This window comes from Stegodyphus dumicola, chromosome 1, assembly GCF_044657685.1.
Source record: "Stegodyphus dumicola isolate Sdum_Otavi_A_Nest chromosome 1, ASM4465768v1".
NCBI classification, from domain to species: domain Eukaryota; kingdom Metazoa; phylum Arthropoda; class Arachnida; order Araneae; family Eresidae; genus Stegodyphus; species Stegodyphus dumicola.
In genome coordinates, this window is record NC_140768.1 from 271,412,643 (window position 1) to 271,528,211 (window position 115,569).

Below are 115,569 nucleotides of genomic sequence, written 5' to 3' on the forward strand. Positions count from 1 at the left end.
TTTTCTACATCTGCCTTGGGTTTACCTTCATAAATGAAAAGTATTATGAGAGTTCTGTCTCTAGATACTATTAGTAATGATAGATATTAGCAGTTATAAGTAATGATAAACATTATTAGTAGATATTAGTAATGAATATGTCAAAAATAATATCAGGTTTTGGCATAGTGTTTCCAGAACAAATTATTATAATAAACTAATTGACAATTATAACATTTTGGTCATAGTGAATTAACTCCATTTCTTCACTTATTTGTGAAAATAAGCCCCTTAATGCTGCCATTATACATCAGCAAAATCCTGTAAAATTTAATTTTTAAAATACTTATATTTTTGGGGAGTGTTAAATTACCCATATCACTAATTACCTTCATTTGTTCCTTGTATTACCACCGATAAATTTCGCTACGATTCAGTTTCTGACATAGCATACTGCTATTTTATATTTTCAAGATTTTCTTATTATGTATTGTAAATATCTAGCAGTATTTCTTAGAATATATTCCTAAGACAAACTGTGTAGTGTCTAAGTAAAAATACTATCATAAGTTTCTGGGAAAATTAGAGTACATTTGATGATATGCTTGTTTTTGCGTATTATGATGTTTTTGTTAGTTTACTTATTTCATTTTAGGTAATAATTTTAGAGTATATTTTATGTAATTGAATCCATAGCCATATTTTGTATAAAGTGCTTATTTCTTTGTATAGTTTATGGTTTTAAATATAACATTGTCAGACAGAACCAGACATACAACAGACTCTCGTTTATCCGACGTAGTAGAGAAAAATCTGATATTGACACCGTGTGACTTCCTTGTATGGCTTATTAAATTATACACTATTTTTGCTGCACTTCTTTTAAACTTATTTCCTGGAATCCATCTAACTTAATTAGCCGATCTCTCAAGGCGCTTTGAAAATGACAATAAAAATTGCAAATTTTGAAATTAAATATCCCACTCAGTTTTTGTTACAAGTCAAATTTCTTCTGATTTTATTTTTTCATAACGTATATAAAACTTTCCCAGATATAAGTATAGGAATTGGGAGACTGCATTAGGTTTCGTTATTTGTTGAAATTTTTTCCCCCCCTAATTTGGCACTGCCAAAACATGCACAGTTTCATCATTTAACTGCATTTCCAACTTCTGCAGTTGGAAATATATGACTATGACCAGTGATTTTGAGAATAAAGGTCTGGCAAAAACATAAAGTCGCATAAGGCAGTCCAATATATATATATATATATACAGTCAAAAGTCTTTAATCCGGACTCGTCGGGACTTCGGCGATTCCGGATTATCGATTTTTCCGGATTATAGATCATCAGTTTAAATCTGGTAAGATGGCATGCAGAAATTATAAAATTAAAAATATGAAACCGTAATTTATAAAATAATGAGCAATTATGATCTAAAGGGTATCAAAATTTACCAAAAAATAGCCGAAATTAGAAAATTGCAACCAGAAAACTATTTGATTTGTATTCGTGATATTTATAATGACGAGGAATTTGATTTAAATCGTATAAAGACGGAGTACATCAAAATTAAATACTACATTTAGTAAGGAATTATAAGCCGAATAAAATAAAAACATCTGCCCTGAAGATAACGATAGTGTTGACAGATCAACTTCCAGTTCATTGCGCGCCGCGACGTCCCCCCCCCCCCCCGCGCAGAGCAGCGTGAAATTGATAAACAGATTTTGGAACGGTTAGATAAACAAAGGATATGCTTTTATCCATTTTTTGTAGCAATTCGTTTTTGTTTGATGGACATCGAAACATACTTTCGTTTTCTAGATCCTTTGGGAGCTCCAGCATCGGAAATTCTATTTGACATAATCGAAAGTTCAAGCTTACTTTTAGAAAATTGCTCTTACAGTCTGCAAAAAATAATAAGCCGGATCCAATTCGAAGCTTAAGGAACAACGCAATTATCAACATTAACTGAAATAGATAATTAGATAATTTTAGCTTATACCGTTCGTTATACATTAAACGCGCACGCGAAAACGTATTCTGCACTTGCGCAGACGCATATGCGCAGTCGTAAATGTCTTGCGCGCACGAGTAAAACGCCTATGCGCATGCGTCAATGCGGCGCATGCGCAGAAAGATTTTAGCTTTGAGGTCCGGATTATAGATCATTCCGGATTACGGGTGTCCGAATTAACGACTTTTGACTGTATATGTTCTGCTGATTGCAATAAAAAAGCATGTGCACCACTAGGTGTTAGAGCAGTCGCATATAAAAAATTTACATGTTTTACGACTAATCATTTTTGAGATATGCGAGATACATACATGCAGACATCACAAAATTAATCCCTTTTGAATTTATTTTAAATCTGTGTTACAATCTGTTTTGGAAAAAAAAGACTCCTTTATTCTGTAGGTACATACATACGCCCCACCCCCAAAAAAATCATCTATATGCATCCGGGAACAATCAAAATGGATATTTCTGCTGAAATACCCAAAATTTATTGTTGCATTAGATTTTATTGCCATCCACAATGAGTGCATTTTGAGCTCAACAGCTTATCAGGGAATAGTTTTAAAACAGATTGCAAAGTTTTATCCATAGTGACAACAGCATAAGTGAGTTAAATAAAAGCTTATAAAAATGCGGCTAGTTAGAAAAATTACAGAAAGTCCCATAAAAAGAATATAATGTTACATACCACAATTAAAATTAAGAAAATCAACTTTTAAAATGAAATACTGAGAAAAATGTGCATAAACTTATTAAATGGAAACTTTCACAAGGAAGTAGAAAGTGTCAAACGGAATGCAGGTTGTGAACGTAGTCGTTGAAGTTGTTATTGCTCCTGACTCTATCCTGTAGTGCACCCATCTACATTATGTATCTGTCATTCATTGCAGTGTAGTTTATCATTGTCTGCGAATTGGTTTATGGTCTATTACTGTTCATGTGTATCTGTCTGCGTCTGTTGTGTTTAATTTAACGGTCATTGGTGGGGTGTTTGCAAGCTGAAATTGACATAAGTAAAGGAAGAATGATCATGAAAACGAAGAGAGTTAAATCGATCAAGGGAAAGACACTGCAGAAGAAGTGCGTGTGTGATTATGGCAAAGCCTCAAGGGCTATCTGCCAAAGGGAAGGATGCCTTTGGGGAGTACTTTCTAAGGGAACTGGCTCGTATACACACTACACATGGGAGAAACCACGAAAAAAACCCAAGCAGCCTGCCTGTTCACGGGATTCGAACCTCGGACCGAACTACCAGTGTTCAGCGACTTTACCGCTCAGCCGCTGGTGGGCCACTGCAAAAGATAACTGACGACTTTGGGGTTGGAAGGGAATAGGGAGACTGGAAAAGGAAACAAATAGTATTAGAAAATGCTGTGTATCAAAGAGATATGGAGTGTGCATTAAAATAAAGAAAAGCTTTAAAAAGATATTTTGAAAAACTGAGTGAAGCTTTGTGTGTTTAGTTTACATAGTTTGGGGGGACAAAGGTATGTGCCTATTTCAGGGCTTATTTTGCAGCAAAAGGCGTTGCATGCTTGTACTTATTTTAATGAAGCATACCCAGATTTCACTGTAAATGTTGGTTAGATTTACAGATGGAAGAACTACTGTGGTATTCAGAAGTTAAATGTTTGGCGTGAAAAACTCTCACCAAATTTTGAAGAAATGAGAAGGTCAAGAAAACATTTCAAAACAAATTCATTTGTCCCTAAGCCCCCCTCATCTTCTCAAGGCGAGATTGACAACTGAAAACTTCCACAGCACATATGTAACAAGCTTGGCCCCAGTTCCGTTGCTGGGTGTCAAGACGCATAATAATAAAAATTGAAACACTGGACTTTTTGAATCTGCGTCCCACGCAGTAAAGCAGTACTACACGTAGTAAAGAATGATTGAAATTTCCACTGCCACTGAGGTTCTGAATGCAAGATTTTTACTAGATATTTGTAATTAAGGCCTTTCTACGTTTACTGTAGTTAAGAAAGACGACATTTTTTTAGAGTGCAGTAATGGTACAGCAAACTTCAAAATGGATCTTGTAATGAATGGAAATGCAAAAATTTGAATCACTCATTGCTGACATTTTAAGTATTCAGTAATGGTACAGCAAACCTCAAAATGGGCCTTGTAATGAATGGAAAGTCCTCAAATCCTAAAGCTTTTAAAATAGTCTAAAAAAACGCGCTTCCTGTAAAGTATTAGTCAGAAAAGCACATGGATGAGCAGTGAAATTTTCAGAGACTGGTTTTCTGAGGAATTCATTCCTTCAGGAGAGAAGTTTTTGAAAGAAAATAGTTTATCCAGAAAAGCTGTTTTCGTGCTAGATAATGCTGCAACGTATCTTAGTGCAGAATTTCAAGATGGTGACATTAAGGCAATGTTTCTGCTCTTCCTTAATATAACAGCCGTATGCCAACCCATGGATCAGGGAGTTTTGAAAACGATAAAAAAAGAGTCATCGCAGAAAGTTACTGTTCGCATAATGATAGAAGAAATTGAAGAAGGGGGGAAAAAAAAGATTGAAAAGTTGAAACGCAGCACAGCAGATCCCCGGATGTTAAGATGCATTTTTGCAAGAAATTGGATAAAGGGTGATGATCAGAATGAAATAACTGATGAAAAAATTGTTTCTGTTGTCAACTGCTATGAGAACAAAATCGAAGATCAAAATCAAGCAGCAGTGGCTGAGCCTCAGAGAAATTCCAAATAACGGCGGAATTAAGACTCTAGAAATTGTAAATAAATATATTGAGCAGCAAGAAGCTACAAGAATTGACATAGTGATGCTGCGAAGGTGGGAAGGCTAAGTAGTGAAGAAACGGCGTTCGTCCAGACTACGGTAAAATATTCCTTTCAATCATTACAAGATTGAACTTTTGAAATACTGTATATAACTTCAGCCAATTCTGTGGCTGTAAGTTTTATTTTTCCAGTTCATTTTACCTCTTTTGTTGTAAAGATAATTATTAGGCTTGTAATATGTAAATATAACATAGTTTGAAGTTTAAAAGCTCTAACACCTCCCTGTTGTCTGATATTTTCGCTTATCTTGCGTTCTGTCGCCCGTTTATGTCGGATAAGCGAGACTGTACTGTATAGGCAAAAGCTCTCCTAGTGGGCTCAGCGAGAATTTTTATCATCAAGTTGGCAACATTTGACGATTTTGCACCATCTTGGCGATTTTATAGAAGCCTTGAGAAAACCCAATTTTGAAGTAATAGAAGCAGTTTGTTCCAATGCTTTCAGAAGGCTCAGTAAATCTATATATATGTGGCTATGTTTTAATTGTATAGAGAAAACTAGTTTTGAGTTACTTCAAAGTGTCATTCGAAAGCATAGCTGAGTTTATTCTGTGAGTGAAATGGGTATGATATTTCCTCGTGTTTTAGGAGGATTTACAGTATATCTTTTCTGTGTACCTTCATTTATTGCGGTAAATTCCCAGTTTCTTCCTGCTCTTTTGAAGCAATTATTTGAAGAGATCTACACAAACCAGTAATTCGCAATACTATTTTAAATTGCATGATTATCTACATTAGATTGTTCTCCACTCTCCTTTAGAATCAATGAAAAACTACTTTTATAACATTTAAATATTTATTAAATAAAACATTAAAATACTATAAATATTTTTATCCAGATGATGCATCTTAAAATGCTTACACATGATAAAATAATAATATTAAAACAAAAATGAAATATAGTATCTCGATCTTTGTAGGTACTGATGTAAAATGGAAAAAGCATACGTTCGATTAAAAGCAAATTAGTATGATTCAAGTAAAAATAAATAAATAAAGATTAGTTAAAGACCATTATTTGTAAGTAAGCGATGTTTTCTTCAAGTTAAATAAATAAATAATATGTTGGATTTATAAATAAAATTTTAATAATGAGAATTTTTTTTAATTACGAAAATACAAAAATTACAATGTTAAAATTTATGATAAAATATGCTCGTAAGAGAAAAATTCAAACCAGAAGTAACTTTTTTTATTATAGACATATAAATTAATAAAAAATATTCTTTTCTTTCTACAAAGATCGAGATTATTAGTATTATCAAATATAATTTTTATAATAGCAACTTCAAAGTTATTTCGAAGTTTCCAATTTGTTGCCACCAGTATACCTTTGTTTTCAAAATATGTAAAAACTGGAAATAAGATAAAAAGCTTGCATTATGCAGTTTGTGACTTCTTTCATTCTACTAATATCAAAGCGGGAAAGTTTATATATACTATAAAGCTTCCTATGATGTTAAAAAAATTTAGACGAATCTTGTTGAATTCTTTGGCAAGCGTGTAACGGAGTTGTTTTATTTCCTATTTCCTAAAAAGAAAAATATGTAAGATTTTCTTTTCCAAAACGATCAAATTGTATCAAGTTAATAATTAATCATTTATATTTAATTTTATAGCAAAATAAAAAAAAAAAAAAAAGTTTGAAAACGGCCACCCAAAATAGCTCTTTTAAGGTTCAATACTTTTTTTTATCAGTATTTATTATCAATAGAGAGGCCGCAGGTGGAATAGTAAAGTATTTTAAAGGATATTAGAGGCATATACATCTAAACCAACATAAGAACACTACATATCTTCTGTATTTGAAAAGCGAAAAAATGTGTAACGTAATTCTGTAAAAATATTTAATGTTTTTAATTAGGTACATTGGGAATTAAATGCATTTATATTTAAATTAATCAAATTAAAAAGTACAAAATTCATATTCATATTAAGAAATGCATCTGTTACTTTTAAAGGCCCATGGCTTTGCCCTGGATCCGAGAACTACGTAATGCCATCTTTCAACAAGACATGACCGCATGCTGTCAGTTCTGTCCTTACATTCCTCGACCTGCTTTATTAAATCACTGGTCAATAAACTCAGTCACTTACATTTCATTAAAATATCCCGAAACGAAAACAAATACACACTAATGACCGCTATTTATTAAACTCATCTCCGACGCTTATTAAATTAGCCAAAAATTGATTTTCAGTCCAGAATATCCTAATTTTACCTATCAAAGCTTTACATAGTTCATCCATTTAATGTATTGCGGATTGTGACTTTATCATTCGTATATGTAATTGTTTAGAGGCATTGTAAATGAGGGTTCCTTGTCGAATACCAACTGATAGGACGTGAAAGCGTAACTTCAATGTCCTATCTTTCAAGGTTTCCATTTTCAAAAATCTTCGGTTTGGAATATATATGTTATGTCTACAAAGACTTATGAAAAAGTGCATGAAATTCTTCTAAGCATTATCATAAATGAAGTATTTTTGAATGGAAAAGAAGGGGTAACTGTAGACTGAAGGAAAAGCAAGGAAAGCATTGGTCTTGCTTATAATCATGAAGTGGTAGATTGACTAAACAGACGAAAGGCAATCTTTATGTGTGTTAAAGTAAAAATAATAAATTTGAATAAATCATTGTGAGAAACATTTAAAAAAAATTGTGTCCTCAACTTGTCAAAATGCTAAGTAAAACGACTTAAACCTGAAAGAAAAGCATAAAAGATTTAATTGTGCTTGGCAATTGAACCCAAGGTGAAACCACATTTATACGGGGAATTTTCCAAACAGCATTATGCATCTTACTGAAATAAAGAATTATAATTAATGGAGAACTAATAAAAAATTCAAATGTGTTAAGGAAGCACAAAAGAGATAGAAAACTGACAGACAAAGGAATTGCTTTTCTAGAATGATTTCAAGCCATAAAGCTAACAAATGTTTCTATTTCTATAGCTATTTTAAATGTAAATATAATTAACTATAAATGACAGAAATATCAGTTAATCAGCCTTCACAAAATAGCTACCGTTTTCACCTAGTTATGTTTCTTCCGATAATTTTCTGCTTTAAAAATAACCCGATGATTTAAAGTAAAAACTTAAAACGGTATTCAAAATGCAATAAAATTAACGTAAAGAAAATGCTTCAGTAAATAAATGAAGTGGTCCATTTAATGATGACCCGTATTAAAAATTAAACACAAAATATTTAGTTAAAAGTGAGAGCGATATTACTTAAAATCCGGCGCCATAGAGTCCAAAAAAGAGCAGAATGAGTTAAAATTTAATAAAAATAAAAAAGGATGGGTAAGCGATTTGAATTTCGAAAACTAATTAGATGGGGCAGTATGAGATTTGAACTTCTTCCAAGTGTAGAAATAATGGAAGCATTATCTGAGGAAGGGAAGCTTAATGATGCTTACAGGGCAAATTTTAATTTGAAGTATTTAATTAGTCAAGTGCAGAACTCGATTTCAGACATTAGAATTTGAAGAAAAAACGCAGTATTCTCTCTACAAGTAGACAGTATGACTGTTTGTACAAAATTGAATGCAAATTGCATGTCCTTACGCAAAATGATCAGAAAATTGCCAGATTAAGAAACTGTAACGTTTAAAAAAGGTAGAAAATTTCAGTCAGCAAAGAAACAGGTTTACAAATGCAAAAAACATAAAGTGGCAGGTAAAATTTGTTTTCATATTAGTTGATATCTTAAGGGTTAGTAAATTAAAGAGCATTAATTTAATACTTACAAACTATATGCTTTATTTTATTTTTATTCATCATTTTCATTTTTGATCTGAATGCAAGCAAGTCAGTGAAGCTGGAACAAAATGAACCATTTCAGGAAATATGGTTCCAATAGGATATGTTATGCCCTAGAGAAACAAAGGCCACTGTACTAACTGTTATAAAATGTAAGTCATTTTAATACTGATATTATTGCCTGCATAATAATTATTTCAATTATATCACAATACGTTGTAAATATATAGAAATCTCCATAGTCCATTTCAGAATGTCTTGAAGATTTGAAGTATTAAAATTATTTAAAAAATATGAAGGCTATAAAATGCACTGCTCAAGTAAAAAATTTTTTTAAATACCACTTTGCTCCTGCTGCACGATAATATGAGGGTGACGAGTTTCTGTAATTTTTTATTTCTAATCTTCGGTAACTGTTTGGCAAGCAAACTTCTTCGGTAACTGTTTGGCAAGCAAAACATCTGTAACTCGGTTTGGTTAGAATTCTACATGTCCTTATAAGTATCCGGATGAAGAGTGCAGCAAATTTGTAAACAGAATTCGCGCTATTTCTATACATAACAAGGGCTTGTTTGGTGAACTTTGAGCTGGCTGTTCATGACATCATAGTTATCCTTAATAGTATTTATAAGTGATCAGGTAAAAGGATAAACTATTAAATGGAATTTATCAGCGGGCTTTTTAAATCATTATAATTCAGCTCTGCCCCTGTGACAAGGAGCATTGTCTTGCCGCAAGAGACTATTTTCAGTGCGGAAGACAAAAATTATGAAGAGTCAGCAATGATATTCACATAGTTACCACCTATCGTGCTGTCTCCTGCAACAATCACCTGTTGGAAGGACGTCATTCTCCCAAAACATTTCTCCACTAGCGGATGATCGCTTGGAATTCAGGATACCCTTACTTATCAATGGGATGTAAAAGAAGTTGTATTTCATCTGACCAAGCAATTATTTTTCATTATTGCATGGCTAAGCACACTGTAGTCGTAGAAATCGAAGATACTGGGTTAATAAAAGCCCAAGAGAAAGGTGTGTGCTGTTCCACGAGAACTATATTTAAAAAGTTCGACGAACCAGTGACATCTATAAGGAACTAAATTTAAGTCTTTACTAGTTGAACTCTTGTCCTTTAAGTGCTACATGGAAACTAACTGAGTTATCACTAGTAGCTTGACGTCTCCTGAAAACATACAGACCCAAGTATTCAAACTATTTCTACCTCACTATTTCTGAAGGTTAAATTAAAGAATTACAACGTAAAGTTCAGTCCCATGTATCTGGGAGGAACATAATATTTATATTAAAATATTTTCTAAGTACAATATTTATTTATTAAGAGATAGGTAAAAACGTACAAATTCACGGATCGGCTACTAACAACTACTCAAAATCTGAACTTAACAGTCAAGTATGTTTTGAGATTTCAGTCTTGAGTGAGGCAGCGGCTAATTGCCAAGTGACATGTTGAATGGCAAGCAGCCGCTATTAATCCAAACTATCATATGGTTACAACCCATTCCTCTAATTTTATTCTAAACGCTTGCCACTTAAATCTGTGTAATCTTTGGAATAACCGAGCCAGTGACGAAATGAGGCAATAAGAAGGATGTAAATTAAAATCAACTTGATTAGTGAAATTCAAATGTAATGCCAAAAACTCTGTGCTCAGATACAGTTGTTCGTCGGATTTGCTTTGCATTCAGGTGCCAGTTTGCACCTGTCAAAGAATGTGGACATTGAAAACTCTCCCGTTTGGTTAAGGTAAAGCGGCAGCCATCTTCTTGCTTTAGCCAAGCGCGGCAGTTTTCTCAGCGCATTCTTACAGTGTTACTTCTTACAGTGTTGGAATGGTCATAACATTTTGGCTGATCAGTGTGTTATTTAATTTCACTTCATCAGTTTATTGCTTGATAGCATGATATTCGCTTGAAAAAGAAATTGCATTAAAATTAATTCTCCTTAAGACTGCTTTTTGTATAGAATAGCAGAAACTTAAAATTTTAATTGCAATATATAATATATGATCAATAATTTTAAAAACTCAATAAAAATTTAAAAATAATTCAATCCGAAAATTTTAAATAAAATAATTAAATCTATTCTTTATGCTGTTACGAATTTTATTCATATCCCCATCTAGGGTAAACAGTTATCGAGGCGATTATATAGTTTTTACACTATTCAGAGTATTAAAAAAGATCAGAACTTGATTTCAGTATCTTCATATGCTTGTTATGATTTCCTTATTCAACTGAAACTTTTGAATGAAAAATACTATGATTGAATATCAACTGAATTATGATCTCGATGACATTAAAGGAAGAATAGTTACTCATTCAGAAAGAAATGCTTTGTTAATTTCTCTTCCTGTAGTTGCTAAGAAAAATTAAACACAGATGTGAAAATAAATCCATTTCGAGCTTTAGCAATTTATTAAAAATAACCTCCAGAACGCACTTTCAAATACCGTAATATTATTGTGAGTTTTCCTCACAACTGAGATACGTGTTACTAGTTGTGAGAGGATTTTTTTCTAAATAAAAGAAGTATTAAGACGTACATTTGCGTATAAGAATATTTATGTATATTGTCAACAGTTATGCAATATTTATGTATATTGCATTTGAAAAAAGGATATAGTTTCCTACAAAATCTTCGACGATTTGGCCAACGGGAGACAATCAGAATACAATCTTAGAATGTTGGAATTAAAAAATTTACTTTAAAAACCAACACAGAGTTTTAATTAATTTCCACATAAGTCGTTTTGACATTTTATAGTTTGCATGGCATGTACTGAGAGGAGCGGTAAATCGCAAAAGTTCTGGATGAGCTTCTGGAGTGAATCTCATCAGAACTGATGAGAAAGAATATACGCAGAGCTTTTGGAATTAACGTATGCAGGTCTAATTCGAGGACTTGCGAACGAAATTGGCGATATTGGCAAGCAGAAGGCATTGCGGCACAGCAAAAGAATATTGAAGAGGTCTGAAAAAAAAAGGAGAAAAATCTGTCATACCAAGTATCGTACCCAGTGATTAGTATATGACATACCTAGTGACTAGTTATCTATCAACCTAGTGACTAGATATCTGCGAAATCATTTGTATCTACTCTTTTGTTGAGTAGCATTGTTCAAAATTGATGCTTACTGTTTCTTGATTCTATAGCATCGTCTAGAACAGCGGTCGCCAACCGGTGGTCCACGGACCACTGGTGGGCCGTGCAAACTTTTTGATGGTCCGCAGAAAAATTGGGACATTATTTATATTTTTATGAAGATTCAGTTTAAAAAATAACGAGTAACAAAACTTATTATGGAATATGGATTATACTTTTTTTTTAAATTTCAGGTACTATTTTTAGCGAAATTCCTTCAATGAATTTAGCGCCTTCTTAGTTACTTTTGCAGGTGTATCTAGAGATATTTAAAAGTGAGAATTGGCATCTATGGATAAGCTGCTGTTTTCAATAATAGCGCGAAATGGAATTCTCTTTCCTTTTGAATTACAAACATATGCTATTGTAGTCGTTAATAACACAGTCTTTCTCTGTGTCAATAGGCAAGTTGATGGGTTTTGAGAACCATCTGCATTCTTGTTTATAAATTGCCATCACTGGAAGTTTCTGTTTTTGTTTTGTCTAACTGTTGATTGATGGCGCTGTTGCTGAATAAGCGATAATCATTATGTTTACAATAATTAAAAATTGGCAGCATAACACTTTCAGCTTATTGATATTCCTTTGCGTTTGCCGGTTTGTTCTTGCTTTTCGTCAAGTTCCTTTTCAGTGATATGGATATGAAGGTAAGATTTTTGTACTTTTAATATAATTTTTCAGTGTGACCGAAATATGTGTATCAGTGGGATGTTAATAATGTCATAATTATTACTCATAATTAGGGGCGTAGCCTGAATTTCCGTAAAGGCATGCAGCTGAACACCAAATGTTTGGATAATTATATTAACAAATTGAAATTAGAATTACATGTATTGGAAAGTTGAATATTGTTTTTGCGTATGTTGAATGTTGGCCAATTGATATATCCATTTCTATAGCATAATTTTTTTGATTCGTATTCATAATACTTTTTTAGTTTTTATTTATTTTACTTTTGATGTTAAAAATATAATCCCGACAATTTATATCTTCAATGGCTTCATCAGAGAGTTTTAAGAGTCGGCAATTTTTAAGATAACACTTCTTTTTCCCCCATCTACTGGTTAATTAGCTATTTTTAAATCTCTATATATTTTGATGGAATGTGTTTCAAAGACATTAGCTTATATTTTCCTGGATTTATGTCAATTAGTTTAAGAGTTTCAGTGTAGGATCTCAAGCTGTTAAATTCTTCCATTATTTATTTATGATAAAATTTTCAAAATGGCCTAATGTTCTCGTGTGAATTCATCTTCTAAAATAAAGCTTTATCATCTGTTGGTGATTATGATTTTTTATTCACTTGAACCGAATATAAGTCATGTTTTATATTTCTAATTACATTTATGTTTCTATAATGCTCATAGTTATTAAACAAACATTGTTTATAATCTTCAAATGAAATTTTCTTTTTAATGGCACTTTTTCTTTTATACCTTCTGACTTGCTAGTTAAAACCTCTTTAGTTGTGGTTAGGCAATATATTTTCGCTCTTAATCCAACGAATTCTTCCATGATTATGCCATTATTTTCATCTTCCATTTTCCCTAAAATCTTTTTGTTTACTGGGACTATTATATTTATTATTTTTTGGATAATCTGATGTATTAAAATAATCAATTTTATATTTCATATCTTCGTATAAATCTTCAGGTTTATTAAAATATGTGAAAATATCTATTTCCATTCACAATAGAAAAATATTGGCGGAATATTTAGGTTTCATAACATTATAAAGAAAGTCATACATTAATTGCTCTAAATCTAATATTTGTTATTCCAACATGGATTAGTTTATTACAAATGACTGAATTTTTACTAATATGAACAGCAACAAAATTTTCATTAAATATAGTCCGCCGTTTAAATTTTGGTTTAGCAACTAATTTTTTAAATTGTTCATAATTACAACATAATCTGACATAAATTCTCTTTGTAATGCTTCTATTTTTTTTCCAAACAATGTTTTATTCTCCAATTTATAGAAGTCTCTTTCAAAACAATTAATAGCTTTAAATTTTCATTTCTGTATTCACATTTATGTACTTCTTTAATCAAGGAGATTGCTTAATTATTGTATTAAGTTTCTATAAAGAACAACATTGTGTTCTTTACCATATAAAAATATAAAGTTATTACTACCATTTTAGTTTCTACAACCATCTGGAATTATATTTTCTGGGACTAAAAGCATATCTGAATATTTAACGTGTACTTCTTTTGGGTATTTTAAATCAACTTTGAAAACATAATCAATATCTGAACCATCCGATTTATTAAGAAAATCAATACTGTCGCTCTATTTTTATATCCACCATACGGTAGATATCGACTCATAACCCATCCATATCATCCGAACCATCCGATTTATTAAGACAATCAATACTGTCGCTCTATTTTTAAATCCACCACACGGTAGATATCGACTTATAACCCATCCATATAAATTATTAGCATCTAGATACATTAAAAATAATAGGTAGTTTAATTTTATCATAATTTCGCATGTATTTATTATTCGCTTTTCCGTATCTATTACAACAATGAGCTGTATCTCCTCTCGTTCTTCTTCTAACATTAAAATCAAGATATAATCCCTCAATAATTTCAGATCAATATTTTCGATTTTTAGCACTGCGCTGTAAAGTACCATGCGGGATCTAAATCGTATATTTTGGAGCAGACATCTCTGAAGTTTTCAAAGATATCTGCTAATATTTATGTATATGATTTTACATATAAATTTGTATATTCATCCAAGTTTTTAATTTTATTCCATATTTTTTTATATTCTTCATTAGGATATTTAGTTTCATTCAATATATTAGAGAATTTATTTTGAGATGGTAAGTTTGTTTCGTTATATCTTTTTTCAGAATCCGTGTAGTCATAATAATAAATACCTTTTTTTGTAATAAGATTTATATTTTCCCCAGAATAGAAATTTAAACTTTTTTTAAACATTTCCAGTCTGAGATTTTTCTATGAATTATCAAATAATTTCGGTATTGGTTTTATCCCATCCAAATTCTTTTATAAATAACTGCACATCTTAGTCTGGTATATTATATTAATTATTACAAGTATGAAATTAAGAATTTGATAACTTAAACTGCAAGTACTATGTGCTGGTTCTCTATATTTTCTAGTTAAATAGCAATGGTATGTAAGTTCCTTTTTGTCATCTGAAGCACCAAGTATGATTTGCTTTTTGCATCAATGATAAACCTTTGTACTCCTGTAATGCTCTGTAACTATTTTATGTTTTCCAATTTACAACGAAAAAAATGCAACAGATAATGAGAAAAAGTGATGGGAATTTAACAAAAGAAAAATGTAGTGAAAATGTATATAAATGTATAAAAGATCCCATTATTTCATCATGCTTGATTTTAAAAATTCTAAGATATAGAAAATATTTTAACCTTACATAAATGGAAAAAATTGGTTATACGTTTATTGCAAGAATTCAAAAGTTTATAATGATATCAGGCTCTATATTTTTTCAATTCTCAAACTCTAAATTTTTCATATCATTCGTATCATCGTTCGATGAAATGATTCTTGTACTTTCACAGAAGAGATTTTTATTATTTCTGAAGTTTTAGACACGAATCCTCCTATTTTTAAACTGAAAGATTCAAACAATGATGAAATTAAAGAAATTGGTTAAATATGATAATAAAGATGAAATTAATAAATTTGAAAAAACAATGAAGAGAAAACAAAGTTTTTGTGAAATGGAAAGATGCTTAGAAAGCTCTAATTTTTGGAAAGATGAAAAAAAATCAAAGCTGTGAATTTTCTTATATGAATCAAAATATTTTGCAGATTGCAAAATACTTTTACCATTTTATGTGTGTAAATTTTTTTATTAAATTAATTTTATCCATTTAAAGAAAATTATATAATTTTGTCTTCATCATTTTCTTTTAAATCACCGTATTGTCATTTTCTTTTCTTTTTTTTATTAAAAAAAAGTTTTTATGGACATTTTAAAAACTTTTTTATCATGAAAATTTGAATTTTCCTCAAAGTGCCTTTGTGCAATTATGAATGTTTTTTTAATGCAGAATTGATTCTCATCATTTTTGTTAGAAAATTTTAATCTCTAATATGAAAGTTTGAGTCTGTAAATAAGAGGAGATAATTTTAGCTATATCTTTTTTTAATTCTTTATTTGTTTTATATGCTTTCATATTAGAAAAATGACATTTCCTTTTTGTTAACCTCAAAGTTTCCTATCTCGGACATTTATTAACTAGCCATAAAAACCTCATAGCAGCATGATTTGCAAATTTCTTCATAATAAGATTATCAGTCACTTTAATTAATATTAGAGGCAGTTAAAAAAGGTATTTGCAAATTCTGTTATAACTGGCCTTATTAATTGCTATAAGTATTCCCAATTTCTCAGGGAATTCTCAGTTTCCAACATAATAATTCTTTTCTATACATTTGCACGGGTTTCCTTATAGTGTTTTAATCAAGGTTTTTTTCCCCTTTCTTTCTTTCTCTTTTTTTTTAACTATTCAATTCACTAGGCTTGTTGCCAATAATACAAGGCGATATTTTATGTTCACAGCAGAGAAGCGTAGTACCTTAACGGTCATCAAATGGTGCCAAACGTTCTCAAACTCAAGAACTCTTCACTGTTTATAATTAATTTAATTTGCACTCTGATCACAGTTGTTGAAAGAAGAAGTGAAAGCATAGGCAAGCTAATAAGATAACTGGGTTAATTAGCATGAAATCTAATACGTGTACACCATGAAGTGCTAGCAAGCTGTTAGAGATTAGCCTCGTAGCTCGTAACATCTCGGAGAAGTCTGAATTTTTTTCAAACGTCTACTGCAATTACAAGATTTCTGGCAAACGTCTAAACTTACAACAACTACATGGATATATAAAGGCTTTGGATAAACAGAATACCAGTATCAGTTTACAAGAGTCAATCTACACGGCGGGATATTTGCTTACGCCTCAAAATAACTATAATACTACCAGCGTATTACGGGCTCTAGAGACTAAGAAACATATTCTAAAGCATTATTTATTTTTGAAATTTGGTTTAGGTCAATAAAATATCGCTCTTGTAAAGAACAAGTATTTTTAATAAGCCTACTAAGCATACATATTTTCAGTTCATTCTAAAATTTGTTCTTGTTTCCACTGCGAACAACCAAGCGGTGGAAATTATTGGTGGAAAAACATACAGTAAATAAAATGAGTGACAGCACGCATAAAATACAAACTAGCGTCATCTGAAATTTAACATTCTTAACCTGTTAAAAATTTTAAAGAGAAGAATTACTGAAAATAAACGCGAAAAGTCTAAAATTAAAAGAAAAAGATAAAAGACTAACAAATGTTAAAATGCTGATACAGTCTACAATTCCAAAAAGTCTTTGGATAAGCCTGACTTCTCTTCCCTTCCTGTTTTTCACAGATTTCACATCTTTTTCGCTATTTTCAACTAAATACCGTTCAATATATTCTTTTAATTGCATCCTTTTTTTTTAATATCTTCTAACTAACTACTTGACAGTTCTAATGGCAAAATTCTTTGTACCGGGCGTAAAAAGTTATACATCTGTGGTTTTCAATTATAACAGTCTAATGACGTTATCTTTCCCAATGTAATAATAAATGATGTGCCAAATGGGATGAAGTGTGTGGTTTAAAAGAAAATATCGAATTAAGAGTAACTTACCCCCAAAGGATGACATTTCAAATAATGTGAATTACGAGAAATTTATTATATCTTGACATCGTGAAATTTTAAATGAATACTAGTATAAATCAAGAAAACATATCCAGACAGAAGACAATAGATGGCAAACTACTGCAGCAGTAAGAATCAGTCCTACCATTTTGAGTCCTAACCTTTCGTGCAGAAAATGCGTACAATTCCAATCTAGTAAATCTCAGTTCATCTTCGCTACACAAAGTTACATGATAACAAAAATTCAGTTTTTATAGCGAAGGACTTTGACCTGAATTATTATTCCAATATATTTTTGTGGAAACACAAGGCCAATTCTAGCATCAAGACGCAACACGTGCACGAGAATTCCTTTCGAGAACGTCTCAAGTCGTAAAACATCATTCATTTACCGCAGATATAAGCATCTAGATCAATTTTAGTTGAATCTTCATATCACTTACTATTATTTTTTGACAAAATGCATTCTCTTGAAACTATATGGAGATGGTCGTCAGAAAGGCACGAAAAATAACAAAATTGCAGACACGCATCATCGGCGGTGAGGACGGACAGAAGCACAGCATACACCTTCGAAGTCTAGCAGCACAAGAGACAGAAAACCGGTTGTCAGACAGACAGACAAAGTAGACAGATGTCTTTTGTTGCACCCGCTAAGTCTTTCTGCACCGATGGGCGAAAAATCAAGCATAGGTGCGAAGGAAAGGTATATAGAAAGGGGGGCAATTTCGTATTTCAGAGGAGAGTAAAAAGGAACTTCGTATATTTTATACGAGTTCGAAAGGCCAGGAAGAAAAGATGGGACAAAATAAAGTAAAAAATAAATGGCCCAAAAGTAATGGAGAGGGAAAAAAAATTTTTATTTATAATTTAAAAAAAAAAAAAGGGCCTATAGAAATATAGAAAGAAAAGGAAAGGAAACAAGAAAATTTTGTTTAAAAAAAAAAAAAAAAAAAAAAAAAAAAAAAAAAAAAAAAAGAAACCACGATTGTGTTTATGTGTGTAGTCAAAGTTGTTATCATTTACATTAAATAGGGTCTTCCAGGTGTGTGTAATGAGTATGTTTTGTAAAGCTGAATAGATGTAAAGATGGGGGAAAAATTAATAATAAAATAATAAATATTGGGGTCCAGTCACATAACAGTATAAGTCAAGTTTAGAAGCTAACTTTTGCTATAACAGGGAAACTAAAATTTAAAAATTTTTAAATTTAAACTTTTATTTTTTTCCATGGAAACCAATATTAGCCTCTACCTTGAGACACAGTAACTGAAGACATATAAGATCAAGATACATATAATATCATACAAAGTTATACATTAAAATTAAGTAACATCATCTATTGCGGTTTCCAACATATTTATATACTCAGAAAACACCATCAGATAAAATCATAAATCCAAAACAAGGCGAGAACATATCAGCAAAAATAAATAAGTAAATAAATAACGGAGTTTTTTTTTTATTTTAATATTAATTAATTTTTTTAAAAAATAGGCATTTTATTTATTTATTAAGTTAATGGTCATAATTTATTGTATGTGTACTATTTAATCAATTTGAGGCACACTGTATTAATATATGCTTTTAATTTAAATAGATAGGAAATATAGGTTAGAGACTACAACTCTATACAAAAACTACAACTCTATACATTCATTGAGGCCCGAGATCGTGTTTTTCTCTCTCGAGAAATTCATCAAAGGCGCCCCAATGGTTAGTGCTAACACTACTGATAAGGATAGCGTCCCTACGAGATGGTAACCAAAAAAGAACCACATGATTTAAAGCAATTACTAAGTATTTAATGCCAGAACATAATAAAATGAGCATAATAATAATAATGATCATAATAAATAAATGAATTTAAAGGTACTTTAGTGACAGATATTTGATTTAGCTTAGAGAAAAGAAGTTCTACTTATCTGAACGCTCCGTCTTAGTGCTGCAAAAGATTGCAAGGAAGACAAGACCCCCAGGTACAGGAGAACTCCCGGCCTTGAGAACGAGACAGTGCAGAGGATATTCGCGAAACTTTTCTTAAATAAATGAAGATTTTCTGGAAAACACCTTTGAAAATTCAGGAGCTCTTCCAAGATCCTGCCTCCATCGTACGTGATCACAGCGCCCTCCTCTGTTGGTCAGAAAACCGGTTGTAGTGGTCAATCTCGCTCTGTCATTGAGCGGTCGCAGTGAACAGACTTGATGTTGAATAAATGTGGAGACTTGCCTGCACACCCAAGTAGTAATTTTAGCAGCAATGGTTAATCGGCATTATTTTCACTCCCAAATAAGAACTGCATCTCCGGGTTTAATATTTTGCTAATGTTTTCTGATCACACCTTTGAATCAAAATGCTTAAACATTCATATCTAAATTTTTTATTATATCAGCAATTGGTTGTTAACAGTATTTTAATCTGTGATTGAGGAAATGTTCACCAACAAGATCTAAATCAGGAATGCCAGTTTCTCGAAAATCTTCTAAAGATTAGTAGGGAAACAAAGGTACACGTTCAGAATCTTGTTCTGAAACATAGGTAAGTGGACGTGGGTTTATCACAGATTCCGCGTCACGGAATACATTTGTCATTTCTTTAAAAGACAGTAGAGAGTTTACTAAAACTCTTTTAAGAATTTATTGCATAACGCCAATTAAATGCTCCCAGAAACCGCGTCACAAAGCATGAATGGAAATGTCCCACAATCTTACAATTATTGTATTGGTTAAGACCCCAACGTTGATGTCTGATATTACTTGATAATGAATTTCAGATTACATGTAGTTTGTATTTTATACGTTCTTTCATTTATTTGAATGCTCCCCCTTGCGGATGTTAAAATAACAAAGCTAAAATTAAAAAAAGTATTGTGTAGTCAGAGACTATACATATTTGGCTTACTCAAGCTTCCTCAACTTTCAAGCCTCGTTTTAACGTCGTTTAGCAAACTGACTGAAGCTGGAATATTAACAGGCAGAGCTAAGCGGAAGAAAATAAGCTAGCTGCAAGTGCTGTTTCAAAACGTTGTAATCAACACATGTCGCTGATCGCGGTTAACGTTATCATTTGAATATTTTTATTTGTGTACGAAAACTCGGAAAAATGCGTCGCTTAGTTTGATCAACAAATTCGGTTAATATTATCAAAGTATTATCGAATGCTTTTTCAGACTGTAATAAAGTCGCCAAATAAGGTCAAAATAGATTTTCAGAGTTGCGAAGTATCAGCAAAACTGTACTCATGTAAGAAATTACGACACTAACATTTTACGATTTTAGTCAACCATTTAAAAGTAAAAGAAAATGCAACTTTATTTTAGATTAGATTTTGATGATCGCTTTTGAGGATGATCAGAAATAGTTCATTCTCCTTCGGGAGCAAAAAAATTCTGCAGAATTTGTTTCCCTCTGTTCCTTAAAAAAATCTCCTGGAAATATCTATACGAAACTTAGGTTGCTTGTTTGATTAATTTTAAATTTTGCATTTGCATGTTTTCTTCCAGTGAAAGAAGGGTGCTCTCCGAATTTTAAGATTAGTTGTATAGAATCGGTCAAATAATTTCCCGAAATTCTATGAAGAATTCATAAAGAAATTGCTGCGTTAAAAACATTATGAACAAACAGTTCATAAGCAAATTTTTGCATTTTGTTAACTAAAATTCTGTTAAAGTGCTTATTTAAATATTTCTTGTTGTATTTATATTAAATTAGTTAAATTCTATTACTGTTTTGAAGGATATTTTTTCTCATCGCTTAATGCTATGTTTCGGTTAATATTATCAAAATAGCAATGGAAAAACATGATAACATAAGAGCCCTACTGCATCTCAAACATTCAAAACCCTCGACTTAAATACGGGTTAAAAAAATAATTTGTATTGTGACAAGGGCTAAAGGGAAGAAGAAATTATAATACAGATTCAAATCATAAAAACTGGTTAATTAACATAAAATGCTTTACAAATTGGGTTGCATTATTAACATACACATGAGGGAGGATACAATTTATATCAATATTAAGATTATTAAGATTAAGCTATCTGTTAAAATAAATTTAATCTGATATTTTTCGAGTATATTTCAAATACACTTTACATGAAAAAATGTATTTTAAATAGAAATGATGTGACTGGTACTTACCGCCGCTGGACATGGGTAAGGCGGTTGTTGGATGAAAACTACAGCTGGGTAGGAAAGTGGGCAATTTACCTTAAAACGAAGTAGAAATTATTCTCGTAAAAATGAAAAGAATTAAAGAATTAAACGTTAATAAAAATCTACAAGCAGTAGTTAAGAAATTAGAATAAAATTAATATTCTTTTGAGCTAGACAAGTGATATCATTTTCGTTTCTCACATTGAAACGAATTATTCGTACTACTGACGAGAAATACACGTATTTTGTTATTCTTTATTAAACCAGAATTTTTGTAATTACAAAGGGATTCTTTTAGTGTGGCGACATACTTAGAGGAGGAAAAGCAGGTTAGAGGAACAATAATTACCATGGAATATGTAATCACAAATCACGTTTAGTTTGTGAAAATCGCAAAATTATCTGAGCAGTGTTAAGTCGCGTGGGAAACCAAACAAAAATACCTGGTTTTAACGAAATTTCACGTCACCACAAATATCGTCTGCGCAAACAGTTTGTGTTGGCGTGTTTAATAATATTTTGTCAAACGATTTTTGGCATTTGAAGGAAAGAGATTTGTTTTAAGCACTGTGTTGTGAAATTTGTAATAAAAATATCGTTATCATTGAGTACAAGGTCTCTGAAATGAAACTGTCACACTACCAGTTTGGAACCTTCATTTACTTCCAGTTCTGCTGCAAAAAGTCAGCTACAGAATGTCACCAAATCATGCGTACAGATTTAGTTTCTAATGTTTTATATGACACTGTGAAGCTTTGGTATCGAAAGTTCAAATACAAGAACTATGACTTTCAAGATGGAGAGCACTCTGGCCGGCCTACTGATGTTGATGAGGCCCGCCTGTGAGAACTCCGTGGAAGAAGATCAGTATGCAACCACTAGAGAGCTTGATAAGAAGTTAGACATTAGTGCCACTTTGATTAGTGACGCTATGCATCGTATAAACTTGACGCACACGTTCAATGGCTGGCTGACTCAAGGAGATGAGGTCAACGTTTTCGAGCCTGCACTAATCTGCTCGAATATCAATGCGAAGACAAAATTCAGGATATGTCACTTGTGATGAAAAGTGGATTTACTTAAACGACGCAGGCCGAAAAGGCGGTTGGTCTGCGCCCGGCGATCCCGTCGGTAGCGACACAAAGCGCAATTTGACTAACAAAAAGATAATTCTTTGTATGTGGTGAGATTGCCATGATATTATCCAAAAAGAGTACCTGGAAAAAGGTAAAAAAGTGTACAGCGAGATGCTAATCTGAGTTGACGCTGCTATCAAGGAAAAACGTCGAACTGAGTTCCGACGCAAAAAGGTAATATTCCATCCAGATAATGCAAGACCACATGTGTCTGCATTCGCCGGCTGGACTCTGACACACTCGAATGAGATCTTTTGCCACATCCACCATATAGCCCCGAAATCGTTTATTCGAACTTCTACCTTTTTCCACACTAGCAGCTACCTTTTGCTGGTGTTATCTCTCATTTTGCACAGGACGTCCGAAATGAGGCTGATCTGTTTTTGGACCCGCGGCCGCCAAGTTTCTGAGCCGAAGGCACTTGAAAAACTACCAAAACGTTGGCAGAAAATCATAGATTTGGGTGATGATTACTACCTGCACTAAAGGTACTACTTTCATGCTTTTTTCTAACTTTATTAAGAAGGTTTTGGGCAGAAAACTTTCGTTACGATAAGAAATGTAACAGAAAGTAAAATAGCATTTTGCTTTATTCTGTAGTTCACAACACAGCACGGTACAATGAAAAATTATTATAAGTGTTCTTTGAAATGTCGGCCGTGGGCATCATCGCCTAACCCACATCAATGGATAAATGATTGTCAGAAACGCTTGAACATGCTGTCGGATGCCCTTGAACTGCTGTTAGTGTCTGCTGTCTACAACATCATTAACCTGCTAATGTCATCAGGACTGGATATTGTGGCCACGAACTAATCTCAACACCGATCGCATTTCCCAGGATACACCACAGACAATAACCGAATTACACCAGCAAGAAGAAGCAAACTCCGTACTTATTTTGAAAGAAGATACCTCGGATGACGAATTCTGAATGTCTCCTGTCCCCTGCAATACCTTACAACCTGCATTGTATCTGCAGTACCTTTGAAATCCAATAACATTGCATAAAATTATTTAGCTTGGCACCAACACGCAACATAGCATGCATGATATTGTACTCTTGTGCTGTATATAGTTGTATAGTGTTATATTTTATTTTATTCTGTTCATATAACTGTGCGCAAACTAAATTCTAACATCTAATACTCTACAAGCATTGTGTATCTGACTTTGCACTATGTATTTGTCCTCTGGGCAATGTGTATATAAAACGTATTGTGTACTTACTTTAATTCAATAAGCAGTGTGCATCTAATATAATATCTAATAAGTGCAGCGCATTCTATAACATAGTGTCTCCAGTTATTGCCTGCATATCATATCTGTATTATACAAACTATCTGTATTATATCTGCACTGTATCTAGCATATATATAATGTTTAATTCATCTATATCTATCAATATTGTATCTGCATTACATGAATAATCTCATTGCTTCGCATAGAAATACATAGCTTGGCCACATCACACAACATAGCATGCATGGTGCTGCGTACTATAATTGTGTTGTATATAACAGAATAGTGTTTTAATTTGTTAGTATAATTGTATTTATATAATTGTGCACCATAATTGTATTGTATCTAGTGTTTTGTGTTGTATCTAGTGTTGTTATAGTATTTGATTCTGTGTTTTAATTTGTTAGCATAATTTTGTTTGCATTAAAGTTGTATATAGTAGTATAGTGTTTTATTTTGTTTGTACAGTTGTGCGCAATATAATTTCTAATATCTAATACCTTACAAGCATAGTGTATACGTTTTTACATTGTATATCAGTTTTGTATTGTATATCAGTTCTGTAAGCATTGTGTATATAAAAAGCGCTGCATATCTATTCAAATTATATAAGCATTGTGTATCTGATATAATACTTAAGAATCATAATGTATTCTACAGTGTAAAGTTTCATCTGTAATTACTACTTGTACTGTATACAATATCAGCATAATACAACCTACTTGTTTTATATATGCATTGCATCTGCTCTACACAAAGCGCAGAATTAATCTGCATCTATCTACATTGCATCTACTTAACCTGTATAATATAATAACCTTGCATAGAAATACTTGGCTTGGCAACATTACACAACACGGCATGCATGGTGTTATATACTTTCATTGGCTTGCATATTGTTGTATAGTGATTTATTCGGTTTGTATAATAATGTGCACCATGATATCTAATGTCTAATATACAACAAGCATTGTGTAACTGATTCTGCACTGTGTATATATTCTGTAAGAGCACTGTGCATATAAAAAGCATTGTGTATATATTCTAATTCTATAAACATTGTATACCTAATACAATATCTAATAAGCATTGTATACAGTGCAGCAAAGAGTCTCATCTGAAATTATTGATCGCAATGCATACGTTAATGGCATCATATAACCTGTCTGTATATGTAGTGTCTGTATAGTGTATATGTAGTCTGTATTTATCTGCATTGTAACCGCATTACCTGTTTAATAATCTAATAGCTCTACATAGAATTATTGGGCTTGGCAACATCACGCAACACAGCCTGCCTAGTGCTGCGTGTAAAAACTGTGTTTTATTTTGTTATATAGTGTTTTATTCTGTCTGTGTAATTGTGTATAATCTAATATCTAATAACTCTACATGCATAGTGTATCTAATCTCGCATTATGTATTTATTCGTATTGTGTACCTATTTGATTTCGCATTCGTAAATATCTATAAGCATAGTGTATCTAATATAAGCACCGCGTAACTATTCAAAGTATATAAGCATTGTGTATATTGCTTGTACAAGTGCAAGCAATCTACTAATATTCTACAGTGTGTCTGCATGTTTTATGTATGTTTTATATGCGCATTTTACATGTGATCTATATGTGTCTTTAAATGTGTAAGTGTATAATATATATTAGCTCAATTATGTTTCATTATAAGTATATGTTTTACTTGTATAAGTGTGTGCAAACTAATATATAATTTCTGTTACTCTATAATGTTTTATATGTGTTATATATGTGCTCTAATTTCTTTAAATTATGACATGTTAAAACACGAATATTCCTTCATTTAAAAAATTTTTATAAGTATATATCTATAACCAGCGATTGCCGAAATAAAGACTGGGTAAAAGAACTTTTGAGGCACTGTACGCATATATATGAGTAGGTGCTGTTTTCTGTAAAATATAAAATGTGACGGAAAATTATTAACAAATTACTAACTTAATTAGCAACAGCCCTTTTAATTCCTCATTTCAATTGAAATTAGGCAAGGTCTTCAAGGCATTTGCACTGACGTCATTCTTTCCCTGCAATATTCCGCATTGCTGTAATTTTCTTGCTCAGTCGCTGTTTAAGATTAAAACAAAGGAGCAGGCTTTGCTGCATAATACACATCAATTTTCCTCTGCTGTCACCTAGCTAGCATTCTGTTCACCCCTCTGCAGTTTTCTTCCATTGTTCTAAAATGTAATTGCGTTTTGTATAAAATCGTGGGGTGAAGAGTACATTCGTTGCGCTAAGTGATATCTACAAAATGTTCTTCCAAAGAATTGTTTACGTTCAGGAATATAAAGTGTTTAATCGTCAGGCTAGTTGTGTTCTGTCAAGATTCCAGTCTACTACACAATCAGTATCTTAGCTATCTTCTAATTTCATTTTCTCCTTAGCCATGACTGAAAAATAAATACTTGTTGTCTTCTCTACTAAGTTCTCTCATCATACCATCTCCAAATTATATAAATATATAGTGTTTTGTTTTTTAACTAACGTTACTCAAAGCTATTAATCGGAGTATCAGCTGAAATGACACCAAATTTGGTAATGGGTCTAGTGAAAAGATTTTATGATAAAGAAATTCGTTCCGAAAATCGCTGATTGGAAAAATGTAGCGCTCCCAAAGGGTTACAGAAATGCAATTTATTCAATAAAAGATCTTCCTCGGCAAAGACATTAGAGCTCTTTCAGTGAGACCACCATTCTCTCGACCACATATTGCATCCTGTACACAACATTCTCGACGGCCGAAAGTAATATGTCACCAGGAATGCTCAGCACGAAAAGTTCCATGTCACCAGGAGTGCTAAACCGGAAGTAACATGTCAGACCAGGAATGCTTGTGATATCCTGTCCTTTAAGGTCGTCAAGGTTGAAACCCCATAAAGATATACCTCGAACATCAAATAATCCAAAAGGAGAAATTCACATAGTGTTAGAATCGGAGAGCGAGGCAGTCCTGCAAATAGAAATTCAGAGGCTCGTGAGCCTTTCTTATTTAAAGTGATGGTGCAATACCCGCTGCATCGATAGACCAATGTGTGGTTGAGATCCATTCTGCATAAAAGTTACCTGATCCAGCAAATGCCCATACTGACATTGTAGAATCACAGAAATAATCAGCGTATCATAATACGTTTGCGTGGTAATGGTACAGACCTGTGGTCCTGTTCGAGTAATGTTCTCAAAAAAGAATGGCCCAATAATGAATCCAGCCTAGCAAGAAATGTCAGAGTAAATGCCACCCATTTATTATAATTCCTGCACGCGGCTTATCTTATATGGGTAGACGTGGAGAAATTCCCGCAAGGTTTTCCATACTGTCGAGAGGTTTAAATACAATTGTCGCACTGCTTTCCGGGCACTGATACTTCCAGGGGGAGGGTAACATTCAAATCTTAACTCGCCTTTGTTAATTTTACAACTTTACGAACATTTAACTAAATATTTACTTTTTAAGAGTTTTGCTTTAAAAACTGTTTTGCGCAGTTCATACTTTCAGCAGCCATTATTATATTGCATAGAAACTTTGTTGAGTGATGCATTTCATATCAATATATTTTTGTTATCTTTATTATGAGTGCTGGAACTGCTCATATACAATACTGAAAGAGCTATACAGTGTATGATAAACGCTTTATATAAAAACATAATGCAATTTTATATAAATAAATAAATACTTTATAAATAAATGCTAATAAAACTTATATATATAAACTTATATAAATGTCTCATGAAGAAAACTTTTGGCTAACTAACGGAAGTATATAGTTTTTTTTAATCTCTCTATTTTTTATCGTTATTTTATAAATATCCTTAAAAATACTTACCAAAGAGTTTCCGCAAGTTGGGTAATGATCCACCGCATTGTGAAACATTCCACTATCAAAACTTGCACGAGGAGTATTATTCGGTAAAAGAGGAATTTCATTAATGAATGTCGCTTGATATTCTGTATGAAAAAGAATGTAACCGCATTTAAGAGTATTGCTGCAAATAAAATAATTTTCTTGGACCATGATTAAAATAAAATAATAACTTTATGTACACTGTGAAGGATGTTTAATTTGAAACTTGTACATTTAAGAGTCTATGATTTTATGCAGATTTTGCTTCTAAATCACAGAATGACACAGTCTAATGACATTATACACGGTGCTGTAACGGCCAGCGACATTGCATACTAACTGCATCCTTTCATACTCAACATTCTAGTCTCAACTTCAACAGGAAGAGGAAAATTTATACGACAGTCATCAAGCTCCTCCCATGTTTTGTTTCAGTAACTAAGGCATCAGCAACAGATCCTCAAATTCACAAACACCAAAACAGTCAGAATAAAATTTGGCTAAGAATTTGCAATACTCACTCTTTAGCCAGAAACAAGGTAGTTACAGAAGTCTATCCCTGCCTACATTTCCAAGTTTTTTTATTGAGCCATTGGACTGGGTACAGTAAAATTTCTCTTGATGTTCTTATTTGACCAAATCCTTCTAGAGGACAAACTGATTGAGCTTTTCACCACTCATTCACTCTCTATTATTTAGGGACCACAATTTTCATAATTTCTGCTATGAAACTGTGGACAAACCGCAGTTTCGCTCCACGAGCTTATGTTACACGGTCTTGCAGTTCTGAACATGAGTTATTGCTGCGTTGCAATATTATTTTATTTTTTTATTTATTGTCCGGTTCTTAAATGAATATATGTTGCACATATTGCATAATAGAGCTGTACCATTTTTCTATTCTTATTTATTTTTAGTATTTTTTTATTTCCGATCTAGAGCATCCTGCTATTTTTTCTTCCATATTTTGTATTTTAATTTTTTATTTTATACTTGCACCTGTATATTTCTACTTATTTCCACTGACTGTGACATGCTTCATTTTCTGCCATTATTTTGATTTTCTCCTGTCAAATTTTGAGTGCGGATATTTTCCTCTCTTTGGATTGGTTAACTTGCCTTTATGAGACTCTTATGGTCTTTAAATGTCAATTTGCGATCACGATGTATTTAGAAGGATGGGGCAGATTTCGAAAAAACTACCCCACCCTCCTAAATGAAGCCTCTTCAATTTGCGCAGAACCCGGGCAACGCCAGATACTTCAGCTGGTTGTAGGAAAAAATGTCACCCGGAAAAAAAGGAACGGAAAGATGGGCACCGGAAAATAAGGAAAAGGAAAATAAGTCACCCTTCGTCTGCAATGGGAAATGTAAGGCACGTTTAGAAAGATCGCCAAGCTGGGAGATAAAAGTTTTATCACAACAACCGTAGCTTCGGATAAACGGAAACTTCTGAGGATGATTGTAAGAAGATGTGCTAGCTTCTGCTTCTCCCTTATGGTAAAAATAGAGTGGTGTCCAGCGGGCGAAGGCGGGTTGTCCAGCGGGTGTCATTGTCAAGACATTAGTAACTACTTCTCTCGCACCCCCCAACCTTAAGCTGCGGTTTAGTGAAGCATTGATTGTCGCATAATTGAAAACGAATTCATCTGAGCTTTGGTATAAAGCAGTATTATAACAAACAATTGTAGATGCAATTTAAAGTCACGGTTTGCGATAAGAATAGTACTAAATATTTTTAGCTAATTAATTGTCGCATATTTTTTTCATTTGATTTTAATTAAAAGTAACGTATTTGCACAGGAAACAATTGTTTAATTTTCCATTTAAGGCTGCAAGGAAAACAAAAAAATCATAGTTATTAAAAATTAAGAGGTTTATTTCAAAATTATATTAAAATTTTAAAATCTAATTAAAATAGATCCTAAAACCATGTGATCTGGATTTAAACATTTAATATACAATGAATCCTCTTGTGGCGACCTCTTCCAAAAGAATTTTCCAGAGCAGAAATAGACGCTTGTACTGAGCATTATCTCTCTAAAACGACCACCTCCACCGAAGACCAAAATAATTGGAAATGTGGATGATCGTCTAACAGAGGATTTAATATACTTTTACAATGCACCAGTGCGTGATCCACCTAGAACCGGGCCATCTAGTAGCCCATAAATGATTGGCGACCACCTCCCTAAGATGAACACTTCCAAAAGTAACCGGTTTTTCTAAAGGTATAAATAAACACTTGCACTGAATATCATCTTTCTAAGGTGATTATCTCCGCAGAATACCAAAAATCAACCAGAAACATGAATGGATATCGTAGAAAGATTTTTACTCATAGTAGTTATGTTCATTACAATTACGTGTAAAGCTGAAGGAAACTTATAAGCGGCCGAACGGTTAAGTTGTTGAATACTGGTAGTTAGACCTAGGTTCGATTCCTAGCAAAGCAGCTTTTCGTGGTTTTTCTCACGTTATAAGGTATTTCTCCTACCTACCTAGCGTGCGTTTGTGGTGTAGTGGCTCTGAACACTGGGATGGTATTCCAGAGGTCCGTGGTTAGATTCCCGGCGAAGGCGGTTGCTAATTTTCCATCTCTCCGGCTTTCTCAAAATACCTAATGTCTCTACAGCGTATAACGTGGTTACTAGCGAGTTTTCCTTAGAAAGCCCTCCACGGAGAAAACTCTTCTCTTAGGCAGATATCTTTCGTACGCTTTGTTATAATTCAAACCAAATTAAAGAAACTTATTCAATTTACTCTCTAAATTGCGCCCCAAATGAATCATATGTGGAAGCTTTTTCCATTCAGAACCTAAAACGTATCAGAAAGGAAAATTAAATAAATTTAATTATTTAACTTGGTTATGCAGAATCCCAATTTTTAATTTATCTCTTGTTTCCGAAAATCTGAGCATGAATAATCATGCAATAAAACATAGATCGATAACTTTGAAATTCAGAGAATAACTTTTATGACCTTCGACTACTAGCAACCGAGAGGCAAAAATCGTTGACTATTGGTAGTTCGACTGGCGTTCAAACCATGGCGGATGGGCTGCTTACAAGGAAATTTTCGTGGTTTTCTCCATGTGTAACATAAATACGAGTCAGTTTCTATCAGACGTATGAAATAATTTTTGTATCAGCTCCACACTATAAAAAGTCTTCCATGAAGGCATCCATACCCTCTCTGCAGATAATCTTAGGGTACTTTGACATAATCTAAATGGTCTGATTTTGATGATCATGCTAATCTACTTTCATACTGAAGCTTGTGATGCTTTAATTAATTTTGTATTTATCTTAAACCGTGTTAACTACTTTAAATTAACCATTTCAGCAACTTTTCTGTTAGATTTCCTTTTTTAAATTTTTGACATGATTTTAGAAGCCTAAATATGTCTGATCGTTTTAGTAAGACATATTTTTTGTAACTGTTTTACATATGAGTACATAGAATCTCATGACGACGAACTCTAAAAGTGTTTCCTACAACATAAATAAACAGGGTTTTGTACATTTGCCTCTCTAAAGCAACCATCTATATAAGTGGCTCAAATCGCATGAAAACTTTAGAGGTCGCATTAGAAAAGTCTCATTATATTTGCTTTTTTGTGACATTTAATAATTTCAGTTTATTTAACATGTCTGCCTTATAAATTATAATATTGATTTTTCAAGGTCGTATAACAACTTTCAATATAAATTAGAATAGTAATAATGTTTTACATTCCATTCGGATATTATATTCATTTGAAAGCTTTGAATAAATTGTTTATCATTATTTCTTACGTATATTATTGCAAAAATTCAAAATCCTTAATTATGATAATTTTCAATATTCAGGCTGTAAATGCCAAAATATTAAACGGCAGATTTAAAATTTGTGCATTTACAGTGAGAAAATCATAATTATGGAGCGTTTTAACGTCTGAAGCTGGTTAAAACTGGTTGAAACGCGTTGCAGTCTCAGTTTCGTATGCAAAACCATTCTCACACTGATTTCTTATACGCTTAATTTATACCAGTTTCCCTAGGTAACAAAATTTTAGATTTATATCATTATTTAAAATTTTTGAAAATAAATACCTATAGATTTTTTACAGTCACGCCCCAATTTTAGAGATTTTGCATTAATTATTAGAAGCTTTTGATATAATTAATCATGCATGTCGCACATGGATTCGCTAATTTAGAATTTTCAGAGTTGTTATAAGCACTACTGTAGACGATTCGCTTTTCCTAACAAATTGCAAATTTTAAGTTTCAATAAATCCAGCTCTGTCAACCCAATTTTAAGATTCAATAAAGGCACATAAGTTATTTAATATTTAAGAACTCTCGGCGATTTAGAACTCCCGGACATTTGTACTCAAGAAATGATTTCAAAAATGTTCTGCTACATCTATTATTACTTGTTCTATCCCTTGACCAACTAATATATACTGCGTTTTCCCATTTCTTCTTAGGTTACTTGTATCATGATAAAACACATGTGGGCTATCTTTGTAAGAGAAGGGATGTCTTCGTGGACGACTTTTAAGAGAAACTGGCTCTCAAATACTTTATAAATGAAGAAAATCACGAAATTTCTGTTGGAACTAACTTGTTCGCTGGGATTTGAACCCCGGTCGAACGATCAGTGTTAAGCGATCTTACCGCTGTAGCACTGAAGTATGTATTATGTATAGCACTGCAGTATGTAATGGACTGCAGTATGTATTATGCTTTATGAATTTAGAGCATAAATGACTCTTATATCATCAAAGCCTGGTACCGTTTCTCATAAAAATAAAATTACTAGAAATATTAGTAAAAAGACATGTAAGTATTTTGGTTGAGTTTGTAACATATAAGGATATAGTTTACGTAATAGTGCAGTAAATTTTTTTTATTTTTTAACACGTTAGGATCCTAAAAAAAGTTAGCAGAAGTTAATGATAAGAACGCCATTTAAATAAAAAAACAAAAAAACACTGTTCTAAGCCAATGTTGTAATTCGACATTCGACAAAATGTGTTTCCCTGATATACCAATCTCTGCAGAAGGGTGAAAATTGTAACCAATTTTTCTCAATTTTTTGCCACATAAATTTTCCATAAAATGAAAAAACAACTTTCAATACGCATAAATCATTATATGAATGAATGTAAATCTTTACTGCAGAATACATAAACCTTATTCCTTGTAAAACTTTTCGCCCGCAAAATTCATGAGATAAAAAAAGGTAAATGTATATTAAGTCAAAAACTTCTTTACTTGCATAATTAAAATAAAATTAAGTCTAAAATGTATGCATTATTTAACATCAATACTACATTTTGCATGTTAATATTAAAAAAAAATTACCTAACTAAATTACTCCTGAAGGATTGTTTACAAGCCTATAATTTGTTTGATCAAGTGTGACTAAGCTGCAAAGTACTAAATCATATATTCTCTTGCAAAATCTTGTGGACTTTGTGATGTCTTGGAAAATCGGAATTGCAAATTATACGTATGATTGCTAAATATTATATTCGTAAGATTATTAATTGAATTAATTTCATAATTATCATAAAGAGAATCTGAAATGCTCCAACATACACATTTTCAAAACATAAAGTATGAAAAAGCACAAATGCGATGGGACTCGGAGACATGAAACAAAGAATACAGTATCTGCAGAACAAAATAAAAAGGAAGAAAAGGGCATAAAATCTGCGAAACACAATAAATTACGGGCGGGGGAGGTACTTGAAACTATTTTACGAATTATTCTAAGGGTTAAAAATATCACTACTGCTGAAGTAGAATGGCTTTAAAAAAACCATTTACCATTTTATGTCATTTATGACTTACCTAAAAGATAAAAAGAAAAAACGCAATTACACTAGAAATTCATTAATGCAATCGTCCTATGCAAGTAATCGAGTATTTAAGAATGCTTTTTTAAAATGATTATTTATCTCTTACGCTGTTCATCTTTTATATTAAAAAATATGTACTGTTGAACATTGAAGAATGAGGGACCCTAGAGATAGTTCTAATTATCCATAATATTTTTTTACCAGTAAGACTTTTCCCATTGCTTTTTTTCTTTCTTTTTTGTTCTAGTGATCTCTTGTTCTCATGCCCAAGTTTTATGACATTTTGTGAATATCTATAAGGTATTTCTCCCGCCTTCTTAGCATGCCTTCCTGTTGTAGTGATCAGCACACTCGGCGCGTATTCGAGAGGTCAGTGGTTCGAGTCCCGGCGAGGATATTGCTCATTTTTAAACTCTCCTACTTTCAAAAAATACTTAATACCTCTACATATCTACCGAAAAGTCTAAACAGCTTGGTCTAATAAATTGTTTTAATGTCCTCAGGCTAAATACTATTATAGTCACCATATGACATAAGTTGAACGCCAGAATGATATCGATAGAAAAGAAACGCAAAATTTTAGTCCACTTCCTCAAAATGATGATTTATTAATAATTAGCTACATTCACGAGATGGCTCTACCTAGCATACAGGATGGTTCAAAACTATATGTCAAAAACGTAAAGGCAGGTAGAGGGAACCTTAATAAGCAGATTTCGTATAGAAATGTGTGTTATGGAAATGCGAAGAGAGATGCCGCATTAAAGCGCTAGCACGTAAAGCAATACGAATCACAGGAAACTGAAATGATAAGTAAAGACAAAATAAAAACAATTACTAACAGTTTACAATAGGTGCTCGAAAGAGCGGCCACGAACAGCGATGCAAGATTCACAGCCGCGGCGCACGGATCGGCGTACATTAGAAAAGACGTCAGGCATGTAGAGCATATGACCAGCAGCAACAGACAAGTGGACAACAAGATTTTCTGCAGATATGACTGGACTCTCGTACACGAAGTTTTTAATATGACCCCAAAAGAAAAAATCTAAGCAGGTTAAATCAGGAGAACGCGGTGGCCAGGGAGCTGATCCGCCCAGTCCTATCCAGTTCCGGTCGTAGACACGTCCAGGTGATTCCTGATGTTCCGGCTGAAGTCAGCTGGGGCTCCATCGTGCAGGAATCACATTCGTCCACGAACAGCTGGAGGAACATCGACGAAAAGTTCAGATAAAGGTAAGACGTCCTGTATGATGATGCTGTACATGTGTTCAGTTAAATGACTGGGTAGAATGCACGGTCATATTAAGTTATCGAGCGCAATGCCTGCCCAAACATTAATGGAAAACCTTTCTCGGTAGGCGTGTGTTATTGTGCAGTGTGGGTTATCATGAGCGCACAGGTAAGAATGATGAATATTAAAGGTACCCGACCGCGTAAAGGTAGCCTAATCAGTGAATAAAGCATCTGCAGGAGGGAAAATGTTATTGCCTGCCGACTGCTAAAGGTACCAACGAGCAAAGTCGAGACATGGAAGATAATCGTCAGGAGTCATTGCTTGCACTCTCCGTAAATGATACGGATGTATTCCGTCTTCATGTAAAGTCCTCAAAACAGTTGCATGGCTCACACCCAGCGCACTTCCTACAGCTCTCGAGCTTGACGAAGGATTATCCCCTAGTGTGTTTGATATTCTTTCTTCCACTGCAGGAATTATGAGATATCTTCCAATGCCATATAACGCCTGGACGCATAAGACGATCCACCCGTGCTTAACTCTCGACGAAGACGCTCGAATGTTCTACTATCCGTCTGATTCCTCTCAGGAAATCGCTCCCTGTACATCTTTTGAGTAGCTAATTCATCTCCTTGTGCAGCCCCATACATGAAATGTATGTCGGTAAGCTCTGCATTGGTGTAATGATGCACGATGCTCAAGATCTGTGCCGGAAATGAAGAATCCAGCTAGCCGCGCTAGCTTTAATACGCCGCACTCAATGCTCTCTACTGGCTCAAAGCGCCATTACCGCACACACATTCCTATAAGAAATCTGCTTATTTAGGCCCCCTCTACCCACCTTTACATTTTTGACATATAGTTTTGAACCACCCAGTATATCGTTGTAGAAAACATTTTCAGAATAACTCGAAATTTGATTAATTTTTGGGACATCCTCTTCTACTTATAATTTATGAGAATCAACATGTATTATTTAATACTTTTGATTCATGAGCTCACACGTACTTAGTTGTAAATTGTATCTTAAGTCAAATATTTACGTAATACCCAGTACATATGCTAAAAATTGCTTGTATTCTTTCCCTCCATTCTGCATGCCTTCGTGATGTAGCGCGGGAGCACACTCGGCGGGTATTCGAGCGGTCCAGGTTCGAGTCCCGGTTATTAGGGTTTTATGAAGCAAGAGACATGAAAAATGAGAATAACTCTACAAATGGACACATTCGTATTTGATTCACTTTGTATAAAAAGAGGTCAGTGTTACGAAATCTTCTTGTTGGGATTTGTTCCATCGATAATTAAGAATTGACACGAATAATGCTTTATAACTGAAAATATTCCGCCATAAATGGGTAAAATTTTAAAGCATGAAATATGACTAAAATATTTTCAACTACGTTTCGCATCATGAATCCTGAATTACCAGTTGACGTTGTTAGTAATGCAATATATGTTATCATTAAAGAATATAATTCAATTATTTCATAGAATAACCAGTATTTCATGAATTAACTAGTTAAGTCGATTAAAGTGTATAATAGGTTAATAAATCACCCAACCGGGATAGTGGTTAGTGCCGTATCGAAGAGCCCATGTTCGATTCCCGGAGAAGGCATGGATGTTTGTAAATGTATAGTGTCTGTGCAGTATGGGAGCACAAATTTGCGGTGAGCCGAAAGGCCTTTTGAGAGGTTTATTGCAGAGGGGAAGCGTTGGAGACCTTCGGACCTATCCCCCTTCCTCAGGACGCCTTCCTTCAAACTTTAGGGCGGAACTGAGCAAAGTCAGAACTGTCAACAGTAGTGTGCGCAAGGTTCTTGCCAACGATAAGGGCAATATTGCACTCCATGCCGCAATGAATTTCGTGGGCTTGCTTTGATGTTACTGTCAGACAAGGGAGATAAGTCACGACAAAAACAACAGTAGATAACAAATAATTTGTTTTATAAAATAACTGATAATAAATCTCTATTCTCACGAAAAATACATTTCATATTGCGGATAGAGTAACTGATAAATAATAAAACAAAACAGATGACATAAAAAAAAAATCTGAAAGATTTCAGATTTTAAATTATGTCCGAAGGGGCGTTTTTTTAACATTTTGTGTGTTACCTTTATTTATTAAATATCATGATCTTAAACCGTAAAATTCAATTCAATAGAAATATCTGAAAATAATTTTAAAATGAGCATATCCTTCAGAATTTCCGATACACAGTCTCGCATGCAGGAGACAAATCCCCCCCCCGTACAGTGTTGCCATTCCTTGCTTTGAATTCATTAAGTTTGTTAATCAAAAATTATTTAATGTCTGACATATATGAAGCAGAAAATAAAACAAATTCCAGATTCCAAATTTGAACTTCCAGATGCCCATATTCGGTGGAGGATTACGTTATTCAAAATTTGATGGATCTAGGTATCGTTGTTTTATCACAATGCGAGGAACATACATAGATTTATGCAGATTCTTCATTATTTAATTTCTTAAATATATAATATAGGACGATAATATTTGGTGGCAACAGTTTGAAAAGTGAAACGGACATTCAGAGCAATTCGACGCAAAATCGCGAAACAAAAACAATAGTCCCTCAGGGACAAAGCCCCTTTGGACTAATAGCAAATATTGTTGCTATATTAATTAAACAGCAATAAAAAATAACAGAATACTGCACCAATAGCTATATTTATATTTTTGCAACTTATAAAAAGAATTGGGCTACTTAGTCCTGCTTTCAATAAAGCAGCTTACGCGTGCCATCTTTGCTAACGATCAGCCATTTTCGAATACAATAACGAAGGTATTTACTAATACTTCATAACGATTAGGCCATCATTATTCTATAAAACAACTAGTCATATCGCAGAATCCAATAATTTTATATACTTTAACTGATTCATTAAGGTAATTCTTGAAATATACTTATTTTATGAAACAGCGCATTCCAGGCTTTCAACGGCAACATAAATAAGGGACTAAATCGAGCTGTCTTAGATTTCAGTCAGGGACAGATGAAATCGTTTAGTTCCACAGACAGTAATCATTAATTCGTTAGAGTAGAAAAATTGCTTCCCCACTGATTCTTTTCTTCCGAGGGACCTACCCTGAAACTGGATCACTTTTCAGAACGGTGCGAAACAATGTGTGGGAGAAATGAGATCTTCCCAGAGGCATCTTGGTAAAAACCTCTTTTATAAGTGACCTTGGTAAGGTGCAGCTAGCTCAGCGTCTTACACTTAACACACCCTCAAGACAGCCCGCTGTAACCTTCCTGATTAAATGAGAATTTGGCTGTTTTCCCCAACTCAGATTGGCGATATTATTTGGCGAGATTTTAGAGTTCTTTTTTTTCCGTTCCTAACTTTTTGCGTGACATTTTTTCCGTTCCTTATTTGCCGGGGACATTCTTTCCGTTTCCCTTTTTTCCGGGTGACATTTTTTTCCGCACACCACTTCAGCTAGGGTGGCATACTATAACACAACTCAGTTGATACAGATACAGGTTGAAGCAAGCCTAATCCCGATGTATTCCCGAAGGTACATGACGTATCGCTGGGCCTAGCTAACTGTTAAAACTCTGCCCCAATTTTGAGGTAGAACAACCGGAGGACGATCCGAGGATTGCCTCACTTCCCCTTCTAAAACCCAATTGAGAGGACTTTCGGACCACCGTGTATTTTGGGAGCCATCTTGCTGTACAAACACTATATTTTTATTTTTAATTTAGATAAATCTAATGCTTTATTTTTCTCCAGGAGAGGTAAGCCCGATTTGAAATTTAAGGGGTATCAGAAACCCCTATACCGACAATGTTAAATTGGCCATTTTCGATGTACCTTTTCTCAAAATCTGCTGTAGATATAAGCTTGAAATTTTTCTGTAATTAAAGTATACCTATCTGATTATACTGAAATGAGCTTTTGAAACATTTTGAATTTTAGAGTAAATTACAGGATATTTTGTTAAGCTATAACGTTGCGCGCCTCCAACTTGCACGCAACCAAGAGGTGACTGTGAAAACTTGTATAAAAGACAGAGCCTTGTGAAGGGTTTAAGTCCCTTTTTATTCAACGTAATAAATTACAATTGCGTCCTTTTGACGCTTACAGACTGTGCCAACTTGGCAGTCAAATAAAAATAATAACCTGAAAAGAAAGTAAAGACAAGATTCTAACTACGAGGCTCTCTAAAATAACTAACTCACCGCGTTTTACAATACCGCTGCTAATTCAGCAGACTTGAAGCTCACTGGAACGATTACCACTACTTCCCGCCAAGCACATAGGCCGCAACGCGGGGTTCTTCAATTCTCGCTAACTACCTCCGCGCTCGCTAAGTAAGAATATCACACACCGAACTTGTTTCCTCTCTATTTAAATCATACTACTTCCGCTGATAATTTGAATCCTTGCGCGTTCTACTAAAATTTACATATTCTGGCATTGGCAGTTCCAGGGTAAAGTAAGGCTTGACAGGAAAGATAGTTTAAACTTAAAATAAATGTTAGTTAAAATAAATATAAACCCTACATTTGCCGCTGCCAGAATTTGGAAAACTTGGAAGCAGGTCCTACAAACGACCTGTTGTAAGTTTCTCTAATTCTGAACTAACTGGCGAGAACCTCGTTTACACACACACACACAAAAAAAAAAAAAAAAAAAAAAAAAATCTTATGTAACAATTATACTAAAATTCTGTTGCTCGTTACAAAGCTTTCTTCTTACAGCAACTTTTCCTGGACTTCATCAATCAATCTTGGTCTTTCCTTCCAGCATGTGGAAGGAATAAGTATCAGTATCTTTCTACATACATTATAATTTACACTTTCTTGACACAATAAATTTTTGTTTTTAAACGATTCGTTTTTCTTAGTTATTGCTTACTTCACATTCATTCAATTTTTCAAGCATTAATTTAACTTTACCCTGGCTCTCCACCGTGTGTGGTGTCAAACGGGAATATTCGTGTTTTAGTCTTACAACACTTCCCCTAACCACCATGATTTGTTAGAATTCAACGACCAAATAGACACACCTTACTCGACATTCTACAACTCAATGAGCTACTTTAATAATCTTAAAAATTTAAATGTAGGTGGAGAACCCTACAAAACACATTCATTCTAACTTCCCCCTCATTCATCTTTAAACATGCAGGCTTTCGCTCTAAAGCATGACTTTATCTACAATTTACTACTTAAATTTTGACTTCATTGCTTTTAAGCATTCACTTTTAGCATCTACAATTTTATGCTTCTAATTCTACTTTTACATAACCTTCAAGTATTTACATACATTTACAAATTTTTAATACATATGCTTTTTACAATTTACCATAAAATGAATAAGAGAAAATAAATTTTTACTTTACTCATTCTTCGCCAAGCTGGCGGCACTGAAAGTAAAATTCTTATTAATACAAGAATACGAAGTTATTTTTATCTTCGGCCAAATTTTGGCTTTAACATAACAGAATTAGTCTTTCGACCAACAGAAAATGCTTGTTTTTAGCTTTTACACTTAAAAAAAATAATACTTTTGCCTTAGCTAAATAAAGTAAAACAAAACTAAGTCTCAACCGAGACATATTGACTTTCGTCAAAACATAGAACTTCGTACTTATGCATAACATTTCGGAACAAAAGAGAAAAAAAATTATAGAAGGTTTTAACTTATCTTTGAGTTTTCGATGCTTGAAACTCCGTCATCCGTTTTTGGCAAAATTGATCCCAAGTTAAAGGTTTCATGGATGTCAATCTTCTTATTGATCTCCGAGTGTCGTCCACGTTGCTTTTTCTTTTGCGTCCTCTACATGCTGGCCTCCTGACGGAGTAATCGTCTGGTTGTTGGCCTTTCCGTTTCTGCCTGGGACGGCTGGTCTTGACGTCCTCCGGTCTGGAGTCCTTCTTGAATTTCTTCTGTTCCTCGTATTTTTGTGCCTCCTGCTGGCGTTTCAGTTTCCGGAACGGCGGCCTTGCTGGCACCTGACTCTGTGGCCGTGTGCGCGTTCTCCTTGATGTGTAATTTCTCCTGCTATCCTTTGTAGGTGGTGTTTTTCTCTTTACCACGGTTTCTTTACCCGGTTCATCTGTATTTTTGTTTTTCTTAAACGCCGGAGTTTGAAAATCATTTTTTCTTTTTGATACCGACGTCCGGGTTGTAGAAGTGCTAGGTTTCTCTTCAGTTCTCTGTTTCTTGGGTGGTGGAATAGTTGTTGTAGTCTCTGAACCTTCGTTTAGACTTGAGTCCTGCAAGAAACTTTTAAGGATTTCAAAATCATTTGGATTATAGTATTTTTTCACCTGGTCGGGACTTGCTTTACAGATTTCCCTTCTGTCGTTCTTAAGATATAATACTACCCCTTTGATTTCCTGAATTACATAGGGGCCTTCAAACTTTGGAGCTAGCTTTGCCATAAAATTGTCTGGGGCACTTGATAAAGAAAATTTCCGTTTCAATACTTTATCCCCAACTTTAAAATCTGCTTCACGGCGTTTTCTATCATAATAAAGTTTCTGCCTATTTCTTGCCGTATCCGAGGTTTTAAGCGCCTGATCAATCAACTTTTGCACATCTTGTTGTTTAAACTCCTGCTCTCTTTGTTACACAAAGAATAATTTATCTAAAGGCGTAATTAACTTTCTGCCTAAAAATAATTCTGCTGGAGTTTTTCCCGTAGTATCATGATGTGCCGTTCTTAAAGCATAAGCTAATTCATTTATGTAGCCATCCCAGCGCTTGTGATGTGTGCTCACGTAACTGCGAATTATTTTTACTATGTTTTTATTAACTCTTTCTGCTATGTTAGCCTGTGGTCTATACGGAACCATTTTGATATGGCGTATGCCTAGTCCATTGCATATGTTTTCAAATATTTGACTAATGAATTGTTTTCCGTTATCGCTAATGACTTTTATCGGTGCACGGTATTTTAAAATGTATCTGTGTAAGAATGCATCTGCGACTGTTTTGGCTGACGCACGTTTAAGTGGAACAATTTCTATCCATTTTGAAAAATGATCTACTATTACTAAAAGAAAACGATTTTTATTTAACTCGCTCTGGGGGAAGGGACCAAGGAGATCTATGCCTAAAATTTCATTCGGAAATGTAGCGCGAATGCTATTTAAGTACCCGGCCGGGCTGTAATTAATATCATTTATTAACTGACATTGATTGCAGGACCTGACATACGCCGTTACTATTTTGTATAATTGCGGGAAATATACCGCCTCGCGTACCCTTTTTATAGTCTTTCTGACCCCGAGGTGGCCCGCTGTTTTTTCTTCGTGCAACTCCTTCAAAATGCTTAATCGAAGCGAGGCTGGGATGACTGGTTTACACTCAAGATTTTCGTTTGTTGTTTTCGTATAGAATAATAAATTATCTATTATTTCATAGTTTTTTGCTCTATTTCTTATCGCATCGATATCTGTATGCCCAAAGCTTTCGGGGTCTTTCAAATAAGCATAGATATTTCCAAATTCAGGATCAGCTTTCAGTTCAGTAATAACCGTATCTCTAGAATCTAAAATTTTTGAAGTCAACACAGCGCATTTAAGTTCATTTCCTTCGTCGTCCAGTTTTATACGAGAAAGTGCGTCAGCTACATTGTTTTCCTTCCCCGGTTTATATTTTATTGTGATATTATATTCTTGGAGTTTTAAAGCCCATCTTATGAACCTGGGCGTTAGGTTTTTTCCCGAGTAAAGTCTACCAACCGCCGCATGATCCGAAAAGACTGTTACTGGCGATTTGCCGAAATAAACTCGAAATTTGTGTACAGCCATTAATACGGCTAATGTTTCTCTTTCTGTAGCTGTATAATTCCTTTGTGTCTGATTCAATGTTTTACTAAAAAATGCCAGCGGATGGTTATTTTGCATAAGAACCGCACCCACCGCATAGTCTGACGTATCTGCTGCAATTTCCAGGTTTTCGTCCCCCTCAGGGAATTTTAAAACAGGGGCATTAATAAGCGCTTCTTTTAATCTTTCAAAAGCTGTGTTAGCTTCCGCTGTCCACGTAAATTTACTCTTTTTTCTTTTGATTACTAAGAGTGGTTCAACAATATTAGCGAAATCTTTTATGAAAGATCGATAGTAAGAACATAATCCAAGGAAAGACGAAAGTTTCTTGGCGGTGTTGGGCGGTGGGAAATTCTTAATAGCTTTTATTTTTGAATCTTGCGTTTCTATACCCTTTTGCGAAATTTTATAACCGAGATATTTAAGTTCTTTAGTTGCGAACTTGCATTTTGAGGCGTTAATTGTAAGACCGGCCTCTTTTAATAATTTAAAAACTTGTTCGAGGTCATTAATGTGTTGTTCCAACGTACTACTCGTTATAATTATATCATCTAGATAAATTAAAGTTGATTTTCCTAGGACAGGCTTTAGAACAATGTCCATAGCTCTCTGGAATGTTGATGGGGCCCCACACAACCCAAAGGGCATGCGTAAAAATGCATAAGTGCCCGATTTTGTTATAAACGCGGTTTTATGTATATCTTCGGGTCTCATAGCTATTTGATAGTAGCCAGACGTTAAGTCCAAAGTAGACATATATCTTGTCGATTTGATCTGTCTAATGATCTCGTCTATAACCGGCAAAGGGTAAACTGGAAATTTAGTAATGCTATTTAGTTTTCTGTAATCAATAGCAAACCTCCAAGCCCTTTTATCCGAAGGAGGAAACTCGTTCTTTTTCCTACATAGTACGACTGGACTCGCGTACTCACTATTTATGGGCGTTATTATTTTATTCTTTAACATCTCCTGAATATGTTCTTCGATGATTAGGTCTTTTTGTTTATCATAACGATACGGTTTAGTCCTACAAGGTTTTTCGGCATTTAATTGAATCTTATGAGTCACGATTTGGCAGTTTCCTGGTTTTTCTGAAAACAAATGAGAAAAATTACTCACCACTTGCTGTATTGCTTTACTTTCCTGGTCATTCAGATGGCTAAGGTCCACTTCAGGTGTCTCCCCAGGTTCCACCACCCTCTGGTCCATCTCCAACACCACGGAACTATCTTGAAAATTTAATTTGGCCCTCGCGGCCCTTAAAAAGTCCATACCTAAAATAAGAGAGTGTTGTAGGTCTTTCACCACAAAAATTAATACTTTGAGATTTTCCTCTTTTACCTGTAAGTTTAATGATAATTTCCCGATGCAGTGACATGTTTTTCCTTGCGCCGCTATAATTTCCGTATTTCTGGTTTTAAATAGTCGTATCCTATAAAAATTCTTTTTGAAGAAATTTTCACTCATAAAATTTCCTTCTGCTCCTGTATCGATGAGGGCTTCTACTGGTACATCGCCAACCAGGACTTGTATAATTGGTAGCTGTGAGTTTTTTACGATGACCGTGTTTAAATGTCTATTTGAGGGTTTTTTTAAAACTTCCGGGGTCTGGCCCTCCCTTTCACAGGACCCTCTAGTCGTTTAAAGCTTTCCTTTCAATTTGTGTCTTCTGGGTACGCGGATGTTTATTTTCAAATTTTCTTTTTGGGCCTTGACCTTCGAGTTTCGATGCGTTAGCTTGATAGTTCTTTCCCCCATATGAGCGATTTCCATTTCTGGTTTCCTCCTTCCTTCGGGTATGTTGAGAATATGTTTCCCCTCTCGCTTTTCCCGCTATTCTGCGATTTTGAAACTTCACCGCCAATTCGAAGAGTTCCTGCAATGTTCTTGGGTTTCTAATTTCAAAGTAGTCTTGGACAGCGGGTAACAATCTTGGTAATATTATTTCAATTATCTCCGCATCGGGTTTTTTCCCATACAGCATATCCGTTAGCTTGATTTTTCGTAAAATAAAGTCCGTCAATTCTGCTGTATCCCGTTGATAGAAACTATATAATTCGGCTTCCAGCCGTGCGCGATCTTTCACTATGGGGAAGGCCTTTACTAACGATTTTTTGAAATTGTCAAATATATATGTCGGGCTTCCAAATTCCCCTAGAAGAAATTTGCCTATATTTTTCCACCATAGCGCGCCTGTCCTCTTAGTGCTGATGTGGCGATGGCAACTTTTTGTCTTTCAGGCACACGGTAGAGCTGAAAGTGGTTTTCTATACCTTCGAGAAATACCGCCACCGAATTTTTTCCGTCGAAATAGACGTTTGGCTTGATTGATGCTCTCAAAGTCTGGACCAGGTATCCAAATCCTTCTAACTGAGTTGTCATTTCTTGGTGTTGTCCAGCGGCTTCCATCCAGTTTTCGGCCATTTCAGTTCGATAAGTGTTCGGGCGCCAATATAACGTTGCGCGCGTCCAACTTGCTCGCAACCAAGAGGTGACTGTGAAAACTTGTATAAAAGATAGAGCCTTGTGAAGGGTTTAAGTGCCTTTTTATTCAACGTAATAAATTACAATTGCGTCCTCTTGACGCTTACAGACTGTGCCAACTTGGCAGTCAAATAAAAATAATAACCTGAAAAGAAAGTAAAGACAAGATTCTAACTACGAGGCTCTCTAAAATAACTAATTCACCGCGTTTTACAATACCGCTGCTAATTCAGCAGACTTGAAGCTCACTGGAACGATTACCACTACTTCCCGCCAAGCACATAGGCCGCAACGCGGGGTTCTTCAATTCTCGCTAACTACCTCCGCGCTCGCTAAGTGAGAATATCACACACCGAACTTGTTTCCTCTCTATTTAAATCATACTACTTCCGCTGATAATTTGAATCCTTGCGCGTTCTACTAAAATTTACATATTCTGGCATTGGCAGTTCCAGGGTAAAGTAAGGCTTGACAGGAAAGATAGTTTAAACTTAAAATAAATGTTAGTTAAAATAAATATAAACCCTACATAGTAAAATTTAGCACTTTTCTCACACAAAAAAATTAAAAATTTTTTTTTAAGTTTATTACAAGAAGCTTATTTCAGTAAATATTAGGGAACCTAATAAATAAGCCATAAAAATTTTAGATACCTGTGAGCAGTAGTTCCTGAGAAAAGATACATCGAGTATAGAAAAATCACGTTTGGAGAAAAACGCTTTTTTATGTAAAAATCCTCATTGATCAAAGTAGTAGATGACAAATTAAAACTAGATTTTTTTACAGTTCTAATTTTCATAGAGATTAAAGGATGGTATTTCTAGAAACATAAAAGTGCAGAAAATTTAAAAATGCAAAAATCCGAAATCACAATTTTTTGAAGATTTTGGGGTTCCAACTCCCCCTAAAGACAATAAAATAAAATTTGTTTCTAATTTTACTTATTTGGGTGTCATTTTAGACAACAAACTGAACTCTTCTGAACATTTTAATTACATCAGTAACCGAAAAACATGATTTTAAACATATATGAAAGAAATTTTGGTTCAGATCTTCTTGCTTTCAGTACCTTAATCCTAGGGGTGTCGTAGGGCGGAACATTATCTGTTTTAAATAAATCACTTAAAGCTTACAAAATAAATTTTAATTCTTAATTGATGGATTAATTGATGGATAACATAATTCTTAATTAATGTTAAGGTATGCGGTTTCAAATAGAAATAAAGAGACTGATGTCTAAGTACGAAAGTTTCTGCTTAATTTAAGAATCACATAAGCCTGTAAGAAAAATCTTTTCCAGAATTTTATCCTATGCTTCATACTGAAATTATACATTTCTCATGTAGTTAAATAATTATGTCTCATACAACCATCAATGCAAGCTCGATTCTTCATATTACGAATAATGAAGTTTTACCTAAAAGTTGTTAAAAATTACATCTGTCACAAACACGCATTCTAATATCTGAATAATAAAGCTAAGGAATAAAAATTACAGTAAGTTGACTTAGTCATTTGGAAAGAAATTAAAAAATTACTTACCCGAAAATCTTGCAGAGTTCTAAAGAGGAAAAAAGAAAAAAATGTTTAAAAACCTTGGAAAGACGATACTAATTATGACATACTTAAATACCTGACAAAACAAGCGAATCACTTACTGAATTGCAAAATCTACTTGTATGGATTTCTTTTGGTAAATAGTCAGGATAACTTTTCGCAGAAGTTGACTCTTGCGAAGACGATGATTCTGAATGATAATTCTGATAAAAGCCAAATAAAAATATGTAATGCATATAAAACAGTAAATGAAAAATTAAGATATGTTTGAAAAAATAGCTTCCTTACAAGTGCACTAAATTTAGGATCAAGTTGTGTTAATATGACCGCATAATACGTTTGACGTCAAAACTAAATAATTAATGACATATGGCATTTGTCTGCTGTAAATTTGGGGATATATGAAATGTATTATAAGCATTCAGGAAATAGATCATCTATTGCTGTCAAGAGTAAATGGAGCCATTTATCAGACTTACAAAACGAATGATTATTGGCTACGAAACAAGAATGGCAGCATTTCAATTCTATATCTCCTGTTCTACTGGGCTGATTCGAGAAATTTATGTTTTTCATATTTAAAAAGCGTGAGACTTAGGATACATATTAGATTTATATATAGCATTGCTCTAACGTACGTATTTTGACAGAATATAAATTTTTTTCTGAAACGCCATACCATTTTATTTCATATTTACATCCTAAGACTCAAGGCCAAATATTAAATTTTGTAAAATTTAATGAGAAACGTAACAAGGAATTTAAAAATGTATCTTGGCGCACATTTCTCAACCTGAGCGAAGAATAATTAATTCACTTGGCGAAATTCTTAATTTATAGTAACCTATTTTCCATTTATTTTTTTAATTGTGTTCGAGCGGAAAAAAATCACATTGTTCATTCTTTCAAATAAATTTTAAAAAGTGCGTAAAATGCATTTGGCGTTATTATCGCTTACAACAAATATGCCGAATTTCAAAATTCGCCAATATCTTTGGAAATTTTGAATAAAAACTTATATTTGCAGGCATGACTAGAAATACATCTACATATTTCCTTTCTGTTCGCATTGTTAGCAGCAAAGGTCTATTAATTACGAAACTTACCTTACAATTTTTGTTTTGATTCACTTTTCAAATTGTTGTCACCAAATGTTATCACTCCATATAACTTTCAAAAAAAATGAAATAATGAAGAATATGTATAATATTTTTATACGTTCGTAGCATTATCAAAAAGACAACACATAGAGATACCAGATTACATGGGCACCTTAAAGTCCGAATTTTGAATTTTGAATTTATTTTAAATTGAATTGATGTTTTTTACAAATTTAGTGAATTTTTCACTTACAAACTATGATTTTTAAGTGAGAAGTGACAACCTTGTTCGAAATAAACCATTTTTATCTCCGAAGCACGAGATTGATGCCATTCGGCAATATGTAAGATATTTATTTCTCAACTTTATCAGCAAACTCGCCCATGTTAGAGCCATGAGCTGTCACCCCCGGAAATGGAAAAAAAAAAAAAAAAAAAAAAAAAAAAAATCTTGTACGCTCCACTGTACTGCTGTTTAATACAACCTAAGAAATTTAACTTTCAGATTTAATCTTCAAGGTTACTGAGTAACAAACTAAAAGATTTAAAAGCGATAAAAACAGATCTTAAGTATGTTTTTTCATACTTTTTAATAGGACTCATTTAAATAAAAATGCACTAAAATGATGAGCTATCTAATCAGAACGATTAAATATTTTTATGAAATTACAATAGCTGGACACATTAAAATCATTATTTGATAAATCATACTGTTACGAATTTTGTACATAAATAGATGATTTTAGTGCAATTAATTATGTGTGAAATTGTTTTATTTTTCTGTGTTGTGTAACACAAGAAAAATCTAAAAGAGATAAGCTAATCCGGAAAAATAAGAATACAGGGTATGTTCATCTAAAACATTAAGTAAATAGGTATCTCGGTAATTTGACGAAATATCACTAAGCTGGCAATGAATTTGGCGACTAATTTTATCGCCAAATTAAAATTAAATCGCCGAAAAATCGCCAAAATCGCAAAAAGTCGCCAAATTGCTATTTTTTTGTTTTCTGTATCACCGTAATAGGTTTTGTAATTGAATAAATATAATTTATCACTATATTAGCTGCAAACGTAATTCGACTCTCATATTGCTTTCCAGTCATTTCGAGAAGCAAAATGTACTAGAAATATCTCGGCGGTTGGTTGAAAACTATATTAGACGGAGACAGCATTCGCTCACAGTTAGTTGTCGTTATTATTGTTGCGAGTTGTTAATTCAGCGTAAGTTCGGAGATATTTCCGGGTTAGCTTTCTCGTTAGATGCGCTTTGCATTGCGTTGTGTTTAACGTTCTTAGAAACTGTACTCTGTGTATAAGTACTGATTGTACTCTGTGTATAAGTACTGATTGTACTCTGTGATACTATGAACACCTGTAGAGTATTTCTGTGGAAAATTCCAGAACAGTGGAGTGTTTCTTTTGATGTAATAAATTTTATCAACCTATTGTCGGAACCGTGGGCATTCAGTCTGTTACTAACCCGTACGTACGCAACACTTTTTGGTGTCAGGAGTGGGGCTGAATGCCAGTGACAAGAGCGATGGTGGAGCAATTAAGACAGCTGCTGGTAGGCTTTGCCGCATTCAAAGAACATATGAAAGTGGGTCAATCCGTTACAGAAGAAATGACAGCGGGTCAAGAATTCGTTAAAGGAGAGATGATAGGTGTTCAGGAAAAGATGAAAGAATCTGTTAAAAAGAGATGAAAAAGATGAAAGCTTGTTAAGAATATAATGAAGTTGTTCAAGTAAAGATTGAAGCAGGTCAAGAAGAAATGAAAAGAAAAATTACATTCATAATAGAAAACAATTTGAGGCTATGGAAGGCAGAACAGATGCTGTTGAAAATAAAAATAGACACATTAAAGAAAGAGTTTCTTTTGTGAAAGAACAAGTAGAAGAGAGAGCTTCTGTTGTGGAGCAACAAATCGAAGGAAGAGTTTCTCCAGTCCAAAAACAAATCGAACAACAAATTGATGATACTGTTTCTGCTGCCGTTTCCAAAGAAGTTGACACACTAAAGATATTCATAGCAACAGCAGGAAGCATATTTGGTGGCTTTAAATTTATGCCAATGACTGCTCGTTCCTCTCTGAAGTTATCCACATATGACCGGAAGAACTTTTGGCAACTGTATGAGACACAACCTTCTATAGTGGCGGATGCGAATGGATGGGATTCCCAAGCTAATGCCTGTCATATAGCGTCTTCTCTGAAAGCAGACGCTGCGGATATCTTTCAGACTCTTCCGGAAAAGCAAAGGCTAGATTTCGAAGCTTTACCTGGCGCGTTGGAGCTGCGCTTTGGTGAGAATATTTGTAAAAGATTACAGCAGGCTTCAGTTAAAATCCCGTCAACAAAAGCCCACGTAAACACTGCAGGAACTTGCCATGAATGTTGAAAGGTGTTTTATCTCGCCTTTTCGGAGTGCCCGAGAGAAACAAGGGAAATTCTGTCCCTGAAATACTTCATCGAAGGCATTCGCGATCCTGAAGTACAGAATGCTTTGCGAATGGCGAATGTCATAAACTTCAAAAGCTCTCTAGTGTACGCCATGAAGTTCAAGGCAGGCCAGCAAGCAACTAGTAGAGAGCGACATCCTATCAGAGTTATGCAAGTCCAAGAGCCAGTGGATCAAACGGCTGCTCGCCAAGAAGATTTAGCGAGACAAGTCAACGCCTTGGGGCGAAATATTAGTGAGAAGAAATCGGATCCTAAAGTGCTAGGACTGCGGTGCTAAGTGCTCGTACCTGCACTTAGCACTGCTGAACTGCAGAAGACCCTATTCCACAGAAAATAAGACAGACAATTTAAACAGACCACTAAATACCTTGCGACGGTATAAGAGCGACAAGAATCCATCCCTAAAGTGCTGTAACTGCAGTGCTGAAGGCCACATACAACGGAACTGCAGAACACCCCATGGTACGGATATTAGGACCATTTCTAGCAAGAAGCAGGGAAACTAATTAGTGGCTATCTCGCGGGGCAGAGGTTGCAATCCCTGCAATATGACGATAGATACAGGAACCAACAACTGAGAAACAAACTTATCTGGACGGCCGCCCTGCTTTACCCTCCAGACTATGTCTGGTGATAAAATAGGCTTTGATGGAAAATTAAACGTTAACATCACGTTTGGAAGTGCCGCCTATCATCGCACGGCATATGTGGCAGACGTTACAGATTCTAGCCCTTTCACAAAGCAAGGAAAAAAATAAATTCTAATTAATATTTTGCACTTTAAATAAAGAGATTTGTATTCAAAGATTTGAAAACGTAAGTGAAATAATAAAATATTTTTGTGAAAAATTCAAATCAAAATTTACCTTAAAACGAAGAGCATATAATCGAATGAATTTAAAATGTAAGTTAAATTATAAAACTTTAGTAAATAGACATAAATAAAATTTGCAAGAAATAATTAAAAGCTTCGAGCACTTTTATTATTAGTACACGATCGAAACTATTCAAAATTCATGTCAAATTCATATCAAAATTTAACTCTAAACGAAGAGCATATAATCCATTGAATTTAAAACGTATGTGAAATTATAAAATTTTAGTGAATAGACTTAATAAAAACTTACAAGAAGTAATTAAAAACTTCGAGCACTTTCATTTAGTACACAATCGAAACATCATTAAGACCATTACAGTAGTGACTTTTAGGTTTGCCATTTTGGCTTCATTGGGGAAACTGTGGCAAGAAAGTAATGGCTCAAAAGGCAAAAAATTGAAACAAAAGATAGAATTTAGAAATAAAAATAAAAACTTTTAAAAATTTCTATTAAAATTTAAATTTTGAAAACGAAAAGCATTACTTTTCTAATTAAAATCAAATTTAAGTAAATTCTGAACTTTTTTAAAACAAAAAGAAAAAAATAGGTCGTTCAGTTTAATACTTTATTAAATTTAGTGTCAATTATTCTTTAAAATTAGTAGACTCAATAAGGTAGCTCAAAAAGTGGTCAAAATGTTTTTAACAAATGATTGTAAAAATGAGTAGAAAAATCCATAAATTTGAATTTCAGATTTTTTAAATTTTTATTTTAAAGTTACAGAAAAAAGGGCAAAAGAAAGTTTGAAATTGGAAGTAAATGAATTATTGTTAGAAAAGTAAAAAGTCTTCATGTCATGGGCTTATCATGACTACTTTGAATATAAGAGGCCTTTGTTTTTAACAACAGAATAGTAATTAAGAGAAAAATAAATAAATAAATAAATAATATAAAAAGTAAAAACCTATAAACCCTTTAAAACATCCTCCTTTATCCTCCTCTTTTGGAGCTTTCAAATAAAAAATTCATACTTTTAAAAAGTGTTATAGCGTGTACACTACTCCAAATATTTTTAAAAGAATAATGATGAATTTTATAGGAAATTTTCTTTTAAAATTTTGGTGAGAATTAGAATGTCTTCTTTTTGTGTTTATATTTCTGTGTAAACTTTTTTTAATTCTGCTAATTTGGTTAAAAGGAGTATTTGCAATAACTGTTTTGGATATATTGAAGTTCCAGTTTATAAGTTTAATATTATAAAAATTAAAATCTTTTCTTTTATCAAGTTTAATTTTAAGTTTTAAGTTTAATTTCTTTAAGATTATGTATACTTAGATCAAAATAAACTATTTCTGCTTGCTTTTTATTGGTCTTAAAAGTTATAAACAGTGTAGTAAGGTCACATAGGTGTTCTTTGTTAAGTTTGCCCAAGATGACTGAGTTCCGAATGAAATGGTATCTCTTTCATAACAGACGCGAAATCCTGTTGAAATGAGATACATTTTCTTAATGATTCCGGTTGGAGTTTCGAAAGTCACTGCAATGGTCCCCGAGATAAATGAAGTGTTTCATTGGCTTCGAAATGTGGATACCTTTGTTACGAACCAGGAGAAGAGTCCCCCCAGGAGTTCAGCGGAGGTAAGGAAAGGAAAGTTAGTAAAGTTTTCGCAACGAAAAATGAAGGTGTTTTTTTTTTTCTGAGAAGTGACAGGACTTTCCTGCAGGAGCTATTGTCATATTGGCCCGCTAGAACTATCACTCCTCGTGTATGCTGTTGATCGCGCTTATTCTTTTTTAACATATTTCTGAAATTACGGGACTGAATGTATATAAGTCCTATACTGTCATGAACTGCAACTGTTTATGATTTTTATTTTATTAAAATCCATGTTATTGTTAGAACTTGAGTTAGAAGTTAATTTCGCCTTTGTATTACAACCCGAGGTTTGTGTAGCGGTTTCGGCCACTACACCACAGCAGTAAAATTATAATTGATGGCAGCGGTGAGATGATTCCTTAAAGTTATAACAAAAAAAGGGCAAAAGAAACTTCTCGAACGAACTTCTCAAAAAGCAAAAAAACGAACTTCTCGACTGTGGACTTCAGCTAACATCGTACGTTGTTTTCCTTACATCTCGTTGTATGGGTGTTCTGCATCGCCGAATGGAAGTTCCAGTAAAGGCAGTGTTGTAAAAGACTTTATGCGAGTAGTCAAGAGACTTTCTTCTCTGTAGAAGAACGATCTAATTTTCCGTGCAAGGACAGTTTGCGTGGTGAAGTGTCTTGAGAAAATGATCGTGTGTTGGAAGGAACGCCGAAGAAAGTGCGATCTAGTGATGGAAAATACTGAAATTTTCTCGGAAGAGTTACGTGCACACAAGTTAGTGCCAGTAGAGTCATCGAAAGTGTCTCAAATTGGTGATTACCATTTTTGTTTTATTTTAGAGAAGTTGTGCCAGCTGAGACTAGGTTGACTTTGGCTGTAGCTCTGTTATTGGGGATTAAAAGTTTTCTTGTGCTTAATCTTCCTCTAATTAAAATTTAACTGTTTGTTCTATTGATCTAGTAACAATTTAAATTGCTTGACGTATTGTAACGGAAAGTTTTGTAAAAATTATTTTTTAAAAATCAGTCTAGAGTTATAGGACAAAATTTTTATAGTTGAGATAGTGCAGGAAAAATTTGCATCTTAATGTTTTGTATATATGTATGTGTTAAGTATTTAGAGATCATTAAGGATTTTAAGGAAATTTAGTGTTCGGAAGTATTAGGGAATTACTCAATTTTGGAGAAATATACCTATTTTTTATTTTGGTGTAGGTTATTTTTCTTAACTTTTGTTTTTCATAATGACTGAGTTTATTAGGAAATTTGCTAAAGCTCTTCTATTAGAGTTACCCGAGGAATTTGATACAATGCGTCTCAGGCAAATAAAGTGAGTGAAATCAGGCAAGCTATTCTTAATGCCGAGGATTATGATGAGGAAGCGGCGAAAGAATACGCGGCGAGAATTTGGACTGCGACTGAGGAGCAAAAATTAGGAAAAAATGGCTAATCAGCAAAGGTTAGAAAAAATGGCGGAACAAGAGAGAGCGGAACGGAAATGCGAACAGAAGAGAGCAAAGCGGGAACGCGAACAGGAAAGAGCAGAGTAGGAACGTGAGCGAGCTTCCGAATTGGAGAAGTTAAGATTAATGAATGTGGTTGAGACTAATAGCTTAGCTTCCAGGGTTTCGACAGTTAAACAATCTAGAGGAAAAGGGATTCATTTGAAAGTTCTAGTACCGCGTTTCGAACTGAGTAATATAAATATTTCATTATTTCTTATGCTATTTGAGAAACAGCTCAAAAAGAAAACGTTGATATTAATTGGGTCTCGCAATTAATTCCTTTATTACCTCATGATGTAGCTCAGTTGACTGTGAAAGAAACAGCAGGTAAAAGAATGATTATCAGCATGTTAAGAAATTACTCATGCATAGATTCAAACTTAGTTCTTTGGCTCTAAAACAAAATTTGAAGAGCATTCTAGAAAGAATAGGCTATTGTGGGTGGATTTAGTGCATGAATTAAGAGTTTATTTAGAGGATTCATTGGATTTGGTGGAAGTTTAAGATTTTGATGCCTTAAGTAACGTATGCTCATCGAGCAAATTAAGCGGCGAGTCCCTCTAGAAATAAGAGAGCACTACTTAGACAATTAGGAAGAATTTAAAACAGTTTCTGTTTTAGCAGAGAAATGCGACAGGTATGAGGCTTTGCGAAGAGATACGAGGAGATTAGAGCAGAGAGCGGGTTTTAAGAAGCCATTTGAGATAACTAGAAAGCGGTATGTAAATTCCAATGGTAGCGATAATCAGAAAAGTAGCGGTCATCAAAGAATTAACTCGGAGGAGCACAGAAAAGTGGAGGCTTCTAAAAAAGAGCAGGCTTTCAAAGAAGCAGGTTTCGAGAAACAGCGGAAAATAAGGCGTTACCAATATGGAAAAGATGGGCATATCCGACCTAACTGCCCATCGCTGGAAAAAAATAAGGCTAATCTTGTGAATAACTTAGGAACGGAGATTTTAGCGAAGTATTTTGAGCCATATTTCAAGAAAACAAGTAATTAATGGGGTAGAGAGAGAAACTGGACCTGGAATAGACCTATGGCATTAGTACTTGGATTAATACAAATGACTTGAGTAATGTGTGGGTGAAATAGCTTTTGGACACAGAATGTAAATGTTTACCTTTGGCGAAAGTCACCATTGAAGGTAAATTTGGTGTGGGCAGCACAAAGGCAGCTGTTACTCCGGTGAAGTTAGATAAAGAGCACTATTTGTTAGGAAATAAAACTGCGCAGTTGATAGAGGGAATTAGGTAACAACTGGTTTTTCTTGAATGTTGTGGAAACCCGTAGACAAGCGCGAACGCGCAGGAGTTTAGAGGGAGTGGGTGCGGAAGAATTCCAGATCGGAAGGTGAAGAAGAGATAGGAAGTGAAAGTGTTGTGAATAATGAGATTTCGGAAGAAGGGAAGTCAACAGGTAATACGGAGGAGTTCATTGAAATTCCAGTCATCAGTTTCAGAAGAAAGGTCTATCCTTGCGGATATTTCGCCAGCAGAATTCGCGGAAGCACAAAAGCCATGCACTAGTTTAGCGGCCCTGTGGAAGAAAAGGGAAAGCGAAAGGGAAAGCGAAGAAAAAAAAATTAGAATTGTAAAGGGGAAGCTGGTCAGAGTGGCAGGTTCTAAGAAAGGGGAAGATAAGCTTCTGTGTGTCTCTTGTTTTTAGGAAAGGGATCTTGAAGTTATGCCACGAGGAAATCGCTGGTCATTTAGGGGTAACCAAAACCAAGGATAGAGTTTTGACACACTATTTCTGCCCTAATTGTTACCAGGAAATTGAAGAATTTGTGAGACGTGTGATATTTGTCATCAGCGTGTAGTTCCCAATAGGGATAAAAAAGAAAGCTCCAATGAAAATTGTGCCCGTTATATCAGAAGTGTATAGCAGATTAAATATTGACGCAGTAGGACTTCTGAGTTCACGTGAAAATAAATACTTAATTATGTCAATTTGTATTACATCCAAATATCCAAATGCCATTTCTGTAAAGAATTTAAGCTCTAAGTGTGTAATTCAAGCTTTAATACAAATCTTTTCTAGATCTGGTTACCCTATTCAGTGTGATTTGGGTAGATCGTTTACTAGTGAACTGACATTTTCGTTTTAGTCAAGTTCAGAATTAGTGTATCATTAAGACACAATAACACGCCGAATAAATACTAATTCACTGAATTATTGTATCATGTTTCAGTTTGTCATCCTCAAAGCAATTCTGTTGAAAGGTTGCATATCATTTTGAAGGCTTTGTGCTTGGAAAGCGAGAAAGACAGGGAAGAGTGTTTGCCCTGTGCTTTGTTGGCCCTCAGAACTGTCAGCCGTGAGAGCACAGGTTTTAGTCTCTGTGAGTTAGTACACAGGAAAAATTTGAGAACGCCCCAAATGATCGTGTCCGAAAATTGGCTAGAGGAAGAACGTTCAGACCCCACAGTGGTCGAGTATGTTTTAGACTTGGTAAACAGATTAAAGAAATATCAGGAGCTGGCTGTAGAGAGGATGAAAAGATGTCAGAGTAAAATGAAACTTGATGATATGGTCGCAACGCTGTTACGAGATGATTTAAGGTCGGAGATTTCGTGCTTGTTTTAGCGACGTCTAAACCTCACAAAATGGCAGTAAACTGGATAGGGCCACGGAAGGCAACTAAAGTGATGTCCGAAACCAACTATACCGTAGAGATTCAAGGTTCGATGTAAGCATAAGAGTGATACCATTTATCATGCGAATTTGATGAAACCCTATCATCAGAGCCCGAGATTGTAAATCTGATGATGGAGGTGGTCATGGAGGATATCGACGGTGAAGTTGATATTCCTTATCCCTTGGCTGGTCCAACGCGGATAGGTTCGAGGAAAATGACAAATGTAAAAGGTATTTGTAGTATTTTTTGCATTATACTATTTCAAAATAAAAATTGTTAGCATCGTGTGTTTCCTTTTCAAAATCGTCAGAATCAAATGTTTTTATCCTAAGTATTAGCATTTTGTAAAATTTGGGTAAGGCTCAGTTTTGAAGTGGGAATTAAGAATTCTTAGTCTCCAAAACTGAGTAAAGTACCTTGTATCAGGCAGACCATGGCAGCAGTTCAAATCTTTTTGTTGTATTTTTGCTTCAATGTTATCTGTCGCAAGATCGTGTAATCTAAGAATAAGTGAAGTAACTGCTTCTCTGTTATCACTTAAATGGTTACCACTTTTGTTCTGAAAGCAGTGATAAATACTGAGAATTTTCAGTTTAGAGAAATTCGTCTATGAGGGAAGGAGTTGAGATAAGGTCACATAGATGTTCTTTGTCAAGTTTTCCCAAGATGACTGAATTCCGAATACTATGGTACCTCTTTCGTACAAGAAGAGAAATCATGTTACAACGATGTACCTTTTTAAATGATTTCGGTTGCAGCCTCGAAGGTCACTCCAACGGTCCCCGAGATAAAAGCCTTAATTATCTCCCCTCTCACTTTCAATCTTGCAAAACAAGTTGAAAGCTGAAAGAAATTTTTCGTCCCTAGTGTGGACTCCTTATCCAACTATTCTTCGTTTAACCCCTTACGGTTTTGTTCGATACCCTTTAGTCATTGCTCTTTCTTAATTACTTCAGTTTTCTTAACGAAGTTATGGAGGTAATTGCATTAAGTTGCAAATGTACTCCGGAAAATATCGCCTTGGGCCTTGGGCCGAGATAAAAAGAAGTGTTTCATCGGTTTCGAAATATGGATACCTTTGTTACAGATCAGGAGAGGAGTCCCCCCAGGAGTTCAGCGGAGGTTACGACAGCGAAAGTGATTAAAGTTTTAGCAGCGAGAAAGGAAGGTGGTTTTTCTGAGAAGAGCCAGGACTTTCCTGTGGGAGCCATGGGCATATTGGCCTTCTAGAACTATCTCTCCTCGTATATGCTGTTGATGGTCCGTATTCTTATTTAACAAATTTCTGAAATTACAGGACGGAATATATCCAAGTTCCACACAGTCATCAACCGCAAATGTTAATGTTTTTTTATTTATTAAAATTCAGAACTTGAGTTAGAAGTTCATTTCAACACTGTATTACCACCCGGGGTTTGTGTAGCGGTTTTGTCCTCTACCCCACAACAGTTTGAGTAGATGTTGGTATTTTCGATGAGATTATAATTGTCGAAAGTAATAATGTCATCAATATATCTATAAGTGTGTTCAAATTTATTGAAATAGTCTTCAGAAATACTCTTTAGGAATTTGAATTCTTTAGAAATAAGTTACAAAGATGATTTGAGTATGAATTTCCCTTTGGAATTCCTTGTGTATACAGATAAAGAAATTTTGAATATTTAATGTAGTTATTGTAAAGCGAAAGATGTAGAAGTTCTTTCCCTGTTGTTAAATCCAAGATATTAAGTATTTGAGGGGAAAAAATCGGGAATTATAAAAGACTTTCGTAGATTTCTTTGAGTGGTGAAGACGTGTAGAGGTTTTTAAAGTTAATATTGTAAATTTTAAGACTTCTTCAATGATTTTCAAGTTGCCGTAAATAATCCAACAGAATGTTTTGTCAGTTTTAACTTGTTCAAAAACTATATTACAAGTAGTTTTAAGTAGATTGGTAAAACATTATCAAAATTCTTCTTGAAGTTTCTAGCACTATTGGCAATAAATATAAATTTGACTTTTTTGAAATTTTGCTCAGGCATAAAGATTCTTATTTGCAATGAAAAGAGAATTTCTCCATTTTTTTGTGAAAAGCAGAAATTTTGTTAATAACAGTTCTTTCTTTATTTTTGCAGAGACTATAGAAAAATTGTTCAGTTCATTTTCAATTATAGACGTGTAGAATTTTTTTCATAACATACTGAAATTATTCTAGCTTTATCAATATTTGTAATGGTGAATTGCTTTTTTAATTGTCTAAACTTCAGAAGTAAATTTTTCCAGTTATTAATTCCTTTAAATCCTTAATCCAGCTATGTTTTCAATTTTCGTTTTGCTTTGAATAATAATCTCATTCTTCCATTCTTTAAATAGACGTGAAGGTATACTTAGTTGAGAAATTACTTTCAAGATGAAATTATCAATATGTGTAGAAAGATTTTCTATGCAATGTAATTTATAAATGAATTTAATAGGTCTAACTTGGCTCATTTTGTCATAAGCAGTGTAATCACTTCATCTTGAATAATGTCTAAATTTCCTGTTATAATACGTTTGTGCTCTTCGTCAATAAATGGTTGAACTTTTTCCTCATTACAAATTCATGGCGCTGCTAAATCTTCATTATGGTTAGAAACAAAACTACTTAGTTTTCGAAGCAGACCGAAATTTTGAATTCATTGCACGAAATTTTTGTTGTGATGTATATATTTAAACGAATAGCAATTTCAATTGTGAGAAGTAAAATTAAACCCTTGATTTTTTTGGCTAAATTTTCAACTGAACTAAAACACAAATTCAAGACAATTTATGCTATAATATGCACATGATGAAATCAGTTGTAAATTGCCAACTTGACGATTTATGATAATACTACATACTTTACAATCAGATGATCAAAATTTTTTAGGATCATCAAAATAGGTATATTAAAGCATGCATTCAAAGCTAAATTAAAAACAAATATATAAATGCTCATAACTAGATATCGATATAACTACAGTTTAAACATAAGATACTAGGGGTTTCTAATCTTTTCCTTGAACACGTTCAATTGAAAATTTTTCAGTTCTTGTAATTCTTACACAAACTACAAACTAATGTTTTATACTTCTTAAAATTCTAATATTTAAAACATTCAAGACGACTTAGAAATGATATGTCAAAATACCAGGTAAAATTTAGAACCTTCAGAATTTTAATAAATATTTCTCTCTTACACTATATACGCTTAGTCTCAGCAGAACTCATCAACGTTTCAGATATTGAAAGATCTATTAATACAAATACAAATTTTTGAAATAGATTACTTTCTCATTTGAAATAAACAACCAAAGCAACACATTTCTTTAAGATTTACCGAAAACAAAGACGACTAATAAAATAGTTACGTAAGCTTTATAAATTAAATTGCAGAAATAATTCAAATTAAATTACTTCAGTGCCTCAATATAAAAAATCCAAGGTACTTAACTGCTTAGATTTGGTGCCTTGGTTGACCTGGAACATGAAGGTGCTGTATTTCTGAATTTTTATGGATGCTGATGCCTACACTTCTAACGACACGCATACTTTTCAGACACTGCTGGTCCCACACTTAAATGCTATGCTATCTTTGGACCATCCCGTAAAACTTGAAATGAGCTGAATTTCGAGCCTGACGGACCTCTTCTCTTCTTTAAAGTATTTATGGACAATGACGGTCCTACCAGACTTAACGATGCTCAAGATCTTTCTCGCAGAACTTAAGATGAGTTGAATTTCTAAGCCTGACTGTCCTTTCCTCTTCACTAACACATTTACAGACAGAGGCGATCCTACCAAACTTAACGATGTTGAATATCTTCGGACATTGACCGGTCCCCCAAACTTAAGATGAACTGTATTTCGGAGCCTGGCGCTCCTCTTCTTTACTCGGACTAATTCTCGGAGTCTCTTTAGAGTAAAATACAAGAATTCTCTTTTGATTGACAAACTAAAACTGCTTCTGTAGATTTCATATTGTAGCGCTGCCGCCAATAAATTTAAGCTGTAACGTCACCCAGCTTCCGGGAGGAAAAAATTAATACCATTTTCTTTAGATTTATATAAAAAACATAGGTTTTCTTGGTTGATTAAAAAGTACATTACTTTTCTTGGTTAATTAAAAGTGCATTACAGAAGGGAAAATACAATTTTCCTGACGCGCTATGCATCTTTCTCTCTCCGAATTTCTCAGGCAAAAGCTACCTTTTTTGACCTAGAAGATGAGTCAACAACAAAAGGGTTGTCCTTAATGAGTATTTTCTTAATCACTTTCACCAGCCTCGATGGATACCAGAGTTCGTTTCCAAGAAAACAGGAAGTTATCTAAATGCACACAGGTATTTGTTACATGCAATTAAGAAAACTTAATTTTAGTTAGATGAAGCCGCCATGCAACATTAAAGACCCTCAAAGTCTAGAATAATCGTTTTGTGGTACATTTATCATGCCTAGAGGACATTCCTCCTCTAGCAGACGACTACTACCTATCTTATCTTTGAAAATGTTGAATATAACTACAACTTCTCACATTTGAGTTTTTATATGATACTTACGAAGAAGCTTTCAATGAGTGATTAAGAGATGGAATAATAAAATAAATTATGGATGAACATCAAGTTTAGGAATTTTATCTACCACATCGTATCAACGATTGCTTAGAAAAGGGTCCAAATTTCTTTGAAATAATTCCAAATACTTTGACAAGTGTTTACAACGCTCCAAATAATCTATCTAAAATTTATTTTGAAAGCTATTTATGGTGAACTAAACGTATAAAAACATTGAAGAGAAATTTTTGGAGCTTTTATGAGCTATTTTTATTAGGTTTTACCAAACTGTTAGAACAAATTCAAGCTGGAAAAATCATTCTATCGATTGTGTGTAATTGAAAAGCTTCTGGACAGTTCTTTTGTAGATAACTGCATTAATGATAAAGGTAAACTTGAAATTAATCTGTTCATTAAAACGTAAGCTTGATTTTCCAGAAATAAAATTTGAGCTTAGAAAGTGGAAGTTCTGATGCAGCAGCTCCATCTGGTTCAAATGTTTTAGGTATGATTTGGAACAGGAAGTCTGAAACTTTGCGCAGAAACGCCAGAAATATAAAAGAACTACACTTTGAAAAGATGGTTAAAAGAGTAATCTTGTCTGCTGCTTGTAGATTGTGTGATCCTGTAGGGGTCATTTGCCCAGTTGTTCTAATACCTAAGCTGCTGCTTCAAGAAAATGGAAGATGAGAATAGCTTCGGGTGAAGGAATTGATTCAAACACTAAAAACGCGTTTATCTTGATAATATACGTTTTCCCAAGCTTCTTGGTGCGAGGAACCGCAGTGAAAATTCTTCACTGCATTTCTTCTGTGACGCTAGCAAGCATGCTTATGCTATGCTGTCTTTATCAGAATAGAGACTATAGATTACGCTTGAGTCTAGTTGTTATAAGTCAGAAGTACAGCTGGGTCAAATGTTAAAGATTAAATCACCAACGTGAGGCTCAAATTGCTTGCAGCGGCTATTTATACTCATCTTTCAACAACAATTTTTTGTTATATACATCGTAAAGATGCTTATTTTTGAGCAGATTCTTCCATTGTCTCAACTTGTACTCAAAAAAAAAAAAAAAAAAAAGGAGGTGTGGAGAGTCCTTATTCAAAACAGACTGAAGGAAATCAAATATTTAACAAATAAGAACTCATGGAGACATGTATTAAGCATGATAAATCATACAGATCTAACAACTAGAGGGTGTTGGGTTCAACATTTACTAAAATCCAAACAGTGAGAAGAACCAAGTTGTCTGTACTTACCTTCAGGAAACTGGTCCACTAATCGTGTTATTTTTGATGAAAAAGAAGTTGATATAGAAAACAAAAAGAGCGTGGTATCGTCCTTTCCAAAGTATTTAGTTTCAGCATACTCAGCTATTGATTGAGATTGGTTATATCGATATTTGTTTGACTTCAACTAGATAATTAACCTCGTACCATGTATCCATAGATTTGCTTTCATTTGCTATCCACTTAAAACTAAGAGAAAACATGGTCGCCTTGACCCTCAAAAAAATTCTAAACTCTGAAAGGAAAGTATTCAAAAAAATTCAAGAAAATTGTTTTGTAAATGAGCGAGATGAGAAACTGGAAACGCTGGAGATATTCAGACACAAAAACGGAATTAAACTGAAAAATTAGGCTTTCTTTTACATACAAAATTAAGATACAAAAGATTCTAGAATGTCAATGATTTTGCCATCTGAACACGAAGCTTTAAAATGTCTATGGTTTTCTCATCTCAACGCGAAGCTTTAAAATGTCTGATGTCTTCTTATCATATGAATAATGAATCCGACTGTACGCAAATGTTAATTAACATCTTAAGAGAAAAATTTTCGATTCTGAATGCAAGAAAACAATAAGATCCATGGTGTTTAAGCTGCATTACTCTAAAAATAATCAATTCAAAGGGATTTGATATTTTCGCTGCACCTTTCTCTGAAGGACGGATTGCAGTAGTTGGAAATTTGTGGAACTGCTGTGGCTGACCTGTAACTTCTGAGAGAGGATGTAAAGATTAAGGTATGTATATTTCCTTGCGCTGTTTATAGAACGGTCCATTTTCAAGTCAATCACCTCTCTTATAACAGACAGCTTGTTACAAACTTTCCAAAAGGTTTATTGTCCGTAGAGGACGATGTAAAATTATTTATTGCAATTTTGGGTCAAATTATAATCTCGCTTCATATTTATTAAGAGGTTTAGCTTGGAATCATATCAATTGGAAATTCAGTTCTCCGACTGTCTCGGGGTAGAGTTATTGATGGGAAAGGCTAAAAGGTATTCTTAACAAACTACTGAGATGAGTATTAGATCGTGTCTCTTTGACCTATGAAGAAATGGTTTTTTTGTTTTATGTGATTACGACAAAGACTCAAGGACTATCTGCCTAAGGGCAGGGATGCCTTCCTAGAGGACTTTCTAAGGGAAACTGGCTCATATACACATTACACATGGTGAAAAACCACGAAAACGCCCATGCATCCAGCTCGTTCACAGGATTCGAAACTCGGACCAAACTACCAGTGCTCAACGATTTCAGCGCTCGGCCGCTGGTGGGCCCCTATGAAGAAATGATACGGTAGAAATGATAGTGCTTTCTAATGCTGGGGCAATAGGTAATACTTTCCTGCTACAGGACGACAACGCTAGATCGCACATAGCTCGCATCGTGGATGATTATCTACAGCAGCAAACAATTCAGCGCATGGAGTAGTCATCCTAGATTACCAGATCTGAATACTATCGAGCATGTTTGTGATGCTTTAGAATTACTATTATTATCATTCTATAGGAAAAATTGAATTTTTACATAATACAGGAGCTTTCATATTTATCTTGCATGAGGAAGGTAAAAGGAATAATTGTGCAGAGGTAAAAATGGACCTCAGTTTTTGAACTGTTATTCAATATTAATTTATTTATAATATATTTTAATTCAAAACAAAATTTTATATAAATTTCTATACTACTATTCAAAATTACTTCATTATTTTTTTATCTTTACTTCATTCTTAAAATAGTACATAATTCTTAAACAATTATCTTTGTAATAATTCAAAATTCAAATATCTTTATAGTAATCCAAAAATGTAATGATTAACCGCATTCCAGTTGAGTAATCTTCTCCGAATAAAATCATTGAAAAACCTCAAAATTCATAACATAATTTAGTATTTTATTGAATTATGTACTATCTTATAACTTATTACACAATTTTTAAGGGAAAGTGAAGATTTTTGATATTGTATGAGATACCTATAGAAATAAATACCTGTTTCTTGACAGCTGGAAAGGTCTTTAGTTTTCGACCGTTGACAATGACTTCAGCCTGTAAAGATAGCAAGTAATATAAAAAAAAATTAAAAAATTAAGTCAATTTCTACTTAGGTCAACGAAGAAAAATTTTTAAAATAATAAAAGAAAAAAGAAAAAAAGAAAAAAAAATCGAATACAAACAAATTTTTAAAATACAATTTTTTTTAATTAAAAATTAAAAACAATTTAATATGTGAAAAAACTGTACTAACATCAAGTAATCCACTACAAGTTTAGAAAAATGTATTTGAACTTGAGTGGATGAACAAAAAGTGTTTTATTAACGACTGAAAATTTGAACAAGATACAAGGAGAGTGTGATCTAATAGTAGGAATTTAAAAAACACGTAATTTTCTTCTGTAACAAAGCGGAGAATATCTCCTTAAAATTTTATTTACGGTGAGTATATATCTTATCAGGACTTGTGTTCCTCTTTACTTGCCTTGGAAACATGAACTGTCCTGACTCGGAACAGGGAGCTTACTCAAGCTATGTTCAATAAATTGTGAAGTAGACAATACACACAGAAAGGGTATACGAAACCCTTTATTTTTCTATCTTTACAGAGATTTCCGGAACTTCGGAATACAGAGACCAACCACTTGTCTGAACGTAAGAATATAAAACTACTAACTAAAACTAACTTTGGATTAATATACAAGTGCCTAACTTTAAGATTGGCCGTTATTTAACAAAATCCGTATATAGTACAGAGAGCTGCTAAAACTACGATACGTTTGAAATTATCAAGAGGACTAAACCTCTGGCCTTGAAGGCAACCAGCAACCGAGTAAAACTACTATGGCAAGTGGCTTGCAATAACTCTTTCCTCTCTCTTGCTTGGCAAAAAGCCACAACTTAAGTACTTGGCGTTAGCAAGACAAATTTGCATAAATAAGTTAAAGCTTCTAATTCTGGCCGGAAGTAGAAAGTAAGAAGTGATAGTAAAGATTTAAAATAAGATAAACGTTAGTAAAACTTAGGATCCTTACATACTTCCCGCCAGAGTTAATTAGTTTGAAACTGAGGTCTAAAGCGACCTTGTTGAAAACTTTTCGCTCTAGAATCTAACGCGAGGCCAATCTTTTACAAACATTTCTCTCTAGAAACTAGAAATTAAAAAGTCGTTTTTACATTATCAACTCCATGGACAAGTAATTTTAATCCGTACTGCATCTATAAACAGGAGTTTCTTAGTTGAAATCTGGTTCCTTCCAGAGATCTGGAAGGAAAACTAGTTTAATGAAATGTTACACAATCAAATGGCAAGTAACATGAATATTTATATTTCTCTTTTAAAATTCTTATTTCATTCATGACGTTATTTAATTATCTCCCCGTGCTCTCTGACATGTGTTGAAAAGAAAAACACCAAACACGAGCGTGTCTATTTACAAGTGTTCAACACTACCGCCTGCAATCAAAACACTAACGTGTTAAAATTCAACATAACAAGACCTCAGAACACACCTTATATTCATCTCTAAACCCTGAGGTACTATTCTGAAAAGTGGCTAACTCTGAAGTGTAGCGTCAGAGAGCCTAACTACATTCATTCAACCTTTAACACATATTCACAATAATTTGCTCTTTTTACAATCACACGAATAAGTTAAAATTTTTGGCATTACTTTCACTTTTAACATATCACAGTATTTCTTAACGTTTAAAATAACAGTTCACATTGTATATAAGGACATATTAACATGCCGTTAATTTTACGCATTTTAAAACATACATTAGTAGTACATTGTTAACTTCTATTCTTTTCCAAGCAAGTGCCAATTCTTCTACATTGAAATACTACATTTCAAAAGTCTTTCAGACTAAAACTTCTTTCTTGCCAGAATCTTTTAAATAAAATTTTATACAATAACTTTTTCACTTTTCTTAAGGTACTTTTCTCAAAGATTATCAATGCTTTTACAATATTCAAGTATTTACACATTATACATTAATTTTAGTTTTACTCGAGAGTAATTGAAAAACATAATACCAAAATAGGTAACAACTCATTTCTCGCCTTTTTGGCGATAAAGGTAGACCTCACATGAGGTAAAACGTCTTGAATTCTGCCACTTGCAGTAAGAATGAAAAATTAACTTAAGGTTTCAAACTAACTTAAAGTTTTACTTATCTTTGTGATATTCGGACATCTTTTTTTCTGCCCAGTCCTGGAAGGTAGCGAAGACTACGGTTTGGTTTATCTTCCTTCTTGTGCGGGTTCGCCCTTCAGTCCCTTCCTCCATGAGCTTTCTTTTCCTTCCAGTTTGGTCACCCTTGAAGACCTTTTTTTTAGCCTCTGCCTGTGGTCTCGGCCGTTTGATGGCAGCTGGTCTTGGCAGAACCGGGACAACTCTCTCTCGTTCCTGCTTGGATCTCGTTGCTGGCTGTTAAAATTTTTCTTGCTTCTTTGCATCTGCAGCTGGTCTTCCTTTATCCATTCGTCGACATTTGCTGCGTAGACTCCTATCCGATGGGTAGATCTTCCGTTTTGGAGCCGGGTTATAGTTGCCGTTATTTCTCCTCGCTATCTTTGCACCCGTCGTACTTCTCCCTTCTTCATTCTGGGGGTGGTCGTGCTCTCTCTTTTCTGGTTGGTGGAACGGCTTCTTTTTCTTGTTACCTTCAGTTTTCCAACGGGGGAACTTTCTTTTATATTGCTCCTGTCTACTAATGGCTTGCCCTTGTGATTGTCGTTGTCCACCTCTGGAGATTCTGCCATGCCGGATCCTGCAAAAGATCTTGAAATATTGGCATTTTATTACGATTATAAAATGGTTTTATCTGGTCAACGTTTGTGGTGCAGGTTTCACCATTCCTGGCTTTTAACACCACTACAGCCTGAGTTACTTTTTCTATGACATATGGTCCTTCAAATCGTGGATAAAATTTGGCAGTTTTATCTTCTGGTGCTGAAGAAAGTGAATGCTTAATTTTTAACACTTCATCCCCTACTTTATAAGTTACTCCCCGTCTTTTCATATCATAATAGAGCTTCTGTTTTCTTTGTGCTACCTCAGTGTTCTTTTTTGCTTCTTTAATTAATTTTTCTATATCGCCCATTTTAAATTCTGGGGCTCTTTGTTGAACATAAAATAATTTATCTAACGGCGTTATAATCTTTCTGCCTAAAAATAACTCAGCAGGAGTTTTGCCCGTCGTATCATGTTTTGCGGTCCTAAGGGCGAAAGCAAATTCATTGACATAGTTATCCCAGCTTTTATGAAAATTTTTAACATAACTACGGATAATTTTCACTATATTTCTATTGACCCGTTCCGCTATATTTGATTGCGGCCGATACGGGACCATTTTTAAATGACGTATGCCCAGTTTTTGGCACATGTCTTCAAATATATTACTTACAAATTGAGGACCATTATCCGATATAACTTTTAGGGGCGCCCCGTATTTTAAAATATATTTGTTTAAAATAGAATCAGTAACTAATTTCGCGGAGGCTCGTTTTAAGGGAACAAGTTCGGTCCACTTACTAAAATGATCAACCATAACAAGGAGATACCGACTTTTATTTAACTTTATTTAACTTTTATTTAACTTTTATTTAACTTTTGGGGAAAGGGCCTAATAAATCGATGTCAATTATTTCATTTGGAAATTCGGATTTAATGCTATTTAGAAACCCGGCCGGGCGGAAATTAATATAATTAACTGCTTGACATGTTAGGCAGGACTGGACATACGTCCTTGTTAAATTTTGCAGCTCAGGAAAATAAACTGCTTCGCGTACGCGTTGGATGGTTTTTCGAATACCAGCATGAGAAGCTAAAGCGGAGTCGTGTAACTTTAATCTAAGACTAGCTGGGAAAACAGGTCGAAATTCGTTGTTGCAATTCGTAGTTTTTGTATAAAATAGTAGACCAGCTATTAGTTCGTAATGGGCCGCCCTATTTCTTATCGCCACAATATCTTGGTGGCTAAAATTTTCAGGATCCTTTAAATACTCATAAATACTTCCAAACTCAGGATCCTTACCCAATTCGGTTATTACAGTTTCTCGGGAATTTATTGTACATGCTGTAAGCATTGCCACCTTTACGGCATTACCTTCTTCGTCAATTTTAATTCTTGATAGGGCATCTGCTACCATATTTTCCTTTCCGGGGGTATGCTTGATTACCAGATTATATTCTTGCAGCTTGAGTGCCCATCTTATTAACCTTGGGGATAAATTTTTCCCTGAGTACAATCTAGTTACCGCCGCATGATCAGAGTATACTGTTATTGGCGCCTTTCCAAAACAGACTCGGAACTTTTGCACTGCTAACAGAATTGCAAGTGCCTCTCTCTCAGTCGCGGAATAATTTCTTTGTGTTTGATTTAAAGTTCTACTAAAAATGCCACGGGCTGCTGATTTTGCGAAAGTACAGCTCCTACCGCATAATTCGAAGCATCCGCTGAAATTTCTAGATTCTCATCGTTTTCAGGAAATTTCAAAACAGGGGCTTGCGTTAATGCTTGCTTTAATTTTTCGAAAGCACTATTGGCTTCGGCCGTCCACGAGAATCTTGCCTCTTTCCTTTTTAATTTTAACAATGGTTCAGCAATAGCTGCAAAATCTTTTATAAAGGACCTATAATATGAAAAAAGTCCTAGAAAAGAAGAGAGCTTCTTCGCCGTGTTTGGCGGCGGATACTTTTGCACAGCGATTATTTTTGATTCATCCGTCTCGATTCCTTTGTGAGATATTTTGTAACCTAAGTATTTTAATTTCAGGGGCTGCAAATTTGCACTTTTCGACATTAACTTTTAGACCGGCCTCATTTAATAATGAAAACACCTGTCTTAAATCCTGTACATGTTGGTCCAGATTATCACTAGTAATAATGATATCGTCTAAATAGATAAATGTGGTCTTTCCTAGAACAGGCCTTAGCACAATGTCCATACATCGCTGAAATGTTGCCGGTGCCCCTGAAAGGCCAAACGGCATACGCAAGAATGCATAAGTGCCAGACTTGGTTATAAAAGCACTCTTAGGCACATCTTCTGGTTTAACACCTATTTGAAAATAACCAGTCGTTAAGTCTAACGTAGTCATATATTTCGTAGAAGTTATGTTCCTTAAAATTTCTTCAATAATAGGTAACGGATATACCGGATATTTAGTCATGGAGTTTAATTTACGATAGTCAATTGCAAAACGCCACCTTTTCGGATGTGTTACTGAATAGTCATTATTTTTCTTACATAACACAACCGGGCTAGCATAACTACTTGAGATGGGCGTTATGATCTTTTTACGTAACATATCTCGAATGTGCCACTCTATAATTTTTTCTTTATTCCTATTGTACCGATACGGTTTGTGGCGAACTGGCAGTGAATCTCCTGTGTCGATACTATGGTTAGTAACTTGAGTAAATCCGGGAATACCACTAAATAACGAAGCAAATTCACTTACCACATGTCGAATTTTTTGTTGCTCTCCCTTAGGCAGGTGGTTGAGGATTAATGTGGGTGGTTCTCTTTTTTCTTCCAGAACTGGTTGCATGGTCAGCTTAAGGGACGCTTGGTTGAAATCCAGCGTTGCTTCTGCCTCTGAAAGAAAATCTATCCCTAAAATGACATGTGCTTGTAAATTTTTTACGATAAGAAAACATGATCTTTACTTGCTCGTCCTTAATGCGAATATATAATGGTATTTTACCTATGCATTTGCATCTTTCTCCCTGCGCAGCTAACACTGTCGTATTATCCGAATTATATATTCGGTATCTACGGAAGTACTTCCTAAAACAATCTTCTGCCACACAGGAACACTGCGCGCCTGTATCCAGGAGTGCGGTGGCTGGGATGTTGTTCACCAAAACTTCAATCTTTGGAAGAGTCAAATTTTTCACAATAACTGTATTTAACTAGAAGAAAGAGGGGTTTTCTTGGCCTTCGGATTTCCGCACCCACCCGTCAGCAGAAATACGTTTTAGTTTAAATTTTCTTTCTTCCTTTCCATGCCTTCCTTCTTTTTCCGCTGGCCTTCAGACTCTTTTTCTGGCTTACTATTGAACTGTCGACGTTCGCCGGTTGTTTTTGGATACTCAGGTTTCCTTGCCCACTGATTCGATTTGCTTCCGTAGCCGTGTTCTTGACTTTGCTGTGGTCTTGGCGCACCAAATTGGCTTCGTTGCTCATACTGGCCGTCTTCTTTCAATGTCCGCCGTTCTTCTACGTTCAAACTGCATTGCTAGCTCAAATAACTTTTCCAGTGTAGTCGGATTCCTTAATTCAATAAAGTCTTGCACTTGGGGAAGTAACCTCGGCAAATTCACTTGGATTATCTCAGGATCCGGACGGCTTCCATACAAGAGTTTAAAGACGTGAATTTTTCTTAAAATAAAGCTTGAGAGATTTTCAATTCGTTGCTGGTATATGCTGAAGAGTTCCGCTTCTAATTTTGAACGATTTCTTACGACAGGGAAGGCTTTTACTAAGGCAGTCTTGAAATTTTCGTAAGTATAGGTGGGGCTTCCCGCTTGACCCAAGAGGTTTCTGCCTATACATTTGAACCAATTAAGCGCATGGCCCCTCAAAGCGCTGGTAGCTAAGGTGATTTCATGGACTGGATACAGCATGAAGTGGTCATCCAATTTTCCCCCAAAACTGGTTACCGGTGAGTTTCCATTGAAGGTTGCTTCTGGTTTCATCGATGCGCGCATGGTCTGGACGATGTACCCAAATCCTTCCAGGGCGGCAGCTGGCATTTCTGTATTCTGAGCCCCTTCTGCAGGCACCACAGGTTCTTCTTGAAACTCGGCCATGGTTATTCTTCTTCGTCGGGCGCCACTATCAGGTTCTGTGTTCCTCCTTACTTGCTTTGGGAACATTAACTGTCCTGACTCGGAACAGGGAGCTTACTAAAGCTATGTTCAGTAAATTTGGGAAGTAGACAATACACACAGGAAGGGTATACGAAACCCTTTATTTTCCTCTCTTTACAATGATTTCCGGTACTTCGGAATACAGAGACCAACCACTTGTGGTCTGAACGTAAGAATATAAAAAATATTAACTAAAAAATCTAACTAAATTAACTTAATTATTAATTAACTAATTTACTTAATTAAATTAAATTAACTTGATTAAATTAAATAACTAAATTAACTTAATTAAATTAAATAATTGGATTAATAAACAAGTGCCTAACTCCAAGATTGGCAGTATATTAACAAAAAGCCGTATGTACTACAGAGAACTGCTAACACTACGATACGTTTAAAATTATCAAGAGGATATAACCTCTGGCCTTGAAGGCAACCAGCAACCGAGTAAAACTACTATGGCAAGTGGCTTGCAATAACTCTTTCCTCTCTCTTGCTTGGCAAAAAGCCACAACTTAAGTACTTGGCGTTAGCAAGACAAATTTGCATAAATAAGTTAAAGTTTTTAATTCTGGCCGGAAGTAGAAAATAAGAAGTGATAGTAAAGATTTAAAATAAAATAAACGTTAGTAAAACTTAGGATCCTTAGAATCTTAGCATTGAATTGATAATTTAATGCAGTAAATTTATCTAAGGTATATTTCTTGAAGACACACACACACACTCACACATAAAAAAAAATTTAAAAATTAAAAAAAAAAAAAACTGATTTTTTTTTTAAATGCAAGTTTGTTTTTCTTATTATAACAGAGATTGTGAATTTTATCATAAATAAGTAGAAGGAGAAAAGTAAATTAGGTATAGAGAAGCATGACATATCTTTGTTTTAGAGATAATAAATCTCTGAAAACTGTTAATGCGCTGACAGAAAAAAAAAATCCCAGCACCAAGAAGAAATTAATGTAGAGTAATGAAATTTTGTCAATACATTTGTCTAGGTAACATTAATTGATTAATATTTCAAGACCACAGGTTCAGGTAAGCGTAAGAAGAGCCATTTCAAACGTGAAATTCTGGCACATTAATAACCGATGTAACCACCAGAATTTTGAATGCAGTCATGTATTGTGTCTGCCAGACATGAGTTTGTGGGATGGAGTTCCATGCTTGTTGCACTTGGTTGGTCCATATAGAGACTGTTAATGGTGGTTTATTTTACAAATTAAGTGTTTTTAGGTATGCCGGGAAGCGCCCGTGTCCAGCAATTATTTGATTGTACTCAAAATCACATATCATTCTCATATTTTTAGAAATTTCAAAATTCAACAAATAATCTTTGCTTTTTCCGAAATATTCCATTTTTTTACCAGCAATCATAATAGAAATCCTTGATTTTACCAATAACAATTATTTTTTGATGCCTGAATATCGAACGCATGGCAGCTTCTTGGGCCAGCATGGCGGCCCTCTCATTGCCTATAACACCAAGATGGTCTTTCACCCAGTTAATTTTCACTTCATGTATTTTTAAACTTTTACACGGAAAGTTTTTACATATTAGACCAAAATATTAGTCTTATCAGTATCTGCTAGTGCTTCCAAACCAGAAAATGAGTCTGTATATAATAGGTGTGTTCAAATGAAAAGTTACGAAACGATATATATATGGATATATATTGAAGTCTTTATTCAGAACTAATCACCAGAGGCCTGAGCTCAAATATCCCACTGTTTCACGAGCCGAAGGATTCCCTCTCTCCAGAATTCCTGCAGTTGTGAGAAGAGCCAGTCCTCTAGTGTCTCCTTCAGTTCGTCGTCGGAGTTAAAGCACTCCTCTTTTGAAATGTCACTTATCACCAGGTCGTTCACCTTGTCGATAAATTCAGCCGTGATTGCCGTGTTTGCCTAGTCTGGTCTCGGGTCATCACTCAAACACTCTAGGCCTTCACGAAAACCGGCTTTTCACTTTCTCACCGATTTGTCAGACATAGTCTTCCCCGTATACGGCCAACATCTGGCGATGTATATCGGCCACTTTAACACCTTTCACAGTCAGAAATCCGATGACACCTCACTACCCCTCAGTCGTCAAATTTTTCCAGTGTGAAGCCCATGATGTCCTCAAACGCACTGCAGCATCAATTAGACGGAGCACACAACTTCCTCCCTCTCTCCTGCGTTATATGTGCCGGCGCCTAGCGCATTCACACAACCACGCCGGATACTACATTCGTGTCCATAGATGTCTCACTACGTTATGGCAAAGCGGCATATTCAAATTTCAACCGGCTTATTTGTTACGAAGTTCCGTACCTTTTCAATTGAACACCCTTTATATATTAATGTATGTTTTTACAGTCAGGTTTTCACCAATCCATTTAACAGCACATATGATAACAGACATTTCGGTTAGAAAAACGAATTGTAAGGTTCAAGTCTTGTTTTGCCCTAATCTGCTTCTGTGCCAGATAAGTAAACTACATATACTGCATCAAACGCATTGTCATAACCCGAACCGTCAATAAATATATCCAGTTCTCCTAAGGAAATATCTGGTCTCCGGTATTCCACTGCTTTTCTTAATGCAAGACATATATTGTTAAAGACAGAAAATAGATATTATATGCAGCAAAAACTTCATAAATAATGAAATCAACATTTTTTGAACGTGATTTAAATTTATCATGAAAAAAAAAAAAAAAAAAAAAAAAAAAAGGGGGGGGGATAAAATATCGAGAGAGACGGCATACCGCCCAACATGCAAACGATTTCCATTGATATTGTTTTAAAGCATCTAGTCAGAAGCAACAGGGTCATTGTATTGTATTTAATTTATTTCTGATTCGCTGCAGGTTCTCGACCCTGGAACCCCAAGCCCCAACACCATATAATATAATGGGAGTAATAACTGTTTTGTAAATTAATCTAATAATGGTACTTTTCAGTACTAGTGACTCAGCTGAGAAATTTTTTTATAACACATTAGAATAAAGTTAGCTCTTTTATAAATATTGTTAAAATGCTCTTCAAAATTCAGTTAAAAATCGATAAAAACACCAAGATATTTAAAGACTTTCAACACATTTAATTCTAACACCTTCATATTTTAGTAGTATACCCCTTGTAGAACAATTTAGGAAGTTCTAATGTTGATTCAAAAAGAACCTGGTGATGGTCTTGAATGAGTTTTGAAGAGTAGAATATTAACATGTGACACATTAAGCATTGAAGATGGATTTTGAAATAGGAAAGCTGTGCAGGACACAAATTTAAAATAGTTAATAATTAATAACTGCAGGTCAGTAAAATGTCCATCTGATAGAGTTAAAGGATCCTGAGACCTCGAAGAAGATCACAGCCACTCTGGAATTCAGATTTTTGTGAACTAATAATATAGAAAAGATCATGAAGAGCATTTTCTGTCGAGCTGCCTGGTGTAAATCGGTATTGTTTTGTAGATAAAAAAAAACATTTTTTAATAATAAGTAGTACAGTCTATTTCTAACTAATCAAAACTTTTTAACAGACATATAGGTCTGGTCGCCCCGCCAAACTTTGGAATAAACAAAACTCTAGAAACTTTCCACACTTTAGGAAAATAGCGTAAATCAAAGTATTTTTTATATAAGAACTCAAAGAAATCAGAATATTTTCAAAATAAAAATTTTGCCATAGTGGCCAACATTCCATCCGGTCCCGTGATACTACGATTACACAATTCCTAACCACGTTGCTAATTTTCGTTTAACTAAACGGCAGATCATCTGAAGTGCATCCATCATCCTGCAACTAATTCACACCCAAAAAACCATCTTCAACAGAGCCACAGTGAAAGTTCTTATTAAAATAACCCTTTATAAGCCCAGCATTATTCACATCAGTATTACCGTTTTCCCTCATAATCATTTCCGAGACACATGTTTTACCATTAGCCGCGCGAAGGAATCCTCCATATTATTTTGCACTCTCAACAAAGAAACTTATTTTACTCTGGCGTTTCACTATCTTTATCGTTTTTTTATATGCAGCTAGTTCTTTTTTATATAGGATCTTCCTTTCTATACGAACATTTTCATCAATATTTTTAATCTGGCAGTGTTTTCTAAATGCGCGAATCCGTCGTTTTAATCTCTGCAGTTCCGGTGTCCGCCACAGAATAACATTTTTATCTTTCCTCTTAAGTTTGAGGACCTTATTGGCTCTATCAACTAATATATTTCCCAATTTAACAACATAGTAATAATCAAAATCGTAAAAACAACCTTGTATTTAGCGTAAGTATAATGAAACACTCAATAGATTTCGAGGGCAGCTAAAGGTCCCTCCTCATCAGGAGAAAGAAATACCTAGAAAGAAGAAAATAAAGGAGAAGGAGTCTCAGAAACACGTGGTCCTTATCAGCACTGCACGTGGTTATAACTGGATTTTTAATTAGAATTGCACTGGCCGCCTACTTTTACTGAGCCAGGCTATCTGATCAAGCAGAAAGGACAAGAAAAATTAGCGAAGTTAAAATAGGGAGCGAGGGAATCGATTGTTTCATTATACTTACGCTAAATACAAGGTTGTTTTTACGATTTTGATTGTAACATTAGCGTGTTTCTCTTCTAGTCTAACATAGTAATAATCATCCTGAAGGAGCTGTAAATTTTAAATTCACTTTTATTCACCCGTTTATCATAAGTGAAACTGTATTTAGTTATGCAACTCATTTCGTAAACCAACTACTACACAAGTATCTATTTGTATCGTTAATATTTAGATTTAATTTGTACATTAGAGAGCTATAAGCACAGTAACGTAGCCAGCGGGAACCGTCAGTCATTAATTAAATTTGCCAACCTTCCAAGCAAACTGAAAAAGGGTTAAAATAGCATATACAGAAATTAATTAAAACTATGTTTATTTTTGAAATAAAATTTTAAGTCCATTTTAAAATTATTACTATTATTATTATTATTTGTAATTGTTGGCGAAACCACCTATGACATTTCAAAGACTTACTTGATTCCTCCAGCAGCTGTTATATAGATGGTATTGAAAGATTTCTTAATTACAAAATATGCATTTTTAGGTCTTACAACTTCTTAAGTTTTTTTTTATTTGGAAAACACTACTTACAACTAGCAACATTTATGCAACAATTTTGAGGAAGGTTCACAATAGCATCACAATACTTGGAGTTCTTGAGAATGTATGTAGTTTAGAAAAATGCAAAAGTTCAAACTGATCTTCCATCCATGCCTTATTTTGTTTTCCTCAGCAATATAACGAAAATAAAAATGAACACTTTTCTCTTAACGAGGAATACTTTCTTAATAATACCACCGGGATTACAATTTAGTTAATATTCGCATTTTTCTATCTAAGGAAGATATCTAAGGAAGATATAACAAAACTATGGAGCTGTTGATATCACGTGTTGATTTCTTTGACTACCGTATCTAGTATAAAAATTATTTTTCTTCTTAAATTAATTCTGTACGGTAATGCAGAATCTCGTTATTTTTCACGTGCGTCAACGGTCTGTATGACTAATCCCTATAAAATAAAGTTTCACATGAGAAATACCACCCCCAAAAATCTGTCACCCGGGGTTTCTGCCCCTCCGTCTCTCTTTAATTACGCCGCTGCATAAGCAAGCATCATCTAACAAAAAAGAAACTGTTTTTAATTCCTTACCTTTTCAAGAGCATTTTTTGCTTCTTCATTTGTGCTGTAAGTTACAAATCCATATCTAAAAAAGCGAAAATATTTTAAATTGAAGTCCATAACATACTTATATTTCAATTTTGATGTTGAAGGGTTAAAAGCTCTTATATTTAAATTGCGATATTTCGTAGTCTTTTAAAAGGTATTATTTTGAAAGTTGTTACCCTTTTGAAAGGCCAGTACGATTTCGAATAATTCTCACTTCTGTCACGTTTCCATAATTCTCAAATTCTGACTGAATATTCCATTCACTTATCTGAAACAAAAAATACGAGTATTAAACTTTTAAAGTGTATTGGCTCGGATTAGTTGGTTATGGTAAAGTAAAGTAGGCTAGTGGTGTATGCGTGAGATTGCTTCGTAAAAGGCTTTGAAAGGGACATCTGCTCATGTTTGTATTAAACGTGAGGGTAATTGATAAAACCTTGTAGAACCCCTCACGATTCAGTCATCAACAAAGATGAAATATAGCTCGGCCACATTAAACATCTCGGCAATCTAAAATTGTTTCATTTCAGTTTCTGTCATTAATTTTTTAATACAATGGAGGGGGCAGTTGCCTATTCAGCTTGGCCACTCCTTAGGCCAGAACTGATGGCCATTTTATTCTGGAGGCCACTAATAGCAGCAACCTTCGCCTTCTATGAAAAGACGAGCAGCTAAAACAGTGCCTTCTCTGGCCTTCGAACCTGAGCACTTTGATACCTACATTATACCGTCTGTCTTACATTATACCATCTGACCGTATAATGGCTCCCCTAACCATTATACCGTCTGTACAGCCTTTTATTAATTATATAATAACTCATTCTGAGATTTTGCAGTGGCCCTGTTGGCATACTGCTAGGGCATCTGGCTTCTGATAATCCTGGTTCTGGACTCGAAACCCAGAGATGGCATGACGTGTATAGTGTCTTTATGGAATGGGGAGTACTTAGAATACTAAAGACTTGTAAGCCCAAGAGGCTATGATAACAAAAAAGGTAAAGGGATTTTTCAATTCTTCCTTGAAAGTCTTCCCATCAAAACTGTGGTGGAGCTAAGAACGGTGAGCCTCAACAGCTCACATGCTAAAATCGCAGATGACCGACGGGGGTACAAAAGTGCAGTAACTCTCGCTGTTTTACTAGCGGTTCAGAAATTTCTCGTCTACTTCGGAAGTTCTCCGATAGCAGTATACTCGGATCATGAGGCAGTCGGTCGCTTGTATTCGGGGAAAAAAATCTATCATCTCACCTGATACAGTGGACATTAAAACTACAAGAATTTAATTTAATTATAAAACACATGCCTGGAAAAGAAAATTTAGTTGCCGATGCCCTTTCAAGAATTAAAATCGATGAAGAGGGGATTGCAGTCAAGTGTGGCTATGCTCGCTTTAAAGTTATTGAGTCCCGTGAACCTATTATTGAGGAATTAAGAAAATATACTGAATTCCAAGATATTTACGCATATCTTGAAGACCCCGAAAATTTTGAACATATAGATTGAACAGCTATTCGCAATAGGGCAGAGGCATTAGGAAATAATTGATAAACTGTTATGCTACACGAAATTAACAAATGAAAATCAGGAATACCGGCCAATGATTCCAGCGAGTCTACTTTTAAAGATTTTAAAGAATTTCGCAACTCGCCTATGGCTGGTCATGTCGGAATTCGAAAAACCGTACAGAGGTGACGCGAAGCGGTTTATTTTCTGCAGTTCCAGAGTGTAGTTACGGCGTATGTCAAATGCAAATGAGGAAGAGCGGTATTTAACCGCGGAGTTCTACTGTCTTAGTCAGAGAGAACCAGTGATTCTGCTTAGCACGCATCCGCCTTTTTAGGCTACTCTCTCTTAAGCTATTATTACGCTCGGCCGTACTTTAGGCCCTTGATAGCTTCGCAGTTTATTAGTGTTAAGGAGCCAACTCTGTTAGAAATTTGATAGCTTCGGCTATATCTTTTTAGTTAAGATTAATTAGTTTAGTTCTTAGTCTCTTAAGTTCAAGCCCGATTGTCGGCTTTATTGTATAACTCCAAGACGGAGTTCTGTTAAATTTTAATTTGGAATAATAAAGAGTCTATAATCCTTTTTAAGTCTTAGTCGCTGTCTCACGAACTCAAGCGATTATTCGCTTATCAGTTCTTAAGATTCTTCAAATTCAACTGTAACTTAAAAGTACACAGTACAGAATCTTACAACTGTTTTAAAAAATGAAGCAATATCATGTAGAGTAAGGCAATCAAGATTGCGATCTGATGACAGTGATAAATGCGAAATGGATACTAGTTATTTATTATATTACCAGAGATCTATTAAACTGAGTAAAATCACTGAAAGAGGTATTGAATGCTCTGCCAAAATATATTTACTAGAAAACTTGAATTTGATAATGAATGTGTCCTAAAACGTGTTTCAAGTGAAAAGTTTTAAACTTGATGGGTAGGTGTAAATATAAAATTATTGACGTTAAAATATTTGCAATTAGGTACTTAGGTCAGGTTAAGCTTTTATTAAATAGGGTAAGGCATGCAGGGGCTATCTCTGCCTGAATGGAGAGATACCATCGTGGAGGAATTTCGAAGGAAAGTGACTTTAAGTAGATTAAAAATAATTTCACACAAATTATTTTTATACATATTTCTTATGTAAAAAAAATCAGGCATATGCTAAATTATTGTAAATTTCTTTACTCAAAAAAGATAGTGAATGAACAGAAATTAAAGATTTGCACACGGCGCAAATGAAAAATGGTAAATATATATGAGTATTATGCATATGTTTGAAGAAAGCATGTATCTGCCTTTAATGAAATACGTAAATAGTTATTAAATTATTTACATATGAATTTGGAAATGAAGGATTTATTCATTCATAAACTCATGTGAAAGTTACTGTGAAGAAATCTAATTATTAAATACATATAAATTTATAATAATTATAAATATTATCTAAATATATAATAAACTTAGCATTTAATTTTGAACATAAATTGAAATTCTGTTCACAAATACGTTTATAAAACTATTTAAGCAAGAATTGTTCGTACTGGAAAGCAATCTTTTAAAAGGTATTGCAAAGCAAATTTTATGAGATGCATTCTTAAGGAAGTAGTAAAGAAAAGTTTAGAATATGCATTGTTGAAATTAAGGGTACAAAATTTGATAATTAAACAAATTAAAAGAATTATTCCCTTACATTCTATAATTAAAAAAAAAAGAGTACTTTTTTATTTCCCTTTCTGAAATTTTCATAGAAAGTTAAGTACATGGAAAACAGCACCAATATTTAACATATTTCACTATTAAAATAAAAGGTGATGTAATTTTAAATGAACGGAACAGAGCATTAATTATAAATTCACTCAGATTTTCGATTGAAAAGATGCCTCAGAAGCTAAAAATTCATCTCATATTTAAGAAAGTATTTTAAGAAAAAGCTCTGTAAAGAGAAAAGAAATAATGCATAATTTTAATATTAATAATGCAATAAACTTTGATCTTAATTTTTGTAATCCTTAGCCAAAATAACTGAAAATTCTTTCTAGTGTAATTAACGAAAACTTGTGAAAATATTTCATTCAAATTAAACTGTTCTGGAAAAAGTATAGCATTTTATTCCGTTCAGAATGAAATGCTGTTAAAAAATACATTCTTCTCACGTACTTAGGACTCTGAAATATTATAGAAAAAGAAAAAATATATATTTATGTGTATATTTACTACGTAATTACACAATGTTTACATCCGATCATTCCAAAAACCATTGATCTTAACGGTGAGTCGCTGAATGTTTTGGTTTTCACGAAGGGATCGCCACTGCTTCAAAACACATAATGCGGAAAACCGATTAGGACCTCTCCTCTTACTTCCTACCTCCATGTGGGAAACTGACTTGTATCTAGGCTATGTATGCGGAAAACCAAGAAAACAATCATGCAGCCATGCCATTCGCCTGGAATTGCGCCTGTATCGAACTGTCAGTGTTCAGCGATTTTACCGCTCGGCCACTGATAAACCCCACTTTACTTGGCAGTTCTGCGTTAAAGCGGCTACCACGTTTAGTAACCAGAATTGGCAAACTTGATCGCTAATCGATAATTTGCAAAGTCTTTTGCCTTGGCTGCTTTAACAAAAAAGTATTTTTTATTTTGCTTATGAATCTACTACTTATGCTTAAATGAAATTGATCTTTATTGCTAAAAAAAGTCACCAGTTCTGGCATCATTCTAGTTATTTACTTCAAGCTAAGTAATTATCACACGTATGTGTATGCACGTACGCATATAGATTCTTATTACTATAAATATAAATATTTTCTCAAATTTATGTTAACGTCAATCAGTGTACCCTATCTGCTGTTGCTCGTACATTTGCAATTAAATATGCTTCATCAAATTTTATGCCTCTTTCGATACATCCGAATAATTATATATAAATATATATTCAAAAATATTTGAAGTTAAGAATTTTACATATAATTCTCAAAAATATTTGAAGTTAAGAATTTTACATATAATTCAAGACAGAAACATATGATAATGTTGTTGAATTTAACCTATTATACATAGCTTACGTCTCTAAAATTAGAAATTAAGTTACCTTCTCATTAATGCATTGTTTAAATATCATAAATTTAAATAATACTAGTAATTGAATATAACAGAAACTTAATTAAATTTTTAAAAATGCAATACTACTCACACAATCAGTAATACCTCCAACAAATACCCGATTAGGAACTATTGTTTCAGAGCCATTGGCAGCATCACTGGGACTCACTGTAGATGAGGGTTCATTTCGAGTCTCTTTAGTACTCGTTTCGGACTGAAAACGAATATAGAAATAATGAGAAATTAATTCTACAGGAAAAAGGAAATATTTTGGAAAATAAGGGTGAAAATTAATAAAATTGTTTTATTTTAAATGCATAGACCAATCTCATTTTTACTTATTCCTGAATTAAGTTTGCCAGAGTAAAACTTACTCTTTTTGGTGGATTTTAAATGCTTTTTTCCTTATTATAAAGATAAGAAATGTCCTAAAAACTGTTTATTAAAAATTGCCTTCCATTATGAAATAATTTAATTTTTAATTACGTCATAAATTAATAAATACAGAAGAAATAAAATTAAAATATCTATTTAAATCGGAAATAAATAAATTTCTACTAAAATATATTATAGTAATATAGTAATAAATAAATATTTCAGCTTTCAAGTAAAAAAAAAGTTTAGTTGAGATGATCTTGATCTATCCTTACGTTACGAGTACATTTTCCACTGGATCTCCGTTTATATATTCTTTGAGCCATTCTTTGGAGCTGTTCTTGATATTGATTTACTAAAAGCTGAAATAAAATAAGCAGACGATGCCTTTTATAAAAACCTATATTCTATGAATTTTCCCGTTGAATTTAAACGTAGATTTTTATTGTGTTGCCATTCAACTATGGCTGAATTTCAGAGAATGCTACTATGCAAACCAAGATTCACATCCACGTTTTGATGCCAAACTTTCTTGCCAAAAGCTTTAACTGCTGTCTTGCCAATTTATCGGCATCTATACCATTAAAATCTGTACGCGTCTGTCTATTTGTTGGTAACATTATCTCCTCCGAAACGGCAAGAAGCTGAGTTTTGAGAGAGGTACAGCGGATTCAAAAATTTGAAGCCATTTCCACCGTTTCCTTCTTCGAATGACTTTAATCAGCCGAGATGTTAATTAAAAACACTGAAAAACGCTAACTCTCGCACTGATTTTTCCTAGTGGCAGCAGTTTCGCGCGCTGGAGATAAAAATGCTTAATTTCGAAAAGTGTTGTCACAGCTAGCTTTCAAATCCCAAAGTTTGTTAATAAAAAATGTTTAAGATTTACAAAATTTGAAATAGAAATATTATTGCCAAATATTAAACATATTATTGTTATATAAAGTCATATTTTAACGCTGCAGAAAGCACGCGATTGTATGTGATGTCATTGTATGTCGAAAATGTTTCGTTAACGTCAGCATTTCAAATAAATAGCTGCTGTTGACAACTTTTTTGTTTCAGGTTAGGATAATTGACACGACATGTTATTGTCACGTTAAATTTTTATTGATATTGAGAAAAAGTTGCTATATTACATTAAATTGAAATCATAACTTCATACTTATATATATATATACCTGAAATCTCAAAAGTTTTTGTTTCCTGGTTTGGCTATCAGGTTCAATGTTCCGCCCTACTTGCTTGGGGAACATTCATGAACCTGACTCGGAACAGGGAGCTTACTAAAGCTATGTCCAATAAATGTGGGAAGTAGACAAGATACACAAGAAGGGTATACGAAACCCTTTATTTTTCACTGTTTACAATAATTTCCGTACTTCGGAATACAGAGACCAACTACTTGTGATCTGAACGTAAGAATATAAAAATATTAACTAAACTCTAACTTAACTTTGGAATAATGAACAAGGGCCTACGTGGAAGATTGGCCGTATATTAACAGGAAGCCGTATGTAGTACAGAGAACTGTTAACACTACAATACGTTTAAAATTATCAAGAGGATTAAACCTCTGGCCTGGAAGGCAACCAGCAACCGAGTAAAACTGCTAAGGCAAGCGGCCTGCTTCGACTAACTCCTTCCTCTCTCTCGCTTGGCAAAAAGCCACAACTTAAGTACTTGGCGTTCGCCAGACAGATTTGCATAAATAAGTTAAAGCTTTTAATTCTGGCCGGAAGTAGAAAATAAGAAGTGATAGTAAAGATTTAAAATAAAATAAACGTTAGTAAAACTTAAGATCCTTACATTATTCCCGCCAGAGTTAATTAATTTGAAAATGAGGTCTAAAACGACCTTGTTGAAAACATTTAGCTCTAGAATCTAACGCGAGGCCAATCTTTTACAAACATTTCTCACTAGAAACTACAAATTAAAAAAAAAATTGTTTTTACATTATCAGCTCCATGGACAACCACTTTTCATCTGTACTGCATCTAAACAGGAGCTTTTTAGTTCAAATCTGGTTCCTTCCAGAGATCTGGAAGGAACACTAGTTTAATGAAATGTTACACAATGAAATGGCAAGTAACATGAATATTTATATTTCTCTTAACATTCTTATTTCATTCATGACTTTATTTTAATTATCTCTCCCCGTGCTCTCTGACATGTGTTGTAAAAGAAAACACCAAACACGAATGTGTTTATGTATACGTGTTCAACACTGCCGCCTACGATCAAAACACTAACGTGTTAAAATTCAACAAAACAAGACCTCGTAACACACCCTATCTTTAACTCTAAACCCTGAGGTACTATTCTGAAAGTGGCTAACTCTGAAGTGTAGCGTCAGAGAGCCTAACTATACATTCATTCAACCTTTAACACATATTCACAATACTTTTCTCTTTTTTTCAGTCACACGAATAAGTTTAAAATTTTTGGCATTACTTTCACTTTTACCATATCACAGTATTTCTTAACATTTAAAATAACAGTTCACATTGTATGTAAGAACATATTAACATGCCGTTAATTTTACGCATTTTAAAACATACATTAGTAGTACATTGTTAACTTCTATTCTTTTCCAAGCAAGTGCCAATTCTTCTACATTGAAATACTACATTTCAAAAGTCTTTCAGACTTCTTTCTTGCCAGAATGTTTTAAATAAAATTTATACAATAACTTTTACAATATTCAAGTATTTACACATTCCTATTATACATCAACTTTAGTTTTACTCGCAAGTAATTTAAAAACATAATACAAAAATAGGTAACAACTCATTTCTCGCCTTTTTGGCGATAAAGGTAGACCTCACATGAGGTAAAACTTCTTGAAATGTGCCACTTGCAGTAAGAATGAAAGATTAACTTAAGTTTGCAAAGTAACATAAAATTTTACTTATCTTTGTGATATTCGGACATTCTTTTCTCAGCCCAGTCCTGGAAGGTAGCGAAGATTCTAGTTTGATTTATCCTCCTTCTTGTGCGGGCTCGCCCTTCAGGTCCTTCCTCTAGAAGCTTTCTTTTACCTCCAGTTCGGTCACCCTTGAATACCTTCTTTTTCGCCTCTGCCTGTGGTCTTGGCCGTTTGATGGCAGCTGGTCTTGGCGGAACCGGGACACTTCTCTCTTGTTCCTGCTTGGACCTCGTTGCTGGCTGTTCAAATTTTCCTTGTATCTTTTCCTCCGCCGCTGGTGGCCCTTCCGCATTTCGGCGACATTTGCTGCGGAGAGTCCTGTCCGATGAGTAGATCTTCCGTTCGGGAGCCGGGTTATAGTTGCCGTTATTTCTCCTGGCTCTCTTTGCATTCGTCGTACTTCTCCCTTCTTCATTCTGGGGGTGGTCGTGAGCTCTCTTTTGTGGTCGGTGGAACGGCTTCTTTTTCTTGTTACCTTCAATTTTCCAACGGGGAAACTTTCTTTTCAATTGCTCCTGCCTCCTAATGACTTGTCCTTGTGCTTGACGTTGTTCCACATCTGGAGCTTGTGCCTGCCGTGCCGGATCCTACAAAAGATCTTTCAATATTTGCATTTTATTACAGTCATAGTATGGTTTTATTTGATGAATGTTTGCGGAGCATGTTTCACCACTTCTGGCTTTTAACACCACTACAGCGTGAGTTATTTTTTCTATGACATATGGTCCTTCAAATCGTGGATAAAATTTGGCGGTTTTATCTTCTGGTGCTGAAGAAAGTGAATGCTTAATTTTTAATACTTCATCTCCTACTTTATTATAAGTTACTCCCCGTCGTTTCAAATCATAATAGAGCTTTTGTTTTCTCTGTGCTACTTCAGTGTTCTTTTTTGCTTCTTTAATTAATTTTTCTATATCACCCATTTTAAATTCTGGGGCTCTTTGTTGAACATAAAATAATTTATCTAACGGCGTTATAATCTTTCTGCCTAAAAATAACTCAGCATGAGTTTTGACCGTTGTATCATGTTTTGCGGTCCTAAGGGCGAAAGCAAATATATTGACATAGTTATCCCAGCTTTTATGAAAATTTTTAACATAACTACGGATAATTTTCACTATATTTCTATTGACCCGTTCCCCTATATTTGATTGCGGCCGATACGGGACCATTTTTAAATGACGTATGCCCAGTTTTTGGCACATGTCTTCAAATATATTACTTACAAATTGAGGACCATTATCCGATATAACTTTTAGGGGCGCCCCGCATTTTAAAATATATTTATTTAAAATAGAATCAGTAACTAATTTCGCGGAGGCTCGTTTTAAGGGAGCAATTTCGTTCCACTTACTAAAATGATCAACCATAACAAGGAGATAGCGACTTTTATTTAACTGACTTTTTGGGAAAGGGCCCAATAAATCGATGCCAATTATTTCATTTGGAAATTCGGATTTAATACTATTTAGAAACCCGGCCGGGCGGAAATTAATATAATTAACTGCTTGACATGTTGGGCAGGACTGGACATACGCCCTTGTTAACTTTTGCAGTTCAGGAAAATAGACTGCCTCGCGTACGCGTTGGATAGTTTTTCGAATACCAGCATGAAAAGCTAAAGGGCTGTCATGTAACTCCTGAAGGATATTTAATCTAAGACTAGCTGGGATAACAGGTCGAAATTCGTTGTTGGAATTTGTAATTTTTGTATAAAATAATAGACCATCTATTAGTTGGTAATGGGCCGCCCTATTTCTTATCGCCACAATATCTTGGTGGCTAAAATTTTCAGGATCCTTTAAATACTCATAAATGTTTCCAAACTCAGGATCCTTACCCAGTTCGGTTATTACAGTTTCTCGGGAATTTATTGTACATGCTGTGAGCATTGCCACCTTTACAATATTACCTTCTTCATCTATTTTTATTCTGGATAGGGCATCTGCTACGATATTTTCCTTTCCGGGGATATGCTTGATTACCAAATTATATTCTTGTAGCTTGAGTGCCCATCTTATTAACCTTGGGGATAAATTTTTCCCTGAGTACAATCTAGTTACCGCCGCATGATCAGAATAAACTGTTATTGGCGCCCTTCCAAAACAGACTCGGAACTTTTGCACTGCTAACAGAACTGCAAGTGCCTCTCTCTCAGTCGCGGAATAATTTCTTTGTGTTTGATTTAAAGTTCTACTAAAAATGCCACCGGCTGCTGATTTTGCGAAAGTACCACTCCTACCGCATAATCCGAAGCATCCGCTGAAATTTCTCAATTCTCATCCTTTTCAGGAAATTTCAACACAGGGGCTTGCGTTAATGCTTGTTTTAATTTTTCGAAAGCACTATTGGCTTCGGCCGTCCACGAGAATCTTGCCTTTTTCCTTTTTAATTTTAACAATGGTTCAGCAATAGCTGCAAAATCTTTTATAAAGGACCTATAATATGAACAAAGTCCTATAAAAGAAGAGAGCTTCTTCGCCGTGTTTGGCGGCGGATACTTTTGCACAGCGATTATTTTTGATTCGTCTGTCTCTATTCCTTTCTGAGATATTTTGTAACCTAAATATTTTAATTCAGTGGCTGCAAATTTGCACTTTTCGACATTAACTTTTAGACCGGCCTCATTTAATAATGAAAACACCTGTCTTAAATCCTGTACATGTTGGTCCAGATTATCACTAGTAATAATGATATGGTCTAAATAGATTGTTTATGTGAGTATCGTTTGCTTCATTTTATTGTTGCAAACAGCGTAAATTCCTTTTGTTTTTCTTCCTTTAGTTTTGAACTTTATGTGTGGCAACAAGATAATTGATACAAAATAAGCGAGCCATTCTACATAGCTGTCACAAACACAATTCTCTCAATCAATTATCTTGTTGCCACACATAAAGTTCAAAACTAAAGGAAGAAAAACAAAAGGAATTTACGCTGTTTGCAACAATAAAATGAAGCAAACGATACTCACATAAACATCCTGGCCCTCGTTGAAATCCCAGGGGATTTCAACAGTTGGAGCATTTTGAAACTTCTTAGTCTGTAATAAAGATGAACATAAGAAAAATAATACAAAATATTATATGCGAAGCAGTTCATAGTTTTTTAGTCTGAATAGGAAGAGGACACAATTTCACGACTGGTCGTTTAATGACACCATGACCAGTTTTAATACTAGCAACTCTGACTCTTTGATCTGAGCCCGGATGAACAGCAATTATTCTCCCTAACCTCCATTTAAGAGGCGGAAGGTTGTCTTCTTTGATGAGGACTAAGTCATTGACTTCTAAATTGTTTTGACATTTTTGCCATTTAGGTCTTTGCTGAAGCTGAGACAGGTATTCTCGACTCCATCTTTTCCAGAAGTGCTGAAAAATAAACTGTCTCACATGCCATCTGTCAATGTAATTGAAGGAACTATAATTTAGGTCTGGTTCAGGTATGGCAGTTAAAGACGTTCCTATTAGGAAATGACCAGGTGTTAATGCAGTTAAATCATTTGGATCAGCCGAAGTTCGACACAATGGCCTAGAGTTGAGACAAGCCTTAACCTGCGCTATCAAGGTCTGAAATTCCGGATAGGTCAGCACAGTATCACCAACAGTCCTTTTTAGATGTAATTTCATTGACTTTACTGCCGATTCCCATAGTCCACCAAAATGGGGAGATGATGGCGGGTTGAATATCCATTTTATTTCCTCTAAAGACAAAAATTTGTGAATTTCTTGATTTTGCTTACATTGCAAAAAACATTTTCTGATTTCTTTGTCTGCACCTTTAAAGTTAGTACCGCAGTCACTATAAGTCTCAAATGGTTTCCCTCTTCTTGCAATAAATCGTTTCAATGCACTTAAAAATGCCTTTGTTGACAAATCTTCTACCACTTCAAGATGTACTGCCTTGATTACAAAACACACAAATAAGCATACGTAATATTTAAGTGATTTTTGTCCACGTCCTGCACGATGTTTAATCATGAACGGTCCAGAAAAATCTATTCCAGTTCGATGAAATGGTCGCGATTGTGTTACTCTAGATTCCGGTAGATCAGCCATTATTTGACTTGCAGTTTTAGCTCTAAGTTTGCAACACGTGATACAAGATTTTACTACTTTTCGGATAGCAGATCTAGCAGCTATGATCCAAAATTGCTGTCTAATTAAAGATAGAAGAAGTTCCGGTGCTGCATGCAGATATTTGACATGAAAGTGTCTAATTATGATTTCTGTCAGATTGTGTTTTGAAGGTAATAAGATTGGATGTTTTTCATTTTCTGACAGTTGCGCATTTTTCAGTCTTCCTCCTACACGTAACACTTTGTTGTCATCTAAAATTGGACACAAGCTAAGGAGGTTGCTGTTTGTAGGTAAGTCCTTTCCCAACTCCAAACATTGAATTTCTTTAAAAAAGTGAAATCGCTGTATTATTCGGACAATACAGAAAGTTGCAGCTCGAATTTCATTACTAGATAAAAAAGACGTATTTCTTTCTAGATATGCTACTTTAGAATTCGATATGAATCTTAATATCCAAGCAAATATGCGTTGTAACTTTGGAAATGAAGATATATTTGATATAATAGCAAGTTCCTGTACAGGTCCAGAAACTACAAATGAGACTGTTTTACGTGCATCTGGTAATGCCTCTTCATCTATAAGAATATTTTTAGATAAGGCAATCTCACTGCACTTTAACCAAGAAGGAGACCATTCCACCACAATTGATGAGATAATAGTTCTGCAGGAAATAATCCACGTGAAGCACAATCAGCTGGATTTTCCTTTCCATCAACCTGACTCCAGTTCTCAGGTGGTAAGATGGATTGTATTTCAGAAACTCTATTGGATACGAATACTTGCCATTTTTTAGGATCTGACCTTAGCCATGACAACACGATTTGTGAATCACTCCAAGCTTGCAATAAATCAAAATTTATAACTAATGCAGCTTTTACAGACTGAATCAAGCGTGCCAATAACACTGCTGCACATAATTCCAGTCTTGGAATCGTAATAGATTTTAATGGTGCTACACGAGTTTAACATTAATGTCAGAGTTATTGCAAGTTTTGATATAAATAACTGCTGCATAACCTCTTTCAGACGCATCACAAAATCCGTGAAATTCACATCGAAAATAATCAGGTAGCAGAATTTTCCTAGGTATATTTATAGAATTCAAAAGTTTAACTTCTCTACATAGATTTCTCCAATTTCGATCAATCTCTTCTGTTACAGGATCATTCCATGATAACTGTAATTTCCACAATTGCTGAAGGATCATTTTAGAGAGAATTACAAACGGAGCTATCTACCCCAATGGATCGAATAGTTTTGCTACGAATGACAAAATAATTCTTTTAGTCGGAACACTTTGATACTCTATTACACCGACATTACATTTGAATTCATCATTGTCCGGATGCCATTCCAATCCCAGAACTTTCAATGGTTTGTCTTCTATTACACGATGAATATTGTCACTATCTGTGTTTGTTAAGCCAGAGGTTTTTAACAATGACGGTTCACTTGTCGACCATTTGTGAAGCTCAAAGCCACCACTTTTTAGCAGATGTTGCAATTTAAAGGTTGTACATTTGGAAACTTTTCTAACTCCCAGTAAGAATTTACTAACTCATCTGTGTTTGTATTCAAATGATTTACATATACTGGCTCAAAATTTGTAGATTCAAAATTTGTAGTACCCGAAATTATCCATCCCAACCTCGAATTTAGAGCAAATGGTAGATCAGGACCACGTTTGACAATTTCTCCCGTCATTAAATGCAGAAATACATTTACTCCAAATAAAATGTCAACTGGTTGTGACTTGTAAAATAATGGATCAGCTAATTGTAAATCACTGAAGTTATCGAAGATGATTGATGGCAAAGATACATAGGGAATGTTATCTGTCACCTTGTCCAGTACAAACGCTGATGTTGATCCACGAATATCACTTTTAAAATGAGAAGTGAATACTAAATCGACTTCCCCATTACTTATAGTATTAAATTCTCCTAAACATGATACAGAAATGGAATTATCTTTCACTCGTAATCCTAATTTCTTCACACAATCCCTTGAAATAAATGATCTCTGAGATCCAGTGTCACATAAACATCTACACTTCACAAATTGTTGCTTAGAATTTTGAACTTTTATTAAAGCAGTACATAATAAAATGTGACTGGTTTGATTACCTTTTGCATTCGAATCATAATGAGAGGCACAAACTGTAGCTGAAACGTCTTTAGGACTCGTTAATTCATCTCTTTTAATGATAGATTGCGTAGGCGGAGATATACTGTTTAACTGAGTTTTGTTCTTTGAATTATTTACAATGTGCAAAATACTGTGATGCTTCTTAAAGCAATGTTGACATGTATTTAAACTCTTGCATTTTTTGAGCAAGTGCATATTAGATAAACAATTAAAACAGTAACGATTAGATTTTACAAATTCTATCCTTTGCTGAACCGATAAATTTAGAAATTTCGAACATTTGGCTAAACTATGATCTTCTTTACAATAACCACAACCCAATGTAGCAACCAGAACATTATTCTTATTTTGAAACACAGATTTAGGTACCTTATTACTTGTTGATTTGCTATTTTGAAGTGTTCTTGCATAGTTTTTTAGGAATTCAATTAAAGTCGTAAGTTTTGGAATTTAATTAGATTTTAACTGACGTTCCCACCATAATTTTGTGGAAAGGTCTAATTTTTGCAAAATTAAATAAGTCATTAAAGTGTCACCAAAATTATCAATGGTTTGATTCAATACTTCTAAAGAACGAATTACTTCATTAATATTGTCAACTAAATTTAAAATAGCAAATGCTGATTCATTTTGAATAGTTGGTAAACTTAAAAAACGTTTAATATATGCAAAAATTTGTTCTCTCTTATTTGAATATCTTTCGTCTAACAGATTCCATGCTATTTCAAAATTACAATCCGAAATTTGAATGGTTTGAATAATGCGATATGCTTCACCTTTCAACGAAGCCTTCAAATACTGCAATTTTTGAGCATTAGATAAATTTGTATTATTTCTTACACAAGCACTGAAAAGATCTTTAAAAGCTATCCATTCTGTAATATTACCACCAAAAGTCGGTAATGTTAACTTGGGTAATTTAATATTGTCAAGAACCTGTTCTGAAATTACACTATCAGAATTATTTTTATTATTTTGATTTTTTAATATTTTTTCACCTTTAAATTTCCACAAATAAATTTTATCTGTGTACTCCTGAATATTATCTATTTCGTTTTCTAATTCTTTAGTATCTGTAATTAAACTTTCGATTTCAGAATCAAGCTTCCTTAACTCAGTTTCTTTTTGTTTCAATAATTCGACACATTCCTCTAGTTCTATTAAATTAATTTCATCTGCAGTTAAAATAGTTTCAATTTTCTTTACATAATTAGTAACACTCCTGCGTAAGACCGCTCTTTTTGTTTTAAAAGTTATAAGTTCACTCATAATTGATCAATTCAAAAACAGAAATTGTTCTTAAATCACTTAACACTATTATTAAAATGAAATCGAATTCTATGTTGTATTACAACATTGTTCTTAAAATTTAACAACAAATTAAACGAATTTTTGTTCAAAATCCACTTACCTCACAAAGTGGATAATTTTCACCAACCATATGCACATTTGTATTGTTAGAATACACTTAGAACAGTCACTATCTTCACTAGCTCTCCGGCTAGACTTTTGACCAACAATATAGATAAATGTGGACTTTCCAAGAACAGGCCTTAACACAATGTCCATACATCGCTGAAATGTTGCCGGTGCCCCTGAAAGGCCAAACGGCATACGCAGGAATGCATAAGTGCCAGACTTGGTTATAAAAGCAGTCTTAGGCACGTCCTCCGGTCTAACCCCTATTTGAAAATAACCAGTCGTTAAGTCTAAAGTCGTCATATATTTGGTAGACGTTATGTTCCTTAGAATTTCTTCAATAATAGGTAACGGATATACCGGATATTTAGTTATGGAGTTTAATTTACGATAGTCAATCGCGAAACGCCACCTTTTTGGATGTGTTAATGGATAGTCATTATTTTTCTTACATAAAACCACCGGCCTAGCATAACTACTTGAGATGGGCGTTATGATCTTTTTACGTAGCATATCGCTAATGTGGCATTCTATAATTTTTTCTTTATTCTTATCATACCGGTATGCTTTGTGGCGAACTGGCATTGAATCTCCGATGTCGATACTATGGTTAGTAACTTGAGTAAATCCTGGAATATCACTAAATAACGAAGCAAATTCACTTACCACTTGTCGGATTCTTTGTTGCTCTTCCTTAGGCAGGTGATCAAGGTTTAACATTGGCGGTTACGATTTTTCTTCTCGAACTGGTTTTATCGTCAGCTTAAGGGACGCTTCATTAAAATCCAGCGTTGCTTCTGCCTCTGAAAGAAAATCTATTCCTAAGATAATATGTGCTTGCAGATTCTTTACTATAAAAAACATAACCTTTATTTGTTGGTACTTGATACGGACGTATAGCGGTACTTTACCTATGCACTTACATCTTTCTCCTTGCGCAGCTAACACTGTCGTATTATCCGCATTATATATGCGATATTTACGAAAATACTTCCTAAAAAAATCTTCTGCCACACAGGAACACTGCGCGCCTGTATCCAGGAGTGCGGTGGCTGGGATATTATTCACCAACACTTCAATCTTTGGAAGAGTCAAATTTTTCACCATCACTGTATTTAACTTGAAGGAAGAGGGGTTTTCTTGGCCTTCGGATTTCCGCACCCTCCCGTCAGCAGAAATCCGTTTTAGTTTAAATCATTTTTCATTTCCATGCTTTCCTTCTTTTTCCACTGGCCTTGAGACTTTTTTCCTGGATTGCTATTGAACTGTCGACGTTCGCCGGCTGTTTTTGGATGCTCGGGTTTCCTTGCCCACTGATTCGCTTTGCTTCCGTAGCCGTGTGCTTGACTTTGCTGAGGTCTTGACTCACCAAATTGGTTTCGTTGTTGATATTGGCGTCTTCTTTCAATGTCCGCCGTTCTTCTACTTTCAAACTGGATTGCTAGCTCAAATAACTTTTCCAGTGTAGTCGGATTCCTTAATTCAATAAAGTCTTGCACTTGGGGAAGTAACCGCGGTAAAATCACTTGAATTATCTCAGGATCCGGACGGTTTCCATACAAGAGATTGAAGACGGAATTTTTCTTAAAATAAAGGTGGAACGATTTTCGATTCTTTGCTGATATATGCTGAAAAGTTCCGTTTCTAATTTCGCACGATCCCTTACGACAGGGAAGGCTTTTACTAGGGCAGTCTTGAAATTTTCGTAAGTATAGGTGGGACTTCCTGCTTGACCCAAGAGACTTCTGCCTATACATTTGAACCAGTTAAGCGCTTGGCCCCTCAAAGCGCTGGTAGCTAAGGTAACCTTTCTGGAACTCGTGCACGGGATACATCATGAAGTGGTCCTCCAATTTTTCCAAAAAACTGGTTACCGGTGAGTTTCCATTAAATGTTGCTTCTGGTTTCATCGCTGCGCGCATGGTCTGGACGATGTAACCAAATCCTTCCAGGGCGGCAGCTGGCATTTCTGGATTCTGAGCCGCTTCTGCAGGCAGCACAGGTTCTTCTTGAAACTCGGCCATGGTTATTCTTCTTCGTTGGGCGAAACTATCAGGTTCAATGTTCCGCCCTACTTGCTTGGGGAACATTCATGAACCTGACTCGGAACAGGGAGCTTACTAAAGCTATGTCCAATAAATGTGGGAAGTAGACAAGATACACAGGAAGGGTATACGAAACCTTTTATTTTTCACTCTTTACAATAATTTCCGTACTTCGGAATACAGAGACCAACTACTTGTGGTCTGAACGTAAGAATATAAAAATATTAACTAAACTCTAACTTAACTTTGGAATAATAAACAAGGGCCTACGTGGAAGATTGGCCGTATATTAACAGGAAGCCGTATGTAGTACAGAGAACTGTTAACAATACAATACGTTTAAAATTATCAAGAAGATTAAACCTCTGGCCTGGAAGGCAACCAGCAACCGAGTAAAACTGCTAAGGCAAGCGGCCTGCTTCGACTTACTCCTTCCTCTCTCTCGTTTGGCAAAAAGCCACAACTTAAGTACTTGGCGTTCGCCAGACAAATTTGCATAAATAAGTTAAAGCTTTTAATTCTGGCCGCAAGTAGAAAATAAGAAGTGATAGTAAAGATTTAAAATAAAATAAACGTTAGTAAAACTTAAGATCCTTACATGGCAACCAAAAAATTATTTACGAATTGGTTGTTGTTTGGAAAGAATGAACTGATTTCGTTCATATTGAAATGTTTTTATGCATTTTCTTTGCAGGTGAACATAGAACTTTTGCTTGGGCCGCAGCTAGCAAGTTTGCGTATAGTACATTAATTTATATTGAATTTATATAACATTAATTCATAGTTGTGTTATATGCGAATATTTAATTTTTTTTTTATTCTACAGTTTCTTTTTGAATCCAGTTTAAACTTTTGTAGGTATTTATTTATTTTAGTTGAAATATTATTTTAGTACAGTTCTATATTTTTTCCAATTTATTAAAATGCCCAAATGCAATAGAGGCATTACGGAAGATTCATCAAGAGGACAAAGAGCTGAAGCACAAATGTTGCGTCGAGCTACAGAAAATGAAGGAAAACCACCAGGAGGCTTAGCAAGCAAGCATAATGACAAGGAACTTAAGTACTCAAGAAACTGAAGAAGAAACGAATAGGAGACGCAGCAGACAAGCACATCGACGAGAAAGCTTACTCGCTTAGGAAACTGAAGAAGAAACCAACAGGAGGCTCAGCAGACCTGCAGAAATTCATGAAACGTTCCGTGCTCAAGAAACTGAAGGAAAAACGATTAAGTGGCTTGTGGAATACCAATAGAATATGCATAATAAAGAGAACAAAAGAAGTTGCAAGTAGATGAAGTCTCCCAACATCATCGTAAAATTCGAACAGAAGAGTCAGAACCCACAGGAAGAAAGCAAGACGCTGCACATCACTGACAAGTCCAGTCTGAAGAAAAATTGGCAATATGAGAAGACAGGCTTCGCATGAATAATGCGCAACATTCACGTAGCCCTCTTTAGAAAATAGGAAGAAATGGACTCCAAGTTTACGTTGATAACAGTGTCGATTCAATAGGAACTTTCTGCGATCTTTTCAGTAGATTCTTCTTTCCAGTAGAAAGGAACACAAGAGGAATATATGTGTACTGCTGTCATAATGGGAAATTTGTAGAAACTGAAAAAAAGATATCCAGAAGAATAGCCTAATTTAATGAACTGGGACCACCAATTTTCTCAAGAAATTTTGCTGACATGGGTACTTATAACTGTCTTAATAGCCCTGCTTCCATGGGAATGCCTACAGATTCAGGTCCCTAATGTTTTAGAATTCATGGTTCCATACATCATCAAGTAAACCACCTTCATCCACCTCAAACTGGTCAAAAATCACTCTGCTCAGGTGCATATTTTAAATTCGGATCGAGCTCTCAAGCAGAGAATGAATATACTTGAAAATGTTGCTCTGAATGTCGAGCTCCTGAAATAATTGGATGGAATGAGTCTATATGCAAAAGCCTGAAAGAATTTGGAAAACCTCTACGGAAGCAAGGTGCTGAAACTTCTGCTGATATCCGTATGTATATCAAGTGTGAAAGTGTTGCTATAGGTGAGCACAGATCACGTTACAGCGCTCCAAAACAAAATGAATTTGCAGTTGTTTTCATGAGTGCAGATGGCGTTCCTCCGTCAAACAGAGATATTGTGCTACATCCAAAAGGTAGTGGTCTCACTAATATCAGTATTTTAAATTATAATTTGGAACCGATGACGTATGTAATTTTCTTTTCTCAAGGTGATCAACTTTTCAGAGTTGGACAGAGCTATGCAGAGTTGTAGTTTTGTAATAACAAGTTCGCTCTGGAATACTAGTTATACTTCCATCAACATTTACAAGAAGCCTTCGCTGCATGCAGCGAAACTATCAGGACTAATGGACATTGTACGTGACTTTGGTAAAGCAGATCTATTTTTGACTTTCACATGCAAGACTAAATAGACGGAAATAAAAGAAAACATATTCTCAGGACAGAAGGCTTATGATCGTCCAGACATTGTGTTAAGAGTATTTCACCTGAAGACAAAAGCTTTGTTGCACGATTTAATAAAAAGCATATCTTGGGTTCGACAGTTGCAGGCATACAGTCATCGAATTTCAGAAGACAGGATTGCCTCATTAGCAACTTTTGTTGATTTTAGCGGAAAAAGGTAAACTAAGAGATTAGAGAGCATTGACTCATTGGTGTGTGATGAACTTCTAGATGCTACTCAACATTCTATGCTGCACAATATTATGAAGTCATCGATGATTCGTAGCCACTGCGTTCAATTGAATTGAATTTCTCCTTACGTGATTAACGGTATATGTTAGCATTTAATTAGTTTATTAAAAACACATTCCGTCAAACATTAATTGTTAAATACTTGCTTTATTCAGAAACATTACCGTCAACATTACTGCTAAAAAAACTTACAGTTCAAAATATTATCGTTCTGAAAAAAACTGTTGTTGCCAATCGAGAAAATACATTTTAAATAAAATTAATACGTTGCGTTTACATTCGGGCATCCTGACTTAGTTACGACCTCGGAACATTAAGAACTTATATTTAAAAAATTAAATCTTTAATATTAATGTTTATAGTTCGAAAGTCTTTAGCTGTCATATAGATTCACCGTCGTTTTCTATTCTTTTTCCGTGTCCTAGTTTTAGTAATATGCGGCGTGTTGTTATCGTTATCCCCAGTAACACTAATGTCATCACCATCATCATCGTCTTCTGATTCAGCTTGACACTGCCATGACTTTAATTGGCTCACATGAGCTGTCGTACTAAAGAAATGTCCTTTCACCTTCTCTTCTAATTGAGTCACTCTATAGGTATCACTTGGTAAAACTTCTGTAACTACCAAAGGTCCTCGATACTTTTGTTGTGTTTTTGTTGATTCTCCAGGTGATTTAGGTACTCTTCTCATAACTACTATTTCTCCTCGTTCGAATGTTAAAGAATTGCTTTTCTTCTTGTCATAATTTGCTTTCATTTTTATCTGCATATCTTCAATTCTCTTTCTAGCTTCATTCTGTAAGATTACTGGATTCTCCCATTCATCTGCGTCTTCATCTGTAATCATCCTCATCAATCCGTCGTTAAATTTTGGTGAATAACCGTGAAGCATTTCGAAAGGAGTTTTATTTGTAGTCTTATTTATCATATTGTTTAGATTTCTTTCGCATTCCTTAATCTTTTTGTCCCAGTCTCTCTGATTCGGATTTTCCATACTCGTTTTAATCGTAGCCAAAATTGTTCGATTTGCTCTTTCCACCATTCCATTACCACTTGGATGCTGAGTTGAATTGAGTGTATGACTGATTCCATTATTTTGACAGTGCTCTCGAAATTCCTTCGCTGTGAAACATGTTCCTCTATCGCTGATAATTTTTTCTAGTAACCCAAAATCATCTACAAAACTCTTCAATGCAACTAAAACATACTTGGTTGCAGTACTTTTCATAGGATATAAGCGTGTAAATCTCGTAAAATTATCAATTATTACAAATAATTCTGTATTTCCTCTTGAACTTTTTACGAATGGTCCTAAATGATCTACATGTATAATTGCAAAAGGTCTTCTAAACTTCTTAATTTCATTTATTATCAGTATTTCCTTTTGACTTGAATTTTCAGTTTTCTGATCTGAACTTGGTTCAACTAATTCTGCTACTTCCGCTCTACCAATACATTGATTCTCTTTCAAAATTAGTTTTCGATCGCTGTAGTTAGTGACTGGTATCACTGTTTCTCCCTGTATTACTTCCAATAATGAGCCTAATTCATCTTCCGATCCACTTATTAAAACATAACCGCTATTTATTTCATCAGTTTTAACTTTCACAAAATTAACCGTATTACTTTCGATTTGAGTTTCTTGGGAAGCCTTCAGTTTAATTCGCGGAGTGTTGCTATCATTTTGCAACTGTGAAAATGGGCAGTCATTAGCATAGCGTATGTGCAAGGTATTTCCTATCTTGGCGTATGCAATATGCGGTAAATCAATCCATGTTCGACCAACTAATAAGTCGCATGGTTGCGTTTCATCTCCTACAATTAGAACTGTAATGTCCTTTCCTTCCACATTATCAATCTCTAAGTTAACAGTTACTTTTCCCAATGTTCTAGCGGCTGGTTTATTCTGGTTCCCAAAGCCAAACAATTCCTCCACATCAGGTTTTATAATAAGATTCAGTCTCTTAGCCGCAGACTGTTTCAATAAACACAAACTAGAACCCGTATCTATGATTGCAGTAATTTCTTCTCCATTATTGATGCGAGCATACTTTAAATATACAGCTGGTGAAGCACCTGAATTCTGGTTCACGGATAAATTATTTTTAACATTTGTCGAGTCTGGATTCTTAGACGTACACTTTTTTAAAGTATGACCCTTTTCATTACATTTCCTGCAAATAATTTCTTTTTTAGGCTGAGGACAATCCGTCGCTATATGTCCACAATCATCACAATTGAAGCATTTCGGCTCACCCTTTTCATTGCGGATGCCAGAATTATATTCCCTTTTCCTTTCGTCTGTTTTATAAAACTTATCTCTCAGATTGTATTTATTATCAAAACTGTTTTTAAAACCCACTTTGAAATTACCATCTGTCTGCATGGAATCGTTAACATTTCTTTGTCTTGAATACTGATTATAGGATCCTTCATAAAATTTAGAACCAGATTTGGGCTTAGAATTATGCCTAAAAGTTTTATTTTCTACTTGAAGTACTTTTATTCCTGCCCGAATATTTTCATATTCATCTAGTTTTTCAGCTAACTCTTCAGGATTAATGAATTTAGACCAATCATCAATGAAATGGTCTCGGATAACAGCGGGGACTCTCTTCTTTAATTGATCAGTAATAATAAGTTGTTTTAAAGGGTCAAAATCTGTTACATTTAATCCAGCAAGCCACTCTTCAAAATAATTTTTTAATTCAAACGTGAAGTCCTTCCACGTATTACGCAAAGTTTTAATATGATCAACGAACTTTTGCCGAAACTGTTCAGGGCTTAACTTAAATTTTCTCAGTAGCAGTTGCTTAACGTGCTTATAGTCGTTAGCTTTCTCTTCTGATTCACGGGCAATTAATTGAGTTATTTCATAAGGCAATAGACCTAACAGCTGAGAAACCCAGTTTTGTTCTTCTAACCCAATACGTCGTGCCTGTCTCTCAAATAAAACTAGATAAAAACTTATATCATCTTCATTCAAATCATACTTATGCATTAATTTACTCATATCACAAATATTACTTCTACTAACATTAGAAGGAACAGAATCATTTACATTACTACTTCTGATTTCCGCTTCTATTTTCAATTTTTCAAGTTCAAATGCTCTTTGCTTATCTTTTTCTTCCATTTCAAATGCTCTTTGCTTATCTTTTTCTAAAATTTCCATTTCAAGTGCTCTTTGCTTATCTTTTTCTTTTTCTAAAATTTCTAACTTTTCCCTGTCTAAACGATCATTTATAATTCTATCTAGCATTTGTTTAGTAAAGTCTTCGTTATAATTCTTACTATTCAAAATCATATCTCTTAAGCCTACAATTTTAATATCAGAAGGGGCATCTACATCAAGTTCCAAAGCAAGTTCTTTTAAGTCACATTTCTTGCCTCTTGCCAAATAAGCCATCTTAGACTTCAATTTTCAAATAATAATACAATAATTATACTTAAGTTCTTTCCGTTTAATACTTAGACATAACATAAACAGTTTATAAATTCACGTACCTTTCTACTTTCAGTTTTGGCGAGCTTCCACATTCAGTTTAGGCTTGGCGTACGTTAAGGCAATACGTTGTTAAATCTAGATAATAATTCTAGTTTATCCCACTTCTGAAATATTAGCATTTAATTAGTTTATTAAAAACACATTCCGTCAAACATTAATTGTTAAACACATGCTTTATTCAGAAACATTACCGTCAACATTACTCCTCAAAAAACTTACAGTTCAAAATATTATCGTTCTGAAAAAAACTGTTGTTGCCAATCGAGAAAATACATTTTAAATAAAATTAATACGTTGCGTTTACAGTATATGTTAAAAAGGATTACCGAAATCGTTTCAGACTGACACTAAAGAGAATGTAGATGGTTATCCACTTTGCAGATGAAGAGATGATCTATACTTTATTGCTATCAAAGATACGTCATATATCAAAGATCAAAGATATCAGAGATCGATAACAGGTGGGTCGTTGCTTACAATGCATATTTATCAAAAAATATAATGCCCGATAAGTATATATATATGTATTTTCTGCCTCCTTCCAACACGTCTTCGTGGTGTAACGATAGCTCACTCGGCGCGTATCGAGAGGTCCAGGTTCGAGTCCCGGAGAGAGCATTGCACATTTTTCCCATTCTCAGCTTCAAAATAACCTAATGACTCTACAGTGGTTCCCGAACTAAAAGGTGTGGACAATAATTCGTCACCACCAGAATTAGATTATTGGGTCTCCTAATCCCCAGTCACCATTTAAAGGGGGAACATATAAGGTATTTTCTCCCTTCTTCCAGAATACCTTCATGGTATAATGGTATCACACTCGGTGCGTATTCTAGAGGTCCAGGTTCGAGTCCCGGCGAGAGCATTGCGCATTTTTCAGTCTCCAGCTTCAAAATAACCTAATAACATCCCACATAAATGTTGAAGTATGCAGCTCCATAAAATCAGTCAATTATTTGCTCAAACATATGTATAAGGACCACGATGCAGCTAAAGTTATTCTGGAAGAATCTGGAGATAGAACTCTAATGTGAGATGAGGCTGAATGCTTCTTAAATGCAAGAATTTTGTTTTCAAACAACCGAAACAAAGCAGTGTTTCAGTTGTTTGAAAAGAGAATGCATTCAAAGTGACATTCTCTCATACCAGTTCATTTGGAAAACCTGCAACCTGTATATTTTGTTGTATAAGAAGAAAGTAACGCTTTGTAGATGGCTTCTCAGAGGAGTGCTATGCTTAACGGGTGGTTTGAACGCAAAATGACATTGCCCGAAGCAAATCATTACCTGTATGAAATTCCTAAACATTTCACTTGAAGGAATTATGCCTAGCAGAGACGAGTTAGACATGGAGATTACATTCTTTCAAGAATGTATTCTGTTAGCCCTGAAGATTTTGAGCGTTTTCATCTGAGACTGCTGCTGTATCACGTTAAAAGTGCAAAGAGTTTTGCTTACTTTGGAACATATGAAGATGCGAAGTATTCAACATTTAATGAAGGCTGCCGTTCAAGGCATTTGCTTTAAGACGTTGAAGAATGGAAAGATTCTGTCCCAGAAGCATCAGCTTTTGAAATGCCATCTCAGCTAATACAGCTGAGATGCTGTCTTAGTGTTATGTCTGCTTTATCTTTGTTTACTGCAACCCTGTGAAGCCCGTTGCTCTGTGAAATGAATTTAAGAAGGTCCTCTCTGAAGATTTCGTAAGATTTTACTCCTCGGAAGACAGTTTCAGACTTGCACTAAGATGTATAGGAGACCAGTTACAAGTGCATAACGTTTCACTGTCTGCTTTTGGTGTGCCTTAGCCAAAATTGAATGATGTCTTTTCTCTGGATGTCCTATTCGATGTCCAGTATGAGAGTGAACAAGCTTAAGTGCTGAACTAGATGTTGAATCTTGAATAGAAATTTATTTACGACTCACGCAAGCTACGCAAGGTGAGAATCCTAGCACACCGAAGACATTTTGTATTAGTTACGTTTGCTGGAACTGGAAAAACATTCCTTTTCAGGACGATTCTTTATGTTATTCGGGGAATGGGCCATGTTGCTGTTCCCGTTGCGTGGACAGGTATTTCTGCTGTGTTGTTGACTGGTGGAAGAACTGTGCACTCTACTTTCAAGTTACCTGTCTCACTTTTGACAACTGATGGAAAAAAGAACTCCGCAATGAAAAACACAAAACACGAGTATTATGAAAAAAACTCAAATCATCACAAACTGATTAAGAGCGATTCATCATACTACAAAAATACAGAAAACAAAAAGCCTCATATAAACAAATAATATCTGCAAAACGTAAAGCATGGCACAACTATTGTTCAAACAACCAGGATCTCACTGTACAAAATTGCAGCCAACAAAATCTGCCACCCAACGCAAATACGGAAAATACTAATACGTGAAATAATAACGAAAATGTTACGGAGATCACTTTAGAAAACATTCTAGATGTAATTCTACAAAAAGATAATATATATGATGATTCGACTGAACAAAGATTAATTCTAGACTAGTAGAGAAACACGCTAACGTGACAATCAAAATCGTAAAAACAACCTTGTATTTAGCGTAAGTATATTTAAACACTCAATCGATTTCGAGGGCAGCTAAAGGTCCCTCCTCATCAGGAGAAAGAAATACCTAGAAAAAAGAAAAATAAAGAGGAAGGAGTCTCAGATACATGTGGTCCTTATCAGATTCCTTCCCCTTTATTTTTCTTCTTTCTAGGTATTTCTTTCTACAAGGTTGCTTTTACGATTTTGAAAGATTAATTCTTTGCAATCTACTTCCACCAAATACAAATAATGATATCCCATTTACATCCATTGAACTCAATCGAATTATAAATATTCAATAACAAAAAGGCTCCTGGACCAGATGGACCAGACCAGATGCAATAAAATTATAAATAAAACTAAACCTGAATTAATTCTAATCTTCTACAATAAATGTCTTCAACTTGGTATTTTTCCAGACTGCTTAAAAACAGGACAAATCATAGTCTTCCTCAAAAAGAAAAGCTTCTGAAAAATCCAAATTCCTATCGACCAATTACCCTTCTTCCAGCTCTTGGCAAAATTCTTGAAAGTTATATTATAGGAAGACTTGAATAGAATACCATTTTTACAATCATAAATTCATCAATGAAAATCACTATGGATTTAAACAGCAAAAATCTACCATTCAGGCAATCAATGCAGTCTTAAATCATATCAATATTAATAAAATCAATAACCTACTCTCTGCAATAATGAGCTTGGATTTTAAATCAGCCTTTGATTCATTCCGGCGGCCCTTAATTAAAGAAGCACTTCGAAATATTGAATATCCCTATAATATCTATCAAATTATCAATAATTTCCTCGATAATCGCCATAGTCTCATTTTATATAACAATACTTTCATCAGTAGAAAACAAGTTCGTGCATATCCACAAGGCGCATGTATGAGTGCAAAATTATGGAATATTACGTTTAATGAAATTATAAAAATTCCCTGTCCTTTTTTTGCTAAAGTTATTGCTTTCGTCTATGATGTCGCATTTGTTTATTAGTGGACGGTCATATGTAATCCTTCAAAGAAATTGTCAAGAAATAGTAACCATATTCCAACAAGAATGCAAGAAACTTAAACTTGAAATTTCAACCTCCAAATCTAGAATCATGACAATTCATAAATCTGGGCAAAATCTTACTAAGAAACTTTCTGTTGAAATAAATGGCGAAAAAATCAAATATACTAAATCAATCAAATACTTAGGAATTAGGATATGTCAAAAACAAAATTTTATTGAACATCTCGACGAACTTAAAATTCGCACACATTCTATAAGACGGTAATAATCAATCTGGACATTTCCTATGACAGCAAGAAAAGAAAAAATCCTTACCTCAATACAACGACAATTTACCCTTAATATTACCAGAGGCTTTTGAACAACCTCCTGTACTGCTCTTAACATCCTATTCCACTCCATCTCGAATCCGTTCAAGAAGCAAATTATTCTACAGTATATCAACTTCGCTAGAATTTTACTTATAACAACACCACATACATAACAGAGGATTACGAAATGCGCCCTCTCCTTACAATAGACATCCTGCTGTACCATACAGAAAAATAAAAACAGCAATAAACTCTAAAGCTAAAAACAATTCAACTGAACTATTTACAGACGGCTCAAAAATTAATAATAAAGTTGGCTGTGCAATCTTTATTCCCAAGCAAAAATTTCTAGAATCGGATATTATATGGAAAGGATTCTTAAGAGATGCAAACAGTGTTCATCAAGCTGAACTTTCTGCAATAAAGAATTATCAAATTAGCAAAAGAAAATAATATTATAGAATTAAATATTAATACTGACAGTCAATCTACCACCTACTATCTAGGCTATCTCTAACTCAGAAAATCAATCTTCTATTGCTTATGACATCAATGACCTCTCTGAAAAACAGATAATTTAAAAATTCATATATCATGGATGGAAATACTGGTAAGAAACAGTCGACAAACTTGCCAAAGAAGCTGCTCTTAATCAAGAAAGCAATTTTCTATATATAAAATTCCCCAAATCTTATCTTCTACTCTTCATAAAAGAACAAATTACTCAAATATGGCAAGAGCAATGGAATAATGCATCTACAGGATGACGTACATACCAGTTCTACCCCAACTGCAATACTGACACCAAGCGTACAAAATCCTTTTTAACAAGTTATATTACTGGCCTTGGGCCATATTGTTTATTTTCATCAAAGGAACTTAATAGACACTGATATCTATATATGCGACCAGAGAGGAGACAGTGGTCACTATCTTTTCTCATGCCCTCTTATGAAAAATTTTCATATTCGTACACCCAAAAATATTGATATAGCCTTCACAAGAATGATCATCAAACTTCAACATCTTCATTCTAATATGAAACAAATTCACCGAAAACTTAACACAATTGGATTAGATCTATGCAGAGTAGTCCCAATTACAGCAAACGAAATATAACAAAATATTTAATTTTCGACCTTTTAGAATTTTATAGATCAATTATCGATCTTTGTAACAAATACTTACTTGTATTGATCGTAACAACAAAACTTCAAAATCGTAACTACAAAATCCCTAATAAACAAAATGAAATATAAAAACTGAGTCATGACCGCAAATTAGAACTGAACTGAAAAGATGAGTCATGATATTGATTGTTGTGTCATGATAAAAGTGAGTTATGAATATTGTATGAGTTATGTAAAATATATGAACTTAAACCATGAATTTTTTTTATATGAACTCTATAATCATGAACACTTTAATCACTCATGAACTCTGCCTAATTAATACTGAAAACTATTTGTGATCATGAACTCTAAAATACAATATTATTCTCTTCTAGATTTTATACTTCTATTTTAATAATTTTATTATATGCTATGTTACATTATGTTTTAAAATTTTGTTTGTTTATCCAATGTTTTAACATTTTATTCTAAATATATTACGTATTGTTATTGTTTTGTAATGATTTATTTAGTTTGCTATTTTTAATAGAATTGTTTTTAAACTGTTTCATTTCCTCGTGCAATGCTGTAGCGACTTATTTAACCCTTTGCGGCACAGCATCTGGACACACCTAAAAATTTCCTTCTGTACGCACAGAAAAATTGAATGAAAAAGGATTTATAAGTTACTATAGGTTACTCTGAACCTTCTTTATTTATAGTATATGGCAGCTCAACGCAAACCAGTCCATATATTTTAGCCATGTTTAGTTTTTTAAGACCCTCATTTTTCAAAGAAATCTTCCAGATTCTTTTTAGGGTATAAAAGGAAGTGTTTGAAAAGAAATTTCTATGTTATTGTTTTGGCTGTATGGTAATCTCCTTATTCTATAGTAGTTTTAAATTTTTACCTTGAAATCTTGCCTAAAATAAAACGGCGAATCCTAGGTGTGCCCAGACCGGGCTCACCGATAATCTAGGACAACTGAGAGCCTGTATTCTTTGTTTCTCCGCATCTCATTGGTCAGTTCATTGACAACAATGCTCGTTTCAGTACTCTTTTCGAAGCTCTATTGAATCAGTGTAGAGGGCACACCCACAGAAATAAACGATAAGTGCTATCTTCACAAAATTTTACTTGTGTACTCCTCTAGGCCTAATTAGACTTCCTACCTTTTTTTTTTTTTTTTAATCAAAACTCCGACTTTTAAAGGTAGCGTGCCAGAAAGGGTTAAAGAGAAAGCTATGCCGGAAAAATTAAAAATACAGGAGCACGAGCATTTAAAATAGATATCTCGTAAAATTAAAATAGATATCTCGTAAAATTAAAATAGATATCTCGTAAAATTAAAATAGATATCTCGTAATTGTACGCCTTTGTTTTGGGGGAAAATCGAGAAAATACCAGAATATGATCAAGACGCAAGAAAAACACACCGACGTGGAAAATAAAGCAGGCAAATCAACAACCTTGTATTCGGCTTACACTTTGTAAAACACCAATTGATTTCGATGGCAAAACGGGTAATTTTTTGCTCCTGATGGAGGGAAAACCCGTTTTGCCCTCGAAATCGATTGGGATTTCACAAATTCTACACCGAATACAAGGTTGTCGATTTGCCTGTTTTATAACAGAATATGCTCGTGCTGATTAAAAAGCTGATAAAAAGCAGGAGGAAAATATCTCAGTTTCAGTTATTTAGAAAAGTGTTGTTGTTTACTGTAGCGAAATTGCGGTGAAATTGGATTAGTTTTCTCTATTTTGAATTAGTTCTTTTGAACGTTTTGGTAATTTAAAAGATAACTACTGCGAGATATTGCAATGTTGTACGAATATCTGAGGAAATTTAAGTATTTTGTTTTTATTTGTAGTGATAAAAATAACTTTTATTCACTTTTCATCGGACTTATGCATTCAATTTATTACGAACCCGTACTCACGCAACACTTTTTTGGTGTCAGGAGTGGGGTATTGAATGCCAGTCACAAGAGCGATGGAAGAACTGTTGAGGCAATGCATGGCAGCCGTTGCTGCATTTAAAGAAGAGATGAAAGATTCTGTTAAAGAGGATATGAGGGCTATTAAAGGAAAGATGGATGCTGATCAAGAGGATATGAAATTAGGCCAAGAATCTGTTAAAGAAGATATAAAAGCTGCTCAAGAAAGAAGTAAGCTGTTAAAGATAAAATGAAAATGCGCCAAGAGGGAATAAAAAATGAAATCACCTGCATAATAGAAAACAAATTTGAGGCTATCGAAGGTAGAATAGACTCGGTCGAAAGTCAGGTTGGGGAAATTCAAGAAAGAGTTTCTTCTGTTAAAGAACAAGTAGAAGAGAAAGCTTCTGTGGCGGAGCAACGAATCGAAGGAAGAGTTTAAGTCGTGTAAAAACAAATCGAACAACAAAGTGATGATACTGTTTCTGCTGCCTTTTCCAAAGAAATTGACATAGTAAAAAAAAATCTATAGCAACAGCAGGAAGCATTTCTGGCGGCTTTGAATTTTTGCCAATGCCTGCTGGTTCCTCTCTGAAGTTGTCCTCATATGATGGGAAGACCTCCTGGCAAGCACATAAGATACAATTTTCTATAGTTGCGGATGCAAATAGGTGGATTTCCCAAGCTGAGACCTGTCATCTCGCCGCTTCTTTGATTTTTGCAGACGCAGTGGATATCCTGCAGACTCTTCCGGAAACCAGAGATTAGAATTTAAAGCTCTATCCGGTGCGTTGAAAGTTGCATTTTGGCGAGAAATGTGTAAAAGATTACAGCAGGCTTCAACTAACCCTCTGGCTACTCATCCCACGATTTTCACGGGCAACTCAAATGTAGCAAAATCTGCTCATCCCGCGATTTCCCACGGGCATGTGTTTTTCTTCCTTTATTGAGGAGCGCATCCCTTTTTTTCCCCGTTTAACCACTGAAATAAGTTGTATACAGTATTAGACGTTTAGTTAACGCTTTGGCTGACAGATATCGTTAATTATCCACTAAATTGCGGCGTTTGAAGGCACGGGGTATTACCGCTCAAACTCCACTTTTTGCCGCTTTTTTCTTACAGAAATGGCTGCTAGAAAGCATTCAGCGATTATCTTAATTATTTAAATAAATTATTGAATTATTAATTAGATCTATTCATTAGATTAATAATTAGATTGATTATTTATTAGATTTATTGAATCTGGTGCAAAGATTGTGAAGTTAGACTTTGCCTTAAACCCAGTTTTGAACTCTATCATACTAAACTGCATTTCTAAGATATTTTTTCCTCAGTGCTTTATATTTTCTTAAATTTTATATATTTTACTTTTTTATATTATGCAATAAATAGAAATTAACTGTAATTCGACTGAAATTTATTTAAAAAAATTTTTTTTGGTGATAACATCTGAAATTGTTTTCTCTGGCAACTTAGTTTCTCTTGATAAAAATAGATATAAAAAATATTTTCTAGAAAGGAAAAATGCATTTTTCAATTCTCGTATATATAGATTTAAAATAGGAAAAAAAAAATACACAATTTTTGAAGCGATTTCGGTCCATAAATTGAGCAGTCAGAGGGTTAAAATCCCATCAATAGAAAGAAGCCCACGGAAACACTTATAAAGGAGCTCGACACGGATGTTGAAAGGCTGTCTCATCTCGCCTTTTCGAAGTGCCCGACAGAAACAAGGGAAATCCAGTCCCTGAAATACTTTATCGATGGCATCTGGGATCTTAAAGTACAGAAAGCTCTAAGAATGGAGGATATTAAAGATTTAAAAAGCGCTCTAGTGTACGCCATTAAATTCGAGGTAGCCCAGCAAGCAACTCGTAGAGATCGCCACCCAATCAGAGCTGCTCATGTCCAGGAGCCAAGGGATCATGTCACTGTTCGTCTAGACGATATAACCAGACAACTCAATGCCTTGAGACGAAATATCAGTGACAAGAAACAGACCTTAAAATGTTGGAACTGTGGAGCTGAAGGACACATACGACGGACCTGCAAAACACCCCGGGGTACGGATGTTAAGACCGCTCCTAGCAACCAGCAGGGAAACTAATTAGGGGCCATTTCGCGGAGTAGAGGTTGTCAGATAATGAAAACCCCCAGTTTAAAACGCTTCAGATTTCTGCAGTCAGAGGCGGCAGTATTGGACTTTTCATAATAGGATATATCAATGAAGTTCCTGCAATAGGGCGATAGATACAGGAGCCAACGTTACCATCATTCGAAAAGATTTGGCTCAATAACTGGGAAGCAAACTTATCTGGACGCCGCCCTGCGTTACCCTTCAGACTTTGTCTAGTGAGAAGATCGACATCGACGGAAAAGTAAACTTTAACAGCACGTTTGGAAGTGCCGCTTACTATCACACAGCATATGTGGCAGATATTACAGATACTTGCTACTCGGATTGGACTTTCTAAGGAAATACAATTTTTCCTTGGACTTAAAAAATAACGAATTCCATTCTGCCTCTGAGGACATAACCTTATTCGGAATTAATGACGAAGGAGTGGAATCTATCCACAAAATCATAGATCAAGACAATATTACAATACCCGCAAGAACAGAATTTTTACTTCCTGGATCAATAATCGAAAATAGAAATTTCCGCTACGGCATCATAGAGTATTCCAAGAAATGTAACAGCCCGAAAGGAGTACTAGTAGCCTCAACACTCGTCGACTTGTCGATGACCGTTATCTCTGTGAGAATTGCTAATGTAACTGAAAAGGTTAGAGTTATTAAGAAAGGTGAAGTGGTTGCCGCATTTACTCCAGTAACGAGCATTGAAAGAAAGAGTAGCATCCCAGAATCTGTGTCTTCAGAGAGCATTACATCGAAGTTATTGCAGAATGTGCAATTAAACGATGAAGAGAGGAATGCTGCCCATCGTGTCATTAAAGATCTTCAAGATATTTTCTCTCGCTCGTCCTCTGACGTGGATCGAACCAGTTTGACGCGACATAGAATCGATACCGGTGATCATCCACCAATCAAGCAACATCCAAGACGTCTACCGATTGCTAAACAGGAAGAGGTACAAACACTTTTTAAGAATATGGAAGAGGGCGATGCAATCGAGCCTTCAGTAAGGCCATGGGCATCTCCCATCGTCCTCGTCAGAAAGAAAGATGGTTCCACTAAATTTTGCGTTTTGAGTTGAATGAGGTTACGAAGAAAGACAGTTACCTCTTCCTAGAATTGGCGACATTTTGGATACTTTTTCTGGAAGCAAGTGTCCTCAACACTTGATTTAAAGAGTGGGTATCGGCAGGTAGAAATACATCCTGATGACCCAGAAAAGACGGCATTTACTATTGGACAAGGAATTTGGCAGTTCAAGGCGATGCCGTTTGGACTCTGGAATGCGCCGGCTACATTCGAGCGCCTAATGGAGACTGTTTAGAAAGGGCGTTCCTGCGAAGCCTGTCTGATATATCTGGATGACATCATCATTTGGAAAGAGGTTTGAAGAACATCTAAAGAATCTTAGAAAGGTGCTTCAAAAACTGAAAGAAGTCAATCTAGTCCCTCTAAATGCAAATTATTCAGACAGGAAAAACCAGCTGGAAGACTTACCTCGGACATGTCATCTCTGCTGAAAGTGTGTGCACGGATCCTGAAAACGTATCAGCCGTTAAAGTCTGGAAACGTCCCGAAAATATCCATCAGCTGAGAAGCTTCCTAGGGCTTTGCACCTACTGTAGGAGATTCGTGAAAGACATGAAAGACAGAGAGCAAGTAGCAGTTATTGTGGACAAAAGATTGTGAGGATGCATTTAACAACTTAAAGCTTTAGGATCTGCTCCAGTCCTGAGGTATCCTCAGCTCGACAGACCATTTACTCTCGACACGGATGTAAGCAATGAAAGTGTCGGTGCTGTATTTTACTAAGAAATAGCCAACCAAGAACATGTAGTGCCCTACTAGAGCAAGTGCCTGTTTAAACCGGAGAGGAATTACTGTGTTACCAGGAAACAGCTGCTCTCCATAGTCAAAGCCATGGAACATTTCCATCATTATCTATACAGCAGAAAATTCCTGCTTCGCACGAATGATGCATCATTGGCCTGGCTTTTAAATTTCAAGAATCCTGATGGTCAAATAGCCAGGTGGATACAGAGACTCCAGGAATATGACATCACTATCCGTCATCAGCAAGGATCAACACATGGAAACGCCGGCGACCCGTCTAGAAGACCTTGTCCAGAAAGCTGCCGATATTGTTCCAGGATAGAAGCGAAATACGAGCTGCTGATTCCGGTCTCAAAATAAATTTCAACTTGAACATCGGCTGATCGAGACCCGTGGAGTGATGATGAAGTTAGGAAAGACCAGCTGGAAGACCGCGACATTAAACCCATAATTGATTTAATGGAGTCATCAAATAACCACATTTCGATCTACAATCCGACAACAAATCAATACTGGGTTCTTTGGGATTCACTTCACATTCGAAACAGCGTTTTATGCAGGAAATTCGAATTTCAAATCGGATGATGGGAAGACTTTCCGATGGCAACTGATACTTCCAAAGATCCTGGATTCCTGATGTCCTTAAAGAACTACGTAGCAGCCCTACAGGAGGTCACTTCGGAGAAATGAAGGCCTTGCAGAGAGGTTGTTTGCGTTTCTACTAGAAGAATGCAAAGAATGACGTGCAAAAGCGGTGCTGATCTTGCGATGCCTGTGCGGGTCGGAAGGGACCAAAGAAACGCAGCCGATGGAAGCTGCAATGGATTTCCAGGTTCGGAGTGCCTCTTCAGTTACATTCCGATCAGGGAAGGAATATTAACTCGGCTGTAATCAAAGAACTCTGCAAGCTGCTCGGCATTGACAAAACCCAAACGACGCCCGTACATCCTTGGTCGGAAGGCATGGTTGAGAGGTTTAATCGATTTAATATGATGCACAATTTTGCACGAGAAGAGTCAACTTAACGACTGAGAAGATGAAGACCCGATACGACACAAGAGCTATTGGACATCGATTCCACGAATGAGACAAGGTGTGGTTGTGGAATCCGACTCCACGGAAAAGAATTTATCCGAAATTACAGTCACCTTGGGATGGTGCGTACACAGTCCTAAACAGGCTGAATGATGTCGTAGTTGGATCCGTAAGTCATCGAACTCTAAACCTAAAGTCACTTATTACGACAGGTTAGCTCATTACTATGGCCATAGTACGTAGCGTAAATAATTGTAAATAGTGTAAAACCATAGTCCTTTTTGTTTCTAAATATGTATTTGATTTGTATTTAGTATTTAATTTATATGTAGTATTTGATAGCATTTGATTTGTTTAATTTAGTTATTGTATTCATTGTTCATGTCGTTTGTTATTGTAATGTAATGTTTATTATTGCATTTATGCCTTAGTTGTAAGTTTGGCTTTCTGTCCAGGAATTGTACTGCCTGGGACGTGCAGTCTTAAGTAGTCAGTGTTACGGTTTTTGCATTGATTTATTTAGTTTGCTATTTTTAATAGAATTGCTATTAAATTGTTTCATTTCGCCGTGCACTGCTGCTAGCGACTTATTTGAAGAGAAAGCTACGCCGGAAAAATTAAAAATGCAGGAGCACGCACATTCAATAAATAGATATCTCGCAATTGTACGCTTTTGCTTTTCGGGAAAAATCGAGAAAATACCAGAATATGCTGATGCTGATTAAAAAGCTGATAAAAAGCAGGAGGAAAACATCTCCGTTTCAGTTGTTTAGAAAACTGTCGTTGTTTACTGTAGCGAATTCGCGGTGAAATCGCATTAGTCTTCTCTATTTTGAATTAGTTCTGTTGAACGTTTTGATAGTTTAAAAGATAATTACTGCTAGATATTGCAATATCGTACGAATATCTGAGAAAATTTAAGCATTTTGTTTTAATTTGTTGGGATAAAATAAATTTTATTCACTTTTCTTCGGACTTGTGCATTCAATTTATTACGAACCCGTAGGCACGCAACAGTATTATTCTATCCTTTAAGTATTATTATATATTTTACGTGTTATTTTACATTTGTCATGTGATATATTCTGTGTTTTAGCATTTCATTCCAAGTTTGGAAAATTAAAAGCTTTATTACTCGTATATGACACATTACGTATTATTCTATATTTCATGTATTATTCTATATTATATTTCCTTTTCACTTCCTTGTACGAAGTAAAAAGGAAGCATTGTAATCGCGAAAAATTTCAGGCATCATATTTCAACGAAAATATCCATTTTGACCACTATTGAATGCAATTTAACGATATATTTGCGTGACATCTGTACGTAAGGACAGAATAAAGGACTCTTTTCCCCTCCAAAAATTATAAAATTGAATTAAAATTAATTCTGAAGAGAAATTTTCCTGGCGTCTGTGCGTACGTATCTAGCATAATTCAAAAACGAGTAGCCTCAGAACATTGAAATTTTGTATATAGGATTGCTATAGCATGTAGATGGGCACCTCATAGTTTGGTTGCAATCGACAGGTATATATGTATATATATATCCACTCTGTTACTCGGCTCAATAATCTCAGTTTCTTTATTCTTATATGTTTGTAAATTGTGCACTTTTTGCTTTAAAAATTATTGAATTATGTTGTCCTTTTCTTCCAATTAAGGATTTTATGCCTTTAGTAAATTTGCATGCGATATTTGTAGAATTATCAACAATTTAAAAGCTGTTTAAGTACGGTTAAGCCTAATTTTTAAATAACATGGCGGACATGTTTGTTTACATTTGAAACAGCAGAATAGTAGATTTGTTGCCAATCTAGAGAAAGTAAGCTTCGAAAAAACAAAGATAACGCCTTCTTTTATTATTGTGAATTAAATCATGCTTAATCCATTCTGGAATTTATTCGAGGAAATAAGTGTTTAAGATTCACTTCATAATTTTCAATACAGATATTTTGAGTTATTATGCATTTTTGCCTTATCGCGAAGTGAAAACTGAATTAATTGAATGAGAAATACTGAATCGACTGTGAAAAACTGTTTCTTTCTTTCTTTTTTCTTTTGTTTGCGTAATTTTTTTATAGATTGTTTTTAGATTTATTATAGTATGTGAATAGAATATGTGGCTACTATTAGATAATTCTTAAGATGATATAAGTTTCGTGCATTCCGAGTTAACAAATGTTTCGCAAGCCTTTACTAAGGAAAACGGGGTGGCTGCATGCTATTTCGACTTCGAAAAGGCCTTTGATAGAGTGTGGCATGCAGGCCTCCTGCATAAATTGAATAATTTTATTCTTCGAAACAATTTCGTAAAACTCATTAGTTCCTATCTGAAAAACAGGACTTTTCAAGTTCGCTGCGGTGACACCTTATCTGTCAGAAAAACAATTTATAGCGGGGTTCCGCAAGGGTCCGTTCTTTCCCCCCGGC

General features: G+C 34.6%; 1 protein-coding gene across 3 annotated transcripts; it reads right to left on the bottom strand.

Moving 5' to 3' along the window:
- Window positions 1-5,687: 5,687 nt before the first annotated feature.
- LOC118195968 (uncharacterized) lies at window positions 5,688-82,854 on the bottom strand. Of its 3 annotated transcripts, XM_035367313.2 has the most exons (11): window positions 82,620-82,852; window positions 82,061-82,183; window positions 77,537-77,628; window positions 77,343-77,397; window positions 64,774-64,830; window positions 46,918-47,019; window positions 46,802-46,820; window positions 27,850-27,971; window positions 21,601-21,669; window positions 8,559-8,684; window positions 5,688-6,335 (listed from the first exon to the last, which is right to left on the bottom strand). In XM_035367313.2, exons 1-10 carry the CDS (start codon window positions 82,668-82,670, stop codon window positions 8,595-8,597), a joined length of 780 nt encoding a protein of 259 aa, XP_035223204.1. In that variant the 5' UTR covers window positions 82,671-82,852; the 3' UTR covers window positions 5,688-6,335; window positions 8,559-8,594. The 3 variants fall into 3 exon arrangements, 2 of the variants coding, with proteins under 2 accessions (XP_035223204.1, XP_035223205.1); XM_035367314.2 differs by lacking the exons at window positions 77,343-77,397; window positions 77,537-77,628 and having other exon boundaries at window positions 82,620-82,854; XR_015038262.1 differs by lacking the exons at window positions 5,688-6,335; window positions 21,601-21,669; window positions 27,850-27,971; ... (5 more) ...; window positions 82,061-82,183; window positions 82,620-82,852 and adding an exon at window positions 17,449-18,548 and having other exon boundaries at window positions 8,555-8,684.
- Between the last annotated feature and the right edge of the window lie 32,715 nt (window positions 82,855-115,569).

What these genes read in the sequence shown, in the direction of transcription:
- LOC118195968 (XM_035367313.2), bottom strand. Translation starts at nt 82,670, where the DNA reads ATGGCTCAAAGAATATATAAACGGAGATCCAGTGGAAAATGTACTCGT. An exon ending in GTGGAAAATGTACTCGTAAC is followed by an intron (nt 82,184 to 82,619) that starts GTAAGGATAGAT and finishes ATTCGTTTTCAG; the next exon opens with TCCGAAACGAGTACTAAAGA. An exon ending in CTTACCCATGTCCAGCGGCG is followed by an intron (nt 8,685 to 21,600) that starts GTAAGTACCAGT and finishes TTGTTTCTCTAG; the next exon opens with GGCATAACATATCCTATTGG.